Source organism: Mustela putorius, unplaced genomic scaffold (assembly GCF_011764305.1).
Source record: "Mustela putorius furo isolate JIRA1106 unplaced genomic scaffold, ASM1176430v1.1 tig00003845_pilon_pilon_pilon, whole genome shotgun sequence".
In the NCBI taxonomy this organism is placed as follows: domain Eukaryota; kingdom Metazoa; phylum Chordata; class Mammalia; order Carnivora; family Mustelidae; genus Mustela; species Mustela putorius.
In genome coordinates this window covers 10,082,093-10,225,496 of record NW_025421998.1, presented here as the reverse complement: position 1 = coordinate 10,225,496, position 143,404 = coordinate 10,082,093, and the positions used below count along the sequence as shown (strand labels likewise).

The 143,404-nt window shown below is 48.3% G+C and overlaps 1 protein-coding gene across 15 annotated transcripts; it reads left to right on the top strand.

Moving 5' to 3' along the window:
* The first annotated feature begins 30,242 nt into the window (after positions 1–30,242).
* IKZF1 (IKAROS family zinc finger 1) lies at positions 30,243–124,477 on the top strand. 15 transcript variants are annotated; one of them, XM_045089557.1, is made up of 9 exons: positions 30,243–30,452; positions 44,240–44,293; positions 51,112–51,231; positions 88,932–88,991; positions 96,183–96,443; positions 101,862–102,029; positions 106,034–106,159; positions 110,428–110,562; positions 120,074–124,477. In XM_045089557.1, exons 2-9 carry the CDS (start codon positions 44,254–44,256, stop codon positions 120,778–120,780), a joined length of 1,617 nt encoding a protein of 538 aa, XP_044945492.1. In that variant the 5' UTR covers positions 30,243–30,452; positions 44,240–44,253; the 3' UTR covers positions 120,781–124,477. The 15 variants fall into 15 exon arrangements, with proteins under 15 accessions (XP_044945492.1, XP_044945493.1, XP_044945505.1 ...); XM_045089558.1 differs by lacking the exon at positions 30,243–30,452 and adding an exon at positions 32,076–34,486; XM_045089556.1 differs by lacking the exon at positions 30,243–30,452 and adding an exon at positions 43,303–43,766.
* The last annotated feature ends 18,927 nt before the right edge of the window (positions 124,478–143,404 follow it).

Sequence of the window (143,404 nt, the reverse complement as noted above, 5' to 3'; positions counted from 1 at the left end):
TCAGCCCCCGTAAATTTTGCATTATTTTAGAAGCACTGCTTCTAAAGAAGTTATTTTAATCTAGAGAGATCCTGAGTTGTGTTCTGAATTAGGCATCATGTGACAGGGCTTTGTGTGACTCAAAATCTTCTCATTTTACTATGTAACGGGGCATGGCCAACGCCTTTCCAGCATAGCCTGTGGGTGTGAAATGGTTAAACAGCAAAACCTCCAAGGTCTGCAGCTGGGGATTGGTGGGGGAGGGGTATTTGCCAATTGGACACAGCCAGTGTGGGAGAGTGAACCACATTCACCATGGGGCAGAATTGGGTCCCATGACACTGAGTACAGAGGTGTCTGTGTCTTCAGAGAGTTCTTTCTAAAGCAGGGGAGAGGAAGGAGAGGACTTAGGCCCGTGTAACCCAAAAGTTCCCAGAACCTTCTAGAGAGACTAAACTGGAGGAAAGATTCTCCCTTAGACTCAGCAACAACCAAAACTATTTAAACAGGGCAGTGGGGGATGAACTCCAAATAAGGACATTGATCACTTGCAGACACAGACTGGGAATCCCCTTCAGTCAAGGTCAAGTGCTTCCCACCAGGACGAGGCCCTTGTAATGATGTGGGGTGGGGCAGGTGCAGGGGACACTCTGAGGCATGTGTGAATGATTTGGATCTGATCATTCAGGAGGCGGACAAACAGCAGGACCCCACATCTTTTCACCTCACCCAGCTGAGGACGTCTCCAATTCTATAGCAAAGTGGGAATGAAGGTTAATGTCAGATGCTTTGCAAATTCGTGAGTTACTTCTATCTGTATAATCAAAAGAGCCCTCCACTGGTTGTCATCCGTTCTCCTAGAATAGCATGTTTAATGAAAACCAGCTTCTGAATTGAGTAACAAACCACAGGTAGCATTCACTCTGCATGAAATGACACATTGCAATACTTAATGATAACTTTTAAGGTATGTAAGTATTTTAACAAAATACTAGTATTTTGTTAAATACACTAGTATTTTAACAAAAGCAGGGAGACTTAGAACTTTGCCTGAACATCACTGTCTGGTCTACTTCCAATATGGACAGAGTCCAGGATTTCCAAAATTTAGAAAGGTTGAAGCAAAAATAATAGTGCTGGATTCAGTTCTGTGTTACTGAGTATACTTGCGCCATTTCATTGTGTTCAACACAATGAGCCCTTCTCCCTTGGGTAGGAACCAAAAGGGTCTAGGCCCACCTTTCTACTAAGCAGCTAACTCCCAGCCTCTGCCTCTGGCCATGAACCCCACTGGATGTTGGGGAATGGAGCCCTCCAAATCATGGGGACACACATAAAGGACTCCAAGTGGCAGACCTCTGAGTCCCCAGCATGGACTGCCATTTTGCAATAAGAATTCAAACTTTCATCCAATAAACATTTATTGTGCACATGTGTATGTATAGAAGAAAAAAGCTTCAGGACGCTGTCATTACAAACAGATAATGTGACAGTGATCAAAAATAACTAAACCGAGATGGGGGAGGGGTACGAGTGGGCAGCAGCGATCCGAGTGGGGCATACAAATTCAAAAAGCTCCCTCCTGGAAGGACCATGACTTCCCATCCTGCAGACCAAAGTTTAAACATTCGTCTCTGAAGATGGTGAAAACACAAGAACAGCTGTGCAGAAATGAACACATTATGTTCTCCTAGAAAAACATGTTTAATTAAGTGCCTGCCATGTGCCAAGTACCCTTCTAATCCCTTTACATGCCTCTGTGACCATCACGACAGTGACTTAGAACAGACTGTGTACTGGGCATGCTTTAAATTATTTACAAATACTAATTCAGTTAATCCTCTAAGTATTCCTATGGACAGGTACTATTATCAGCCCCATCCTACGGATGAAGAAATGGAGACACAGAGAGGCTAAGTAATTTTCCCAGGGACACACAGAAAGTAGGAGAAAAAGCCAGGATTGAAATCCAGGCAGTCTCACTGTGGACTCCATGCTCTTAACCACAGTGCTTTATCCCACGTGGGGAAGCAGCAGGTGTCAGGCTCAGGAACAGGAGGAAGCAGGACTGGGGTGTGTCTGCTTCAGTGGGAGCCTATCCCCAGTTGCCAGGTGTACAAACAGGCAAATTGTAGCACCTTCAGCTGGGCTGTCGGGACGAGGGAACTGCAGGTAGTGGAAAAAGGAAAAGTAAGTTTATTCTTGATATATGTAAATTCAAGTCCTAACATCACAACTGACCGGCTGCCCTGAGCCTCAGTTTTATTCATCTGCAAAACAGAGGTAATAATATCTATCTTCTAGGGGTGTTATGGGGATTCAGTGATGCTTTAAAACGGTTCACACAGCGACCACCTTACTTGGTGAGCTGGAGTGGCCAATCACTTCTGATCCGAGTCTGTCCTTCACAAATGAAGATTCCGAGGTGCGACAGGACCAGATGTGGAACCCATTCGCAAGCCGTACTACCCTTCCTACAGTGCTCCCGGTGGGTTCTCGGAGCCTGCAGAGAGGCTGCTGATTCGTTCTGGTGAAGATACAAGCATCCAGGCCACCCAGACCACAGTGATGTGACCACTTGTGCCTGAGGTCCCTTTAACTTAAGCAGTCTCTATTCCAGGAGCGGAGGTGATCCTACTTAACGATCAGCACCAGCAAGCTCACGAACACTTCCGAATGAAAATATGTTTGCGTTGGGAAATTAAATGAGGACTGTCCTTGGACAAACTTATTTTGCCTTATATAGAACGTATTGGCTGGAAACATAATTTTTATGTGTTTAAGTACAAATTAATTACTTCTCAATTCTAATAAGCCCATAATTAGCATGTTTAGAAAAAAAGAGGGATATTGGGGGGAAAAGAGGAATCCTCTTTGTTTAATTGAAATTCCCGTAAAATCAAAGTGAAAATTTGATACATTTTCAGATTGTCCAAATGGAATTAGTTTCCTTTTTAAACATAAAATTAGAAAATAACTCTCCGTGCTTTGGTAATGTCCAAATACTGACAAGTAGCATCAGATGATAATTCCAAGCAGCTACTTATCGTTAGATACATACTGCTTTGATAGTCAAGATAGGGGATTATGTAAGTGAGATGTTTGGGAGAGGCGGAAAAAAGAAAGAGAAGGGAAAGGTGATACATTTTTCTAATCTGATTTTTACAATGGCTCCATTACTCTCGTTTACACTTCATTTGCTCTGTGCTTCTAAACGTATACGGCTCGCGAATGGGTTCCACATCCCCTGGAATATTGCCTATCGGGCTCCATATCTTAAAACCCAACACCTCTGGCAGAGCTCCCTCTTTAATGGTTGGGCTGATTGATCTCATTAATTGGCAAAAGCTATTTATTTCTTCTCTAATAAATAGTTCTTAATTCAATTAATCTCCTTCCTAGACCATATGCTAAATTTAGAGATAGCTCTTCAACTGCAGAGGTACCATGATGCAGGAAGATTGCTATAATAGCAAATTCATTCTTTCCAGAACATTAGCCCAGAATTTTTAATAATCTCGCAGGAGCAATCAGGTTTGCACAGCAGCACAATGGCTAAGTCTCTGGCCCAATTTATTCTCTTACTCAGATACCCACTCTAATTCACGAGCTTGAAACGTATCAGTTTTAAATTGGGAATTTAGAGGTCTTCTTGATAGAAAGCAGTAAAGTAGTACGCTCCAATTCCAGGCATGTCTAATGGAAATCTTATTCCTAACTGTTATTAAATTACTTGGATATTGTGTTCGTGGTTTCTGTGACCCATTACATACTGTAACATCTTTATTTAAATGGCATCTTGGGCCATCTTTTCAACTACCTATTAAAAAAATAACCAAGTCATCTATAATAAGGGAATGCATCTATTAACAGCTGTAAATTGAATAAATTCTTCTTCATCTTTTAGATGGTCAACAAATTAAGGAATCAACAAACGTTCACGAAACATCATAGCACCATTATATGCCCAAGATTGACTTTACCTGGGTCTCTTTGCAAAAGTTCATTTAGAAAGAGCTTTACACTTCTGACGCCTTTTCCTTGTCATGTCTTTATGCAACCCGATCCTGGTTCCCGCGTTTTCTAAATTTCCCTGATACTCATATTGCAAATGCCATTCCTGAAGTTTGCAGGGAAAAAGAAAACATGCCCAGCGTGCAGATAAGAGACTTCCTTGTCAGAGAATCGTGCATTTGGTTAGCAGAGGGGGCGAAGAAGTTTCAGTAAAGTGAATGATCCAGTCCACCACTGCGGAGAAAAACGAGGACCAAGTTCCTTGTAATAGGTCAACATCACAGAATATGACTCAGCTGGGCAGCCAGGATCAGCCATACCTCACACAGTGACTCATTCCGTCTCCTACTCCCGCCCTCTGCGTTCTCTCTTCCTTCTTCTCCAATGTCCTGGTCATCAAATCTTCTACTTGGAGGAATTCGAAAGCGTGGGTGTGTTTGTTTTGTTAAGCAAAGATGCTTCCTTTAAAAAAAAAAATTACTAACTGTTAAGATCCCTTTTTAGATTTTGTTATATGAGAAAAGCCAAAAATTAGGGAACAAAATCCTTAAATTTACATGAATAGGGAAATGATTAAGGCGAAATGATGTGTCTATATTATAGAATATTACGTATTTCTAAAAAGAATGAAGTAGAACTGACCATTTGACGTCAGAAAATTGTTCACAGCTTTTTAAATTCTTTTTAGCTGAGTATTGAGTAGATACAGTACCGTAAACATACATGAAGTATAAGGAATAACCATCCAGCAGCCATGAACTCACTTAGAATTTTAGGAAAACCAATAATTAGCATTACTTTGAGGTCCTTCCTAATCTCCTCTCCCTGCTCAGAGTAAATCACTCTCTGAGATTTTGAGTTTATTTCCCTATATTCTTCAGAAAATTATTCCTATTTTTCCACCACTCATAAATAGATTGTTTTTTATGTCTTCGGACTTCACAAGAATAAAAAACAATCTTCTAAGAGTAAACTCTACACTTAACATGGGACTCAAACTCACAATCCTAATATCAAGGGTCATAGGCTCTTCTGACTAAGTCAACCAGGCACCCCAGAAGTCTACTCAAAAATCAGTTTGTGACATCTATCTGTATGCATGAAAACGTATAGCTGGTTCATTTGAATTTCTGTGTAGTATCCCACTGCAAGCGTATACCACACTTTTTATAAATACTCAGCAGTGGGCCTTCTGGTTTCTTACAGTCTTTGTTATTACAAGAAGTGCTACTGCTCTTTCTATATTTTAATTTTTCTTCCGACCTGGTGACCTGGTAATGTAGTTATAATTTGCATCTACCTGAGGACTGATGGAGAGGAACATCTTTTCAAGTGCTCCTAAGCCATCATGTTCTCTTTTCTAAGTGCGTATTCAAACCATCCATTATTTTGCTGTTATTTTATGAGTGACCTTAAAAATCCCATGTATAAGGGTTTTTTTATATATTCTCAAAATGACTACTATATGTATTAGTGAAAGAATCTCCCAGTTTGGGGGTTACTTTTCATTCACTTTGTAGTTTTTAATATTTTTCTATTTTTAAAATTTTTATTATTTTTTATTTAGTTTTTTAAGTCTTAATTTTTTAAAAGATTTTACTTATTTATTTGATAGACAGAGATCACAAGTAGGCAGAGAGGCAGACAGAGAGAGAGAGAGGGAGGCAGGCTCCCTGCTGAACAGAGAGACTGATGTGGGGCTCACTCCCAGGACCCTGAGATCATGACCTGAGACGAAGGCAGAGGCTTAACCCACTGAGCCACCCAGGTGCCCCTAAGTCTTAATTTTTAGAGGAGTTTTAAGTTTACAACAAAATTTTGAGGGAGATTCAGACATTTCCCCTCCAGGCCCTCCCACCACACATGCACAGACCTCCCCATCATCACTATTGCTCTCCCTTGGTGAGTGTTGTTTGTTTGTTTGTTTGTTCATTTGTTCATTTGTTTACCAAGGAAGAACCTACAATGACACATCATTAATCTCCCACAAAGTCCACGGTTTATGTTTGGGTGCACTCTTAGTGATATATATTCTATGGATTTGGACAAATGTATAATACAAAAACATCATTTTATCATGCAGATATTTTCACTGTCCTAAAAATCCTCTGTACTCCACATAATCTTCGTCTTTTTAAAATATGCTTTTTATGCCAAATTTTTATAACCTTGAGTTCATGAAGAGATTATATTTTCTTTGAAAGCAAAAGTTTAGTGCTTCACAGTCGGGCTTTTAATGATTTGATTTTAGAGGATTGCAAAAAGGCTTAGTATTTATTTGTTTTTCCTTCTTGGATAACAAATTATTCTCCAACTACAACTTACTGAGAGAGCTTTCCTTCTCCATTATTTGCAATTTTACCTTCACTATAAATTAAATTTCCACATGTGTATGAATCTGTATCTAGGTTCTCTTTTCTGGCCCACTGAGCAATCTATTTCTGCACCAACAACAGACCATCTTCACCACTGTGTCATTCATAATTCTTGCTAGTTGATAAAGCATACAGTTCCACATTTTGGCTCAGGATTTTCTTAGCTCTTCTTAAGTCTTGTGTCTCTTTCACATGAACATCAGAATCATCTTTTTGAACTATTTAAATAGGTGGATATTCATTTGGAACTGAGTTCTTCAATCAATCTGGAAAATTAATATCTTTACAATAGTGTGCCATTCAATCCATGAACATGGTATATCTCCCTAGGTACTTAAGACTATGAAGGTAATTCATCTATGTTTTCCTTCTACTCTTGTGTGTGCATTTTTCTATATTATGAGGCTATTTCTTATTTTACAAATTTAAAATTGTTGTATTTTTATGACACTGACATAGTAGCCTTCTTGTTCTTTTACAATTCCCTTTATGATAGAATCTCTTTTGTTTGGTTGGAACATAGTTGCACCTGTTTGTTTGTTTGTTTGTTTGTTTTAGTCTTTATTTGGCTACTATATGTTCTCCCACAGTTCTGTGTTCAATCCTTCTGAAATCTTCTGTGCTATATGTCCATTATAAAAAAGCATATAGTTGGGGTTGTTTTTAAAATCCACTCAAAATCCAATTCATCACAACTAGAGAATTTAGCCTATGAATATTTAAGTAATAACATGCTCTGACTTATTTCTATCATTTTGCATTTTGTTTGTTCTGCTTTTTATTGTTATACTATTTTCTTTTCTCCTTTTGAATTCAGTATGTTTTTCTTCACTCCTATTTTGAAAGTTGTATGTCTTCTTCCTATTTTTAGTGGTCACCACAAAAGTTTTAATATACACACTTAATGCATAATGTTAACTAATTTTTTTATTTTGATCCAGATTATGTTAGGACCTGAGAACACCTCAAACCCAGTCTTCATCCTTCTGACTTACACACTTTTGTTATAGCTGATCCCAACAAAGACTGTGGCCGATACTCTAGAATTCATTTGGGCAATATTTTCCTGAAGCTGAAGTTCCTTTCCAATATTTTCCTCAGCCTCACTTCTGTTCTCCCAGTATCTTCTGTCCCAGCTTTGGATGGAATCCAAGAGTTAATCCACAAAGTTTTATGAAACCAGAGAAAGTAACAGGAGGAAACTACTTCACCTGAATGCCTCATTTCCAGGATGACCATGACCAGAGAATATTCTCCTTGGACCTCACCTGCTCCTGGATAAATCAAATCCACAGGGGCTCAGAGTGTAGCCATGAAAACTTGGGTCTACAGGCATCTTCTAGGTTTAGGGGCTCTGTCTAGTTGTAGGAATATTCTAAAGTACTCTTCAGAGAAGGGAACTCTGAGGCTCTATGAGAGGAAGTGACTGAGGTCACCAGGGAGTCAGTTGGCAGAACCAGAAATAGATTTCAGGTCTCACTCTCAGTTAGACAAGGCAGCATGTTCTGCTTTGATGCTGAGAGATAGACAGAGACAGAAAGACAGACACAGAAAGATTTGATAGCCATATTCTTTGCTCTTTCCACTCAAGCCCACCTGAAAATCCTCTGTTAATTGGATTTAGGTTTGGGAATATTCCAGCCAGAAGAAACCCTGAATGGCAAGAGATGTAGTTGCTCTTCCCCCAGCTGCAGACCACGTCTTGTGATTTCCGCAGGGCTCAGCCTGTGCCTCTTGGTTTCTCCTTGCCCTGTGTGCTGAGTGTGGGAAAATTCTGCATTGGAGAGTTCTTCCTTCAGGAGCTGGCCACAGCAGGCTTTTTTCTCCTGAGGATACCAGCATGCATCTACATCTACAGAAGGAACTGCTCTGAAATGGTGTCAGGTTTTGGAAACCACAGTGAGAAGGCATACTTTTGACTTGCCTCTCACCCAGCTCTGATATCCCAAGGTTAAGGTCTCAAAGAACTGAGAAACTGTGGAGTGTTCTACTCCCTGCGCCCTTTTGGAGAAGGGTTATCCTTGGAGAATTTGTTCTTCCTTGATTTCTTCAGTTTGTAAACCTTTGCTTTCCCAGTGGGGCAGCCTAAGGCCCTACACGTGGCACCCCGAACAGAAATTCAGGGTCCACTCAGGGTGATAGGAGAGAAATGAGTATAAGCTGGAGCAGTCCCTTCTGATTGCCTCTCTTTCCCAGAAATAAGAGGTTACAGAGAAAACACAAATGGAATCTAAATCTGGTAAGATTTGCAGAACCTCAAGGTTTCGCTGGGTCAGGAACAGGGTAAAAATAGACTCTCAGGATGAATCCCGTCCGGGAAAGAGAGACAAGTGAAGGGCAGGAAAATGCATTGTAAAATTTCACTTTTTCCAACTTCCTATTTGGGTTCACTGGTTTTCTCTGAATCATTTGTTTCTCCTATCATCTTAAAGGCATTACCAGTGAGACTACTGGAAAACCAGAATCTGGGGGATTGCAGAGTAGGAAATTTTCAAAGGCCTGCTTATAAAATCTGTGGCAAAGATCCTGAAATCAGAGCACATGCCCACATAGCCAGATAGACAAATTCCCATCATGCAGGACCCCAACCCCAAACAAAAAACATGTCCATGAAGCCCAGAGCGTAGACTCAAGGGGTCAAAAGAAGAGGGACAACGGGACAACTGAAGGTAGTTTAGTCATCTGAATGTTTCAAGCTGTCCCAGATAAGCAACTGGTTATCTTATTTCTGAAAATCTCCAGGATGGGGACATTCCTGCTTCCTCTGATAGCTAGTTCCTCTCTTTTAGAACACTTATGCTAATTTCCCTCAGGGTGACCTAGTCTGTTTTCACACAGTTCCTCATTCTCTCCAGATGCTTCCATTATAGTCTAAGGTTACAGAACCAGGCAGATGGACATGAAGATTCTATTTATCTGTCATTTAATCATAGTAATCTCTTTTTAAAGGACTATCTCAAGAAATTCAACGGCCTAAAATCAGCAATGGTGAGAATATCTCATGCTGGTGAGAAATTCTCTTTTAGGACAGTTAGTCAAGTTCTTCGGATTGTAAGCAACAGAGACAACTCAAGCTGCCTTAACTGGAAATTTGTTTTCATTTTCTTCTTTTTCTTTGTTTCTTTCCTAATAAGGAAAAGAGGATGCTTTGTGGCACCCAAGGGGAGAGAGGTAGCCCTGGGCTTATCGGAAATTGGGACAAAGAACAGGAAAGTCCAAGATGAACCCAGCCAGACTCCTAGGTTCCTTTCTCATCTCCATCAGGTCTTACAGGGTCTTCTCTCTTCCTCCCTGGCTATCTCTCATTCTTGTAAGTTTGCAACATGCATTTTCCTGTTGAGGCACATAGATGACCAAATATAACTGCCCTAACTTCAACCTCACTGCCTTTCTTGCATAACACCTAACATCTTAGGGAACAAGTCCAAATTCCTGGGAGTTAAAATCAAACTGGTCCATTTTAGAGATAAAACTTAGTTCAATACACTGTGCTCAGAAGGGGATGGTTGAAATATGGTTGAAATAGCAATGCCTACCCACCTTATGTGAGTGAGACCTATGTGGGCTCCTAAGACCTATCTACTATAAAGACGAGCTATAACCTTCATAGGCTTATAGTAATTAATAAGCTTTTCCATGTCCCTATATATGAGGAAAAGGCAGCTCTGGAAACTTGGAGGAGAGAGATGCACCTACATTCTTCCTGGGCATTATTTATTTTGGTTAAGAGTATAGCTCAGTAGGTGAGAAAATATTGGGTGTGTCTGCGTCTTCTCTGGGAATGATCAGTGGTGTTTCATATTGTCAGCTGGGCAGATTGGTGAGGTGAGAGATCATGGGTTAGTTCACTGATGGGTTACTTAGTAGTAGCATGGTCCTTTCGTATACAGAGGCCACCAGTACTAAATCCATACCCAATGTGCTGGTGACCACAAAAATATGTGTGTAAGACAGTGGGGACAGTCAACCCCATATGCCACTTGGAAGAAAATTTACAAAGCCCAAACACTGTATCACCTTTCTTTGAAATTAAAAAGTACATTATCCATGGATGATGGAAGACAGTAGAATATCAAGCCATAATTATGTCCAGATTTCAATAATGTCTGAATTCAGCACATGCATTTTCTTAGTCCCTTGAGGTTTCTATAACAAAATACTGTAGACCTGGTCACTAATAAAAAATGTAAATCCATTTCTCCCAGTTCTGGGGGCTGGAAGCCCAAGATCGGGTGCCAGGACGGGGAATGAAGGCCTTTCTCCCAGCTGTAATAAGCTAAAAGTTCCAAATGCCATGTTGGTTTGGGGAGTCCTCTGTTCCTCTTGTATACTTGTATACTCCTGCCCTCTACTCAGGCCTGATGTCTCCAGTGGCATCCTCTTCCAGTCCTATAGGAAAGACACTGCTGCTGGTCTTTTGCTTTTGTGAGGGACACACTTTAGTGTGATTGTGTTTCATCAACTTGGGCCAGTGGGTTCTTGACCTTTCCTGGAGAAGCATTTGGCTGGATGCACCCCAGGCCTGCCCTGACATCTGAAGAAAGCTTAGTAAAATACAAAAATTCAAACAGTGTTGCAGGCAGTTTCTGGGTTCATAGCCCTGAGATCTCTGATCAAGGGTTACTCGACACTATCATTTCACTCAATGTTTTGTTGTTGCTGTTTGTTTGTGTTTTTAATTTTCAACTTCTGCTTTCCAATTGAAGTACCCTACTTCAAGTATTATCAGACATCAATAACCAGTTAGGGAGAAAGATGCTTCTTAGATCAGAATCAGGCCTCAAAGTGTAGGAATGAAAGCCTTGTTATTTCTCTGGGTAATTGGGAGAAGATAAGGTAGAAAGGTCATGTGGGCAAGCTTCTCCCATCCCCTTGGCTCCTACTGATCCTACGCACACATACATACACATATAGAGACCACTAACGGACATGCCAAAAATGACTACCTCTGGGGAGCAGCCTTCCATCAATGATTGATTCGAGTCAATGGCCTAATCTCCTACCCTCTTTCAGGTGGAACACAAGTGTGCTGTACATTGTATCATCTCCCAGAGGCCCCTTTGGGGTTCCGTCTCACTAGCCCATGGGGTCACATGCTCATGGATGCACCAGTGTAGTTTTCCCTCTCCAGCTCCTCCATGGGGCTTCTTCAGTTCATCTCCAGAGAAACCACCTGCGCCGAATCCTTCAAGGCTAGCTTCTGGGCAAACACTGCCTAACACCAAAGGTGGCCAGAACTCCAAACAATCAGATAAAATGTGAAGGGGCTTTATATAATGTTCAACAGAGATGAGATCTCATTTCTGTGTTCAGTCTGGTCTCTGAGAAGGACGGTCAGGAAACAAGTTCAGATGAGCCTGTGCCCCAAACGTTAGGAGGAAGAGCAGATTTGAGATGTCACCTCAGTGTACCTGCAGGAGTGGCCCTGGTAGGAAATGACATGTGTCTTAGCTCAGGTTGCCTTAATAGAATGCCATAGACTGGGAGACTTCAGCATCAGACATTTATTTCTCATAGTTCTGGAGGCTGGAATTTTAAAGTCAAGGTGCTGGTGGATTTAATTCTTGAAGAGGACTGGCTTCCTGACTTCGTAAACAGCTGCCTTCTTAGGGTGTCCTCCCACAGAGGAAAGAGGGAGCTGTTCTTCCTGTTCTCCTAAGGGCGCTAATCCCATCATGAGGACCACACCCATGTCCTCATGGAAACCATATTATTTCCCAAAGGCTCTGCCTCCAAATATCATCACAGCAGGGAGGGGAGGGCTTCAGCATATGAATGTGGGGAGACCTGAACATTCGGAGCATAATAAGGTGTGTAGTTTGAAAATTTTACATTATTTCATGAGCACATAACCATAGTTTTCAGATGGCGTTGCTATCTGGTTTGTTGTTGTGGCCAGCTGAAGTAGTCATACTTCACCTTCGGATGTCTAATCTGGTGAGTTTATTTTCCTGGAGGGACACCAGCTACTCTAATCATGTGTATTGAGGAATAGGCCATTTCTGGTCTGCATAAGCCCCTACAAGTTTTAGGGGAGGGGAGAGAGTCCAGAGCAACAGAACCAAACACCTATTTTATGATACTCCAGAAGACTCTTCAGTTAGGGTTTACCTGGTAAACCCATAGCAAGTGGTTCACCAAGAACGTCAACATCAGGAGCACTTGGGAACTTGTTAGACATGCAAATTACTGTCCTTCCCTTAGACCTAGTGCAGCGGAAATTCTGGAGGGGGCACCAGCAACCTGTGGTTCAGCAAACCTTCCAGGTGTTGTGGATATATGCTCAAATCTGAGAACCACTCCTAGACAGTGTAGCAGTACTAGAGGGATAGGCTTGGACATACAGTGATCTAACTTTGGGGGTTCAGAATCAGAGCAGTAGGGAGTTGAATGCCTAAGAGTAGCTCATCATCCCAGCTACCCATCCATTGCCTTCAACATCTCATACCAATCAGCTTTTTCTCTCCCCTGATAGCCCCTAACAGGTATTAGCATCAGTGGTCTGGACCTTTGCTGAAGAGCTATGAAGTACAGAAAAAAAGCAGAAATTGCTTGTAGGCATAGGCAAAAGGAGTAGTCAAAAGTCTTTCTGCTAGTTTGTCATGCTGCTGCAATCCCTGACCCATCTCTCCACCAGCTACAACTACCCGCCTTCCCCTTACCCATGAGTTCAGGATAGCCCTCAGAATCCTGAAGGAATTCACATGCTTTTATTCTTTCTTGTTAATTCTGCCTTAATCCCTGTAATTTTATCAGGTTTAATTTGAAGATAGGGAGCCCAAACTGCCTTAACATGGCATTTTGTCACCTTCTCTGGGAATTCCAAATCTATCAGTCTCTCAGCCTAATTTTCTACAATAATCCTGCTGTGTGACATTCTAAACAGACCTACCTCTTGTATGCTTTTGTATAGATGTTGTTGTTTAGAGAACTTTTAGGTTCACAGAAAAAATTATTAGAAGGTACAGAGATGTTTTTTTTAACCTCTTGTTCCCATGAATATACAATCTCTCCCACTATTAACGTCTCCCATCAGAGTGATACATTTGTTACAGTCCATGAACCTATGTTGATATATGGTCCTCACCCAAAGTCCATGGTCTACATTAGGGTTCACTCTTGGTGTTGTATATTCTATGGATTTTGACAAACGTGTAATAACATGTATCCACCATTATAATATCATACAGAGTAGTTTCACTGCCCTGAAATCCTCTGTACTCTGCCTACTCATCCCTCCCTTCTCACGAACTCTTGGAAAGCTGATTGTTTTAATGTCTCCATAGTTTTGCCTTTTCCAGAGGGTCGTGTTTTTGGAAGCATACAGTATGTAGACTTTTCAGATTGGCTTCTTTCACTTAGTAATATGATTTAAGTTTCCCCCACGTCTTTTCATGGCTTGACAGCTCCTCTCTTTTTAGTGCTGAATAATATTTCATTGTCTGGATGGACCACACCTTATCTCAACACTCACCTAATAAAAGACATTTTAGTTGCTTCCAAATTTTGTCAAGTCTGAATAAAGATGTCTTATACACCCATGTGCAGGTTTTGAAGCTAAGTTTCCAAAGTATTTGGGTAAATTCCAAAGATTATGTTTGCTAGATCCTATGGTAAGAGTGTGTTTAGTTTTACAAAAAACTTTCAAACTGTTTTCCAAAGCGGCTGCACCGTTTTGTATTCCGACCATCAGCAAAGGAGCAGTCCTGTTTCTGTGTGTCTTCACCAGCACTGGGTGTTGTCAGTGTTTTGGATTTTGGTCATTCAAATATAGGTGTGGAGGGGTATCTTACTGTTGTTTTAATTTGCATTTCCTTAATGACATGTGAGGTTGAGTATCTGTCCATATCTTTTCATGTTACTTCCATCCTTTTTATACTACTGGCAATGAGTAAACAGTGTCAGCATGTTTCTGCATGAAATTATTGCATTGCTTCTTTGTTAGTTTTTAACTTCGGATCAACTTTTTCCAAAACTAAAATTGCATCCCTATTTTATAAAACTAACAATAAAATGAGCTCAAATATTTGACTTGCCCTTAATGATACAGCTAGTCACCATTCTTTTAGCCCAAGAATTGGTATTGGTCAACATGTTATCATTTTTAGAATCATCCTGAATCCATTTTAAAAGCTGGAGACTATGTTTTTATTTCTTTTCCTCAACAAGTAAGTAATGGTGCATCATGTAACCCCTTCCAATTCCTTAAATATCACAGAATACAAACCATCAGATCTAATTGCACTGAATAAAATCAATGTCCACTCTCAAAAGCACTTTTAGTCACTTTCCTTCCAATTCTAGCCCATGTTTTATTTTCCCAACATAGAAACCTTTAGTTTTAGCTCAGTTTTTTTTTAAGGAAAACAATAAAAACAAATGAGAAGTTCCCAATGTCTTATTTTACACTAAATTTCTATTTTCACCAAATAGATGAAAAGCATGTATTGTTTTTGAAAAGCATGTATTTTTTAAAACAATGACAACAAAATAGAAATGGACATTTAATATGAAATTGTTTGGGAGAAATAAAATAAATTTTAATAATTAATTATGGGTTATAAAGCATTCCTCTTATGGATAAATTTGAATATCACAAAATGCAATGAAAATGTCATTAAGATATTACACCAAAGCACAACAAACTTTGTAAACTATATTTGTAAATTATATTTCACCAAATTAAGACTTTTGTGCATCAAGAATACTACCCAGAGAGTGAAAAGACAACCTCAGAATGGGCCAAAATATTTGCAAACCATGCATCTGAAAAAATTCTGGAGGAATATAAAAAGTCTAGTATATGCACAGAATATACAAAGTATCCAGAATATATAAAAATACTAACAACTCAACAACAAAAAGACACACAACCCAATTAAAAAACGAGTAAATGACTTGAATAGACCTTTCTCCAAAGAAGGCATCCAATCAGCCAACAAACAAGATGTTTAAATTATTAGTCATCAGGGAAATACAAATTAAAATGATAATGATGTATCATCTTAGAACCCTTAGAATAGCTGTAAGCCAAAAAATGGCAAATAATGAGTATTGGGGAGAATGTGAAAAAACTGGAACACTCGTACATTGCTGATGGGAATTTAAAATGGTGCAGCTGCTATGGAAAATGGGTTAGCTGTTCCTCAAAAAATTAAACAAAGAATTACCATATAACATAGCAATTCCACATGGAAGAATCTACCCAAAAGAATTCAGAAGGTGTTCAGATGGAAACTTGTACACAAACACAGAGACTCTATAACTCTGTTCACATTAGCTAAAATACAGGTACGACCCAAATGCTCACCAACAGATGAAGGGGGTAAACAAAACATCCATTTGATAGAATGTTGTTCAGCACTAAAAAAGCAATGAAACACTGATACATACTGTAACACGGGCGACCCTCGTGCTCAAAAACATTGTGCTGAGTGAAAGAAACCAGGCACAAAATGTCTGATCCCCTTTATAGGGAATATCTAGAATCAGCAAATCATTAGAGATAGAAAGCAGATTAGTGATCCTCTCTACTTACTGGTCGGGGAAAGGATCATGGGAGCCACTGCTTAATGGGTGTGGGATTCCACTGGGAGGATGAAAGTAGATGGCCGCAGTGATCGCTGTAAGTAGATGGCCGCAGTGATCGCTGCCCAACGCTATGAATGTAGTTAATGCCACTGAGCTGTACACTTCAAATTGGTTACGTCGTAAATTTTATGTTTTGCGTCCTTTACAACAATAAAAAGGAAAAATGCTTCAAAAGCATAATTTAAATTTGTTTCATGGGTCAATTATACTTGTGAAACTAGAGCTTCCATTGTTTGAAAATAGAATCATTCTATGTTTTAAGCTTCTGTACGGGAGCAGGAAGTTACGACGTTCCTCATCTCCTATCTCATGTTATGGAAAAACATTCTGTTTGTTATAGTGGTTGGAGCAGTACACTACTTTGTTTTTCAGTTAATTTGGTCTCCACACGTGTGTGGTACATCTTGGGGCTCGAGACGAGTGTGATAGATTTTTCACAAATGCCTTTGGAGACCTATCCATAGGCCTTGTGAAACTCTTAGACTCCAGCTCTGGGTTTTGTTTCCTAGTGTGCAACAAACCCAGTCTTTCACTTTCCCAAGAAGTTAAAAACCAGGCTTTCAACATATCTGTATCCAGCACTTTTAGATTCACTGCTCTCTTAGATTTCAATGAATTTTCAAAATAGTCTTTGCTTAAATATTTTCTTGCCCCTTCCAAATACCTGCAAAATGCTTAAAACAATCCTGCAGCTTGAACTGTCACTCCACTGTGCATACCTGATAACTTTTCATCTCAGAGAACAGACAGACATCATCAACTCTTACGGTGGCCAAATACTCATCTTTATGAATATGACAAATATTGTTTTATCTTGTGATGAACATTTAGTTTGTCTTTAATATTTGTTTCTAAACACCTTGTACAACGATATACCCCCCCCCACACACACACACACACAACCCTCTTGCTTAGCATGTACTCTTTGAAGTTACACTGGAAAATTTGTACATTTATACTTTGATTTATATCAGCATGTCAGGCTTAACTGTTTTCAGAACTGCCCTCTGAATGCTGTCAATGGGCCCCAAGTTCTCCACCCCCTTCACACAGTTTATTTTAATTTTCAGCTCGTAACTATTACTGAAATTGGATACTTTCCTTGCATTCAGTGGCCTCTTATATTTCTTTTGTAAATCATATAATGGGGTCCTTTGTGCATTGCCAGTTACTGAGTTCTTTCTTTTTATTTTTTTATAAATTTGTAAAGCTCTTTGTATATGAGCAAATGCAACCCTTCTTTCATGGTCATTGCAAATATTATCTCAAAATATCACTGATATTAAAATGATGGCCTTCGTCTTCTTTCTTTCTCAAAAAACACAATCAGAGACATTTTTGGTATGTATGTAAGCAGAGACAATCATATGACAAATCCCCATAGAGACACCACCCAGAGCCAATAAGTATTAAAGATATTGCCAACTGGCTTCCATCTCTCAACTGTTCTTTTTATTTATATAATTGTTTTTGTTGTTATTTTCCTGGAGTATTTTATCTTGTTTTTTTAAAGAGTTATTTATTTATTTTGAGGGAGAAAGAGAGAGAGAGCAGAGGGGTGGGGGGAGGGGCAGAAGGAGAGGGAGAGAGAGAATCCACAAGCAGACTCCATGCTGAGCTTGGAGCCCAACTTGGGACTTGATCTCACGACCCTGAAATCATGACCCTGAGCTGAAACCAAGGGTTGGATGCTCAACCAACCAAGCCACCCAGGCACTCCTTGCTGGAATACTTTATTTATTTATTTATTTACTTACTTACTTACTTATTTATTTATTTATTCCTGGAGTATTTTAAAGCAAAGCTCATTTTACCCATAACACATCTGAATGCATCTCTATTACCGAGGACATTCTGACACAGAACTACATACTATTTTCTAATATACCCACATTTAATGCTAAGAAAATGTCACCCACCACGTAAAACTCCTTTGGATAATATATAACCATTTCAAAATAGACCCTCCCCCCCAGGTCATTTTCTTTAGGCCTTTTTGCCTATTCAACCAGAGACAATTTCATCTATTTACTTTGCATAGCATCCTGACCACATTTCTATAATTCTTATCAGATTCTCTTTTCCTACAGAAGATTTTTGCATCACTCAGCTGTTCCCTTTGAACATCTCACACTCTCCTTTCTGAGCATCTGTTGGTAGGAGGCCTCTGAACCTAAAGAGTGCTGTGATTCTTATTTTTCACGATCTCCTAAGGAGCAGCTCAATATTTCCAATGCAAGTGACAGTGTGAGCTGAAACCCCAAGGTCTTCCTGCTAATTTTCCATGTTATAGGCGTTTACATAGGCATTTGGGGAAGTCATGGGTTTTTCCCCAAAGCATTTCCCACTTACCACACCATCTAACTCACAACAGAGTTCAGGATTTCCCCCAGATCAATACACTTATTTTAGTTTATATTAAGTCATCTTCCCCGATTCTCTCTTGATTATACAGTGAGGAGCCTTTCCCAGGAGTCCTGGTCTTTACCAGGCACCTGTCTTTTTTTTACTCAGAAGGCCTTTCCAAGGACAATCCTGGCACTGGCAAGAAGCAGGTTGCTTCTCCATACACATCAGTGGGGTGGGCCTTTCTCTGTAGCACGCATCTGTTTGGTTCTTGCTTCAGGTTAGGTGAATCCTTAACTTCTTCATCCCATTCGCAGAGTCTTGAGGTCAGACCCCAGGTTTGGCTAAAGTGGGTTAGTCACCACGGGTTAGTAGGTGATGGAATTAATGGTTGTGTTTGTGGGTGTTTGAGACTGTAAGAAGTTGTGACCACCACCAGCAGAGCTGTTCCTCAGTGCTTGGGGGATTCTGGGATGGCATGACACCAAAATACAGAGGTAGGGTCAATGTAGAGACAATGGGGAAGTAGCCAGCAAAACTTTTCCCCAAGGCTATTCCCAGCTCCCTGCCAGCCACAGAAACACTCTGCCAGAGCCAAGAGCAAGGCATGAGATATCAGTTAGGAGAAGTCATAGAGATCATCTCATCAACCATTCTCATCTCAGGAATAGAGACACCAAAGCTTAGGGGGGTGGACTGATCAATTTTCCCTAGCTCAGAGAGAGATGCACGACCCAATTCAGGTCTCCTGACTCATACTAGTGACATCTTTCATCTACCCAACCCAACCAAGCCAATCCGTCTGTGGCTAGTGACACTCTGCATCTACCCAACCTCTACCAAAGCTCAGAAGGCCAGGGATGTCTCTCAGAAGCACCTTGTGCTAGGGCAGAGGCAAAAATCACCTCCACGTATTTGACTGCCATTATTAAATTAATTCTAAGGGACCTGGAAGGTAACTTGCTCAATCTGCGGTCTCATCAATTGCTATTCTAGAATTTCTCATCATGAATACCAGGAAGATGAAATTCGATGTGGCACAGTTGGGTGAACTAAAGTCTACAGAAACAAAAGAGAACAGTGTGCATATAATTAAGATAAAAAACAGACTTCCAAAGATAATAGAGCACCAACTCTGCTGTCCGCAGGAGGCCCCAATCCAAGTCTTCCATCCCATCCCACCCTTGACCTGCCTTGGTCCTCAGTTTCTAAAGGACTTGGTCTTTTGTCTGGGAAAAGACAACAGGGTTGGGTCTTTAAGAGAAGAAATAAATAGTAAGTGGTTCCCCAGGTTTTCTGCAGCTGTGTCTCCTATTTGACAACCTTACACTCACCGACTTGACAGTCTGCTTGCACTAATGCATATGCATGTAAGGTGTGTATTACCCCCACGTCTACGAGGTGCTCACTTAGCCAACGACATCTGTCTTTGAACTGTCATGAAATGCTAGAATGATTCTTTTTCTTTTGTGGTGTCAATTCCTCTCTCTGTCATTATTAACCTTGTTAAATACCCTATTCCCTCCCCTTATGAAAGGCATGAACTGAGTGCTAAGTTTCAAACATACCCCCTTAACACATCCAGATGGGGAGAAAAAAAAGCACATCTAGCTATCTACTTAATCAAACATCTACTTTTACTCCATCAACGGGGAGTGGGCCCTTTTGTACATTTAACAAATTCAAGCAATTTAGCAACTGGGTTAAAGTCTATGTAAAGGTACTTCAACAACATGGGAAATACAGACACTGGTCTTCTGTCTCAGAATTGGTTAATGGAAGACGTGAAATCTCAAAACGCGCACAACAGTGGGTTCTTACAGAGCTGCCTAATGCACTGCTGGGAAAACCTTGAAACGTTTTCCATCACGGGGGGGAGGTGGGTTGACAGTTTTTGCCTTTGCTGTCAGTTCCACTGTGGGAGGCTCCTAAATTTATTATACCTAGGAAATGATTCTAGCACAAACGTACCATGGAAGAAGCAAAGAAGCAAGGCCTGCACTGCACTCTTGTACACGCAATGCCAGTTATTACTACAAGGCTATGGAGGCTGAGTCTTGGCCACCCTATGGGCAATGACTTTGGGCACATCTCTGACTTAATCAAGAGGGCACCGAGCAACAAATTGTCCCTTTGGCCTTTCCACATGGATTAGCTGATCAAGCCTTACCTGAAAAAAAAAAAATAACAAAAAAAAAGTTTTCTTTTTTTCATAAAGTAAAATAGAACCTCATAGTGGAGCAGCAGTGTTTTCCCCTGGCATGGGTGTCTTCATGAAACGCCATTTTGTTGAGTAATCCAAATGCTCAGTACCTTCTGGTAGGTAGATCAGATGTCAAATATGACTTTTGGGTCATCAAGAAGCAGCTTTATGTCTTTTTCCCCCAATCTCCTCACTTTGGGAAGCTCCTATCCCTCAGTGTCCTCACCCAAAAAACCATAACAATAGCATTATCCAACTTCCTAAGGAGGAGAAGATTGATGAGTGCTTTTTGTTGATTAGCTCAAAAGCCATGCAAATATAAATCACCCAGTACTGCATATGCCACTGCGTTGCTACCCAGGGTGCCTGAAGCTCTTGCTGAAATCAACAGGGGCTCCAGGAGTATATAAGAAATATGTGCTGGGAGAGATGGGTCTGGGGTATTTTGGTGATGATTACTGGAGCGCTGTTGTAGTGGAGTGGCAACTGCTAAGTGTATGATTATCGATCGCTGCATTTGGATCTGCTTTAAGAACTCAGCTCTGTCAGATAGCCTGGCTCAAAGGGCATCAATCATGTGGCACAACACTCTGTCTTGTACGCTTAATGGCATTGGAATCCAGAGGGCCAAAGGCTGCCCTGAGAAGCCAACAAGGACAGAAGGAGTAAGAGCAGACAGAACTGACTTTCCCTTTGCCAATTGGAATCTAATAATAAGGTAATTAAACTAGCATACAGATTCTTCTAATCTATAATATTGATCAAATGATCAATAAGTGCACATCTGCACTCTACAGTTGGCCAGGGAAGCCAAATTTCTTGGTTCTACTGCCGGGTTAATCACTTAGCTTATTATACTTTGATGGCCATACAGTGTGTCCCCAGACATAGTCAACTGTCTCACAGACATACACAAATCCCAACCCTTGACTTGTAACAAAGGATGAGGTCTTCATTTTCTGTATTCTCTTTCTAACACAGGTTTTACTATCATCTGTAAATTAAGACAACAAGATTCCTTCTCCCAAAATGCAGGATCATTGGGTACAACACATTGAAAACATGCTGCTTGGCAGAATATGCTCATGAGATATCATCATAGAAAATAAAGGGATATTGTAATGTGAAGGCAACCCTTTGGTTTAATTGCAAAACACTGTTTAAGCTAAAGGAAATTGTGTATTTGAGCTCTGAAGTGGAAATAAAGTTGCCAGTTTCTGAGATGCCTATTATAGAAAAATGAGTTCTTTTTCTTCATTAGAAAAACATATCTGCAAGTAATAAGAATATTATGAGTAAATATTAAAAGAATACATAGCCATTAGGCTGTGAGTAGGTACAGAATGCATTATATCTTTAAATAATTTCTAAATCACCCATTTAGGGGAAAAAAAAAAAAAACTCCTGGCCCTACTAAATTATCATCTGTGTTCTTATCCTACAGAAATAAAGAGGCATCAACTCTCTCAGGATAATTGCTTCATACAAACAGAACAGGATTACAGAAACTTCCTTATGAAGACGAAGGGTTATATTTTTAAATTATTCCTTGCTTCCCTCTGAAAAATAACTTGAAAGACTACAGAACAGTGCATAAATGAGGATAGGATGAGCTACACTGTCAACTTTTCTACAGACCAAGGAAGGAATGAAATGCAAAACATTCTATTCTGAACTCATCACTGCCAAGATAGCATTCAATAAGTCAACAAGAGACCTGACTACATGCATGAGCTGAGAGCCCCAGACAGACAGAAGGACAGAAAGGGACGGTGGCTTCTTCCAGCTGTAAGACTAGGAAAACACAATTCCTTTGCAGAGTAGAAAAACAATATGTCAACTCCTCATCATATAATTTAAAGGAAATCATTCCACCTGAGTTAGAAACAAGATGAATGCTCCTAAAGTAGTGACAACAAATAGAAATACCCATTGAGTATTCTGGTTCTAGGCATTGAGGAAACAAAACATATCAAAGAAACCCCTCTATCTTCATAGAGAGTAAGCAAAATAAATGTTAATTATACAACATGTTGGAAGATAAGCATGTAAAAATGTAAAGGAGAGAAATTAGAAGAGGCTTGGGCGGGAGTAGGGATTGTTGCACTGCTTGGAGGGTGGGCCATGACTATCCCAAAGCTGAGATGACATTGGAGCAGAGACATGAAGCAGGTAAGAAGGCAGGCAGGCAGGTATCCTGAAAAGCGTAGGTGCAATGAGCTGCCTCCAGTACTTGAGGAACAGTAAATCAGAGCTAAATGGCTGGAGAGCAGTGAGCAAGAGGGAGAGTAAGTGGCTGGACACGAGAGGTAGAGGAGAGGGATGGTGGAGGAGAGGAGAATCACCTGACCTTTGAGCTTCAACTATTGTCTCCAGAGATCTAGCATGCTACCCAGAGAAGAACTGTGTGATCTGATGAGCTGTTCATCAGACCATCCCTGAAGGCTATGAGGAGCAGACAGCCATTAGGAGCCCCCAAACAAAAGGTGACAGAGTTTGGACCAGTGTGGTTGCAATGGAAATGGGAGGAGGTTGAATGACGGATGTTTGTTGGAGGCAGAGCCAGCAGAAAGTCCTGATGAAGGGATCATAGAAGGAATGGAGCCATCAAGAACGCCTCCAGAGCTCCTGGCCTCAGCAATTTCCAGTTGTTATTTGATCAGGTGAAGAAGGCTGTAAGGACACAGGTTTGAGGGGAAAGATCAAGGACGTGTGTAGGGACATAGTAAATATTAGATGCCAGCTAGATGTCCAGGTAAAGGTGTCGAGGAGGCAGTAAGATGCATTAGTCTTGATTTCAGGGGACAGTTGGAACTGCAGATATCAGTACAGAATAACATTAAAAACTATGTCCAGGGAGTTCCCCCATTTTAAGCAAGAGACTAAGAAACCAATGACACAGGGAAAACCCAGGCAAATGTGGCCCCCTGAATGTCTACCTCACTGATAGCAACAAGTTCAAATAAAATGCTTGTGAAAATTTGTGTAAACTTGAGAGTGCCAGATATCCTCACTTACTGCTTCTAAGACCAGCCAGACTTGGCACCAACCACTGTGAAATAATTCTTTGCAGCTCTTTTCAGGTAAAGAAACAATCTATTTGCAACCGGATTAAGGTCTATCCCAATTGTGAATTTGGGAATATCTTTCAGATATTCTGCCTTTTTCCTCACCTGCTTTCAACTTGATGTCACCTTAAGAACCTTCATGGAAATGCAGGAGGAAGAAAGTAACACTCATTACCAGGTACTCTGATGAAAGATCTACATTCATGCTCTCAGTCAAACTTCATGCCAGCTCCATGCAGCGGGATTTATTTTCCCTGTTGTGGAGAAGACAATGCAATACTCAGAGAAGTAGGGTGACTCAGGTAAGTTCCTACAGCGACTTTGTGTGTGGAGAGGAGAGACGCTGAGAGTTTTAGGACATTTTCCACTGTAGAGTATCCCCTCTCAACCCCCTGTCCAAAACTACCCCACTTCCTTTCAAGACTAGACAGGAAAAATTTGTAATTTGTTAACACCAAAAAGAGAAAGTTGCTATAAAAACACAGAAATAACTAGACTCCATGTCTGTGTGCTTTACAGATCAGAAAGTCCATTTGTAAACCTTAATCTTTCCTGGATGTGGCCATCCAATCCCTTTATTAAGGCTGGTGCTATCAGGACAGGTGATTTGGCCATATAGAAAATAAAAAAATTGAAAGAGGACCAGAGGGAAAGAAATACATCCCTCCAATTGGAGAAGGATGTCTTAAAGGAATTGGTCCTTGGAGGGAGAGGTATGGAGCATAGCTAAGAAACCTGACCAAGATGTATATCCCAGACCAACCACTTAGAAATTGAGTACACCAGAGGGGCCTGGGTAGCTCAGTCTGTTGAGTATCTGACTCTTGATTTCAGCTCAGGTCAAGATCTCAGGGTTGTGAGATGGAGCCTAATGTCCAGCTCCATGCTGAGCATAGGGGCCTGCTTGGGATTCTCTTTCCATCTCCCTCTGTCCCTCCCCTTGCTCTCTATCTTAAAAAAAAGAGAGAGAGAGAGAAGAAGAAGAAGAAAGAAAAGAAAGGAAAAAAGAAAAGAATGGAAAAGAAAAGCAGGTACATCAAAATATCAGACACTTACTCAGTGCTGACTATGTGTCAGGAATCCATCTAGCCATTATTCCCATTTTTCAGAAACGGAGCCTGAGGTTCAGAGAGGCCTAGTGACTTCTCAACCTACGAAACCCAAATGGTTGGTCTGCAGACTCTCACTTAATCTTTGACCCCAGGATGGCCTTGCTGTATTCTGAGGTGGGAAATAATGTCTGGAAATGTTCTTCACAGAGCTGGGCTCGGTAGAGCAGTCATTAGAATTACTTCCAGTCTTTGGTTAATTCCCTTTGGATGAGAATTTTTCAAGCACCCCCACCATGTGGGGAAGACAAACATTTCCTTATACCTTCTCTATTTCCCCCTCTTCTCTCCATGCCTCCACAAATCCCTTCCCAAATCTAGCAACCACTTAGTGGCTTCACACTTTTGGGTATCCGCAGGCTTTGCACTGGAATTTACCAAGACATGTTTTGCATGGAAATAAAATTGTTTCTACTTTCCTAGGTTGGAGCACCTTCCTGTAAGATCACATGTTATGCCTTATTGGGACTTCCTGTCTCTCATGTACCACCTGCAAGGGGAGGCTGTCACTGAACCATGCCACCAGAAGACTTACAGTTCTACAAGTCATGTTCTAATCTTGTTCCTATCCAGTGACAGCAACTGGAGGACAACCCCCCCCCCCGCCCCATTTGTCTTTAGTCTGATCTGTTCGTGTTAGATCAAGATCTACTTTTCCTTTACTCAACCAAAAATGTTCAAAAAATTCTCATCAGAAAGTTCTCTAGGTAAATCTATCTTCTTCAAGTCATTATATCTGACCTGGTTTGCTTTTCAATCTCTTCCAACCAAATGATACTGATAAAAAGTCGCCATTTTTGAGAATCTAAGTGTATTCTGACAAAATCCAAGGGGAATAAATTGAATGAACTGTCATAAAACGGGAAGAATTTGGTTGTCGGTGGTGGCACATACTCGATTCAAATCTAGAGGTGGAAACGTGAATGATGAACAGAATGCTGGAATTTCTGAGTTTCAAAACCAGGAACAACGGAGCCTCCACAGAGCCTTGGAAACGCTGCAGGAAAGGGAACATCCTGGGGGTCTCCTTGCTGTTGGTTGGGAATTTCCCACCCAGCCCTGCCCACTGGGCACTCCTAACTCCTTGGAAGCTCCCCCTGCTCCTCCCGCATGTCACGTTCCTTCCCTTCTAGATATAGTGACTTAGAAAAAGTGCTTAGAAAAAATATCCACAATCGCCAAACTGTGGAAAGAGCCCAGATGCCCTTCAACAGACGAATGGATAAGGAAGATGTGGTCCATATACACTATGGAGTATTATGCCTCCATCAGAAAGGATGAATACCCAACTTTTTTTTATCAACATGGATAGGACTGGAGGAGATTATGCTGAGTGAAATAAGTCAAGCAGAGAGAGTCAATTACCATATGGTTTCACTTACTTGTGGAGCATAAGGAATAGCATGGAGGACAGGAGGAGAAGGAAGGGAAAAATGAAGGGTTGGGGATCAGAAGGGAAGGCGAACCATGACAGACTGTGGACTCTGAGAAACAAACTGAGGGTTTTAGAGGGGTGAGGGGTGCAGGGATGGGTGAGCCCGGTGATGGGTATTCAGGAAGGCATGGATTGCATGGAGCACTGGGTGTTATATGTAAACAATGAATCAGGGAGCACTACATCAAAAACTAATGATGTACTGTATGGTGACTAACATAACACACACACACAAAATAATAATTAAAAAAAAAGAAAAAGAAAAAGTCAACCTTGAAGGAATGAGCCTGGGGGGGTGGGGGTGGTCAAGATGGTCAAGAACTTTGCCCCTGCCAGCAACCCTTAGTTTTCAAAACCAGAAGAAACAAAAGCTAGAGATTTTGAAAACTGGGGAAAAGAAACCAAAGAAGCAGAGTCCTTGTTGCAAAAGTTTCATCCATGTCCTAGTCTTTTCCCCCCTGTTCCTGTTCCTTTTCAGAAAAACTGCATGAGTTCTCTGTATTCCTTTAACACTGTAGAAGGACAATACAATTTTTTTTTCTTTTACACAAATCTCTTCCTGTTACTTAAAAATGATTCCTGCTGTTCCCCAACTGCTGGGGGGGAAGGAGGGGGGCTCATTTGTTGCCATTTAGCAGACATTTTTAAACTGAAGAAATATACAGTTATAATCATAGGAAATTGCTTCCATTAGCTCATTTAATTTCCCCTAATCCTATCAACACCCTTGTAAAGTAGGTGTGCTCTGCAGATGACAAGGGAGGGAAGCCCAGAGAGGTTAAGTAACATTCCAAGAGTCACACAAGGAGTAAGAAAGGAAACAATGGATCATATTCTATCACCTCAAGCATCCTTTCACTCTGTAAAACTGATTCCCCCTTAAAATCTTCTCCAGTCTTGGGGCACCTGGTTGGCTCAGTGGGTTAGAGCCTCTGCCTTCGGCTCAGGTCATGATCCCAGGGTCCTGGGATCGAGCCCCACATAGGGCTCTCTGCTCAGCAGAGTCTGCTTCTCCCTCTCTCTGCCTGTTGCTCTGCCTACTTGTGATCTCTGTCAAATAAATAAATAAAATATTTAAAAAAAAATCTTCTCCAGTCTTTCCCAGCATAAAAGTGCCAATAGCTGCATACCTTATTACAGTAAGCTTTGAATAAGTAGTTTGTGATTCATTATATAGGGGCTCTTTGTGATTTTGATAACATCTCAAAAGAAGAAAAACTGATAATTTAGCAGTTATTGTCTGAATAAATGAGGCCATCCTTCATTAAACAGCGCAATATTATTATGTATATATTCTAAAGAAACAAAATTACTTTACACCTATAATTTTTTTAAAATTATCACATGTTTCAGTTTATCCTGATAGATTTTCCCCTCCAATGTGCTTTAATTGTTGATTTAAGTATCCTCTCTAGGGCCATGGTGTTCACCCACAGACCCCAGGTAACAGTCTTATGCTCTGCCTGTTTGGGTGTGAGAAGGGGAGAGGCCCATGCAGTCTGGTTTTCTCTGCTTGCTCCCCATCCCAAGAGGACACAGGTAGATAGCAAGTTTCATAGCAAACATTAGTTGCCACTCACAGAGTCCTCTTCTTGGTGGGCAGAGGGCAAGAGCTTTCATATGTAAAATACACAATCTGCAAACAACCGCAGGAGGTAGCTTACGTTATTACCACCAATCTCTAGATGTGAAAGTTGCCCTCTCAGAGAGGTTTAGGAACTTGGTCAGGACCACAGCCTAAACCCTCAGGGTCCTTTACCTCCTATTCCTCCGCCTCAGGAGGAAATGCCTTGGCCTGGAGACTACATCTGGGTCCTTGAGTCCCACTCCTAGGGACCATGGCATACATTTAAATAGACACATCGGGGAGCAAAGGCTGCTGTGTGCGCCCAAGAACCAGAGGTGTCCCATAACCCCTCCACTACCATATTTTTGGCCCCAAGGCCTTGAACCTTGTGTTTGTTGCTTCGTTTAGTCCTGACAAGAACTTTTAGGATGAACGAAGTAGCACTGGCTTCTTTTGCAGGTAAGGACAGTGAGGCTCAAAGAGGTTCAGTATTTTGCCTAAGGACATACAGGCAAGGGGTGGACTAAGAATTAAAGCAATGAACGTTTCACTAGTTCCTCTTCCTCTGGACTCCAAACAGGGGGAGTCAATGGGCTCAGGGCTCAGAACATCAAAATGTCTGTCAGCAGGAATTGAGTAGTAGGTGTTGCATAAGTGGTCCAGGAAGAACTCGTCCAGATGCTGTCTGTGGTTCTCAGAAGGTTGGAGAGACTTCTCCAGGATGGCACCAGGCAAAGCCAGTTCCCAAGAGTGCCTGGGTGCAGCCACCAGCAGCCTCCTGGGCCAGGCCACAGCCTTCCCCGGTGGCTGCCATTCCCTGCCACGCTCAAGGGCCTGAAATGACATTTTCCACATGTTACCTGTCTCCACCTGGAAGGCCTGTGCGAGTGTTGAAGCGGCTCACTCACCCCTGTCCCTCCCTTAACGCCCAAGGGGGATCAGGGCGTATCTACGGAATTCACAGTTCTCCCACTTCTGCTCACAATGAATACTGTCTCCCGGCTCCTACTGGGGTGGGGCCCGGCTCATGAGAATGATAATGGGCTCCTCTCAGAGTGTGGAGAGGTTCTCCATCTGAGCCGCATTCTTCTTCAGCAGAGACCCACAAGGGCGCCTCAACACTCGCGCTTCAGGGTTCAGGGAGGGAGGGGTCTGCGGTGCCAAGAGCCGCAAATCCTGTACCAGGCTGCAGGATTGCCTTTGGTGTCACCTCCTCCCACAGCTGTCCCTTCAAACTTGCGTGTGCACACAGGCCAGATGGAAGGCGCGATCCTAACTGCTGCCTGAGCAGGTGGGAGGGAAGAGAGACGAGAGGTATTCCATTGGTTGTCTGGGAAAATGAATTGCACCTTCCCCTCACTTGCGGAGGATCAACTTTTCCCACCCCCTCGGGTGGGCACTCATCACCCGGGGTCGCAGCCAGAACCTGGGAGCCCAGTGGCCCCAGTTCGAGGGAAGTAGAGCTGGGCGGGCAGTGGACGACGACCCCAGTCACCGGGGGAAAGTGCTTCACGATGTCCCGCGTCCTGAGGGTCCCCGCGCCAGGGCGAGCGGCCCCGGCAGCTCGGCTCCCGCCTCCAGCTGCCCCGCACGCGCCGGCCGCGCCGGGCCCCCAAGGGTTAAGCGCGGGCTCCGCGGCGCCGCGGCCGATCCCGCCACCCGGTCCCGGGCGCAGAGAGCCGGCCGCCACCTGCCGCGCGGAGCCGCGGAGCGATGCGGCGTTGGAATGAGGAAGCGCGGCGGCAAGGGGAGGGCCCGGGCGCGCTGCGCGCGGGGGTGGCGGCGGCGCGCCGAGCGGGCCTGGCGCGGGCGAACGGGCTGCAGCCGGCGGCGGTGCCAGCAGGTACGGCCCGCGCCGGCCGCCGTCCCGGCAGCCCTGGGGGCCGGGACCCAGCCTCGCGCCCTGGCAAAGTTTGTGCGCGCGGTCCCGGAGTTGCGGTCGGACGGCACCGCGGGAAGCCGCCATCCCGCGGCGGGGCGGGGACGGAGGCGGCGCGTCCCGTTCCGCGCCCAGCTCCGCGCCCCGGTCCCTGTCCCGTCCCGCGCCCATCTCTACGCCCCGCTCCGAGTCCCCCTCCGCGCCCGGCTGAACGCGGCCGCCCCGCGCCGCCCTCTCCGAGTCCCGCGCCGCCCTGCGCCGCGCTCGGGTCCCGCTCCGTGTTCCCGAGCGGCGAGCCGGGCAAGGGCAGGGCCGTGCGCGCGGGGCGGGGCGGCTGCGGGCCGGTAGCGCCGCGGCAGGGGGAGTGCACCTCCCCAAAGTTTGCGGTGCGCGGGCGGCGGGCGCGCGCTCCGGCCGCCGCCAATCTGGGCGGCCGCAAGTGGCAAAGCGCCGGCCCGCGGGGCGCGGCGCGGAGGGGCCCAGGTGCGCGGCCCGTGGGCGGCGCTGTGCGCTCGGGGCAAGCCGGCCGGCAGCTAGCGCAAAAGCCGGGTCGGAGCCGGCGGGGGGTGGGGAGGGTGGCGGAGAAATGGGGAACAATGCGAGTGAGCAACTTCAGGAAGTCATTGTGAAAGAAAGCTGGGAAGAGCTCGGCGGCCAAGTTAGCAGGGCATTCTAACAAGTGCATGCGCGGCCCGCGCCCGGGGCGGCGACTGCGGCGACAGCCCCTGGGTCCCCGCGGAGCGCCGCCGAGCCCGGGCGGGACTTTGGAGGTGGCGAGGCGGCCGGCCCGGGCGAGCCTGGCAGGGCAGAGGGAGCCCCGGCCCCGAGGTTGCTCTCCGCGCCTGAGGATCAGTCTTGGCCCCCAAAGTGCGACGCACACATCCATGTGAGTGTTTTCGAATTGAATTTCAATAGGAAAACTCCGGGTAGCTGGTGGATTAGAGAGAGAGGAGGGAGAGAGAGAGAAGGAAAGAATGAGAAGACGGGGTAATCAGATTCGGAAGCCCTGGTTTCGCTCAGGTCGGCCTCTTGGTTCTGCGGACGGTGAGAGCGCCCAGGTTGTCAGAGCCTCCGCCAACTTGTGCTGCGACCGCAGGCGCAGGGCCGGGCCGGCAGTGGGGCGCTTGTGCGGCGCCCTGCTGTCACCGTGAGGGGGACGTTCTAGCCCCACTTACATTACACTGTATAGACCTGCCGCTAGCTCATGGAAGTCAGGCTTTATAAAGTCGTTCGTACAGAGCTTTCCTTTCTTATTTCTGGGGTGAGAGCGTTTTGCTTATACTGTAAAATAATTAGATCGTGCCTGAACTCGCTTTCTGCAAGATGAAGAATTACCCCGGTTTGAAAAGTTAGTAGGACTTCGCTGACTGCGATTTTGGCTATCGGGTTTCTAAACTCCCTGGTAATGAGGCATCAGGTTACTAGCGACTGGATTTGCAATGTATGTTTAAAAAAAAAAAAAATCGCCAAGGGTCCTCCGTGGTTCTTAAGGAATTGTAGGGAAAAGAAGATGGTTTTTTTCCCTTCTAATTCGGAGGCACAGAGTGTAGAAAGCGGACAGTCACAGCTTTCCAAAGCAGTGCCCCCACCGTCGCTCTGGGCTGCAGCCGGCCCAGAGCGAGTTCAAGGCAAGCTTGCCTGCCGCTCACCCTGCTTCCGACTGTGCATCTCAGCTCCCAGGTACATTGTTTTAAACTTGGAGACACAAACTGCTGTTGAACGAATACTTGCTTGAGAGCCAAATCAACTTCTGTTAAGGGAGAAAAACGTATGGAGGTTGAAAATATTTAATCCGGACAATATTTAAAGTTTCATAGAAATTGAAATGGTTGCAAGGATTTGTTCACTTGGTTCTGAGTTGATAGACAGGAAACTGCAGGAGATGGTGGGAGCCTTGTGAATTTGTTTCTTTGTTTGAAGATGTTTGGTGAGGCTCCTTGGACCCATCTTTTATGTGGAATTTTAAAAGTACCAGTTTTTTTTTTTTTATTAAATGTCAGAATTATTTTAGTGGCAAATGAGGTTATTTGATATGTGGCAAAAAATTTAAACAGTGCCAAATATCCGTGACAGGATTACCTGCTTCCATCATAGAATATGCAGAACATGTTAAAAAAAAATAACTTGTATGAACAGATGTGGATAATGATGGCATATTTTAAAATCCTGTACACTCCTGGTTTCATGGAATGCATCCGATTTCAAAACTTTCCAGGAACATACGTGTTTATACCTTTTTTTACGTGGCAAAAAAAAAAAAAAAATGTGCTTCCCGGTCTTGGAGTCCCCCAGAGCGGAGGCCAGAGCAGATGCTTGAGTTAAAGGGTCATGCTTCTTCCCCTTTTGTTTCATGGTGATAGTTGAAGGCAGGAGCTCTAAAAACTCCAGCATGCTTGCTTGTTGGTGTAATTCACCAGCGTTTTAATTGAAAGGATACATCCTTACACATCCTCCTGGGAAATCAGAAACATGGTAGCAAGAGGAGCTCATCCGCTGGGTCTCACCGGGTGAGCTTGTGGGTCCCTAAATAAAAGTGGGTTTTGTCCTATTCTTGTGGGTCCCTAAAATAAAAAGCATGCTTGCGTATTCTTTTGAGAACTTGGTCCATGGTCTCTTGAGAGAGGATACACTGAGGCTGTCCTTGGCACCATTTTCTTTGTTGAAAAATTAAGATCCTAGTGAATTTCCTGGCCAGGACGTCTGAAGCCCCATGGTGCTGGGGTCCACCGAGCCTTCATCACTTGGCTAGGGACTTAAGAGTTTGAGGATGGATGATGGTTCTTTTTTTTTGTTGTTTTTGTTTTTTGTTTTTTCCTCCCTTCATTTGGATTGGTGTATTTCATGTTTGGGTCCAATGGCAGCATATTGTCAACATAAATGTCAAACTTTGCAAATTTGCCACAACACTGTCCTACAGAGTGCCCTGTGACGAAACGCCCCCGCCTCCCACGTGTACAGGTGTTCTGTGTATACCTCAAGAGTATGTGTGCATTGACAGATATAGGAAATAAAGGAATTCATTGAGTCTGTGCACACACACACACACACACACACAATCACATAGCATGCACAGGGCACAGAGAGAGAGGTGTGGGGGGCAGGGCGAGAAAGAGTCTTCACATGTCACAAACCTAACCTGAGTAATAAAGTATCGCCATTTAGGTTCTGTGTGTTTGGTTGGTTTTTACATTTCACTAAAGCAGGATGGGTTTTCCTTTTTATACTGTTGAGTGTAGATGTAAATGATATGAGTACTTTGGGTATTTGTCTAACACTGTTAACCCAGAATCTGTCAAGGATAGCACCATTTCGTGGCATGTGTGTGTTTGTGTGTGTGTGTGTGTGTGTGTGTGTGTGTGTGTTTGTTTTCCTGCTCCTCTAATCTTTGTAATTCTGAAACAATTTCACTATGAGATAAGTATTGGTTTTTGTTGACTTATCCTGATGGAGACCCATTCAAGGAGCCAGCTCACAGAGAGCACACAGAGCCCCTTTTATGTTCTATGGCAAGCTTTGGAACTTGTCAGCCTGACTGGCCTTTTTGGGGACTGTGACTCCTGCTTTCGGCCACGAGATGCTGTACCTCACGGCCTGGCTGTCAAGGTTTCTCCCTGCCCTGCGTCGGTAGGTTATTCTTTTGAGAACCCTCAGGTGTGGGTGCGTGCGCAATCATTCTGGGTCCTCAAAACACAATATGTAAAAGCAACAAGTGACCCATCCTCTCAGGCTTTCAGAAGAACCTTGATCTTGTTTACACCTTGAGATGGGTCATTGTTTGGCTTACACCAGGCACAGGTGCATGTGTGATCTAGACGTTAGAGAGTTTGTGTTGCAGAGTATGGGTATGGAACACATACACATGCGTGCATTTAAAGTTCAGATGGGGAGGGAGATAGGAATGGGGCCGGCGTGCGCCAGACCAGACTCCAGCAGCTTCTTCTTGGAGACCCAAGGTGTTACTGCGTTCTTGGCAGTTTAAGAACCGACTTCACAGCCGGGGGGTCTCTCTCTGCGGTTCCTGGGATACGCACTCCCATCCTTCCCCCTTCTGCGCCGTTCCGAGGATGGCTTTTGTTTGATGTCGTTTTTAAACGCGCAATGCTCCTCTGACAACTCTCTCTCAGACGTGACAAAACGTGCAGCGTGAAACACAGCCAGACAAAAGACACAGTGCACACGCTCCTGAGTGGGGGTGGGGCAGGGCCCCACTCCCCGCTTCTGTGTGTGTGTGTGTGTGCGTCGCTGGGGGTCACTCCTGAGAGGGGCCCACAGGGCGCCCATGGTGGCCGCGCCCCTAAAGGCCACGTCCTCCTCACTTCCATTGGCTTTGTGTCCTTCTCAGAGTAGACTGTGAGCCACAGGCGGGACCCACAGGTGTCTTCAGGGACCCGCCTGGCGACAAACTGTTAAAAGTGGTGAAAACCCAGAGTCGCAGGTGGGAGGTCCGCTGTCTTTCCCCGGTTCAGGCCCGGCCCTGTTTCCCTTCTCCCGTGGCCACGGCCACGGCCACGTCGGTTGGCCTTTGGGGAACTCACAATTCCTGCTGACTAAAAGAGCTCCGGCCCCACCACAGGCCTGTCGAATGAGACATCCTAATAATCTCGGAACCAGTTTCGGTCGGCACAGGAAGCCCAGGCTCCCTTCCTGCCCCTGTTTTCCTGAGAGAAAACTATCTTCCCTCCTTTTTTGCATATTTGGCGAATGGTTCCACCTTTCTCTCCGCCCCAGGGGAGTGTGAAGGCGGTGGCAGAGGACAGGGCCTACCGGCCTGCCACCCAGGGCAGCTGGGTCCTTCCCAAGTGGCTGAGTGGAGGGGACTCCACGTGCGTGACCCGGGGTCCGAAGACCCCCGTCCTCCAAAAGCGGCATTGGTGTGGGAAGGCAGCACCCCCGCGGTCGCTGGGAGGCACGGGTTGACGGGTGAGTGCCACTCACACTTTCTCTGCCGCGCTTATGAGACGGGGACAGCCAGCATGGCCTCTCTTCCTGGTGGCCTGCGCCCGCCCAGCCCGGCCTGGCTCCCCTCCGCAGCCTGTCTGGGTGATGGAGAGCATCATTAGACACCATTGGCATGCGCTGCTTTCGGGTTGTCCCGTGCCCCACCTCCTGATGGCTGGTGGCACGGGGCCACGGCTTAACGGATTGCCTAAAATGGGGCCTAATTAGTGGAAAAGTGCCTTCTTCATATTTTCTCACTCAAGTGTGCAATGATTCATTTTTCTCCAGCAATCAGCTCACTGCTGAAGGCAATCTGACTCTCTTCCTGCCATTTTCGCGCCAAAAGTTAGCAGTCACGGACACGGTGCAGGGCTTCCCGGCTGGGGAGGGGGTTGAGGGGGGTGCAGCGGGGTGAGGAGGGGGCACCCAGCATTGGTCCTCTGTCCCCCTTCCCAGCTCTTCCTTCTCCCTCCTGGTCTCTCTCCCTCTTCCTCCTTTCTCTGGGTGGGGTGGTGGGGGAGGGGAGGTTGCCTTGGGAGTCCATGGAAACAACTAAGAACAGCATCAAGTACATTTTAAGTGCTCGTACGCATCCCGACAGAGTTTCAGGCTCCATTTTGGAGATCATCCCGATAGCAGCCTTCTAAAGCGTTTTCTGTTAGTTTGAAACTATTTAAAATGGAACACTATGGCTCAGAGTCCTTTTCTGAAGCACAGAGTTCTGCTAGGAATATTGATTCGCCTGTTTGGGGTGAATTTCTCTTGTGGAATCCGATTTTCACTGGTCAGGCTGGAGCCCATGAAGCAGCACAAAAGACCCCTCCTTGGCCCCCGGGGGGGGGGGATGTTTGCTTTAGAATCTTTAGGAGAAATGAAAATGAGGAATTGATCTTTTATGAGCTTGCTTCGGAGACACTCTGAAACATCCTCCCCTCCCTGTGCTTTTAAGGCAAAGAGAGAGAGCAAGCCTGTGACCCCCTGGTGCGAGCCCCACTTTCCAGCCTGAAAAAGTGACCTTTTCCTTCTCTTTTGTGGCGAGTTTTGTGGAGGGCAGAAAATTAAAATGATATTCAAAGAGATCCACAGTGAAAACATATTGATAAATTGTGTATCCCACTTCATTCAACCAAAATCACTCTGCTAATTATCTGAGGTTGTTAGAGATAAGGCCATTAATTACCATTTAAAAATGGTTTGGAAATTTCTAGTGCTTTTCTGCACGTGTGTTCCTGCTTCTGCCGAGAGTTGTCTGTATTTCCCTGCATTTAAAGAATTTCCAGCTCTGTTTAGAGCAGCCTGGGCTCTTGTGAAAGAAATGAAACTTGCTGAACAGCAACGGTGAAATACTTAAAGTGAAGCATTGAAAATAAATAATTTAGGCTCCTTTAAGGGCTGCCAGGGAATCGGATGGTAGTGTTTAAAATGAGTTTTCCTCTCTTTTGCCCTCTGACGGACAAGAGCATTTCTCTGCCAGGTTACAAATAAACACACGCCGATTTCTGTGGCCCCTCAAATGAGGAAGTTGTAAGCTTTCTCCCCCCGCACCCCCCTCCCACCAGGTCTGCATTAGGACCTTGTAGGCTAAATGTTGGGTGGGGTGGGGCCCCCAAACCCACCAGGATGTTGCATTCATGTGGACCATGTCCTTCGTTCTGTGGTTTTGGGTGTTTTCTCTTCGGGAGCCCTCCAGGTTGGGGCTGTAGCACAGGGAGACTGAGCTCTCTCTCACAGAATAAAATGGAAATCTAGAACTTGTCTTGCTAATTCGCTCCAACTTAAACAGCCAGTTGAGACTATCAAGTAGTGTTCTCTTCTATGATTATTTGGTATATTGCCAGAGGGATCATTCTTACCAGATAACTTACCGAATGCATGTCTTCTCCCTTTTACTCTTCTCAAAACAGCTTGGTTTGACTTCAGTGCGACCGTTTGAGGTGAACAAGGTGAATTCCAGAGTTCTACTAAGAGCTCGGGCTGGGATTCAGAGAACCTGATTTGCGAATCCACATTTCTGTGTTCTGGGAACCAAGTTTAAAACTGTGACCATAGGATTTTTCGTCATTTTCATGAGGTTACCTTATTTCAAGTGATTTTAGTTGATGATCTGTGAGTGTTGCTGGTAGAACTGGGGAGCTCAGAGAGCACATATTGCAGGGAGAATTTCCTGTTTGCCCCGGAAGCCGTCCGTGTGCTCATCGTTGAGGGGTTGGGGAGCGGGGCGGGCATCAGGGTGTCCGTCTGCAGCCCCCTCTCCAGAGCCGAGATGAAACCTCCCTTCTTACTGGTGCCCCCCACCCCCGCCCTCAGACTTTTCCATTGCAAGGAATAAGAAGAGGTAAATAAACAGGGTAATGATGAATCCTGGGGCATGTTTGCTCCGAAACACATTTTCTCTGTGTGTGTATCTAGATTTTGTAAATCTTGTCTCATTACCAACCAGACAACAGAAACTTATCCAAAATGGAAAAAAAAAAAAAAAAAGGTTAATAGTAACTAGCAGATTGTTCTTGGTGGTTGGTCGAATCAGCAATGACTTTTCAGTTATTGGAAATAAACATATTTGTATGGACTTGTCGACAACTAGACATTCCTATCAAGACTTGGAGAATTGTACTTCTCGGGTCTAAATAAATTAGATCTTTCACCAAAGAAACTCACACAAGCCCTGAAATTAAAAAAAAAAAAGAAAGAAAGAAAGAAAGAAAGAAAGAAAATATCCCAATGACCTTATAGAAGGCCCAGAATTACAAGTGTGTGTGTGTGTGTGTGTGTGTGTGTGTGTGTTTGGAATATATGTATGTATTTGGAATGTTATAAGTGGGTTTGCATGTTCGGCTTTAATTTTGAGCTTTCACATGTCCCCACTAAAGGATCTGCTAATATGTTAAGTGAAATCACTGCTGAAAAGGCAGGATAATATACTGTCTTCTTTGTGAGAAAAGCCCATTGTCTTGCTGAGTAAGACACTTTGTGAATATTGTAACTTTGTATTTATGCATTTTTTTTTAAAAGTGGAAACGACACTTCACACAAATTGGAATACAAAATTATGCCTGGGCTCTGCAGTCTCCTCGCTTTATCATAATAAATGACAAAACCATCAGCACTTTTGGGACCATCATTATTTGGGGACAGTTTATATATATATATACATTTTTTTTTCAAGATGTTTAAGTCTCATGTTTGCTGCATGGCTGCTGACCATGCATGAAGGTCTCTAAAACTGGGAAGAGGGTAGAAGGAAATGATTCTAAACTTAGATTTTTGACTTAAGTGATGAAACGAAGTGTAAAAAGCCATTTATATTTGAGGAAGCTGCTTAGGAAGTGGCCCATGATGACAGTCAAAATCGGGAAAAGTCCTATAAGCGTGTATGTAAATCTTTGACTCTGTATGTCTCTTCTATGGTGGCTGCATACACAGAACTTACAGGTATGTTGAGAGCCTGCAGTCTAGGAGCAAGGTGGTCTTTCCTGAGCGGTCTCTTCTCTTCATAAGAGAAATGCATGGTGCCAGGACCTTCCCAGGCCCCTGCCTTTTCTGTTAAAGAAAGAAAGAGAGAAAGAAAGAAAGAAAGAAAGAAAGAAAAAAGAAAGAAAGAAAGGAAAGAAAGGTTGAATTCAGTATCTCCCATCTTTCTTATACCTCACTTTGAGACGGGGGCTCCGTGATACCATTTAGTGATATCCGTGTGTTCTTTCCCTTCTGTACTAAATATCTCTTGGCTCAGACCATTTTCACACAGCTTGGTTTTTAGCTGTATTTTGAAAAGTCTTCCTCAGTTCCCCGGACCCTTCCTCTTTTCATATCAGTTTCTGCCCCTAGGGAGGAAAAAAAATTGTGAGGACAGAATTGCACATCTGAGCTAATTTGCCCTCAGAAAGCAGGTTCGCTGTAGAACAAACCACTGGAGGCGTCTTCTGTGGCTCAGTTAAATATGGGGGAGGGGAGCCGTTTGAAAGCCAAATTGGATTCCCTGCTGTCCTGTTGAAATCTTGTTTTTCATTGTTATTTGCGCCAGCAATGCTCTGTGGAATAATCATGAAAATGTGTAGATTGGCAGCTAATTTTTGAAAAATGAAAAGAATCAGAAATGAAATAAGAATGCCCAGAAGTTTCTATGTTCTCCTGACCTGTTTTGTCAAGTTGTTAGGAAAATCTATAAGGTTCCCCTCACCAGACACAAAGACCTGGCCAATTGCTTCAGCTTTCTCTTGGAACATTTTTTTTAAGATACCATGTAATTCATAGCAATATGATAGATTTGCAAAAATAAAATCTACCAATCTGCAAAATGAAAGAGCTCTCTCTGGGCAGGAATAATGGGTTTCATTAAAGAGGTCTGTGACCTAAGGCATTTTAAATAGTTTATAGGCTTGGCCTGTGTTTTCCCCCTGTGCCCAGCCCCTTCAAAACAAGCATCCTTGAGTGTATAAGGGAAAAACCCCAAAATGGAACTCTAGTGCAACCTCACTTGTTGGGGAGGAAAAAAAAATCAATAGCATGCACCTTGTCAAATAAGGAGACTTTAAGTTTATTGGAGAAGGTTTGTGATGAAAGTTGCCTTGCTTGTGTAGGATTACCAAGGAGACACTCCTTTTCTGTTAGGACACAGGTAACTTGTTCACACTCCTTGTCCATTGCCCATCTGAAATCTGGGAGCATGGCACTGGGCTGAGGGGTTTGCACAGGCTGGAGTGGTGGAGTGAAGAGTGCGTCTCCGTGGAGCACTTGTGGGTTCAAGTTCACTCCATTGTTGTCTAGTTCGTGCCCTTGGCGGGGCTGATGTGTGGTTAGCCTACATCATTCTCATCCGTCGAATGGAAATAATGTACAATTATGTACAATAATCGTACTCCTATGGCTTCATTGTGAAGATTAAAGGTACACACTTAGCAAATGAGTCTTGAATACTAGATCCATGCCGGGCACTGTACCAGGCCCTCACACAGAGCAGTGGGCGAGGGGGACAGCGTGGACGGTCTTGTGGTTCTCTGCAGTTTGCTTGTTAAATGCCGTGGTCGGTCATTTAAACAAAGCTAGCCAAGACCAGTATCCATTCCTTCACCATCTTTTACTGGCACATACAAAGTTCTTAAGAAATGAGATAGCGCTGGACAGAGGTGACCATGTGTCTCAGGGAAGAGGAGAGGCATTGTTTTTCGGTATTTATGTATTTGTTTTGATGGAAGCATAATTATATTAGCGTCAGGCATACGGCACGATGACGCGGTGTTTGTGTACGTTGCACGTTGATGCCCATGACAAGCCTCACCAACAGCTGTCACCAGTCAGAGTCACAAAAACCTGTGTGTGACTCGTACTTTTAAGATTGACTCTGGTAGCAGCTTTCAAACAGGCGGGACAGCATCTTACCAGCATCCCGCTGTACAAACATGGCTTTTTTTTTTTTTTTTTTTTTTTTTTTTTTTAAATTTCATGTGTGTTTTTTAAATCACAGAGAGCTGAGATCTGTAAATCTTATGGAGGGGCTGGGTGCTCCCAGGGAATGGCTCATGGCCAGTTAGCCCGCCGTGCACTTGGCGGTGCTGGGATAGCCATGACGTTGGGCTGCTTGGAAAGTGTGTGGTTCTTGACAGGCGCCTGGGTTTTCATTTCGACTTCATTAATTCCAACACCTTTTCAGAAGTATGGGAGAGCGCTACTGTCTCATAGCAAGTGCTGCGAAGAGCGGTGTTCATCTCAGGGGAAAGCAGGGTCTCGTGAGGAGGGCCGAGGACCGCTGCCAGCCCCGTGCACCTGGCAGTGGCCGTCGGGGCTTCCTTTGGCTATCGGGGCTGTTCTTGGGGCTACCTGCTTGCTCGTAGGTACAAGTGAAGACGCTCCTGGAGACTTGCCCAGCCCCTGACTCGGGAACCCTGACTGCCCAGGGCGGTTCTTCCCAGGAGAGAGCCAGGTCCTAGGCCCTCGTGGGTGTGGAAGAAGGAAAGAAGGACAGGGTCAGGGAGGTGGCGTTTTTCCAGAGTCTTCCTCTCCCTGAGGGAAACTCACTGGGGACGTCACTGGCAGTAAGACCCCTTTTCTCTGGCGGGGCTGCTGGAGAAGCACAGAGGTTCTGGGCTAGCTTTGCTCCTGTCTCTCACTTCTTTTGCTCAATCTTCTGCAACCCCCACTTTCTGGAGTCACTGAGGTACCAACCCCACTGAGGGCACACTAGGAAAGTCCTGTTGGAGCAGAAGGACCAGACAGACAACAGAGGCAGAAACAGAGAGGGAGGGAGGAGGGTTGAAGGAGACAGAAGGAAAGATGGGAAGAGATGTTCCATTCCGTGCCCGCTCCGGAGTGGGATATGAGCTGGCAGCGGCTTCTGACGGTGTGCTCCTGTCGAGGGGCGGCCAGCGACGGCTGCTGTCACGTTGGCCTTCACTTATCTCCGCATCTGTTTCCCGTGTGTGAGATGCAGAACTGCTTGCTCCAGAGAAACAATAAGAGCTTTCAGGGCTGTGGGAACTGCCCAGGTGACAGGTGTTTGCTGATGTTGTGTTTTCTGCCCTGTCGATCAGTGGAACTCTGGCCTTCTAGTTGTTTGTGTCTTTCCCGTGCAGGGGAGAAAATCACAGTTCACCTCTGTGAAATATTCCTCGCCTCTGGCATCTCTGTGGTCCTGGTTTTTGTTTAAGGGCTGGTTTTCATAATGGTTATGAATCCACTTGTGGGATGAACTCATCTTTCTGATCGTGGAGATGATATCCAGCCCGCACCATGTTTTCCACTCGGCCCTGGACACAACTCCATGTGGGAGACGAGAGCTCGGTAAACACTGCCTGAAAATAAGCACTGAGCCTGGTCGTGCACGCAGTGGCCAGGACGGTGTGGCGTCCTGCTGTCCCTTCCCAGATGCCCACAAATGTCTCTCTATGACCTCGGTTTCTCGGAGGAGGTGGTTTCCTCTCCCTCAATTAGTTTCCTGTTGCCAAATTATTCCTTTGGTCTTTGCCTAAAAGCCGTCACTTTTTCCACAAAATCATGACTGTTCCATCCCAAGAGATGAAAATTTGGGAGCTTGTCACGTCCCACACCTACCGTGTGATGGCAGGCCGGACAGGCCGCAGCATTCTCAGGGCCCGGCGCAGCCTGGGAAGGTGGGCACTACACCCAGATTGTCAAGAGGGTCAGCACAGTGGTGACAAGCAACTGTTACCCCAAGCAAGGGGGCCCTCTCGGCACGGCCACACACCATAGGCAGTAGGTCGTTTGGGGGTGTGACTGGAGATCTCAGCAGTGCTGGTCACCCAGTGGAGTTCCGCATGGTGGGGGGACAGGGTGTGGACCTTCAGTGAGAATGGGAACAAGCACGTTGACACCAATTCATGGTCCTCTGCTTGGTGTGGCTGATCCCTAGCACAGTAGTGTCCTGAGTGTCCAGGAGGCTGCTGGCGTGGGGGGGAGCTGGGGGGCCTGCTTCCAGGAAAGAACACATCGGACGCACAAGCCAGGTGACTGCCCAGGACAAGGGCTCTCCCACCCAAAAGAGCTTGGTCTGGGACTCGGACCATCTGTGTTCTGCTTTGTGGCACTTGTCACATCTCCCACATGAACCAGCAGATGCATGATGGGGAACCTGGTGGGAATGGATCGTGCCCTGGCCTCAAACACAGAGGGTCCCCACTGTGCCTCGACGGGGGACACCTTCTCCCTTAGAGCCAAGATGGGGGCCTGAGGAAACAGTAGTTCTCTACTTGCACTTAGCTTGGATTGACACTGGGGTACCGGATAAATCAGTCCTTCAGCTGAGAAGTGTGTAGCCACTGAACTGAGGACATTGATGTAGATTTACAAAATAAAAGACACGTGACAGATTCAATGAAAAAACACTTTACAAGAGGACATTTGGAATATGTTTAATGTCCTGTTTTTGTAAAAAGCACTGTGTGTGTGGAAGTTATGGGCATTTTCTTGTCTTTGTTAAAAAAAAAAAAAACAAAGTTGTAAAAAATGTGTCACTTGCATGGCGAGAAGGGTCCAAGTCAACATTCTACAGATTCTGTGTTAGTCCAGGATTTGTCACAACAAGATTTGAGTAATGCCTTCTGTCTCGCCACTCAACTCAGGGCGCTTGAAGACAGGTCAGTGACACCGCACTGTGCCCAACTTCACTGAGTAGAACCCCACATTCATGCCACCCAAAGATGACAAAGATTTTTCTCATGGGAGCCCATCCTGTCTCTCTATAATTGTTCGGATGGTTTCAGAAGAATCATAGATTTTCACGTAGGGGGCCATGAGACATTGGGCGCACGGGCAGTTTCGAGCTGGTTCCCAGGGCTGGTTTGTCTGGCTTCACCTGGCTCGTGGACCCTCAGTCTTGCGGCAGAACCCACGTGAGGTCAAGGGCCTTCTTCCCCCTCTGTGGCCAGCGGCCGTACCCCTGTGCCCCACAGCAGCCTGGAAAAATCAGGTCATGCTTCAGACCGGTTCAGTGACTTTCAGAAATAGATGAAAACCCCTCCCCATCCAGAAAAAGTGACAGTCATTCGTGTCTTCTTCGTGACTTGTATTGATACTACAGAAATTGAAAATATGGACTCCAGGGGACCATAAAGGCTGTTCTATACACGCACGTATCCGCCCCTGCCTGCATGGTTCAGTCCCCTGAACCCCCGACCGTGGCCAGGTCTGCTGCAAACTGGCCTCACACTCAGATCCACACACCTGAACCAAAGAGGCCGAGGCACCCCCCACCCCCAAGAAACAGAGGTGACCTGAGTTAGAGCCAACAGATGGACTCAGTGTGTTGCTTCGAGAAGGTTCTGTCCTGTCGGTTGTCCAACAGAGCATAAACGAGCAGATTTGGTTGAGGTCATCTGCCGCTGGCCACAGATCTCCCTTTCCCCTGGGCTCCCAGGGATCATCCCCTAGGGCACCTATGATCTCCGAGGCCAGTCAAGGGCCCCGACTGCCCCCACCAGCACGTGCGGCAGCTCGCCCCTCAAGGCAGGACATTGGCTGTCACCACCAAGGGCGGCTCTTCCCAGTTGGTTTTCTGTTTTTTAAACCGATGTGAGGAGCCGAGCCATGTGTCAGCAAACAGGAAGGTGTGGGTGCTCTCCCCGCTTGGCTTTGCTGCTGCGTGAGCTTCCCTTCTCCCTGCGTGAGCGCATGGGCGACGTCGGAGGCAGGGTCCCTGAGCCGGTGGCGGACAAAGACGGACGCGCCCGCGTTGCCCATCTGCCAGGCTGGAGGTGTATTCATTATTGATGGAGGGAGTGCGAGAGCTGCTCACAGATGCAGCCCTGCCTGGGTAAATGAGACATTCTTCAGCAAATTGCTTCGTTTTTTGATTGCTGATTGTACGCGTGTCACCAAGCTGACTCAAGGTTCATCGATGCATGCTCAGTAAATTAGAAAGAACATAACTATGGATCAGCCAAGAGAATGAATTCTGTGCCTACAATGACCCAGGGCCATTTAATTTTCTGCTTAATTTTGTTGCAGTCAGTTTGCATTTTGGGTTATTATGCAGTAGGAAATTAACAATAAATAACAAATTTGGTCCTCCTGTGCTTGTAATGATATTTTTATAAATCTTTGTAATGCTGTTTTTAAAAGGATCAAGGTCTGTGCCAGTCTGATACTCCAGCAAGTATGTGAGGAGGAAAATGCATTATTCTTGGTAGATAACCTTGTTGTTAAATACATAGAACGTGTCTCTCTCTCTCTCTCTATCTTATTAGTAATTTGCTTTAAGCTAAAATCCCTTCCTCTCTTTCTCAGATAACCCAAGGACAATGGATGCTGATGAGGGTCAAGACATGTCCCGAGTTTCAGGTGAGACCCTGTGGGGTGTGGGGGGCCCATGAGGACCCCTCCAGGGTGCCGGGGCCAAGGCGCTCACTGTCTTCCTGAGGGAGGAAGACAGGCTGTCCTGCAGAAGGGAAGACCAAGATGGAAGTTGTGTCAATGTTTTATGTCAAGTCTTAGAGTTCATCCCTATTGGAGAACCTGAATAGAAAAATCTCCAAGCATAAAATGAGTTCTGCTGGAAAATCTGAGAGCACCCTGGAAAAGGTCCAATATATGTTGATTCTCTTGTGGAGGGAGGAGTGACTGATGAGTCTGCTCTGGACCCCAAGCAGGTGCCAATTGAGGTGTTTAAGCAGGAGATGGAGGAAGGGGCGGGGGGAGGAGGAGCGGGAGAAAGAAATTGAAAAGCATAGTTTTGAGGCACAACTTAGAATATCTGGTAAGCTTGGAAGCAGCTACATCTTCTTTCAAGCCATATTTGATGTGGCTCTTGTCATCTTGGGAGACCAGGAAGTGGAGCAGTCGGGAATGGGACATAAAAGCCTAAGGGGCGGGTCACAGACTATCCCGCTAGTCGGTGCTGAGCGGGGTGACCCACCAGCCCGTCCAGCAAAGCCCCCATGGCTCCCGTGTTCCTAGGCATAAGAAGCCCCCCTGGTGTCTGGTCCTAAACCCCGAGGTGTCCACTGCAAGAGCAGCCCCTGTGGGCTGTGGGTTTTTATTATTTTACCTTTTAGGGCCACCCAGGCTCATGGCCAGTCCTGGGTGGGCATCTGGGGCAGGATGGCCTGGCCTTGTCATCTGGGCCCGGCTGACCTGCCCCCCACCTGTTTGCAAGTTTGTATTGAATTCTGCCCCTCAGTCTGAGTGGCTGCTGCCCAACCTGGTGGCTGCCCGCTCACTGACGCATGTGCAGGGGAGACAGTCGAGTTCTTGCCACGGTCCCAGACATCCCCTGCCTCCTTTGGGCCAGCGATTCCGGTAATTCGACAAGTGTGGGCTTGAGCTCTTGGGGCTACGAAGGAGTTCTCCCTGGAGATGCACCCATAAGCACAGAGTGTTGGAGCAGCATTGGCTCTGATGTCCAAAAACCTGGGGCATCTCTACACACTTGTTTGTCCCACTCTTCCAAACGGGGTCGGTGTGAACACCTTCATAGCGGAACACGTCCGAGACCTATGCTGACAGGCAGGCCGCATTCGGGATGGCACGCAAAGTGTGATCCATTCTGTAAAATAAACACGCATCTCACATGCACGCACATACTCCCCATTCCTACACACTTGCATGCATGCTGGAGAAGATTCTGGAGAGAGATTTACTAACCTAGACTTCCCCTAGGCAGCTTGGTGACGGGAGGGAGGGACGGGCTGTGGAAGAGGGGTTGCTCTTTACTTTACAGGTAGTATCTACTAGCTTTAAGTTCTACTTGCATATTTGTTTTCCTTGAACAAATTCTTTGATTTTTTTTTTGTTGTTTGTTTGTTTGGTTTTTTTTTTTTTTTTTTTTTTTTTTTTTTTTGTCCTTTGGGTATAGGTTTTGCTTTTGGCTTAAGGGGTTTCTTTTTAAAAAAACATTTTATTCTTTTTAAATTTTTATTATTATTTTACATTCCTCACCATTTGGTACATCATTAGTTTATGATGGAGTATTCCATGATCCATTGTTTGCCTGTAACACCCATGGCCCGAGACTGCCTGAAAAATGAAACTCTTTTGTGGTCAAGAAGGTTCAAGACGGGATCTGAAATTTAGTTTGTATGCAAGGGAGGTGGTACTTCCAAAACACTAATAGCATTCTTGGTCGATGAAATTTGAAGTGTCCTGCACAGCCCATGGGGCATCTGAAGGGTCCTGCCATTTTTCCTAAAGATCTGAAGGAATCTTCTAATTCTTGCTGCTTCTCCAACTCAAACCTAGTCACATCACTTTGTCTTTTCCATTTCTGAAAATTGAGGGTACTGTCAGTTATAGAATAAGGATGTACAGGGGTGGCTCAGTTGGTTGAGTGTTTGCCTTCAGCTTAGGGTCCTGGGATCGAGTCCCGCATCGGGCTTCCTGGTCAGTGGGGAGTATCTTCTCCCTCTCCCTCTGCCCCTGCCCCCTGCCCCCTGCTTGTGCTCCCATGCTCCCCCCCTCTCTCAAATAAATAAATAAAATCTTAGAAAAAAAAAAAAAAAAAGAAGGAGGACATGCATTTAGTCAAACAGGAGTTGACATTCTTGATCTGTGGAGGCATATGTTACTCAGTCTCCGTCTTTCCCCCAGAAAATTCTTCCTGGTCAGGTTTTGCCCCCAAGAAAGAAAACAACAAACTTTCTAAGGAGAACCAGGAAGTTGCCAGGTTCCTGGGTTCAGATGCTCCAGGATCAACAGTTCCATCAGTATCTGAGAAATATTCACCTGAAAAAGAAAGAAATACTTAATATCTGACTTTTTTCCCCCCCAAATCACCTGATCCTTTCTTTCTGGTGGTTTTTCCTTTAGGGCATATCTTATTCATTCTTTGGGTAAAGTTTGTGTGTGTGTATGGTTGTTTTGTTTTTGTTTTGTCTCTTTCTTCTTTGTCAGTCTTTCCAAAATATTTTTATGCCTACGCATTATTTTTTGTTTTGATTTCTAAGGGAAGAGACATAGTGAGGCCAGTATCTATGTCCATCTCTGTCCCCAACTATAGAACCTGAGAGAGGTCCCATTCTGCCTCCTGGACAGAGCACTGTCATGTCACTGCAAAATGAGAGATGTGAGCCAGTGGATTTTTAAGGATCCTCTGACTCCTGAAAGCAGTACAGGAAGTGTTCTCAACGGTATTTGTGATGTTTGTGGGGACACAGAAGCAAGAAGTATGCTCTGTAGGCAGCATAGTCTGCTCAGAGAAACGAAGCTCATTTCTACTAAAATAGAAGTGGAAAAGGTCCTCCTAGGAAATCGCTTGATTGAATGCTTACGTTTACCAAACACTGCCCTGGGTGTTGTCTCTCCTCAACTTTACAAGCCCCCAGTGAAGAAGATACAGGTACCATTTTCCATTTTCAGGGAGCTGAGATTGGGGAAATTTCAGGAACGGACCAGAAGTCCCACAGGGAGCCAGACAGGACGCTGGGATGCAAGCGTTTCCACTGTTCTAGAGTTGGGAGTCTGTGTTCTGACTTGTTCTTTACCCCAGGAATGATTTCCCCTGGGTAATTGCATATAAAAGCCACTCCTGCACTTGGGAGATGGGGACTCACAGAACTTTGTTGGATGAATTATAATCTGCTTGAGAAATTAACTTGCTTGCTTTTGATAAACTCATTATACAATTTTCTCATCTAATTTGCCCCAAACACTTCTCACAGGTAATGCTTTATTTGAAGCAAAAGCAAGTAGTAAGATTAAATAATTGCTAAGAAGTTTCTTTCATTTTTCTAAGCGAGATTACATTGCACTTCCTAAATTATTCCAGGAGGAGCACTCAATCTCTCGCTGTCCACGGCCCCACATGTTGCCTGTCTTTCTACGTGAACTTGGGAGAAGTGAGAGCACTTGGTGCACACAGACCTCATGCTTCCATGGTCGGCTGCCATTTAGAAATGGACCCATAGGCTTCTTCAGCATATACACACTCACACACATTATTATTTTATCTTCACAGGAGCCCTGTGAGTTAGGCCAAAATCATGGTTTTTAGCTTTATTTATCTGTTGAGGAAACTCTCTTAAAGAGGTGACTTCCTCCATGTTTCTGTCGGAACTGTATCCCAGGTCGACTGTGTGTTGGGATGCGTTGACTTGATCTAACAACCTTACTTTTGTATCTCTTATGATCTTTCCATGACATTGCCTTTTCAGTGGTTCATGAGGCGAATTTGTTTAAAATCAACACATGAACAATCTTCGCTTGACCGGAAGGTTTTCCCAAAGTGGTCCGTATTCACCATAGAAATCTCCAAGCATGAGCGAATCCAGGGCCATGGGGCACCAGGGCTCATGGGAGTAAGTCAGCCTCAGCACCACCCAGACTTTAGGGGTTTTAGGCAAATCAGGCCTCCTCCTAAAATCTCTCACTGAGCGAAGGTGAGCGGAGACTGTGTGACAGCAGGGCCCTTCAAGGTGGTGGACGGGTGACTGTTCCCTCACTCCCCTCTCCTCTAGGTCTATGCCGGGGACGACAGTTTACACTCCCTTCTGCCCCTGTGTTTCTCCCACATAGGGAGCTCCCGTTGCTCTGTCTGACCCATGCATCTTGGACTCACCCTCCCTGCTGCTTTCTTCTTCCTCTTTCTCCCCATGCAGGAAACAGTGGGAGGACTGAGGCACGGGCTGTTGGGTGCTGGAGATCTGGCATTTCATTCAGTGCAGGAGCCCGTCCAGAACCCTTAGCAGGCACTTCTAAGATATAACCATCCTCAGTAAGGTGTGATTAGCCTTATTCCCTAACCCACAGAGCAGTTAAATTACGAGAAGAATAATTAGAGTTACTTGGACATGCTTTAGCTAAGTAGAGCAGAGACCCATGTGCCTCCATTGGATAAGTCCTAATTCTTCAAACAGGGGGATCATGGAGTACTCCAAAAGGAAGTGTCACAGGGAAGATAAAACATGCCCATAAAGTTTTGTTGCTCAGCGTCCCACGCCCACCCCATAATAATGATACCCGATTAGTCACCAAGACGCACGTGCACACCACCTTGCTCTATACACCTCTAATCTTGAGTCAGTTGGCTCATCCGGAGGTCTCCACTGTCTGTTTTGGGGGAGGGGGAGTCCTCAGGAGGTCTTTGAGAAGGCAGGTGGCCTGGGTCTCCAGTCTCCTCCCCTTCCCCCCCGCATTAGCCCCCACTTGGCACTGAAGTCTGGTTTTATGTACTGAAGTTCTGTACAATCTGACCACCTCCCTGAAGTCCTCTAAGTCTGAAAACCATTGCTCGAGGCACAGGTAAGGAAAACCCAGTTATCAGATGGTCCATTTGCCTCCTACATTCTCCCGTTCAGTGGTTCCACATTTGTGGAATTGAGCACAACGAGACTTTTAGTCACTGTTACTTCTCACCGTTTAGAGCCCTGGAAATATCACTGACCTAATGCATATCAATGAGGCTTTCCATCAGTTCCTCTCCGGCTTTTGTTTTTTTCTTGTGAAATCCTTATAATCCCGCCCTGCCTTTAATGACACGTCTCACGTTCGCTGTCCAGATAGACCCAATAATGTTCTTTCTGAAAACCTGCCACTTGTGGCAGCTGCAGCTAAGCTGAAATATTCTGCTACAGTGTCTTGTTCCCAGAGAATGCACGGCTGTCCCCCAAAACATTCCCTCCGTGCCTGCCCATGAGGTTACGTCCTCTCCCGGGGACACTTGAGCTTGTCTTGTCCGTCCCCTGGAGTGTGGGTGTTGCTCTTCCAGACAGTTATAAAAACGTGCAAGCACACTTCAATCTTCCTGGCCAGGTTTTCTAGTTTTCAGCACTATCCTCACCAAAGTCTGGGCTCGTCTGTGTGGGGATGTCCTCTGCCTGGAAGCCGGGTCAGCAGCCCAGCCAGCAGGCGTGTGACCCCTGCCTTCCTCTTCTCTGTTGGCATCATTTAGGGCCGGCATCTCCCCTGGTCTTCTGGAGCGGCTCTGATGGGTTATTTCACATCAGCTTTGGGCCTTACCATCTGTTCCTTGCATGTGGTTTGTGTCTCCTAACCTAATTTTAAGTAATGTCTGGGTTGGGAGATACAGGTGTTTCAGTTTCAAAGGAAAAAAAGCACGTTTTCTGCCAGTTGTGGCTTCCCAGTGCTGGATTTCTGGGAGTAGGGTGGGAGTGGGGAGGGGCGGTTTCCCTGTTGCTGGAGCCTCTGATGCAGTCACAGTTGCTATGGCCGTCTGTCAGGGAAACACTTTCCTTCAGTCAATCTCACTTTGTGCAGGATAAGCCACTTGATAGTTGTGTGGATCCTGTTTTCGTGTTTCAAAGACAAGAATTCCACAGAAGGAATGGTGGCCCCAAGAGGCCTCAGATTCCGCATTCCTGCTCTTTGCAAGCTTGCTTTTCCCACCTGGTTGGATTAAAGTGGGTCACTAGCAGAATATTCTCTGGGTCTTTAAAGGGCAGTGAGCAGACCCAGAATGTAGAGCTCTGAGCAAGATAACCGGTCAGATGACCTTGAATGACAATTAGTCTGAAGGTGGAACAAAGCCCACTTACAAGGGGGTAGATTGGACCATCTTGGAGGAAAAAATGTGGGATAACGGGTGGTAAGACTTACAAGGGCAGATACTTGGGGCTCCTGGGTGGCTCAGTGGGTAAAAACCTCTGCCTTCAGCCCAGGTCATGGTCTCAGGGTCCTGGGATCAAGTCCTGCATCAGGCTCCTTGATCAGCAGGGAGACTGCTTGTCCCTCTGCCTGCTTCTCCCCCCGTCTTGTGTTCTCTTTCTGACAAATAAATAAATAAATAAATAAAATCTTAAAAATAAAATAACATAGTTGCCTTTTGACCCACTCTTGAGACTTCTGGAACACCTGACTGAGAACACGGGCAGAGGCTGGCCACTAGGATGTTTGCCACAGTATTGCTTAACAGGGAAAGAGATTGGAAACCATATAAATTCAAAAATTAAAAAAGGATTTAAATAAATCCTGGAGTAGCCATGCAACGGGGTATGACACAGACATCATAAACAAAATTGTGGGAGTTTGGTCACTTGGCATGGAAAAGTGACCATGATAATGTCCGACGACCACTGTTCATTCTGATTAAATAATCACTGTGTATTACACGTAACATATAACTAAATGCATCCGTGTGCAGGGTCCCTGCTGCCCGTGCTGTAGGCGACCACAGCCTTAGAAATTCAAGCTGCTGCTTGTTTCCTCAGGGAAGGAAAGCCCTCCAGTGAGTGACACCCCTGATGATGGGGACGAGCCCATGCCGGTCCCTGAAGACCTCTCCACCACGTCCGGCGGACAGCAGAGCTCCAAGAGTGAGAGAGGAGTGGGTGAGTCGGCCTTCCGGGTGTCCCGTTGGCGGGCTGTCACATGCTCTGTGCCCATTAACACCTCGGTCCCTTCATATCCTTCCACAGTCAGTGGTTGGGGGGTGAGATCATCGGGCCTGCTGTTTCTCCTCAACCGCCATGTGAAGGAGATGCGGGATAAAGAGCAGCCGCGTGGGGTCCCGGTGTGCCGGAGGTTAGAGAGGCATCACGGAGGAGTGACACCCCCACGTGGGGACCATGTGGCGGGGGGGAAGAGCTCCCCGCTGTGGGGGCACATCCCTAGAACATCTCCCATCCCCTCGGTGCTGCAGGAACATGTGATATTATGGATTGTAGGTAGTGAAAATGATCCATTTTATGTGCTTTGGAAAAACAAGTTTGTTTTAGAGCTTCGGTTTAGAGCAAGCCAGACCTGTCCATTTTATGTTATCCCACTCAGCCGTGTTTCTCCAATGCCAAATGCAACTCCAAGTATGAAATTCAAGGCATAGAAATGGTTAAATGTCAAAATGCCTTTGTGTGCACCCCTTTTCCATCCAGAGGTAGGTACGTACATTCCTGCAGCCTCTCCCTGGGGTTAATGTGCACAGCACAGGTCATGTCTGCAAAACCTGGTCTGCTGTCTTTATCACGGAGTCCCCAATAAGTTCAGCGAAATGTCCAAGGTCACAGAGTCAATGTGAGACTTGATTTCTAACTCAAAGACTAGTTTTCACACGTTTAAACCATGTTCTCATGAGATAATGAGTCAGCAATTCCTTAGAATACCTATTTTCTCTTTCTTTTTTTAAAGTAAAAAAAAAAGAAGGTGACACTAAGAGCCACCTATGTGCACAAAAGAGTATCATGAAGGGTGAGCAGAGGTCACGAGGTGGGATGGATCCTGTGTGGGGCAGGTGTGAGCCCCCACAGCCAAGGAGGGCGATGCGTGTGACGTTCTTAGGGTTCATTATGAAGACCATCACAGCTCTGTCTCTATAGGACATCCTGATGTAGTAACTAAGAAATGCATTTTCTGTGTCTTCATGTCTTAGAAACCAGTGAAACTTTGGGTATAAGGGTTTTCATATATATATATATATATATATACACACACATATAAAATACACACACACACACAGACACACACAGACACTTCTGGATTTTCCACTCTGCTCTCCACACATCATTTCAGGGGTTCCCAGAGTTGGGACACACAAGAGCGTGCTTCTTTTTCATCGATGCATTTATTTTTAAGACTGTCTTGCGTTTGTTGCAAGTGTTTCTGGTATATCATATACCATGCTACTGTTACACTGCCTCTCAAGACACATTTACATAAGGTAGAAAGTCAGATTCCAGTAAAACTATTTAGGCAGTGAGGGTGCACATATATGATAAAAGCTTGCAAAGGTGGCGCATGAATGGCTAATGTCAGGCGGCCCTGCTTTGTCTCCTTCATCCGACCTTGAAACCACTAGTGACGTGGGTACTATTCTCTGCACTTTGAGTGGCAACAAGCACGGGCTCATGACCCACCTGGGACATGGGGGGGCGCTCAGAAGAAATTAGGTGAATATGTGCTCACTTAAGCTCTCAAGTGATCCGAGAGCCTAGCCATCAGCATTAGGACTCTGGGTTCATTGTGGGGGAAACCAGGGAGCACTCCCCGACATCCCCAGAGCTACCCTGCAGCCCATGAGCCCTGGTGTTGATGGGTGTCCTTTAGAGAACTGAAAGTCGCCTGATTCCTGGAGAGCAGAGGACAGCACGCAGGGCGCTTGGTGGCGGTCAGTACATGCTCCCTGTAGCTGCCTTCAGAATATTCTAGGTACACTGTCCCTTGTCAGCCGCCAGGGCCTGGAAGGTTCGGCTGGGGCGAGGTCACCAGGCCCCTGGTGGGCACTGCTGACTGCGTCCCGGGCTGGGTTTCTTGGCTGAGGCGTGAGCTCTAGGTGCCAGCGAGCCGGGGGCAGGTGTGGTATGGAGCTGGGGGCAGGGGTGTGCTTCTCTGTGACTCCCTGCGGCTTCCTGCCGGTGCTCCCTCGAGGCTGCCTGCGATGGGATAGGATTTGCTTCCGCTTCTTCTTGTAGGATGAAGGTTGTAACAAATTCCAGAATTACAAAATTTAAAACACCTGACAAACCTCTTTGCTGAGTTTGTAAAGCCGTGGCCACGCCATAGGGCGGGTGAGGAAAGCCATCTGCAGCGGGTGGCAAGACACTGTTTTGGGGAGCCAGCACTCTCTTGGAGGGGCCAGGGCCAAAGGGGCGACGGGTCTCTGCCAGGAGGTCCAGAAATGCAAAAGCACAGAAGACAGTCAAGCAGGCAAGAGGAGAAGGGTTTGAAGGAACGGGGCAGTGAGACGGAGAATCCCAGAAGCCCGTGTCCCAAGAGCCATCAAGACGTCACCTGTGCTTCCAGGAGATGAATTTTTAGAAACCATCCTTGGGGATTTTCGAGGGAAACCAGCTAGCATTCGTGTGCAGTGGTTGGTGTCGATGGAAGTGGCCCATTATAGGGAACATTAAACAAATTAGGTATGCAGAGCAATGGGAGACAGTGGGGAAAGGCAGGGGAGTCGTCCCCCAGGAGGACCGGGAGGCACATTTGAAGCTATGTGTCCGGCTCTGTGGGAAGAAGGCAGAAGAGCAGAGGAGCGTCAGAGGACAGACAACAGGAAACCATAAGCAGCCCCTCCCTGCCCAGAAGTAGTCAAGCACGTAGACAAGTGCCTTTGTTGAGCACAGGTCCTAGAAAAGGGATGGAGAGGGCGGGTGGCGCAGGGGAGAAGGCAACGCTGAGAAGATGCAACTCAGACTCAAAAGGGCCACATCCCAGCCCCTCTCCCAGCCGGGTGCCTCTGGCCAGACTGTTGCTACCGAGCCCGTTTCCTCATTTTCGCAACAGCAGCGAAACTCATCTTGCAGAAGGGCTTCCAGGGTCACGTGAAAACAGAGAAACACACTTTGCTGAAGACAGAGCAGCAAAGGCAGGTGGAAAAAGGACAGTAAAAGGCAGAAAAAGAAAGCAATTTGTGCAAAATAGGGCTTTCAAAGATGCAGGAGATAAGGGGTGAGGGCACCTGTTGGGGCTTTGCTGGAGGGAAGGGAGAGAGAAAAAAGGTAATGTGCAGAGCACATTTCTTAATGTGGAAGAGCAATTTATTAATAATAATAATAAAGAAATTGATCCCAGGGATAGGCAAACCACAAGAGAGGGATCAGAATAGAGAGCTTGGGGGGCACCTGGGGTCTCAGTCATTAAGCATCTGCCTTTGGCTCAAGTCATGGTCTCAGAGTCCTGGGATCGAGCCCTGCATCGGGCTCCTTGCTTAGCGGGGAGCCTGCTTCTCCCTCTTTCTCTGTCCCTGCTTGTGTCCTCTCTCACATACACTTGCTCACTCTGTCAAATAAATAAATAAAATCTTTAAAAAAAAAAAAATTGAATGGAGAGCTCAGGAGTGCTGGCCATTGCCAGACCCAAGCAGAAGGACAAACAGCCAGATGCCAGACGGTGGGAAATCTTTAGCAACGCAGACCCCTTGCCTGTCTGCTTTAAGAGACATGGGATGCTTCAGAAAAGCCATGAGCCCTTAAGACCAGGTGTAGACATGTGGAACCTCAACCCTAGTCTCCAGCATACTGGTGGGAGTGGTAGAAATGAGCCACCTGTGATGGGTGGTGGTGTTTCTAGGGACAGTGGGCTATTCCCAGGTGGCCTTCACCCCACGTTGAGGGGATGCTGGAGGACCGTGTGGAAATACGGCCCCCTGGATTAAAAGAGAGAGGGAAGGAGGGATAGGGAGCAGATGCCAGAGCAACCTTGGGAGGCCTCTGGTCGATTCTGGGCCCGATTCTGGGCCCGAGCTCGGAAGTGCAGCTTGAAGCACTGAAGTTAGACTCAGAGGAGAACTTGCAGGCAGGGAGGGATTCAGTCTACTTAAGAGGATGGAAGCTTGTACTTCTGAAGTGGTCGCTGTAAAAATGAGAGAGCTCTCACCTCTCTGAAGTGGTTGTGTGTGAAACTGCTGCGCGCAGACCGTGTACTCGGTGACCTCTAAAGGCAGCCGCACACGGACGCGCCCTACCACGGCAGCCGGGCCAGGGAAGCAGAGGACGACTTAGGGTTCCTTCCGCGGGCCAGCGGCTTTGGAGGAACGACGACGCAGGGGAGCAAAACTAAAAGCTTTGTTATTTTCTTCCTTTCTTCAGTGCCCTCCCCATCTTCCTTCTGGGCTCCCTGCGGGTGCAGGTGTCCATGTCCTGACCTTGAGCAGAGACGTAATAGTGCTGTGGGACTGATGGGGACGCGGCTCCCCCAAGCACAGCCCAGCTGGCCCAGCAGGAGGCCGAGACTGGAGGTCCCCCCGGGGCTGAGCAGGGCATGCCACAGCGGATAATTGGATAATTGGGATGAGTTCGCATACTCATCCCTGGGTCTTCACTACTCTTCATTCTCCCTGGGCTTGTGCGTGGATGAGAGCAGACTCGTCTACAGGCCCCACTCAGTTCTGGAACCACCTCCTCTTTGCCGCTGCTCTCTCGTGGGACCCGCCCCCCAAGCTGGGAGGTGATCACCGTGGTCTCGCCTGTGGGGTGTTTTAGAACTTCACTCTCAGAGGTCGCGTGTCACGGCGTGGTGTTTGCAGCAAGACGCTGTCGCCTTCTCAAAGCTAAACTGGTTTCATCTCGGGGTCTCTCTCTTCAATCCTTTGTCCAGGGTGAGGTTAACCTTGGCAGAAAAGGAAAGAAAAATAAATCTAGATTTTGTTTCTCCTTTTTTTTTTCTTTCCCTGGAATCCAGGAAAGTGATTAAGTATGTGAAAACATAAATTTTATTATTATTATTATTTTTTTTAATGTATTCCACCAAAGTAAAAATCACTTCACCGAGTTCTGCGTTCGAGGACAGATGGCTCAGAAGACTAACATAGGGTCGCTCGGCTATTCCTGCACCACATGTCACCTTCATGGTCAAGTTTAGGCAGAATCCCAAGACGGCGCAGTGAGGCGACTTGTGGCTGGAGCGCTTCTGGGCAGCCCGCGGTGGTGGGGGTGGGGGAGGTGCAGAGAGCTCTTCCCGATGGAAAGAGCTTGGTCTAATTGGAGATTGGGCAGCTGGCTGTGAGGACGGATGCTAAGCCTGCTTATCTAATCAGCAGTTAGAGGAAGTTGTTTTTATCTGTGAAACGCATCTCTTCTGAACTGATAAACCCCATTTTAGCTAAGGAGACATATTATCTAGCAGCATCTGAGCGTTTGCTGCTGCCAGCCCAAGCGTGCCCGGATGGTGGGCGTCTTTGCGGGCACAAAGCCAAAAACTGTTTGCTGGACTTCAGCGGGCTAGCTGTCTTGGGTTTGGGGTTTTTGTATTTTCCTTGGAGCAAAAACTAAAAGCCAAGTATCCCTCGGATCCTGGCTCCCCTCGCTGCGTCGGTTTCCTCGCACCTCTCGGTAGCTGACATGTTGTGCAAGAGTGGAGAAATTTGTAAAATTCTGCATCACTCATCTTGTGGTTCCCCTATCTTGGAACGCCTCATGGACAGGGGACGTGTTGTCACCAGGACATTTCCAAACCAAGACAATTCCTGTTGGAAAGACTCTCATTTTCCCGCATCTCACCAAACAGGAGATGTAGCCTTAAAACAAGGATTTTCCCTGAGACCGTCAGGTTTTGGAAAGAAAGGCTGTGACATAGCAGGTGCATTGCTTCCCATCTAAAAGTTACTATTTTTTTAGCACCTCCACTCTGTTGGCCAGCCACGGCATGTGGGAGGCATGCGCCCTGCTGCGGAGCAGTACAGTGTATGGGTTCCCCCAGGGAAAGCAAGAGACCGTGGGCTGCTCCGGGACCATCTTGCACCAGGCATTGGTGTGGTCGGGTGGGATCGGACAGCACACCATGCAGAACATTCCTTGGAGGAAACTGAAACTGCTGTGTGTGTGTGTGTGTGTGTGTGTGGTCTGTGTGTTTCTGCACGTGCTGTGTATATCTTGTCCATAGTGTGTGTCTGTGGCTGTGTGATGCGTGGTATATATGTGTGTGTTTGTGTATAGCATATGTGGCGTGTATGTGGTATGTGTTTAAGTGTGTTTATGTGGTATGTGAGTGTGTGGTGCATATGTGTGTGTTGTGTGTCTCTGTGTGTGTGTATAGTGTGTGTGATGTGTGCATCTGTACAGTATATGTAGTATGTGTTTATGCATGTGGTGTGTGTATTATATGTAGTGTATGTGTAATGTGTGTCAGTATGGTGTGTGTGCCTGTTGTGTGTGCAGGTAGTGTGTGTATATTGTATATAGTATACGTATGGTGTATATATGTGTACTGTGTGTGGTTTGTGTTTCTGCATGTGGTGTGTTTGTGTTGTGTATGGTGTGTGTTTGCATGTGGTGCATGTATATTATATGTAGTATGTGCGTGCTGCATATGTGTGTATTGTGTGTGGTGTGTGTGCATGTGTGTGGTGTGTGGTATGTGGTGTGTGTGTGTGTGTGTCCTGGGCGGCATTGGACAAGAGATCACAGTTGTTCCCTTGGAGGTGTGTCTCTGGCCCTGGGGTTCTGTCCCTGGCTTCAATCATATCTGGCTCATTGTCCCTGGCAGGAGGCTTCCCATCATTTCTGTCCCTGTGTGCAGACAGGGGTCACCCGCCCACCTGGAAGCACCGGGCAGAGGGGTTCCCCGGGAACAGTCCTCCATGGGGACTACTGCAGTGTAATCGCTGGGAGATGTCCTGCGGGACCCGGCAGATGTGTGCCTGGGACATGTGTTGGCAGCAGACTTCAGGGATAGGCCCTGATACGGTGACCACATGGAAAGACGGCATCCGTTAGAAATGAGGCACAGAGGAGAGCAGGACACAGTCAGTGTAGCAAAACCCTCCGAGTCTCAGGAGAGAGCAGGGGATGTGGAGGAGGCCAGCCAGACTGGACGGTGTTCTTGTGACCACCCCCCCACCCAGCATGAAGACACACCCATCAGGAGGGCGTGCATGGGGACGATGGACTCCTGCAAAGCCCAGTTCCATTCTGTCCCACGAGGGCCAGCCTGTCCTTGCCTGCTTGTGTCTGGATGCCAGTGACCATGACACCATAGAAGTTCTCAAGGTCAGACCCGGAGCAGGGCCACCATGGAGGACTTCGCAGGCTAAGCTCACGTGGGGATTCGTGCAGATACCATTTCTGATGGCGTAGTGTTTGTTTCCACCTCAGCTGCTCCGACTCTTAGGAAAGTCTATTTGAGCACATTCATGCAGATAGAGCCCTTCTTGGTGGCAGGGTGACGCCCTCACGCCAAGGCCCGGGAGTGGGGATCAGAAGCCCTGCAGTCCTGTCCAGCAGAGCTCACTGACAGGGACGTAGCAAAGGAAGAGGTGCTCCTGGCTGAGCTGGGCAGAGGGGAGAGGAGGGCCAGGGAGGACTCCCAGTGTTGACATTGGAGCAGCTGGCTGAGGGGAGCCACGTTGGACTTTAGGAGCAGCGGCGGCTGGGTGAGAGGGAGGAGGGCAGGCAACGAGAGGTACAAAGCTGCTTGCTCTGGGACATGACCCTGCCAGATCTGTGTGCTCGAAGATCACAGGTGGCAGTTGGCATGGAGGCATGATTTGTGCCTGTGTGCAGGGGCTGCGGCGGGAGGAGCCAGGGCGATGGGAATGTCTGTCCTCTGTGGCCACCGTCTTTGTCCACTTACTCGCTCTGGGAACATGTGTGAGGTGGCTCAGCCTCCACTTTGGTGACGGCAGTGATTCCCCCGAATGGAATGGGAACACATGGGGAGTTGGGGCCAATTCGACATCTGTTGGCCAGCCGTAGCCAAGGAGCCTTCCAGAAGGCAGGATGGGTGAGAGGTGGAGAGAGAGCTAGTTCTAGCTCTAGGATCTGCGGGAGGGACAGCGGAACACCAAGGGTCTTGGGAGATAAATGTGTGTAATGGTTTAGGAGAGAAGGCAAGAAGGTGGCAGAGAATAAGTTCTTTGATTCAGGTAGAATTTCCGGAAAGAAAAATGGCGGAGAAGCCGCTATAAGGAGAGAAGATAACCGAGAGTGGGAGTGATAAAGCTGTGCTGGAGAAGGGGGCCTTTGGGAGATGAGTGGTGGGCCCCCAGAATCAGCTCAGCAGGGTCAGAGGCCCACATGAAAATGTCGGGGAGCACCAAGGAGTGGGTGGAGGGTAGGAGGCAGCCCCGCCCATGGGTTGACTTGTAAGAGGAAAGTATGAAAGTGTATTTGAAGGCCAACAGGAAGGAGCAGGTGGAGAGGAAGGATTACATGATAACAGCCCAAGTGGAGGCCTGGGGAGGCAGACAGGGGCCATCCAGGAGCTGGGCTCAGGCTCCTCCTTAGCCTTGTCCAGATCTGTGGCATGTCCCCAGACATCCTCATGGCCTCTCTCCCACTGCCCTCTGGGCCATACGTGAGCCCACCCTCCATGTTCGCAGCAGGGTCTGCCACCACTCAGGGAGAAAGCGCTCCTCTGGGATTTGCTCAGTCAGCAGCCCCAGCGCCTAGGCCTTCTGTGCACTGAGTAGGCGTGCAGGGCATGTACGGAATGAGAGCCCAGAATGGGGATGGTGTTGCTCTCTCAAGTCAGACCCCAGAGAGAGGAAGTGAAGGGGAAGGAATCGAAGGCTGGGTCTGAAATTAAGGTTCACCAGGTGGATTATCTGAGGTCACTGTTTCTCTGTGGGCGTAGTTGGTATTTGGGGCAGAGAAGCCTTCCTTGGTTGACTCTGTCCCTCCCACTGGAGGATGTTAGCCGTGGGTGTCACACCTCGCCCCAAACGTCCCCACCTGTTACCCAGGCGAGCGCCTGGATTCACGCCTTGCCGTCGAGCCCAAGCACCTCATCCCCACACGGTCAGCTTTGGGCCCATTCACAGAGTCATGGTGTCCTGGAACCTGACCATGGATTTCTTTTAAAAAAAGGAGTACGTGCAGAAAAACTGGGATGCAGAAAGTTGAGAAACACTGATCCTGACCCTTCCCTCCATGTTCGTGACTCCAAAGCTGCACATTCACTTTGAAAAGTTGTTTACTTGTACACGTAGACACCAGTATTTTGTATTTTTACTGACAACTTAAACGCCAGGCTCACATCGTACCTCACGGATTTAGTAAAGGAAATAAAGATGGGTTCTTCTCTACCAGAATAAATAGTTAAACAGCATTTTTGGTGCTAGGTCGCCGGTCCCGATTTCCCGTTCTGCTCTGTTCCGGCTCTGCTGAAAGCATACTTAGCTCTGACTATAAAACAGCCAACCGACATTTCGTTAACTTTCCTTCTACATGGGGTTTCAGAAAAGAAATGGAAAAAAAAAAAAAAAAAGGCTTTGAGCTGTGGTTGCCAGTTGCCACCTGTCCTATCTGGTTAGGACATTTTCTGATTTGGGAAGTGTAAATATAACCCAGAAAAAAAAAGAAAAAAAAAAAAAAAACAAGCTTCCCCTCCTTTTATGCAAAAGTAGCAAGCTTTAGGCGCAGAGCAGAGCCAAATCATTGCCCTGCAAAGTTTCCACGACCTCGATCAGTGAGATGAAAAGGCTCTCGCCTTGAGGCCGGCGGGCCCAGGAAGCCAGCTCACTGCCTGCTTCCACGGCTCGGCGGTGGTTGGGGCCGGGCCACAGGACCTGCCAGATAAGCCTGGGGTTCTTCACAGTCCAAGCGGGAACTACGTTAGCACATTACCGCAGATCTGCTCACACCCTTTGCTTGTTAGGATTTGGGCGTGCGGGGTGGGGGCCAGTGCCAGATACCTGTAGGGAACTCAGAAAGCACATTTCCATCTATGGCTGGAGCCAGCGGGAATATGCCAATGGGTCCAGACTTCGAAAAGCTCCCAGGCTCGCTGGGGACCAGCTGGGGGGAACTTGAAGTCCTCCGGGCTGGAAGGACTGACGGCACAAAAATTGGCAAATGCTACAAATTAGAGCTTTTTTTTTCCTTTTTTTTTTTTTCAGAGCTGGGTTACCTGCACTCCATGTCTACCATACTATTTTCCCGATGTTCACGGGGGCAGGGAACACTTGGGTGGATGGCTGTGTGGACAGGAGTGGGGGTTTGTGGAGCAGGGTAAGGAGGAGGGGGCCATGAGGGGAAACGCAGGGCATCCAACCAGAGGCTTGATTCCAGATGACTCTGCCCTTGGAGTCCCAAGCTGGAAATGTCACGCTATCTGGACTGGCTGTCTTAATAGCCAGAATGCTTCTCTGGCTTTCTTGGTGGAGGTGTCACGCTGGTTTTGTCACTGGGGGGTGCATGACTAGAAAGGCACTCTGGGTTGGGACGCCCAGGTGGCTCAGTGGGTTAAAGCCTCTGCCTTCGGCTCAGGTCATGATCCCAGGGTCCTGGGCTCTCTGCTCAGCGGGGAGTCTGCTTCCTCTCCTCTCTGCCTGCCTCTCTGCCTACTTGTGATCTCTCTCTCCCTGTCAAATAAATAAAGTCTTTAAAAAAAAGAAAGAAAGAAAGAAAAGCACGCTGGGTCTTCCTTTCTGGCTCAGCTGGTATTTGGGCTTGAAGAACCTGGGCACACGAAGCCACCCCCGTGTGTGTTACGTGAAAGAATCAGAGACGATGCTCTCTCTGGGAATGAATCATGACGATGACCTTCCCAGGATCCTCCGAAGTGTGGGAATGGACGTGGTCTTCTGGGAAGTTTCAGTGACCGAGTGTTGTCTCAGATTAAAGACAACTGTGGGGTGTGTGTACCAATCTAGGGGGTGACCCTGCCGCCTGCCCCTGCAGGCCCGGTGGCCTCCGTGGGCCTGTTTCTCAGCAAAGGCAGCTGGGGACACTATCAGAAGCCACCCCAACAGGCCACAGGGGTCCTTTCCAATGTTCCTGCCTCAAAGTCTCTGACACTTGCTTTGACCCATTAACCACGGTGGCATCATGTGCCCTACTTTGGGGAGCGAGGGAGCTATAGGGACCTTTGAGCCACACGTCTTGGGTGTGTCTCTGCAAGGCTGCCTTCCAGGACAGTACTTCCCCCACAAGGGATGTGGCTGCAGGCTGTCGATTTCCACTGAAATCACCCGGGCAGGATTCCAGTGAAGCCCTGAACATCCGGTATCTTTCCCCACCGGGCGGGGGTGATGGATGGAAGGCCTCCAGCCGGCTCCTCGTGGCCCTTCGGAGCATGTGGCTGAAGCGGCCTCTCCGTCTCGCAGAACGTGGGACTGTCACAGCAGAGGTGAAACCGGGCTGAAACGGGAGAAGGTGAAGAGCTTTTAGGACAGCCCCGCCGGCAGCTGGACGATGATTTTTAGTATACTTCTTGGGACCTGGCAGAATCTTCCTGCTGTCACAGCATCCTCGCTCTCAGTGGAAGGCGGTGGTAGCAAGGTGGAGAGGACCCCACTCCAGGGCCCCCAGATCTCTCAACGGCCTCCTGTTCCTGCCATCAGGGCAAGAGAGACCATGAACAACCGGTTACCTGGGGCGGCCACCAACCCGCTCATCCTGCTCTGACATAGTTTAACCTGTCTTCAGTGCAATTCGCATTCGGAAGAGAAGGCTGTGGTTTTGAGTGAAGTGGTTTTATTCGTGAGAAGAGAACAGGGTTATTTTGTCATTATACACACTGCATTTAATCCCAGTTTCAGAGCTGTGCTATTATTACTAATAGGCGGAACTTTGTTGTTGACTCTGGAGCTACGGGTGTTAAAAATTCTGTAGATGGTTTGTATGTGTCCATTTGCTATTCTTTGTTGTTGTTGTTGTTGTTGTTGTTGTTTTAAAGATTTATTTATTTATTTGACATAGCGAGATCACAGTAGGCAGAGAGGCAGGCAGAGAGAGAGAGAGAGGGAAGCAGGCTCCCTGCAGAGCAGAGAGCCTGATGCGGGGACTTGATCCCAGGATCCTGAGATCATGACCCGAGCCGAAGGCAGCGGCTCAACCCACTGAGCCACCCAGGCACCCCTTGTTTTTTTTTTTTTTTAATAAGTGTTTTAAGTAGGCTTCACGCCCAGCATGGGGCTTGAACTCACAACCCCGAGAGCCCTACCTACTGAACCAGCCAGGCGCCCCTCAGTCGCTGTTCTTTTATTATTGATGGAGTGTGTCCTAGAAGCTTATCCTTGAGGTCAGGCTGCCCTGGGCACGCACACCGCACCCTCGGGCGGTCTGTAGATGTGTGTGGGGCTTTCCAGAAGGGTCCTGGACAGGCAGGCAGTGGGGGCTCTGTGCTTCACGACACATGGGGCGGGTCTTCCGTCCTTGTCTGGGGACAGAGAATTCAGAGATGAGTAATCACGGGCATCCCTGGACCCTATCCGTGAAATACAGGAAATGAAGAGCACCAGGGGGGCTCAGTCAGGTTAGCGTCTGCCTTCAGCTCAGCCCATGATCCTAGGGTCCTGGGATCCAGTCCTGGATCGGGCCCCCTGCTAAGCGGGAAGCCTGCTGCTCCCTCTCCTTCTGTTCCTCTCCCTGCTGGTGTGCGCGTTTTCTCTCTCTCTGACAAGTAAATACATAAAATCTTTAAAAAAAAAAAAAAAGATAAAAAGAAAGAAACGCAGGAATCCGCCTGAGACCCACAACCGTAATTCCCAGGTCTCTAGTAGACACATTCAAAAAGAGAAATGGCACAGGGGAGATTAATTTTAAGAGACTTTATTTAAGAGGGAATGCCCTAAGTACTATTTTTTGAACATGCACTCAATTTAAGCAAGCATTAGTGAGTGCTGCTTAACTCTTTACACGTAGTCCTCAAAGCCAGAACAGGTTACATGCATGGCGCGTCTCAGTTCTGTGCGTGGCTTCACGTGTTCAGAACAGTCTTCAGCCGAGGGCCGCACGCTACATGGGGCGGACACGGAGTGCTGGAGAGGAAATGTTCCTCCTCAGTTTTCCCTTTTCTGCTTCCCCTTTCAGTTCGACCCTTACTGAAATTTAGCCAAAAGCTGGTCACTTACCACCTCTCCAAAGCAGTGTTTAAATCAGTTTTCTCTTCAAAACCTTTTCTCGGTTGTGCTCACCAACGAAGGTGAAAATTGGTTTGTTTGTTTTATTGGTTCTTCTATTTTTAGCCACATTTGATTTAGGGAAAACATCTAGGTCCAGTCCAGTTTTTACACCAGTTGGATTTATCTTACGTAGCTCTGTTTTAACTGTACGTCTTGTAGGTGTTAGGTGAAGTGCCCAAGAACGAGAAGGCAGTTACTCACAGTAAAAACTATTAACAAGGCAAAATGTAAAGCAGTTTTCCAAAGCAGAGTGACTGAGTTCGGTGCAGAAATACAGTACTTTTAGTTTTGGTTTTCAGCCACTCATTCTCTTCCCATGCACACTTTATGGTCATTTTGGGGGGTTGGTAAATCCTCTTTTTTTTTTTTGAAATGAGGCAGTTTATAGACGTGAAGCCCATTTCACGAGCGTGCCACCAAGGACAGGTGCTAAGTGAAGCAAGCTTCGAAGACGGATAGCATCACATCTGTGAAATGGTTTGCAAAAATTGTGTCAAATGAAGCTTCTTGGTAACTTTGTAAAGCACTCTGCCACAACCGAGGAAGCACTGTAGCAGAGATGGTCAAGGAGAGGGTTTTTGTTATTTTTTTTTTTTTTAAACTAAGGAAAAAAGAAAGCAGCAGCTTGCTTGCCTAGGGCAGTCCAAGAGCACAAGCCTGGCATCCCATCTGGGTCCCTGTGTCCCGGGAGCCCGGGCATAGGGTGCTCTGGCTCTCAACCCCACCCAGCTGCGTGCAGCCCAGACCCCAGGCTTCCTGTGCGAGGGCGCCGTCCGCTAACTGCTGCCCTTCCTGCGTTTCAGGAGACAGCATGTACTCGTGTGGCTTCTGTGTTTCCTGAACACACCCCAATTCACAGACTCAGGTTTAGCTGCGTGGCTCTGATTGTGACATTCCATCTTTGGAGCACTTATCTTTCTCCTCTGCCTCCCTCTCCTTTCTTTTAACCCTGTTCTGGATACAGGTTCCTCAAAATTCTAGTACTTAGGTCCAGGGACCAGTGACGGAACCCTTTTGCCCAGGATTAAACCATCGCAAGAGGCTGGAGGCAAGACCACGCCCACACCCTCGGGTCCCGCGCATCTGTGTGGCAGGTCACCTAGAGTCTGAGCCCCACGAGGCTCAAGGTCACCAGCTCTCACTTTCTGCTGCTTGTTCCATGAGTTAGACAGGGACGACCTGGCTTGAGTTATGGACCGCGAGATCTGCTGCTTTGTCTAAAAGGGCTGAACCAGAAAAAGACCACGGTGCTGGGCGGGTTGCGGTCTGTAGGCTTGAAGGGCCCACCTCCCGTAGTGGAGCGGACGTGTGGTGTGACGCTGGGCCTCCGTGTGGAGACGGGGATCGTCCCCAGCATCCACACTGCTCCCACACCCAGGCCCCTGCTACAGCTCCGGCAGACAGAGCCCCGGGCCCACACTGTTGGATATTTGAGGCTGGGTTTCCTTTTTCTTTCAGAAATCCTCAAAAGTCTGTTTGGAATGTAGAATTTTGACTACATTGTTGAATTAACCTGGGCCATCCTGTGGTTTTGTTCAACACAAGGTTGAGCTGTAAACTCGCGAAAATTGTTTTTTGGGGCTGCTGTAAATGCTCGCCCTGAAAGAATGCCTCTAGCAGATGAGTCGCGCTGGTTGTAGAAGGTTCTGAAGCCAGAGGTCTGGGTTAAGTCTTCGCTCTCAGCCTCGCTGCAAGTGTGATGTGAGGCCGACCACGGCCTTCCTGTACAGAACACACTGGATAGATCGCACCTTCCTCTGAAATGCACAGTGAATAAAGTGCTACCTGAAAAGTCTGTTAACCTGCCTGACTGGGTTAGAAAGGATGGAAATTTGCCCTGTGTCTACTGTATGCATCTCTTGGAGACAGATAGCTGGACAGGCCACACCCTTTGCCAACCTCTGTGTTCCCATCTCCGCCCTTTCCTTGATGGAGTCATGGGGCCACATGCAGAAGCTCCCTCTCTTTGCACATGACCAACCTGTAAGGACCCATCGTCCCGTTCGCCTTTACATTGTTTGCCCTCAGGAGACGTACTTCATAACTGCCCAACTGTTTACCAGGTATCTGTGAGCACACCTAGAATTCTCCCACTGTGTTGACCCAAGAAGTGCAAAAAATGTAGAGACACCCATGGTGCCTAGCCTAATGTTTCGGTGTGAGCTGCCCCCTGGGGCAGGGGTGGGGGTGGGGGGTCGGGGGCACCCAGGATGCACCTGTGCCCTGTGACCCCTTGGACTGCAGGGCCCTCCCAGGCCAGTCACATTTCTCCTTCTTTCGTTTCTCCATCACGGAACACACCGTGGGGAAAGCAGAAACAGAAGGAACATCCCACCGTACAGAAACAGTCAGTTCAGCATACGGTGAAAAGCCTCTTTACCATGTCTTTTCATGAGACTGGCTGGAGAAATCGAAAATCATCTCAGGAGGGAGCTGAGGTCAGAACCGACTTTTGAGCCCAACAAGTGAACACAGTTAATGCAGAAGGGAGAGGAGCAGGGCTTCACAGCTGAGAGAAACAGAAGATGTGTCATCTAAATATTTAAGTCACATAGAGATGGGAAAAGATAAGGGAAATGAGTATTTTCAGTTTTGCTGTGTGATGAGAATTTCCTTTGCAGTCTACAGACTGCGAGGGTCACCCCCTCTGGCCTTCTCCCGACCCTTAAGGGGACACATCATCCAAATTAGCAGCATCTCGGGATATTAGAAGTTATTACTCTGGCCTATATTGAATTATCATCATATCAAAATGTTTGTAGCTATGTACTATGAATGTAATTCGTCTTACGCAGCCTTGGCAACTGAAAAGAAATCTGGACGGTGATTGACATGGTCATCAACACCATAGTGTCGTCCAAGTGTGATCCCTGAATGCATTCACAACTGCCAGGCTTGATGCCATGGGGTGCCAGGCCATAGGAGCACTGGCTCCCTCCAGGAGTGAAACACACCGTCTATCCCTACAGGGAGCCCTAGGCACTGAACACTCCGGTAGGACTGAAGCTAGGACGAGCACAGGTGTGGGTCGAGTGGTATCAGCATCCCAGAAATGCAGGGGAGCAAGCTGGAGGTGGGGTGGGGTGACTTTGAGTATCAGTTCAGGAGACAGATGCTTCCTAAGTCCCCACTGTGTCCCAGGCACCCTGCGAGGCACAGGGGCAACTGGACAGAGAAGACTCCGGGGGGCTCAGAAAGCTTACATTCTGTTCCAAAAAGGACGCAGTTGAGCAGAGAGAAAAACAGTGAAGAAGGAGGAGGAGGAGGAGGAAGATAGAGAAGTACAAACAGAATGAACTGCCTTCATGTCTTGCAGACCGTTCTGCCTGGTTTTGAATATCTGTGAGTTTAAATGAAAATATTCAGCATGGTGGCCCCAAGTCCTTGGCCACTCTAAGCAAATGCACTCGCTGCTGTATCAGCAACCCCCCCTGGCCGAGAGAGGGCTCAGGGTTTTTGTCTGCATGTGAATGAAACCAGGAAAATGGAGGGGCGCCTGGGTGGCTCCTTCCGTTCAGCATCTGACTGTAGATCTCAGCTTGGCTGAGTTAGAGGTCAAGCCCCACGTGGGGCTACACGCTGAGTGTAGAGCCCTCTTAAAACAACAACAACAACAACACAACAAGGAAGGCCTAGGAAAGCTGACACTAAGCCTTCCTCTGCGCACCCATGCGCTGAGCCAGCGGCACAGAGTTTGGCCACCGCCGTCCTGCGGCTGTGCAGTGAGTCTCCCTCCCACAGAGCCTCCTCCGGGAAGAGCACTGAGCTAACAGGGCCCCGCGCACAGGTCCTTCAGCACTGTAGATGGATTAGGGCCTGCTATTGGGACGTCCTCTGGGACAGCTGGGTCTAGGCTAGGCAGGCAGTGATGACCCGCAGTCTTGAACCAGATCTGCTTGTACTGAGGGCCGCGCGGGCAGCCAGCTGCGCTGTGAGTACTTTCCCTGAGCTGTGAGAATGCTTCAGGCCGCCAGGACAGCCTCGCTAAGCCGTCCGCACATCCCCTTCCGCCGGCTGACGTTTCCTGTGGCGCTCAGAGGGTGATGAAATCAACGTGAGTCTCCACCGCCTTGCTTCCTCTCACTGTCCCCACCCACCCCTGGCCATTGGCGGCGTGCCCGAGTCCCTACCCGACGCAGCGTCTGGAGGGCCCCGGGGGCCCTGGCAGGGAGCACAAATGAAAGAGAAAACCCAGTCCGTGCGCCTGGCAAGCGCTCCTTTGTCCAGATCCACGCTCGCCCCTGGGGTGTGATGGAAGCCAGCAAGCCAGGGCTGGGGTGTAACTGGGGGATCCGCCGCTGTTCGCCTCGAGAAACGTGGGTGTTAAACTCATTTTCCATGTTTGTGAGCTTGATTCTTCTTTTTCTGGAGGGCAGAGCCTTGCCCAGGATGCCAGCCCCCAGTGCACCTTGAGCACACATAGGTGGTCGTGGTCGGTCCGTGACACCTCGGCCCACGGCATCTGTCCGCATGCCTCGGTTTCCCAGGAACAGCGTCTCTCACTCTGCTGTCCCAGTGCGTCGGACACTTGGGCCTCAGACAGTGCATCGGTGAGATCTTTCTGGAACGCCTGTGTGTCCCAGACAGAGACATTGAGTCATAGGTGACGGAGAGGACTTCTGCCCTTTGCGATGCTCATTTCCACAGCAACTCTGTGAGAAGCCCAGAGGAAACCATCACCTTTTTTCTTTTCTTTTTAATGTTTAGATAATCTTTAAAAAAAAAAAAAAAAAAGATGAAGCTGGCGCAGGTGGGCTGCTGATCTCTGACTCTTTTGGGACCACGGGCCTCGCAGTCCCCGAAATACGTAAAAGGAAGCAGTTTGTGATACGTTATCAATGATCCAGGTCAAAGGTCAAAGCTCTTTAAAACATTGACAACTAAGTTTTTGCAAGTTCCTCAAAAGGAGCAGAACTCACATCAGGCATCAAAGCAGAAAAATATGCCACAGTTCCCAACAGGGGACGCTCTTTAATCCTTTGCTTCAGGCGAGGCCAGATTGCACGTGGCTGTGTCCATCAGATTGTGAGTGGAGTTTGATTTTTATTCCTGGAAATGGAAATGTTATCTTTAAACAAATCAGTCTTTCAAGATTTTATTTATCTGTTTGTCAGAGAGAGGGAACACAAACAGGAGGAGAGGCAGGCAGTGGGAGAAGCAGACTCCCCACTGAGCAGGGAGCCTGACGTAGGGCTTGATCCCAGGACCCAGGGACCATGACCTGAGCTGAAAGCTGATGCTTAACTGACGAGGCCCCCAGGTATCCTTAAACAAACCAGTCTTTAAACAACATAAATCCTCAATCCAGAGGTTCCGTAGCTCATGTAAATGTCGGCTGCTGTGTCAGAATTTCGTGAATCTTTCAGGTTGCAGGTGGCCTATTGTAGATATGGAAAGATTTCTTAGAAAGTTTAAGTGAAAGGGAAATTGGTAGAAAGCGGGCTTTACAATGACAGCGATGTGGATGGTTCTCCAGTGTTGCGTCCAACGACGTCATCCTGCTGCTGTAAAGCCTCTTCCTTCCCACTTTGCAAACTCTTGGGATCAGGAAGGCTCTCATTCCAAGATCCACAGAGAGACAGGAGATCCAAGAGCAAAGGGAGTGACATTTAATTGTGATCAAAGTACACAGTATGTTCCTTATTTAGGAAAGACAGAGAAAATCCCAAGATTTTCCCATGATATGCCAGGGGCATTTCAAGAGAATTCCCATTTCAGAGAGACAGTACCTGTTGATTTCCCATCGGCGGGTCACAGATCTTGAATCAGACAGTAGGGAAAGAAATTCATTATTTTAGTTTGTCAAGAAAATGAAATCTCTGAAGTTTTCAATGGCTGTTACTGGAAATGACATGGCTGACCAGAATCCATGAGAAAGGGCCTGTCATCCCAACCACAAAAGAGAAAAAAGTGCTGAAGAGGGATTTCATGAGATTCTCTGCAGATGGCTGTTAGCAAAATTCTCACCTCAAAAGGAAAAATGAGAGTGGGCTATATACATTGAGAAACAGTTATTTTTGGCACATTCTTTGAGGTAAAACACCTCTGTAAGGTGCTGCTTCCTCATGATCATGGCGCCAAGATCAGAACAAGAATCTGGTGGGGTCGAAACCGTGGGCGTCCAATGTACCAACTACAGAGGCTCACCCCACTCGAAAACCGAGCCTGGCCACCATTTTGTTTCGGGAATGAGCAAATGGAATGAACCACAGATGTGGTGTAAAGCCCGCAACTCTTCCAAACACAGACACAGGAAGAAGTATACAAAACAATCCCAACAAGGGAATGGCTCTTTTGTGGTGGTACGCCCCATAGACCCAGGTACCCCCGTAGACCCAAGTACACCAGACACACGTGCTACAGATGCTGACAGCCTCTGCTCTTAGAACTGATCGGTGGGAGATCGAGTACGCTGGTTTGGAGACGTGGGTTAACTTAGTCCTCACACTGCCCTCCCTCTCTCTCTCGGCTTTACAGATGAGAAGGGTCCCTGGGCCCAGACCGCCCAGGGTGGCAGTCAGTACTGGGAGTTGTCGGGCCTCCATCCACGGTCCGTGGTTGTTTATAAACATAATGAGGTCAGTTAACCAACTCCAGATCACACAACTCATATGAATCCAAGTTTTCCGATTCTAAATCTTGTGTTCTTCCAACTCTCTCTTGCTGCTATTTTTACTTTTCATAGTAAGCCTGTGTGTTCAGGATCTTTGTTACCATCCCAAAAGTAAATATTAGTGGAATGACATGTTGAAAAATACTGGTATTCTAAATGGCATTGGGAAACTGGTAGGAAAATTCGGTTGTGGTATCCACAGGCCAGTCTAGCTCATTCATGCCATACTTTGTTGGGCAAATAGTGAGGAGCACAGAGCTTGAGTGACCCACCCACTGGGCTTTCCTCAGGGAGCAGGATACACGAAATGCTACAGTAGAGGTATCAACACCCACAAACAGGCAAGGAGCAAAATCAGTTTGGTGGAATGTGTACAGGATTTCAGAAGACATGACATGTATTCTGTCCTTTCAAGAATGGGTAGAGTTTTTAGAGATGAGTAGGAGAAAGGAGCAGGTTGGGTGGGATTCAACCGAGGGCCCAGAAAACACGGTGGGATCTTTTGTTTCTGTGTGGGCCTCAGGGGATTCTGGGAGGCGAGCTGACCTCAGAGAAGGCCTTCAGTAGATCTGTTCCCGGGGCAGTCATGGTCATGGTGCTGATGGGGAGTAGGGGAGTCACTGGCATAACTTTCCCCCCAAACGAATGCATCTTGGACCATCACTTGCCTTTCATCAAGAAGTCTTACAGCACCTATCACCCAAACTGAAACCTTGTCACATTTAGGGCATTCATGCTTCTATTTTAAGTCACATTACAGGATCAGTAAGAGAAAAATTGGGGGAAGATAGGGACCCTCCATACAAAGGTTGAGTCAAGGCTTTGGAACTAAGGCAGTGTATCTTAGTTATTTTACACATTCATTTAGAAATCTGCAGGCTTGAAAACACCAAAGTTAGGTACAAGAAACCATGTGAGAAACAAATGAAGTGACCCCCAGTTCAGCTGAGGTGTCTGAGCAGAGGTATGCAAAGCAGTGGCAGTGCATGGGGTGCCCTGGGGGGACAAGCAGGCCTGGGTTTAAATCACCGTCGGAGACCATGAGGTCACACACCAATGCCGTCTACTCAGAGGAGCCTGGAGGGAAATCCCAGGGTGCTGGGGGGTCAGACCTTCCTCCTGATGCGGGGTGTGGTCACAAAGGCCAGTCTGTGTGTCTCAAGAAGGCAGAGAAACCCGTCCCTCCGCACCCCTGTTGGCTTGCACGCTGCAGGTGCCGTGTTTGGGAATGAGTGGCTCCAGCAGCAATCCACTCCATGGTCCTTACCCCCACTGCCGATCCCCAGACAGAGTTGGCCTGAGGTGGATCGGCAGCTGGATAGAGAACCCTCCAGCAGGACTTGGAGGTGGGCAGATGGGAGGATACGTTGGGCTGTGCTAGCAGGCTACACCAGCAGACTCTGACGAGGGCCTTACATCACACACGGAGAACTGCCTTGCTCCTAACCGTTAGAAATGTGTCACTGAAGTGTGAAAATATTTATGCTGTTAGATTTCCCATCATTTTCTGGTCTTTCATTCCCTCTCATTTGCATTGGTTACTCATACATGTAGATCTTCAGTGTGATGGGTACAACTGCTGTGTGTGTTGTTCTGTGAAAAGAGATCTGGGGGCACGCTGAGCCGGGGGTAGCGCTTCCTCCCTGCGTGCTGGGTTGTGACTGTTAGTGCCAGTGGGGCATCACCGGGGGTCCTGCCTGTGCCACCAGGGATCAGTGAGCAGACAACAGACTGGATTCCTGGTTGACCTGCTCGCAGCTGAAGACATGCTCTTAAAAGTGCGAGTTGTGCTTCTCGGCACGAGGGGTTGGCATTTTGACACAAGGACCCTTGTTTAATTCATGTCACGTAGCCCAGCTCCGAACAGAAACAACCAGTGACCAACCTGATCACAAGCTCTGATTTGAGATCGTGAAAATAGTCACATCACAATTGTTCATGAGGTGTTTCCTCTCTTATGGTCTATTGATAGAAAATACTCAAACATCTAACACTTTGTAGTTTTATGGTATGGGAAGGGGGCTGGATTGAACCCTTACATTCGCTGGGTTTTTAAAATTTAAAAACTCATTATCTTGATGAGAAATCGTAGGTCTTAACAACCTTGATAAACTAAGTTTTGCATGATTACACCTTAAGGGTGAAACACATTTCATTTCATCATTTCCCAGAAGGGGCAATGAATTCACCCATTTCCTGTTTTTAATCTCAGAATGTTCTGTATTTCCTCCATATCTACTTTCCCGGCAGTGAAACCCTGGAAGCAATCGTCGCCGAACTCTTTTACCCCTACCTAAGATTTATGCACCTGGCACTTGGTTGCAATTAAAATCTGCAGTTTCCCTGCTCAGAAATGGACATGGGAGGCAGAGTTCACCGTCCCAGTCCACGGGACATCATTCAGCAGGCGGGTCAGTGAACGCCCGATCTCCACGGATCTGGGCTCGATTCTGGGTCTGCCACACATGCTCCCTGTTCGCGTTCAGAGGCCTCTCCACCAACTTCTCATTCATCTGACATTTGCAAGAAGGGAACATTGCTTCTCGGCTAAAATTTCCAAAGTACTCAAACCTACCCTGTTTTATTTTCGGTGTATTTTAACTTTTCTGGATGAGGGACTTTTCTAGAACCCCCTTGACCCTCCTGTGATTCCTTCAAGTACATCTTGAAATTACTTGAACCTCTTCTTCTGTGCTCAGGTTTCCTAGTGTAAATGCGAGCCCTAGCACGGCGGAGAGGTCTTTTGTGGGCACGTGTTTGGCTGGGTGTAGACGCTGCGCGAAGGCAGGATCGCAGCGTCAGCGCCTTCCCTGGCCCGCGCATGCGTCCCATTCTTCAGCAGCAGCGTCTCATGCCTCCGCTAGAGCGGGTCCTGACTTCTAGATTGTCCAAAGCAGTCCTGATCGCAAAGAGGGAGTCCTCTTGAGGACCGAAAGAACAGCGGCATTTGTCGGCCTTTAGAGGTCCTGAACTTCATATCCCAAAAAGTCATGTGCATGTAGAGCTCATCACTGTTCCCTAAACGACCCTGGCTTTGAACACTCTTATCTGTTTGGACATTTTGAGTGTCTTCCTCGGCTTTCTAAACTGCAACTTCTAATCTTCTCGGTGTTAAGAAAGAACTATTTAATCATCTTCGATGCGTGTTTTAATCATTTAACTATTTAATCATCTTCAACACGGTGCCTAAGGTGAGGGCACCAATGCTTTACTGAGCACCGGAGGGACTCGCCCGTGGGTAAACTGCGGGAATTCGGTTGAGAGACTTCTTACTTCTCTTTTTGATGGTGGGCTCAGAGACAAGTTTTACTTTCTCATTATGGGCCTGTTGTCACCAGTTGGTGCAGACAGAGATGTCCAGATTCTGAGTAAGTGTAATGTCAACGGGATGAGGTCAGCTCGTGATGCTTTTGACTTCCCCCAGTCCATATTTTTCAGTGTAGCAGCTCAGAACGAAGCAAAAGCATTGCACGTGTAATGTCTTTGATCTTGATTCAGATCCTTCCAATTTAAGTTTTTGTGGTACTTCCTTCTGTCCCTGAAACCCAAAGCCTCAAATCAGGATGGAAACTCTGATGACAATTCTTGATCTATGGTGCAAATAATGTCTTCTTGTCACTTTATTAGATATTTTTAAAAAGATTTTGTTTGTTTGTGATAGGGCATGTTTGTTAAAGGTAGGGCATGAACAGGGGAAGGGCAGAGGGAGAGGGAGAAAGAGAGACCCCCAGACGCACTGCTAAGTGTGGAGCGAGCGGGGCTTCATCCCAGGACCCTGAGATCATGACCTGAGCTGAAACCAGCAGTTAGGATACTTAATAGACTGAGCAGCCCAGGCACTCTGACTAGACATTTCGTTTCACTTGTCCCACTGCTGCAATAGACCTTGGAATAATTGCTGAAATATGAATATTTTGTCATGGCAGAGGGTAAAAATTCTGGGAGTTCCTCATGCTGTATGTTTTTCCCTCATGTAATTTTAGAATTTTTTAATACTCAGTGTTCTCTTAAATAAGCAAGATTACAGTTTCCCAAATCTCTCTCCCTTGACTGGATCCCAAGCCCTGGCGCATTACCGTGCCTCCCCAGAGTGGGCCTGGTGTCCGCTTCCCTCCCGGCACACGTCTCCTGCTCTTTTCCTGTTCCTTGGTGGTGAACTTGAAGTTTCATTTCTCCAGTGTTTGCGCTAAGGCTTATAAGGGACAAGAGGAGAGAAGTTTTCCCCCTGCCAACACATGTCGACCCAGACATGGCATTAGGGGCTCTCCAGAGTCTCCACACGGAGGGACTGGCCGTGAGACAGTCGTGGGGAGGCTGAGGCTGGGGTTGGGAGAGCTGAGAATGCAAAGGGCCCAGTAGGTGCAGCCTTGGCTCCACGGTGGGTCTTCCACGGCGACGTCTTTATCAAAGGGCATCTCTTGTTGGTGAATCTTGAAGTCTACTAGCAAGTCACTAAAGCTTTCCTCTATTAACTGCTGCCAACCGTCCTTTCCGCTTCTCCCAGCATCTCTGTTACGAGGTAGGAGACCCATTTGCATGGGGACCAGACTGTCCTGGGGCCAGAATGCAGGAATCACATTAAAGCACGATGACAGGGTCCAGAGAAGGCAGCATCCCTGGCACCTGTCTTGGGTGGCACTGGTTCATGGGTTCTACCCATCTTGACCCATAACTCGAGGTTAAAAACCCCAGGTTCGCCTTCTGTGCTTGTGAGATGCCTCTTGGCCAGTTCTCCATCACTTGGAAGAGCTGGGTAGTTCTCCCAGCCTGATGGGAGGCCGGGCCGAGGGATAGGGGAGAGAGAAAAGAGGAAAAGCAATGCAGACGTGTCCCTTCCCCAACGCTGTGGGAGACCAGGCTTCCATCCCAACCCAGCCCCAGGCACGATGCAGGAGGAGGCAAGCATGCCAGCCCCCCCACCAGCCAATGGCTGCCCCATGGAGAGTCAGGTCCTGCTTTGGGGCTTTTTCGGAGCAACACAGATGTCCCTGAACCCTCTGATGCCCTGGGCAGAAAGAACAGTCGACACGAGGTGTGGGGGTGTAGCTGCCCATGGTGGCGTGAAGGAGAAGCTGACAGGCTGCAGGTAAGGCCACGAGGCAGGATGGAGCTCGCTGAGGTCTCTGCCACCATGACTTTTTTTTTTTTTAAAGATAGAAACAGTATAAAACAAAACAAAACAAAACATCAATTAAAAAAAACCAGGATCAGAGATGGGAAACCAAGTTGCCAAAGCCGAAGGGAAAAAAGAACTTGGGCATTTGGGGATCACAGGCTGTGTGGCCCTGCGAGCAGCAGTGGTCTTCATTTTTGTAATATTGGGAAGGTCTCACAATTCAACAGTTAGTGCCCCTGGTTGCAGGCTTGTGGCCACAGGGCGGATGTCACAGCCTTGGTGACACCAGTGTCAGTTAAGGGCTTGTGGAGTTGACCCAGGCTTACCTGTGAAGGAAGACGTCAGGCGTCTTGGTTTTATGTGGCATGCCTGGGTGTCACACTACAGGGTCCAGGACGTCATGCGGGGTTAGGAACAATGTGTGACGCATGGAAGGTCCTCTAGAACATTCCCCCGGAAGCCTGGGGGTGGGCACGGGCCAGTCCTGAGCCGTCCCGCGCATCCGAACTCTGCCCACAGGCTGAAGGTTTGCCTCAAGTCTTCCTGGGAGGCAGGTTGTCCTGTCTTAAATTCATGGCAACTTTCTCACGCTCGCAAAGAGTGAATCAGAAGGACCACTCCTGGGAGGGTCCCACACACATGCAAAGTTCCAAGAGGTCTGTCAGGAGTTCTCTCCTGAAACAGTAACAGCACCTGGGGTAACCGTGGTTCTCTTGGAAAATAAGAGGAGAGGAAAGGTGCATTCATTGGAAGCCCCCACCGGGAGGGAGGTTCCCCTGTGAGTTCATTAGTCTCACGAGGCAGGACAGGCAGCGAGGCCCCCTTGGCTAGGCCCTCCGCCCTCCGCCCTCCGCCACACGCCTGTGAAAATGGTAGATAAGGATTTTTCTAGGCAACCTCCTCACCCCTCCAGTGGGAATGCCTTTGACTAAGAGCTCTGCTACCGGTTATCTCCACGTACAGAAAATGCCACAAACGGGTTAATTCACAACTTCTTTCTCATTTTTCCCTAAATTTCAGGCGTTTTCCTCTTGGCCTGTTCTCATTTCTTAAAACGGTATTTTTTTGTCCCAAAGGGGATCTGCCTGAATGTACTTATGCTTTCTGTTCATTATTCCATGTTTTTTTTTGTCTCTGCTCCAAAATTAAATTTTTGATGATGAGGTAAGGACATTTTACCCTGTTTTATTCTGACTGTTTAAATGGAAGAGGAAAATGACAGAACAGCCTCCTACAATTGTTAGGAATTTCTGCATCTCGTACCGTTTAGGACAGTCGCACAGAGGAAGCTTGGACTGGGCGTCCTCAGACAGCAGGACCGCAGGCCTGACTGGTCCCTGCCTCTGGGGCTAAGAACTGGGAGAGCCTTGTCTCGTAGAAGTCCAGTTTAGATGCAAGAAAGGCTTGTGAGTGTGTGTGAGTGTGCATGCGTGTATGAGAGTGCAACTGTGTATATGTGAACCAGTGTGTGTATGTGTGTGTGTATGTGTGGGTGCGTAAGTGTATATGTGCATGTGAGTGTGTATATCTGAATGTGTGCATAAGTATGTGTTGTGAGTGTGTGTCTGTGTATGTGAGACTATGAGTGTGGGTATCTGTGTGTATGTGTGATGTGTTTGTGTCTGTATAGTGAGTGGCTGTGTGTGTAAGAGCTTATATCTGTGCATAGGTGTGTATGTATATGTCTGTGTGTATGTGCGTATGTGTATGAGTGTCTCTCTCTGTGGGTGTATATGAGTATGTATGTACATGTGACTGTGTCTGTGTGAGAGTCTGTGTGTGTGTGTGTGTCTGTGCTTGTGTATAAGTGTGTGTGGTGGGGGTCTGTGTGTGTGAGTGTGTGCATGTGACCATCTATGTGTGAGGGTCTGTCTCCGTGTAAAGGTGTGTGTGTGAGGATGTGTCTCTGTGTGAATCTGCGAGTGTGTGTATGTGTGTGTGTGTGAGAGCATGTGTTTGTATGTGTGAGAGTGTGAGTGTGTGTGTATGTCTGTGTATGATATGTGTCTCTGAGCATGTGTCTGTGCGTATGAAAGTGTGTCTTTGTGTGTCTGTGTTTAAGTAAGTGTACGTGTCCGTGTGTCTAAAGGCATGGATCTGTGCGTCTGAGACTGTGTGAGTGTGCGTGTGAGTGTATGTGTGAGCATGTATCAGAGTGTGGGGGAGTATGTGTGAGTGTGTGAGTCTGTGTCTGTGTGTGTCTGGGCCTGCGTGTGCATGTATCAGAGTGTGGGGGAGTATATGTGAGTGTGTGTCTATGCCTGCATGTGCACTGAGCCAAGCCACCGAATGCAATTCCCTACTCTTGCTTCCCTTTCTATCACTTCTCCATAATTCTCCGCATTTCGGTTGGGCTGGCGTCTGGCGGCAGCTTCCTCTTTCCCTGCATTCCTGTATTTCACTCCAGGCCCTGGTTCCTCTTCTAGGCTGTTACAATTTGGGCAGGAGGATGTGGACACCCAGTTACAATATGACACATGCCACTGTGTCACAATCGTGCTCTGGGCCCTGCCTGCTGGCGGCATCTGGATGGGGCCACGGGAGGAGGAGGTTAGGTGGTGTGGCGCGGGGCTGGAATGCAGAAGTTGGGGTCTCTGGAAACCCAAGGGCTGGCAAGAGCTGGGATGCTTTTTCTTAGAACCTGGAGTTTCCCATCTGTGGCCTAATTCCAGAAGGGCCCGAGCCTCACAGGGCAGCAGGGGCCACAAGGGGCTGTGGGGAGGGGCGTGGGGGGTGCAGGGGCACGGGAGCCGGCGGTCTGTCCCAGCCCGAGTCCAGGCCAATGAGACTGCTCTCCCCCAGACCACCCTGCTGGCCCCCAGCTTTCCCGTTTCTGTCTGTTGGGTGTGGGGTATGGGGATAGCGTCCTCCACGTCTTCTCGACCACCCCCATTTCGACACATGACCCCTCTTCCCACCACGGACCCTCTGAGCAGGGGCCTCGGACGTCATTCCGGCTTCCAGAGACCTCGGCCCCCGCGGCAGCCCCAGGGTCCGAGCGGTGGGGATGGTCACCCACCACCCATACCGCCTCGTCTGCAGTGATCGTCCCAGAGATCTCCCCCGGCCCCGCTGCTCACTGCGAATGCTGCCCTTTGAGGAAGCCGGGCCCTGTGGCACCGGCCCACCATGCAGCCCCCCGGGAATGAGGACTTCCTCTCCCCCCGCGCTTCCCGGAGGCAGGGCTGGGTTTCGTGTGCGGTACCTGGAACGTAAACCACTCCTGGGTAAACCACTCCTGGGAGGCTGTGCAGTGTGACTCAATCAAGGGGCCTCATCTCACTAACTCACAAGCGACTAGAATGGGGGTGCTGGCAGAGGTCGGCTTTGCCCGACCGAGACATCCAGAGGAATTCCGGGCCGCCCACCTGCGGCAAAATTCTCTTCCCATCACCTCTGTGTTGTTTGTCTTTCCAACTGGATGGGCGTATGGGGCAGGCCTGAACGGACAAAGATGAGCTAAGGGGTGAAGAGCACGGGTTCAAGTCCCTGTTTCACTCCGTCCCAGCAGGTGGCCTGGGGCAGCCGCTGACCTCTCCAGCCGTCTTTGCCTCCTTTGTAAGCTGGGGTCAGAGTGGCCTCACAGGGCTCCTCCAAGAATGGGGCACTGGTGTATGGAAAGCATTTCCCGTGGTGGCCGGCGCCCAGTAGCCCCTCACAGGCCACGTGTGGCGGCTGCTACTGGGGCCAGGCGACCTTGACGCTGACCTTGCTGGTTTGGCGTCACCTGGATTCTGGATGGAAGGAGGCGTGGCCTGCCCTGGTCCTTCTCCTGTGCTTCCCAGTAAACAGAGTTGAATCATACAGCGACAGAGACTGGGGAAAAGGAAGAAAAGAACCTCCCTCATTTCAAAGAAACGGTGCTGAAGAGAAGGACAGGACTTTCTGAGCTTCTCGAGTCCTGAGAAGCTGCTGACATCTACCAGGAAAAAAAGCGTGATATTTGAAGGTTCTTCCCGAAAGATGTGCAGTCTTGACAGAGGTGCTGGGAAGCGGAGGATGTTGAGTCATGAGTGAGTCCCAGTCGGAAGCTGTGGGGCCCGCAGCAGAGGCTCTGGTCCAGCGGGCGGGCCGCTCTGCTTGGGGGGCTTCCTACCCATCCCAGATGTGTGGGGACAGGACAGCCATTGGATCCCAGTGTCACCTGGGAGAGGAGGGAGATTTGCTGAGGCTCTGAGGGGCTCTCAAGCTCCAGAGCCTCCAGGAGGGGGAAGGAGGCGGGGGGCAGGTCCTTCCCGAAGCCCCTTCCTTCCATCACCCCGTTCGGTGGTCCGAACCCCAGCCCTGGAGCCAGCACTCGTAATGAGATCCCGGAGCTTCCTCATGAGTGTTGACAAAGCACCATATGCTTAGCAGTTGGGAAGCCTAGAGCTAAGTTTGGAAATCACGAGAGAGAACAAGAAGGGGAAGGAGGGACGGGCGGTTAAGGAATCCCGTAGGAGCATTTCGAGGTGAGCAGTTCGTTAACGCTAGTTCCGAAGAGTTTGACGTAGCCAGGTGTCCCGGCAGCCTCCGTGTCAGCTGGGGACAGGGCGGTCCTGCCATCAGGTCCTTGCCAGTTGAGAAGGGGAGGGAGCAGGAGATGTGTAACTTCCCAGCAGTGGGGGCCGGAGTCTGGCGCCTGGGCTCCTGTCCGGGCTGGCTCCCTGGGCTGGGGAGGGAAGGTGCCCCCAGGAATGCGGGGCTCATCTGGTGCTCAGAGCGAGGGGCTCCCGCCTCCCTGTCCCGGTCACCACGTTGCTGTCTCCAACCGTGAAAGGCACCGTGAGCAGCAGGTTCTCTAGCTTCGAGCCTCTTTTCCTGAGCTGCCCTCGGGAGACACCTGCACGGGAAGAGTGATCTCTGTGCCGTTTACACGTGGGTGCGTGTGCACACACACTCACATGCTCCCTGGGACGCGGGCCAGATGCATCCACTGCACCCACAGGCCTCAGCCCCAGCCGCCCCTCAGGCCCTCAGCCCCGTCTTCCTCCGCGCAAGAGGAAGGGGTCTTGCGCTTCCTGCTCTTTCCTGCCCACACCCCGAACCCCAGCTCCCTCCTGCCTGCCGCATGTGCTTGTGGGGCAGAAGCAGGAAGAATTGGGAAAGGCAGGAGTGAGGGCCTTGTGGCCCCTGCAGCCTGGGAAGGCAGCTGCGGCCTCAGAGGACAGACAAATTCAGCGAACACTTCCCTCAAGGATCAGTGCCCACCCAAAGCCAGAGCCCCTGCTCCGGACCCTCTGGGCTCAAGGACCCAGGTGGGCACCCGGGCTGTTCTTCCTGACCCTGCTCGGCCTTTGCTGAGTCATGTTTTGCTTGGAATTCTGGCAGGGACTCCTCAGAGCTTCTGGAAGGGAGGGACAGCCGGGGAGCCACCCTCTGCCTGTCCTGGGGGAGATTACTTTATCTGTGGACTCCCTGAAGCAGGGCCTGGGCTCCTGGAATCTTTGGGGCTTGACACGGTGCCAGCCGTGGGGAAGGGAGCGAATGGCCCAGAGCGTTTGCCCAGCCTGGACAGGAGCCGTGTCTGCTCCGCCCCTGTCCCCGGAGGCTGGTGACAGAGCTGGTTTTGTCATTCTCAGCCCTTCCCCATTTTCCAGGAACACCGTCTCCCGGGCCTCCCCATGCATCGCAGGCCGGCGCGCCCCCACTCTGGAGAACCGGCAGGTGTAACAACAGGTTGCAATACTTCCTTTCCTCTTCCGTGCCGCATTTTGCCACACTCCCTTGCCCTTGGCAGCAAGGGCTTGGCCGGTTGTTTCAGCACGAATGTGCCTGCGGGAAAACCACATCTGAGGCAGGAGTGCAGCACCAACGGCCGCCAGTGCCTGGCTTCGCGGCTGCCCAAGTTGCCGACGCCCGGGATGCTGGCGAGCAGTGGGTCCCACGCCCCTCCTCTGGGTGTTGGAAGTGAGCCCTGCCCTGTGCACAGGCAGAGCACGGCACTGCCCTTGCAGGGTCTGATGGCAAGGTGGCCCTGCACTCACAGCCACGGGCCACGGACACACCTGGGCGGCCACCCCTGCCCGTAGCCACCATCACTTTGTAGAATGTCCCTCCTTTGCTGTTGGCGCCTGTGTGCCCCGGCACAAGTGCCCCTCCCTGGGACGAGATGTGGAAAGGAAGAGGACACGCACGCTGTCCCTTCTGCCCAGGGCTTCACCCCGCTCGTCCGCCCCCTACCCCCTGCCCCCCGCCGCCCCGGACCTCACCCTGACTTGTGCATTTCTCCAGCCAACTTCATTTCCTCCAGGCCTGATTCTGTGTCTGCAAACGTCTCTTCTCTCTTTTTAAAGCTTGAATTACTCTCTGTTCCTCTGTTTTTATTATTGATTTTAGTATCATTCCCCGTGTTCTCCCTCGCATGACTTCTTTAGATTTACAGGGGTTGGGAGGTGCATTTCCAAAAATCTTGACTTGCTACTTCCGTATGCTTGTCATCTGTAGTGCAGGCAAATCTTACTTTTACGCCCCGCCAAAAAAGGGTAACTTTTCATTAATTTAAAAAAAAAAAAAAAGAAGAAGAAGAGTAGGACTAAGAGTCAGAAACTGTTCCTCACCCTGTTCTTTAATCTGCAGGGTGTCTCACCCCAAGTTGTGATGAACTGCGGGGGGGGGGGGGGTTACAAGTGGCCACAAATGACACCAAAGTGTTGTCTTCCAAGGATAATTCCGTAAATGGAATCCTCATTTTTCAGCCTGCTGCTTTCTTACTTGTACCCTTCAGAAGGAAACCCTTCACTTACTGCCCTTCCCTTTCTAAATCCCCTCCCTAAATTTCCCTTTCTAAATAAAGTCCTGTACCTCAGAACTTTTGCTCTGCCCCTTAGTTCACTGTAAGACGTGACAAGGGGACTAATAAAACAGACAAAAATAGAGTAGGTGCCCAGCTGCTGCCTCAAGAGAGAGAAGGTCGGAACCAGGTTTTCGTCTGTTCCCGGGGCTCTCGCTGAGCCCTGTGCCCTGTCTGCTCTGGAAGGCAGATCTGACAGCTGGAGTTTGAAGTAAAGCCAAGTTGACTTTAGCCATCTTTGTCAAAGCCCAGTTCAAGCAACCAAAATTGTCGCACATCCTTGGCGGGTTGCCTGAAACCCCATCAGCGTAATTCCCAAATGGAGGGGAGGGCCAAGCAGGAATATTCGGGGCCAAAGGGAAGCCTGCGTGGACGCAGGGGTCACGGTGCCAACAGCAGTTTCCCCGAGGACGTGTTTGGCTTGTCACAGCCCGTGATCCCACAAAGCATTCTCCTTAGGTTTTTCCCCCCATTTAGAAAATTCAGTTACTGTTAGTGGGCTGCAGCTGAGCCCATAGGCCCGGAGGTCTTTGCTGACAGGGCGGGTGTTTATCTGTCTGTGCTTTTCCATTAAGGAAAAAAAAGTTTCAGCACACCAAGGGCCTGAGTCTTCACGTAAACCTGACGACTGTTCTCACGTGGCGGAGAACAGGCTCAGAGTGGGTGGCCCCGGGCCACTCAGTCCACACAGCTGAGGGGACGTGGAGCCGATGCCAACCACGCCTCGACCCAAAATTCGCCGCACCCCACTCTTCAGAAGCTGCCCTGTCTTCCCGTAAGGGGACGAGACACAGGCCAGGGGACCCATTCAGACTGAAAGTTAGTCCGTGTGTGCTCAGTGTAGACGGACTACAGTCAGGTCTTGCCCCGAGTGGAAACCGGCAAGAGCGATTCTCCCCGTTCCTAACTGGCTCCACAAGCCCCCCGTTTCTTGGGAGCCTCAGTCTCTGCCAACAGAGGAAATTCAAGTTCTTTCTGCTGCGTATTTGGCAACTCTGTGTTGGATGTGAATGAGCTTCTGAAAATGTTCAGACCCGACAGGTGTCTTCAGAAAGTAGTAGGAAAGGCTGAGGACCCAGCAGTTCTCTCCTGAGCACCTCACATGTTCTGGGCAATGCGCAGGAGGAGGGGAAGGGGGAAGAGGGAAGCCAGCACATGCAGCCTCTTCCGCGGAGCGTGGAATTGGGCTCTGGTCCACATCCAGTCCAGAACAGGGCACGTGCCACAACCATTCTGGGCTGGAGATGGCCCGAGAGAGAGCCGGCTTTGGGGTGTGCATCACAAGGATGGGAGAGGGGAGGAGGGATATCCAGCCCTGCAGAACGTGGGGATGGCCAGGGCTCCAAGAGGCGACCATGTTCCTATGGGGGCGGAGGCTTCGTTAGGAAATAATGATCTGCACAGCTGAATCAAAGCTGGAGGGTATAAGGTGCACTTGGTGAGTTTGCTTTTTCTTACATTCTTCTGTAAAGCTCATGCACTTTATTATCTGAGCCAGATGACCTGTTGAGAAGGTCACTGTCCTCGCAGACCAGTCCTGGAAGGACTCAAACCCAGGCCTTGTGGTCTGGGGCTCCCAGTAACAGTGCCAGCCAGTGGGAACTTTGGGAGTGGACATGAACTGAGGAAGGCAGCCTTTGGCATGACCATCTTAGAGCAGGGGGCAAGACCAATGAAAGGTAGCCCGAAGGCAAGGTCCACAGGATGTGTCCCCACCAGTGTGCCAGGGGGCGGGGGCGGCCAGGAAGCCCTGGCAGGATGTGGCGCGGGCCAAGGCAGCCTCGGCTGGGTGGCGGTGTTGGGGAGCGATGTGACTGGAAAGCAGGAAGCTTGAGAAGGTCTGTCGGATCAGAAGTCGGCTGTGGGAAAGTCCAGGGTGGAGGGGGGGCCCGTACGGGTTCGAGCTCCGGGGCTCCAGACACAAGTGCCATTGGTGCCGGTGGGATGGAGGAAGGACGGGTGGCTCTGCAGAAAGTCCTGGAGCTCAGATCTGGGGGATTCGGGTGGTGACAGCGCCCAGGTGAGCTCCCACAGCCAGAGGCCCTGGCACACATCTGCTGCCTGTTTCTACAAACATTTTGTGTGCCCCTCCATGCGTGGCATTCGGCTGGGGCCATGCAGAGTACTGGGCTGAGGGAGACACCGTAACCTGCACAGTAGAGCCCCCGGAGCCTGGAAAGGAGCTGGGGTGAGAAGCTCAGTGTGTCCTGGAAGGAGCAGCTTAGCACTGACTCAGTCCAGGTACAAGAGCTGACCCCAGCGCTCCCCGGCTCTGTGACTGGGGGTCAGTCTCTAAATTTGCCTCTCCGAGGAGCCTGGAGCAACAACGCCTTCCAGGAAGGAGCCATCAGGAGACATTTGCTGGCACTGTCCTTCCTGGGCAATGTCGAGGATGGGTTAAGAGCAAATAGCCACCCCAGGAATGTGTAGGTTTGGGAGAATTCCACGAGAAGCTGGATTTGCAGATGAACCATGCAGCTTAACGCGTTCCCTAGCAGGAGTGCAGGCACGGGGTTTGTGCTCTGGTGACGGTCACTCGTCCTGTCCTTGGCCTTTCTTTACTGTCCCAATCAGGGGACCTTGTCGCTGGCCTCTGGACAGGGTTCGGGTGCCAGTCATGAAATGCCAAATCTGTAAGCCTTGAATGTTCCCTGCAGACCATCCTTACAGGAGTTAACCGGACACTAATGATCTGACCAGGCCCAACAGGCTAATGTGATCTGAAGACTGTGTATAAAAATCAGACCCCAGCATATTTCTAACTTCTCCTAACCACGAATCTATACACGTTGACTCTCCCCAGAAAACCATCAGTATCCTTCTTTGACTTGAAAGTGGAGCAGACTTCCTCCTCCTGTTTTGAGAGTCTCCGGTCTGTTTTCATGTCTCCCTAAGGGGAGGACAGCGTGAGAGACTCACGTGCACGACTGAATGCAAACGGACAAGTGCGGTTCGTGGGCATGTCATCCTTTTTCCAGAATGTTCTTCAAGGGGGCGGTCTGAATAGAACTCAGAATCTGAGCCACTGACAGCATTTTCTTTGATGATGTTTGTGGCCATTTGGCCCACAAAAATTCCTACCCAATGAGCTCAATTTGTCCTTGAGAAGAAGAACGCATTTCATGGTGTTCGGGAAACTTAAGAGACATCTAATCCTTTTCTATTTGTGCCCTTTCGTAAAACCATGGCCTAAAGTTTGGGGTGGGGTGGACTAAAGGACGGAACACAAGCCTGAAAGCCCCTCAGGGAAGCATCACTTCTCTGTTCCCATGGGGTGGCATCTAGCCCCAGCAAGAGGGGAAGTTTTGCCTCGAGTCTTGGGCTTCCAGGCAGGATTGTGCTAAGGGACGGGGCCGGTCTGCACCTGCAAACCTCTCCTCACACGAGCACGAGGAAGGGTTCTGTGGCCCACCGGAGGGTTCACCAGAAGCACGTGAGCTGCGTCAGATGGCGCGAGCCCTGGAGCAGCGGGCTCACTGTGAGACGGGGACTTGTGAGACACTGTGGGGGGTCACCCAGTGTCCCAGGGGACCCACGTGAGCTGGGGCAGGGATAGCCGCACGGAGGGCAGAGCCAGCGGCCACGCTTTCTAACTCGCTGGCAGCTAAGTCCTCCCCTCTTGCGGGGCATCACATCTCATGGAATCTGTTGGGAAACACGTTGTGGGCCCCATGCGGGAGGGAGCGTGCGCGCAGTGCCACTAACACCCTCCTGATGCCTCTGAAGCACCATGCCAGGGAACACCCGCTCCTCAGAGGTCCTTCCTGCACGGGGAGAGTGTGTGTTTGGAACACTGACCGTCAGGTTGAACCTGCCATGCTAACCACCAGGAGGACAAATTCCAGAACTTTCTGGGAGCCCCAGTCTCCTCCTTGGTAAACTGGTGGTCGTTCCTGCCTCTGGGACCATGGAGAAGACTGAAGGCAGCTTATGGAAAGTTCTTTGCAGATACCTGGCTTATGGAAAGTTCTTTGCAGATACCTGGCATTTACAGACTCCCCGTGAATGCCTTCGATGAGACAAAAGTAGACAAAAGGAGGACCAGGCAGGAAGGACTGTACAGGGCCAGACAGAACTGGATTGGACAGGACCTGACCAGAGAGAACCAGTCAGGACAGGACCAGATAGAATAGGATAGAATAGGACCAGACTGGATAGGATAAGCCAGAACCGGACGGAGCTGGACAGGACAGGACCACAGAACTGGACAGGACAGAAGCAGACTGAACTGGACAGGATAGGACCAGACAGGACCAGACCAGATAGGACAGGACCAGACCAGATAAGACAGGACAGAAATAGACAGAACTGGACAGGACAGGACCAGATAGGTTGGGATGGCACAGGACTGGACAGAACTGGACAGGAGCTGACAGGATAGGATAGGACCAGAAGGAACCAGACAGGACAGAAGTAGATGAAACTGGACAGAACAGAATAGGGTGAGTTTCACGCTTTTCTGTTGGCTGTAATTACCATCCGTAAGAATGCCCTGTTCTTCCAGTCTGAGAATCTGGTTGTGCATGAACGTGTGTGGGGCAGGACCAAGACTGAATTCCCAGCAGCGCTGCTTTCTTAAGGGAAAGTAGAACAACTCTGTAACTACAGCCGAGTTTGGTTTTTTAAGCTTTTTGTCCATTCTAGGGAATCAAAGATGAAGGACAAAATTCAAAAAGTTTGAATTATATTAGGCATGGAGTGGGTCCTCTTGAGAACGATGAACACTGAATGTCTAATGAGGTACTGTGAGGGAATTCTGTATTTCAGGGCTTGGAGGACTCAAAGCCCTATATAAGTCTCTTTTCCACCATCAGACACTCTGTACATAGTGTATCTTTTAAGTCCCTTTGCTCCTATACCCGTAAGTTACTGGTGACTGCGAACACCTCTGACCACCACCACGGGACGCACAAGCTGTGGCCTGTGGAGCTGAGGGGACAGCCAGGAAAACTGACCTTCCTGTCCCATCTGAGCAGCATCTCGGGGCATGTGGTGGTATCTGATTAAAAATTTAATCAGAGTCTTAGATTGCCTATTGGAATGCCCCCATTTTTAAAAGGCGAGACTTTGCCTTTTCTCCCATCATCTGAGATGGGCCCACCCCTGTGCACAGAGAGACTGGGGTTGGAAAAATTGACCTGAAGGGTCAGAGCTCAGTGCCAAGCTCACCTGTAAAACTGGCATCATTTCACGGGCGGCTGCAGACACTGAGCACAGGTGCCCCTGGGCAAGCCGCTGCGGGTGGGGCACAGGATAGTGACAGTCTCTGTTAGATTCGGACTGTCAAGGGACAGCATCAGTAAGGAAGACTGAGGGTTTGTCAGGAAATAATTAAGGTGGTCACTTCAAGGAAAAGCTTGGCCCAGTATCCCATTATTTTAATAAGTGTTTCCTGGGACAATAGGGAGGGTCCGTAGTCAGGTAAGTCTGTCCCCTGCATGACACCATGCAGTCTTTCCTCTGTAATCCAGCGGGCGACCCAGCAAGTTTAATCTAGCAGCCTCGCTGGGCTCACAACTCCCGATAGACATTGGGATGCCGCCATTGGAGAGCAAACTGCGTGTATGTGTCCACACGTGTCTGCACGTGGGTGGCCTCAGCTAACCCTTCAGACACAGACACACGGTGGGAAGCTCTGACCTAGAAAAACAGAACAAGAACTTGAAGATTTGAGGCACTGATAACATTTATAAAAGCAGCTGATAAGGAATACCCACAGAAATTGATAGCTCTTTTTGAGGTAGGGGAAAACACTAATTTTCCCCCACCCAATGTGTCGTGTGACGTTTCTCATTTTCTATGAACACTTTCTAAGAAACGTTGAAAAGATGAATGAAGGGCCTTTGCTATGCATTCAGCCCAGCAAGAAACACACAGCGTTTGTGAAGATATGTGCTCTCCCGGATGTGATGCTCAGGTCTGGGGTCCATGTGTACTGATTCTGCTGAAAAGTTCCTCATGGTTCTAGGATGTGTTCTTGGTTGCAGCCCCCAAGATGTGTAGCATAGCGGGTGTCATAGATAACGTGCATAAGCTCAGAAATCTGGAGTCACAGCCCTGTTTCTGAGCATCTCCTGGTTACCTTTCAGGCGCCTGTACAAAGGCTGACCATAGCAGATTAGTAGTTAACTAATGGTTTTGAGCAATAACACCTCCTTTATTAAAAAAGAATAACCTTTCTTTTAAATGCTTACTGTGTCTCATGAACATTATCAAAAGCCAGCTTTCTTTTCTCCTTCTTTATTGCAGTTGTATATGGGGCCGATGGCTTTAGGGATTTTCATGCACTAATTCCCAAATCTTTCTCTCGTAAGTATATGCCTTGCTTCCAGAAACAGAAACATGTATTCATTTCATACTCAGTTTCCATCGTGCAAATATCATATAAATGCATGATTCTTCATCACCCACCTTCATACTTGAAAAAAATGAGGTAAATAACCCCCATCCCGTTCATTACACATCTGTCATCTGGGGCATCACTGATACGAGAAGGTGCACATGTAACATTTCAGACCATTGGAAGATTAGACCATGGGCCACGCCTTCTGGACGAGTAATAGGGGCAGAAGGAATACTAGAATTGTTACTCCGCAAATGCTAGTCAACTGTTCTGCCATTAACGTGACGAGTATCTCCTTTCGAGTGAGTATGATGATAAAATGGCCAGACTTCCTGTCGCCACGAAACAGCCCAACGTGTGTGCACGATGACTTCTACAAGTCTGTGGGAGGAAGAGACAGCCTCTCCCTCCGTTGCTCTAAACTGTTAATTTCAGAACCGAGAAGAGAAACATCCCAGGGCTTCGGGGCCGTTAGCCTGCGGTGCGGCGCCTCGCTGCCCAAGCAGACACACTTAGTATTCTGTGTCCTCAGGACAGTCCTGCTCTGAGCTGTTAAACCAAAAGCAGATGTTAATTTCATTTTTAGGTATTGAGAGATGATAAACCATAGATAGAACAGAGCAGCAACTTTGAGGGAGTATTTTAAGGAATGGAGTGTGCTTTTTAAAAATGCTTTAAAAATATTTAAAGTAGCCCAGGTTGGACCCCTGACCCCTTAGGAGCAAAGCCTTTGAAGCCTGCATTAGTAAATTCTCTCCTATGGCAAAGCAACATCAACAAACAGGGTGTGCTTGTTAATCCTGGAACTGTTACGGATCTAGGTGCAATCTGAAAGGTGTCAGTAATGGTAAAGGTAAGTTCCTGACATCCTGGTCATCAAAACTCTTTGCTATCTAAAGGATTTGGGAACAGCCCAGACTGGAAATGGACTGCTTTCCCAGAATATTAAAGTTATCGAGATTTTTCTCTTACTAATCCTCCTGCAATTCAACTTGAAAACAATAGCTTGGGGTTTATTTTTGGGAGATACGGATGTATGTATATGTGTTTCTGCGTGCGTATAGAGAGGTGTGTGCACTCCTATGATGATAGCAGACACGGAGGCATTAGGACAGAGAAGTCACGTTAATGTTGAGACGAACAGTCACATAGCTCAAATGTCGAGACGTCAAATGCACTTAAGAATAAGAAAATACTTCCTGAGAGGGTATCACTAAATCTGAGGGAGGTTCGGGGGCAAGCATGCTGGGAAGTACTCGTGGAAAGATCCATGCCGCTTGGAGATTTCATAAGGTAGATGATGCACGTTTTGATATATGCTTGTCTATATACTTATGCAAATGAATCACAAGGTACTCGTAGCTCTCTCTTTCCTCCCCGCCCCATATCATGTCCTCAGACTGTAAACTTCCTCCCCCTCCCCCGCACAGGAGGTGGAGGACCTTAGGACTTCCCCCACCGCGATGCAACCCAGCTGTCCTGGGCCAACATCGCCACCTGGTGGGCAAGGTGGAGAATGCCTCTGCTTGCTCTGCCTCGCCTCTTTGTTTTCCTTCTTGAAAAGTAAAACTATAACCCATTGGACCCCCCACTACCTTCTCTATCCCAGTTTGTGTTCCCGGGTACCTGAGGAAGATGTAGATGTGCTTGTAAATCATTTCACTGTCAGACTCCTCTTTTCTGTCCCTGACTTCATTTCATTTAAAGGCCTAAAGTATCAAATAAGGATAAATTGTGCATCTTGACAAGAAAAATACTACATTTTAATGGGGTTTGGGGGGAGGTGGTGTTGTTGTTGGCTGTGGAGCCCAACGTGGGTCTTGAACCCATGACCTTGAGACCATGGTATGAAGTGAAACCAAGAGTCGGACACCTAATGGACTGAGTCGCCCAAGCGCTCCAAAACCCCTATATTTTAAATGATAAAAGTTATAAGTGGTTTTCTTAGCTTAAAAATCCTTAAACTTTCTCCTAAATCTGTTTTAGAGGCCACACACACACACACACACACAATACGTATTTCCTCTTCGTCTCAAATTTTAATTACGCTCATTCAAGATCTCTGGTAAATATTTTTACTCCCTTTGCATTTGGCTTGCTAGTCGCAGGTGGCAGGAATATTTCTGTCTCCCATTTGGTTGTTATTGTTGTTGTTAGTTTAAAATATGGAGTGCTTGAGGCACACGTGGCCAAAATTCGGACTACGGGACAATTTCGGAATCTCTTCTCCATGGAAAAGCCCAGTCTGCGGACCACACGTTTACCTGACCAGTAAATAGAAAGACACATTCCAGAAGGGCAAGGAAAACAGGGAAGAATCACAACCCATTTGTCAGGTGGGGACTGGCAGGGCACATTTTATCTGTGCATTTAAATGTTTTAATCATTCATGAGTCTGTGCAAGCTTGGCAGGAGCGGAGCCCTCCTGGCCCCGTTGATTCAGGTCCCTGGATTCTGCAGACTGTCGAGTGCTCAACTGTGTACGAGCTGACGTCCACCCAGCCTTCAGGGTCTGGGGTCTGCCTTCCGTCTGCTGCATGACTAATAACATAGATGGTCTCTAAGTTACGGAACGATATTTCAATTTTTCCTAATGTAAGACAGCATCTGAGAAGGAAAGTAGCTTTGGACTCAAGATTTGAAGATATCTGCTCTTAATAGAGGCCACATTTATTGAATACTAAAATTGGGCCCCTGTCCACACGCTCTTGGGGACCAGCTGAAGAGCCACAGGGGTAGGCCTGAGCCGGCACGCTCTGGGGTAGAGATGTGCGTGAGTCTCACCTCGCGTTCTGCATTTAATCCGTTCAATCCAGGGCAGCGCTGAGTTGGACATTTTACTAAGTGGTGGGGGTACAGAGTTGCAAAATACTGATGAGTGTAATCCCCACGCGGAGGGAGAGCCTAGCATTGCACAGACAGCATCGTCCGCCTGAGCCGTTCTGGCTCAGAGGGGTGGGTGAGGGGTTCGGGAGTCCAGGGAAAGGAGAGCACGTCAGCACGAACCTGGTTAGCTCAGAGACAGTGTCCAAGGGGCAGACCAAACAACCATAAACACAAACACGGGGAGACCGTCTGTCTCATGGAAGGGACTGGAAGGAGACCAAATCTGAAGGACAGCGGGACTCGTCCTGTTCCATTTGACTCTTCTCAAGGGACCAGGGTAGGAGTCTTGCCTCCTCATTGGCTGGGCTCCTGGCCAGCAGGCAGACGGCTTAAGTCAACGCCGGTCATCTGTCCTGAACTCTTCATTTATTGAAGCAACTGCCGGTGCCTTTGACTTCCACGGGATGTGGAATTCAAACATAACCCAGTGGTCGGACGGGTCTCCCAAGTCCTCCATCACACGTGTACACGGACATGCGGGGGGTGAACCTCCCAGGTGCCCACTCTGCTCCACGAGCGAGAGGCCGCCTGCCCGGCCACAGAAGGAGCCCCCCACCCAGGCACCCCCACACCCCCCTCTGCTGGGCCCACACCACCCAGACTGCCCGCTTTCCTGTTCAGCCTTGGTCTCCCTGCCTGCGAGTTGTTTGTCCGAGCTGGTCCTGCCCCATGGAAGCCCCCAGTGTGCTCAGCCCCCACTGACTTCCTTCCTTCTGAACCTTTCAGGCTGGGCTCGTCCTTTTAAAGGAGGCGTACACAGGGCCGGGCCCCAGGGCCAGCAGCTCAGATCCCCTCCCCGTGCCGGATCCTAAGATTGCATCATCTTCTGCATCTTCTGCCTCTCTTTTTTGCAGGCACATCACTAATTGAGCCGTGACACCCCAAACCTTGTTCACACATAGATACCTCCCCTGTCCCCTGTCCTGAGTTTGTGTTGTTTTTTTTTTTTAAAGGTGTGTTTTAATTTAAGGGGACTGGATATTTGTGTCCACTAGATCACAATTTGGAGACCAGCGTTCGTGACTTATTATGATAGGTTTGTGCCCTGAAACCTTGTTGCCTGTGTTCTCCTCTCAGCCGGGGGGATGCCCCGTTTTCAGGGACACCCTCCTCGGATGGCGTCTTCCGTGTGGCCAGCACCCCTCTGCATTCGTCCACAGAGACAGGAATGCTGGGGATTCTCCCTCTCCCTCTGCCCCTCACCCCACTCTCTCTCAAATAAATAAATCTTTAAAAAAAAAAAAAAAAGCTAAGCTGAGAATGCTTTCTGCCCATATTGAGAGAGCTGTCGCCGGTGCTTGACTCTGGCGTGCCCATGGGGACAGGGTTGCCCACTGGGATCCCGGGCCCTTCCCTGTCATCCTTTTCCCCTCGGTCCCTACAGACCTTCCCTGCCCTAACGCGGCCTGGAATCTGTCCCCGAAGTGCGAGCAAGCTCCCAGCCCTCAGTCTCTCGGGGTCCGGTCCTGGCTCCGACCTGGAGCCGTGAGCAGAGGCTGCTTCCAGGGGCCCCGTCACGCTCCTGCCAGTCGTGGTCCCCCAACCCCCCCGCCGTGACCTGGGGTGTTCTCTGCGCTCTCTCCTTCAGAGACCCGCCACGGCACAGCTCCCTGAAATCCAGCCTGTGAGCCTTGCCTCCTTCGGCACTGAGCAGATTGACCTCAGACTGCACCTGGGCCCTGCAGAGTCTCGGGTCCCTTCTCCTAGGCTCTCGTGCCTTTGGAACCTCCTGTTTTTGTTCTGTGAACAGTTCTCGACTATCCCCTGGCATCATCGCAATGAGAAAGTCGGACTATATGGGAATCAGGTCTGGTTTGAGGGCTTCTGTCATACATAAGGGGACACTGTGCTGTGCCCCCCCAGGCTACCCTCGCCTCTTTTCTTCCTGATGCAGCGTGTCCCCCTGCAGGTGGCCTGCTGTGGCTTCCGTCACCCTTAAAGTCGTCCCACTGCTTTCCCACCCTCCTGCCTGTCACCAGGCAGGGCCCACACTGTCACCAGCAGCGCACAGCCACACAGCACATGGCAGGATCACAGCCCTACCCACCTGCCTTACCGCTGTGGTGGTTTCAGGCAAGGTTGTTTCTCTCCATGTCCCCACATCTCTCCAGCCGCAGGTGTGCGGACCTACACCCGTGTCTCGGCGCCACTAGCTGAAGAACCTCTCACACCCACGATCACGGGCCCCGCCTGCCCTCCCATCCCCCGGTCTCATTTGATACAAGAAACAAGCCACCAACCAGATGATTACAAATAATCCCAGCTGAAGGCATTCAGAAGCCTTTGCAACTGGACGGTCCTATTTCCAGAGCATTCTAGTGCAGAGCCCGGTGCTAAGGAGACCCTGGAGAATGAGCTTGCCCCTGGAGAGGAACAGGGAGCGTGCCTAGGAATACGGACTCCAGAGAGCTCCGAGGTCAGAAAGCCTGATGTCACCCCTACCGCCTGGCCTGCCTCGTGTCCTGTACTCCCCATGTCAGTGGGACCTGCTCCCTTTCTCTGGCAGCTGGGAGAGATTAGGCCCCTCTGGGGTGCTCTGGGGGGTCCGATCTTCAGGACCTACTAGGAAAGTACAGGTGGGGACTCCCTTTTTCTGGATGTAACACTGGGATCTGATGAGGGGAGACACTCCGTCCTGGGCTCTGGCCCGTGTGCCAACTCGCTGTCCCATTTACTGATTTATTTGTTTCCCTGGAGAGCAAAAGGAAAATCTTGGCCATCCAGCAGCTAGGAATGTGGGCATCAGGGCCAGGCTGCCCGCGCGGCCTCCCCTGTCTGCCCTTGCTGCGTGACCTTCTCGTGTGGCTCAACCTCTCTGTGCCCGAGCTTCCACCCGGACGCAAGATGACAGCGTGACCCCCCTCAGTGGGTCCCCATGAGAGCTAAGTGCCCCAGGGCAAGTAAAGGGCCATGTGTCTGGCACAGACTTCGTGTTTCAGATGTCACTGGGGTGGTGGCCCCCTCCCCACATGGCCCACCTAGTGCCTGTCCTAAGCTGACTCCTCATCGACCTTTCACTGTGTCCCCACAGCGCCCCTGGTCGGCCACAGCTGCTCCCTCCGGCCTTGACAAGTGTGAAAACCAAAACCAGGGAAGGTGTGTGACTTGCCCCCGAGATCTCAGTCCAAGCGGAGCGGACATTCCCAGGCACGAATGTCAGCTTCAGAGTCTGGACTCTTGACTTATGATCGAAGCATTGCGTAAAGGAGGGTTACTAACTAGGTTGATTATTTAAAACCGTGGTCTCAGACATGCCCCCACGTCGGAATCCCCGGGAGGGGGGCTTGTGACAACACAGGGCGCTGGGCCCACCCCTAGAGCTTCTGCTCCGCGCATCTGGGGCTGCCCGGAGAATTTGCTCCTCTGACAAGTTCTCGGTTGATGCTGATGCTGCTGGTCCACGGACCAAGCCTGGAGACTCACAGATTCCAAATGTCGATCAGAGATCTCGTAGTCCCAATTACTGTCTAGGTCACTGTGTCTTGTACTCGACAAAATTTATCTCCCTGTTCTCCTTCATCTATAGAGGCCATGTGAGAAGTGCTAGCGCTCAGGGTCATTGTCCTCTCCTGTGGCTATGGGGTGGGACTCATCAGTTCATCACCAGGCTGTGCGTCAGAAGGATGCGCGTGAAATGTCTCTGATTTTTCTTACCAACAAAGCTCTGCAAACAGCACCTGTCCCTGCCCTCGATGTGACTTTAATGGAATCAGGAATGCAGACCCAGCAGGATAATTTAAGGATAATGCCAGCCCTTGGCCCTCACGCATGGGGCTGGCCGCTTGAGATGCTAACGAGATCTGTCACCTCCACAGACGCTGCCATCCACCCTTCAGCAGCTCGAAATCCCGTAGGAAATCGTGGCTTCACCCCGGGGCACGCTCCGTTATCATGGGTGCTAAAAAAGGAGATAGGAGGTTCGTGTACCAAAGAAACAAACCATCAGAATTCCTGCGGAAACCCTTGGGGAGTCCGTGGCCAGAAACGGGACCGTGAGCTCTTGCTGAGTTTGTCCCAGAGTGTATTAACTCATGAAACAAGGAAAGGTCGCCTGACGAGGAGGAGAAGCTTTTCAGTTAGGAGGGAGGTGGCCCCAGGCGGGGGCACCTTGCACGGTCGGTACCCACCTGCCCGAGAGCCCAGCTCGGGGCCGCCATCCCGGTCGACAAGCTGCTGAGAACCTTCTCCGCTTCGATGTGCTGTCTTTTTGCTGCTGTGTTGTTCTGTTTTCTTGCGATGACACTGAGTGGCCCCTGTGTTGTGTCTTTCAGCCGGTAATGTTAAAGTAGAGGCTCAGAGTGATGAAGAGAATGGGCGTGCCTGTGAGCTGAATGGGGAAGAATGTGCGGAGGACTTACGCGTGCTTGATGCCGCGGGAGAGAAAATGAATGGCTCCCACGGTGGCCAAGGCAGCAGAGCTTTGTCAGGAGCTGGAGGCATTCGACTTCCTAACGGCAAACTAAAGTGTGATGTCTGTGGGATAATTTGCATCGGCCCCAATGTGCTCATGGTCCACAAGCGAAGCCACACTGGTAAGGCCTGGCGCAGTTCCTCCTTTGGTGGCCTGGAAAGGTCCTCGGGGGTAGCAGAAAGAGAGCGATGCCCTGTCTCTCATCACCGGTTCCAAGTCGTATCACGGGTAGCCTTGTTCTTAAGGAGCAGCAGCGAGAGGGACTTTAAACACGCACCTGTTCAAACCTAGACTTAAAGCCATTGGATGGGGAATGTTCACAGCCTCCCCAGGGCTGTCAAGGGTCCAGGATCTCGCCTCCCACTAACGAGCGGCAGCTGTGCGGTTAGTGCCCCTGTAACCCTGTAACCTCCCCCTCCCCCCAAAAAACAACAAGACGAAACCAAACAAAAAAGAGGGGGAGCCGCTCACATGAGCTCCTCCAGGTTTCCCCCGAGAAACTGGGAGTGAAATGTGCCTTTTTGAAATCCAGGCTCCCAGAGCTCGGTTTTTAGAAACGTGAGTGAGCCGTGGAAAAGTCCCACATGTCCTCAAATCCAGCTCATTTTCCCGGCGGTGTCCCTGACAACAGGTGAGCCTGAGGACAAGACTGCTGATTGCTGCTGAGTGTCCACCTCCTACAGGGACAGAATCTCTCATCCGAGCCTCTGTCTGTTGGAGGGTCTGGAAGCCTCAGAGAAGGAGGTTTCCTGTGTCCAAACAGGAAGGGACAAGGACAGTGTAGCGTCCCACGGCTGTGCCCAAGCTCATGGGGGGTGGGGGGTGAGATAGTTCTGCCCCTTCTTGTGCTTGGCCGTGGCAGACGATTGGTCCCATACCTTCCCACCAGGACTGTGGAGTCACCTCGAATGGCCTCAGACAGTCTTCAGGACATGAATGGGGCCACGTGCTACCTTTAGCTGTGTGCAGGAGGTGTCCCCCGCATTGAAGAGAACTTCACTCTTTTCTCCTGAAGGTGTGCAAAACGCAATTAAGTCACCACCTCTAGTGGTCACTGAAAGTGTAAACATAAAACGGACGAACCCGGAGTCTTGGCTGCCTAGGGGCTGCCTTTGGTGGGTCACCACGACATCCGCTGCTGTCACCACTGTCTGCAAGGGGATTAAAAAAAAAAAAAAGGCTGAAATCCTTACTCTGGGGGCACAGCAGATTTTAAAGATAACTTAAGGAAGTAGGAAGAAGACTTGAAAATCACAGCCTTGTGAGTGTCTTCCCCAGGGCTAGATAAATCCATGACTATCAGAAATTAAGCAGGAATGCAGGAAAATCTTTGAGCAGAACAGCTGTCTTGTCAGGACACACAGGCCTTGGTGGAGCTGTGACTTTCCCATCTGAATCGCCACAGTCTCCAAAACGATGTCTTCCACTTGTAAGACATCTGGAGAATCCTAAAACCCGTTGACTTTCGGAAAACGTGCATTTTCAGTAAAAACGTAACTTCTAAAATTAAGCAAACTTTGCTTTTCCTAATACATCCCTTCATCTTCCAATTATCCCGTGAAACAGACCCTTCATAGGGAGGCCTGAGTCAAGCTTGAGAGTAGTCAGGCCCTCCCCTTTTGTAATGACTTGGAAATTAAAGCGAAGGTAAGTTACTTCGTGATAGACACCTAACAGAATACGGCGGGACCCGTGTTAATACATTCCTGATGGAGGAAGAGACCTCACAAATGAATGACTTTCCTTGCTAATTCATGTAAAACCCGACTATACTGTGAAAATTCGCTTAAATAAATATTTGATAAATGAATCAAATCCTGGCATACTAAATCGCCAAAACATAATGACTGCCTGCCCCGATAAAAAGAATAATTGCATTTAATGAATAAACCTGCCAAGTGCAGATATGCAGAGTAGCCCCGGCGGCGTGCTGCCCACTTGTCCCCACAAACAGCAGCTTAGTGCCAAGCACGGAACGGATTCCTTCCCTTGTAGGACAAGTACATTCCAGAAATAGGAACAGGCAGACGGTCAGTGTTACAGTTCCTGGTCTGGCTTTTATGAAAACAAACCGACAAACCCTAAAACAATGAACTCATGGATGGTCTTCATGACATGTCCCCACTGGCATAAATGCGGACGGCGGCAGGCAGATCCAAGCGAGGTTGCATAAGTAGATGACACCAGGGAGGTTTCTGTTCCATCTCTCTGAGATCTGAAGCGGAGCATGTTAGAAAAGGCATGCTTTGCTACCCGTCTGTCCCCACCCCGAATTCTCCGAGTTTCCAATGTTTCTAGAGCAGTTTCCTCTCATGCTCGAAGGCCATATAAATCATGCCAGGGCTTCCCTCCCTGGTACCCGATGGCTTCCAGAGGCAGGCTCCCCTCTTCCCTCTGCCCAGAGCCCGACTGGGGAAGGTGTGCTGGGCTCCACCCGCTAACCTGTGTGCGGATCCCACTACCTCCATCCCAAGTTTTGCCACTCAGTTTCATTTTTTTTTTTTTTAAACTCAAGTGTAATAGCACTGCCTTCCCCACCAACACCTCGGGGTTGATGTGAAAATCACAGGGGAGAGTGGTATGAAAGAGCCACACAGTGCAGGGGAAACCCCGCCACGCAAATATGCAGCAGTGTCGTCCTTAATGATGGTACTGTAAATGATCAAGATCAAGAAACGTGTCTGAATTATGGTGACTCTGGACAGTCTCAGGCTTTCCCCTGTTCCCACCATCACCAGCATCAGAGAGCAATCAGCTCCGAGGTGTGGCTGGCATGGGCTCAAGTTCATTCTGCCAGCTCAGGTATATATTCTGTAATCTACCTTCTTCTGATATCCCCCCTTCAGTTTTATGATGGAGACATCCAAGGGGCTCAGATCTTCTTACAGAGGGTCCCTGGCATGGGCACCTGTAGACCCTGAGAGAAAAACCTAATGTTGAGTTAATGAGGATGATAAAGCCTTTATCCCACCAAGGAAAAGAAATCCAGCCTTGGGGAGCTCGCTGTCACTTAGCTGCAAGAAGCAGGTCCCCAAGTTAGGGACCTGAGGAGGGAAGCAGTTGATGCTGGAGTCTCAGCTCCAGGGGAGCAAAGGTAACGGGGGCTGTGTTCTGTCCCCCACAGCGGGGCCATGCCCCCTGTCCTGCTAACAACACCTCCAGACAGAAACTACCTCGAGCTGAGCCCTGGGTTGTCACTTCGGAGAACGCCGTCTTCGGGAGTCTCCATGTCCCATGTTACATATTCATGCCAGCACAGGCAATCAGAAACAAATAGATTTCCAGGAAAGCTTGCCAGCAGGATTAAGACACGAGGCGCAGCAAGATACACGAGAACTGTTGACTCAAATTAGAAGACAGATTTCACTCTCAAAGCAACGGCCGCCTGGCTTTCCTCCTCGCCCTCTCTCACGGGCGGGGGGCATGGCTTGACTGTGCCGTCCCTCCTGGGTCCACGGCTGCAGCTCCTACACAGACAAGCACTCCCCGGCAGGGTCCGACTTGGGTTCCCCCCTCTGCCTCCAGCCCTTCAGATCTCCAGTGCCTCGTCAGCCTGGAAGGGCTCCATCACACAGCTAGCTAGCTTTGGGTCTCGCCACACACACCTGTTTCCCACGTATGGCCTCTGCCCTCCCTGTATGCATTTTGGGTGGTGTGAGCTCTCCCGACTGATGGCCTTTCCGGAACATTCAGCCAGAGGTCCACACTGCCAGGATCCATTGCACCCTGCTGGTCTTACCTGGCCCCTGACGACCAGTGATTTCTCTTCTCCTGTGCATCTACTTGGAGTTAAAATATGCACCTTCACGCCCGTGTGTGTGTGTGATGGAGGCTCAGAAGTGTTTCTAATAGGTAATGATCTCTCCCTAGTGGAGGCTCCTGGGGACCACTCAGCCACCAACTCTGAGATTTTAGCCCAAGCTAATCAGGATCACTGTCACCTCCCACCTGCCTGACTTTTTGCCCAACCAAGTCCACCTCAGATGCCGACTGGGGAAAATGCCCAATACGTCCCAGTGGGTATAGGGATCCCTCCAACAGGCCTATAATTCAATATCATTGCTAGTTTCCATCATTACCATAGCAGCTTTGTCCGGCCCACTGAAAAATACAAGCGATCATAGTCATGACATCCCAGGACCAATCTGAACTTTTCCACTGAGGCCGGTGTAGGTTTGAATAGACCCAGATGGGCTTCTGCTAGTTGCTTTTGGTAAGTGCCTCCTTGTGCACCAAAACCACATTAAGCAATTAAGAACATTGTTAAGTATGTATTTCCACACATTCTTTTTTCCTAAGAAAAACCCGTTACCAGGAAGTGTGTGTGTTTTGGGTTGTTTTTTGTTTTTGTTTTTGTTTTTGTTTTCATGCTATCTCAACACCAGATATTGTGGGCACAGAGAGCTCTTCTTTAAAAAAAAAAGGAAGGGGAAAAAAAGCGGTTGTTTTCAAAAGGGCTTTAGTGTTTACTTAAAGCTGACCAGCGTGTCATCCTTTCTACACAAGAGCTAAGGAAAATGGTCACCGATTTGGAGTCCAAGACCCAGGACTGCCCAGTGGCGTGTTTCTTTCTCACAGATGCCTGTACGTCCCTTTGTCGGATCCCGAACCCATAGGGACAGGCGCTGCCACACACAGTCGGGGCTCCCCGAAAAGAATTCCCAATCACAGCGGAACTGCATCTCTTAGACAACTCGTACTGAAATTACCCCCTGATTTTCTGCAGAAATAGGCCAGTGATAGCTTAGTGGTTTTAGGATTTGGGAGAAGGAAAAAGCCAGAAGTCTCTGAGCGTGTCTGGCTCGGACAGCCTGCCACGGGGGGCCCTGGGACTTCTCTTTGGACCATGTGGAGTATCCTTCACAGTTCCTTAACTTCTCATTTTATTCAATCTTTCTCCTTCTCTCTCTCTCTCTCTCTGAGCCTCACACTCTGTCTGTCTCCTTCCTGATTTGCCTGCGTAGGGACAGACAGGTAATGGAGAAGAAATTGAAAGGCAAAATACAGGAAAAATGTAAATGAAAAGAAGTTATTATAACTGTTATAATGAAGTGCCTTTCATTTAAATATAAGAATGTAACGCTGAAATGAACTTGTGATCCTGAAATGCATTTTTAATGAGTTTCCTTTTTATTTTGCTGCTTCAGTGGCATATTTTAAAGACCCTTTGAAAAAAGCCACATTAAAAACCCCACCAAATGCCACAACACGCAAAATTGGATATTGGTTTATTCCAAAACTGCTGATCAGGAAGAGTGGCTCTTCATCACAAAATGTTGCAGTCACTTTATTTAAATGAGTTTGAATTTGCATTGTGATGTGCCATTCTGATTTAGGGAAAAAAAATTAGATTTTCAGATCAAATTGACCCAACCAGTGAAGCGTTAAGGAGCTGGCAGGTTTAGTCTGAAAGCCTCGTGTTCTATCAAACCTACAGCCGGTGGAAGTCACCGGCCCCGTGGGAAACAAGTTCCTCGCCGGGTGCTCCTCGCGTCCCCGCGCCGAGCTCTGCTCTCACCCGTCCCTCTCGCCCTCCCAGGGGAACGGCCTTTCCAGTGCAACCAGTGCGGGGCCTCGTTCACGCAGAAGGGCAACCTGCTTCGACACATCAAGCTGCACTCCGGGGAGAAGCCCTTCAAGTGCCACCTCTGCAACTACGCGTGCCGCCGGCGGGATGCCCTCACGGGCCACCTGAGGACGCACTCCGGTAGGTCCTCCGGGCGCAGGTGCCAGGCGCCCAGGCCGGGCTTGCGTGTGTGCGCGCGCGCGCGTGTGTGCGCATGCGCCCCCCCCCACACTGTGGGCTGGGCCTGGGCCCAGGCACTGTGCCCCCACTGGGCCCCCATACCCCCTAGGGACTGTGGCAGCAGTGCCCCTGTGCCCCAAGTTTGGACTCCCCCACGGGGCAGAGGGCGCGGGTGGGATCTCTCTCTCTCTCTCTCTCTCTCTCACACACACACACACACACACACACACACAGTCCTGCTTTGCAGACACTCTCCAGAAAGACCTCCTCTTCCTGGGGTGCTCAGTCAGTGGAGCTCTTCTGGGACTCCGCCAGCTCTCCTTTTACCCAGTGTTCGGCTAAGGCCCAGGAAGTTCCCAGGGACACTTCTTGATGATACTGGCCAGGCCACACCTGTTTCTGCTTTATGCAGAGGACTCCGCTAGTGGTCACTGTCACTGGCGTAGTTTCTTTTCAAAGCTAAGAGAGAAGGTGAGTAGGGTCTGCGGCCACGCGTCCTGACTGGGGACCAGGCTGTCCCCACCCCCAGGCAGGCCTCCCTGTCTGGGCCTGACCCTAACTCATGCCAGAAGCCAGGCAGGCCTCAGCAGACAGGCCACTCTGGGGGTCTTACCAGAATTTTAGCAAACGCATGTTGAGTAATCCAGAGTCTGGATCGTGATTACCACAAACATTGGACGGTTCCCCAGTTCTCCCAGCCTGCGAAGCGCACATCCACCTTTGGGATCCGTCTTCTGCCTCCTGAGGAATCCTCTATTCTATCAAGGGGCTCTGTGGTCTAGCAGGACAGAGGAACAGAGAGGAGCCCTCCGTCCAGCCGGAACACTTAACCCCTGCACGCCCAGAGCTCATCATCTGGACCACCGGCTGGTCCGCGACTTCTCTGGAGCGTGGCGCTGCTGGGGAGGAAGCTCCCTGCCAACACCCCCAGAGCCTTGCTGTCCCCCGGGGGCAGGGATGCTGCGTCCCTGGGAAAGCCTGCCTAGAATCAGGCTGTCTCCTGTAGTTCGTGACGAGGTTCTAGTGGCCTCTTCCTGTGCCTCTTCCTTTGTTACTGAGCAATTACGGAGCACCCCAGAGCCCCTCTCTCTGTGGAGGGGCCTGGTGGGAAGTAGTGAAGTGCGTGTTGCCCGTGTGTCAACACAAGTGTTTGAGGGGCTAGTGGGAGCGCAGGGAGGGGACCGTCAGTCTCCGGAGGGGGCAACGAGGTGGGAGGCGTCAAGAGAGACTTCCAACAGACGAGGGGCTTGAGTCCACGCTGGAAGGTGAGTTTCTGAGGTTTACCTTCAGAGAAGTTCCATGGGAATGTGTAATTCTCTGAGCGACCCCAGAAGGGGGCGTGGTACGCATTTTAGCCAGTGTTGCAGGCACACATCTTTCTCCTGGAGCCCTGCCAGCACGAGCTCACAGGGAGGCTAGGGGGGTGGTCACAGGCGCCCTGGCAGTGCTGGCTCCCCGTCGCGGCCCAGCCACGCCATCTCCTCCCCATGCTGATCTCCTTAGTAGTCACCATGGAGGAGGTTCCCAAATGCCAGCCCTTCGCCCCCAGGGGTCCATGCCGAGGACTGGGGCAGACTTTGCTGCAGGGGACAGTTCACACCGCTGGCTCCCCCAAAGTGGGAGGACAACAGTGAGCATCTCTCAGGGTTTACAGTGTGTCAGTAATGAGGAGCATGCATGTTGCCCCCTAGAAGTGAACTAAATGCAAGTCTTCAGATGTGACCATTATACTAGCAGTGGGCAGAGCCTGACAGGTGATCTAGGACAAAGGAACTTCACGCATATCATTCATGCAGGTCAAGTGGACATCAGTACAGTTGACAACAGGACTGCGTCAGGGTTGGTAGGAAGCACAGCACCATGGAGGTGGAAAACACAAAGACCATCCCTAGGTGACACCAACCACGTCACTGTCATCCCCAGTGACTCTGATTTGCCACAGAAATCTCTCCTGCATATCAGCCCTTGAAACTCGAAGGGATGTCTCTCTCTGCTCTCCTACCCACTGTGAAGTCTGGAACATCTAATAACAGTATTTTCAGTTACTCTGGCTCCATGCCTGCTTATTTCCTTCAAGGCGTGTTGGTGGTGTCCTGCTCTAAGCATGGCCAGTGACTTGAGTAATTTCATACAAGAGTGGTGGACTCGGGCAGCTTATCTCTGCTATGGATGCAGTGCTGAGCGAGCAGCTAACACTGTACCACTGACCCAGGGCTGCTGGTAATAATGACATCTAAGAGAGCCGTTGACACACAACTCTTAGAGAAGAGCCAAATAGGCCAATTCTCCATTCCACTAAAGCCATGATCAACCTCATAACTTTCTCTGGCCACTGGTGGTAGCCTGAGGTACCAACGACCAACACATTAGTGGTGATGATGTAGGTATAAAATGTGTCCCATACTGATAAGAGGAGGACTCAAGTATCTGGCAAGGTAGGGAAGACATTCCCCACTGCTTTCTTTGGGAGTTGAGAGCTGAGCTAGAGACATTCTTTGCTTCAGAATATTGGGTTCTGCTGCAAGGTGTACTTCAGTTTAGTTTCTTACCATGAACATATTTCTTATGTTCCAGAGTTAAAAGTAATCCTATATTTAGAAAAAATGGATGTTCAGACACTGGGTCGTATATACATGAATTTGCTTAAGTGGTAGCTTTTCTAGGAAAGGACATTGAGGGGTTGTCTATATTCTACTAATTTCTAAAGCTAGTATTCCATAAAGTGTGCCATTTTAGGCAACATATATTTCGGTGTTACTTCCCTGATCTTAGTGATACAATGTTTCCCACAGATAAAGACCCACCCCCTTCCTCCTCTGTTCAATGTTCCTCTTCTTAAACCATTGTTTCTATTCATCTGGGGAAGAGACTGAAGTAGTATAAGCTTTGGTTAAACCATTTTATCAAACATTCCTATTTGGATGGTATGGATTTTTATACAATACATTCAAATTTGTGAAATCTAACAACTTAAGAAGAAAGTCAGAGGAGATTCTGGTCTGAGGATGGAAATTTATATTCCTCATATAAATAAGGATCCTTTACCTTTTTTCATCTCTGAAGGTGCTGTGTATTAAAGTCTTTAAGCTTAAGCATGATATGAATTTGCATTAGTGTTCTTTCCCTAAAATACCCCTTAATAATAAAGTTCGGGAAGAACCAAACCCATTGTGTAGAATTGCAATGCTTAATATGGTAGCCACTAGGTGCATATGGTACTTAAATTGTTAAGTTTAATCAACTGAACTTAAACAAAATCAAAACTTCATTCTGTGGTGACTCTAGCCATATTTTGAATGCTCAGTAGTCATGTGGGGCTGATGGCCACCATATTGAACAGCACAGTGGCTGTCGCACTAGACAGTGCAGAGGGTGAACACTTCCATCTTCATAGGAAGTTCTGTTGGACAGGGCTGATCTCGAAACTATACCATCCGCAAGTTTTGGGGGAGATGCAGAGCTTTCTCTAAACTAGAACAAGGAAATACATTTTGAAAATGAATGCTCTTTCATTAGTGTATACTTATCCACTATGGTTTCTTAGAGACCTCAAGTTACCCAGCTGAGCAACCTGGAATTTAATCCACTTTGGCTGCATTTGGATCTGGCCCACAGTAAAGATGCTGTCCTCACGTCTCCATCTCCCCGACCCCACTGCCGTGGCCCATTTCCTCCAGTTAAAGACGTGATTGAAGAAGAGAATTGGGTCGCTAGGACAATGGGCAAATCAAGATGAAGCAAGACTCACAGGAGCTCTTGGTTCAATCAAAGAAACTCTGGGGCATTAACATTGTTAAGTTTAGCAAGTTTGATTGAGCCCATAAGGCTTTTAGCTCTCAAGAGTAGAGGGGTCCTTTTTTTTTTTCTTTTTTTGCCTTTTTGATAATAATTGTATTGCATGCATTCCCATTACCCGTAAGGCCAGCACTTAATTGGGGTCTCGAACTCAATTGTGTTTTCCGCAGTTGGTAAACCTCACAAATGTGGATATTGTGGCCGAAGCTATAAACAGCGCAGCTCTTTAGAGGAACATAAGGAGCGTTGCCACAACTACTTGCAAAGCATGGGTCTTCCAGGCACCCTGTACCCAGGTAAGCCCGCCCTCCCTCCCAGCTCGCGGTGAAGAGGGGCCCCGGGCACAGAGCTCCCGGTGTGCATGCCGCCACCACCGGGACAGATGGACTCTTTGGGCCACACACACGGCGTGATCTCACGCAGAGCTCACTGTGCTTCCCGACTTTCGAAGCCCCCATCTCACCAGAGAGAGCCTGACTTTGAGCCCTTCCCTCTTGGAAGCTGGGGAAGCATCTAATAGTCACCCCTGAAACTTTGGGTTTTTTTCCTTGGATTTGGTGATTTTTTTTTTTAAACTTTGGAGTATCGGTTACTTCTTTGTGCTTAATAATCAAAATAAGATATGAAGTCTTGTTCAAAAAACTATTTTTTTCATGAGGTTGATTGAATAAAATCTTTCAGGCTAGGTTTTTAGTCATCGCCTGCCTGGAGCAGGTGAGCTCCTTGGAAAACCCTGACAGTCCAGAGGATTGCGGCTGTCAGAGGGTTGGAGGAAAGGCTGCTTTCTTCTTATGAGCCTTGATGCTTTCGGCATCCCGTCAGGAGATAGCGTTTGACTCTGATCTTAGATAATGTAAAGTGAAGGGTGGGAACAGACGGCTGAATTTGCAGGAGGCTGCATTCACTCAGAGGGACGGCGGTGCTCTAGAAGGCACCCTTTCTAACTTTTTATGAATAGATCAACTGAAGTTAACCTCTTTCAAAACACCGTTTGCTCGGCTCCGCCAAGGGAAGGATCGTCACTGGACTCAGGAGCGGAAGTTAAATTAAGAGTTGAAAATTTTGTAAAACCTCCGTAAGCTCCCTGACTTGAATGAATGGCTCATAAAGGAAACTGACCAGGGAACACACAGATCACTTGTATCATTTTAAATTTTTGTGACTACTCACTGGATTTTTCTTAGGGTGAAATACACGTAGCACATACACATAGGGTCCTAACCATTTTTGAGTGTATGGTTGAGAGGGACCAAGTAGGTACAAGAACACTCAGATTAAGGACCAGCGAGAGCAGGAGAGACGAACAGTTCTAAGAACCAAATCTATTTGGCACCAGGGCTATGTGTTACATGGCCAGAGCTCTGTGGTTCTAAGGCTGCCTTCCCCAGCCATCAGCTGTGGATCTGGGGGCTGACCATTGATCTTTCTGGGCCTTACTCTTCTTGCCTGTAAAATGGGGAGATCCCATTAAATTCTCAGTTAGCCTTCTTCAAAGTCTGAGGTCTGTTTCTAGGATGGAAGGGTATCGAGGGTTACTAGAAGAGAAGAAATCAGGTAGTAAAACAGTAATGATAATGTAATAGTCATCCATTTGTGGCCAGACACCTAGGATGAGAGGATGATGATGATCCTTCAGAATAAAATCTGAACATTCAGACATTGTGTTTTCCTGCCACAAGTAGACTAGTGGATCCTGGAAGTACGTGCCACCATGCCCCACTTTGCTGAGAAGGAGGGACATTGAAGGAAGCATGTAGGCTCGACAGGTCAAGCGTACAACCTGTAGGATTGGTTTTTTTTAATGGATTTTGTGTGTATCCTTCATATAAATCAGGGGGTGCTTTTATGTCTCCCCATTTAATGAAAAACACACATTTCCAATATTGAAAAATTTCAGAGAAAAGTGGTAATAGCCTATTTGAAATATATGTTTCCAAAATGGACTGACCCATGTTTCAATAAGGCATTTATCTACCCAAGATATTCGCTGCCATTTATTATTTACCATACCAAGCCCTCTAGCACAGTGATCTGAATTTCCCCTAAAACTGTACACATGGAATTTCAAAGACACACGTTGGCTTTCTCTGCCATCTTATTACTGAAGGAACACTCTAGGACAGCAGCCCAGGCTCATCCATGGGAGGGCAGGCTTTGTGTCTCTGAGACCTGGGGTCAAGTTGTGTCTCCGAATCCATGTGTGAACGTGACCTTGGGTTCTCAAGTAGGAGTGGTAATTCCTGCCTGGCCAACCTCGCAGAAAGGCTCTGGGCGAAAGAGGAGACAGCAGGGAAGGTAGACACGTATCACGTCCTCACGTGAACATACACATGTCAGACACCAAAGCCTTGACACCCGGCGGGTGTCCTCGGTTGGCTGTCTGGGTCAGTGAGCGCATATGTCAGCGACACATGTATTACCCCCTCGCCAGCCAGGATTATTTCTGTCTTGAAATGCTCATTTGTTCCCTTGATCGCTGGGAATACCACAATGGTTTGTCCTTCTGTCCCTGTGCTTGGGAGATGAAGAAGCTTCCTGTGTGCAGTGAAGGCACTGGGGGTGTGGAGGGAGTCCATAAAAGCACTTCAGGGCCGGTCCTACAAGCTGACATCTGGGATTCAGAGGGCAGGCAGTGGGCTGCTGGGGTGTGGACGGCGGGGGGGTGGGGGGTCCTTGCTCACTTACCTGTGCTGTGCTAGGTCTGGCTGAACCTGTGCCTTCTCACACCCTGTCCTTCCCACGCTGCCCGGGACCAGCCCCCTTGGCACTCAGAGGGACCCCTGGACAACCTCTCCCTGCCTCAGTCCTTAGGGTGGGGCCATTCTTTGGGATTTAGTAAAAACCAAAGCCTGGCTTAGCTAGGGTGTAGGAACGTTTAACTTTTCTGAATATAACTTTACCTAGTTAAAGGCTTGTTGGTCCTCTGTTGTAATTCCCTTTATGGAAAAAAAAAAAAATGAGTTTCTTTTGAGCATTTGGAAGGTGATCCGTCAGGGGCACAAATCGTGTTACGGCTCTTAGGGGGAAGAGCATGAAACACGGGGTCAGCACCAACCTGCGATCTTTGGACTGTTTTGTCCCTCACTGTGATGACGCTGAGCATCTCTGCTCCCAGGAGTCCCTGTGGCTGGGTGGGGACATAAGTGCTGCAGGTGCCCCGGGTCAGGGAAGGGGTGCTTAACAGAGAAGGAAGAACATGTGAGGATGCCTATGTGCTCAATAGGTCACACGTACTTGTCTGGAATTGGGCCACGTGGGTTTCATGTGTAGCCTTCATGTACATCGGGTGTAGACGATTATGTTTGCCCATCGAATAGCAAACACGCATTTCCAATGTTAAAAAATGTCCTTTGCCAGAAATAATAACCAATTTGAAATGTATGTTTCCAAAATGGCCTTCCTAAGGCCATCTGAAGACCGGAAACACTGAGGAATCATCTTGGCAGGCAATGCCCGGAACATGATGAGCTACCTCACCGTGCTGGGGCCAGAAGCAAAGGTGGGAGGGATGAGGGGGAGGGCCAGACAGGGCAGGCTCCTGTCTTCCTGAATCCAGGCCTGGTTTTCACGTAAAATGTGTCTGTCCGTGGTAGGGGAGTATCGTGAGGGTGCCTAGAAGAACAGAGGAGAGGACTGGCATTTTCAAAAAGGAGGAGTCATGTCTGGTGCTGTGTTGGCATGCAGCTAAGTTCTGCTTAGAATAGGAGCGCACCTGCGCTAAATCAGCATGTTGTAGCTGAGCAAGGAGGGTGCGCATGCGAACAGCCGTGGGATTGAGGTGGAGGCTTCAGACATGGTGCTGGAAAGACCGGGTAGCTTTTTGGACTGGAACTGACACTTTCAGCTCCTTGTCCATTAGGATAAATTGCAGGCAGGAGAGAGTTCTACTCCAGACACCCAGCCATAGAGTCTGGGATGCAGACGGACTCCTCAGGACACAGAGTTATCTCTTCAGTCATGGGAAGAAGGATCGCATTGGGAAATAAAGACGGGCTGGATATGCTCCCCATGTCAACACTTACCGCGGCATCTAGGTGTTCTGCAGTTAGAGAGCACTGATCCCCCGAGTTTGCTGTGTGTTCAGGGGTCGGGGGCTCTGGCTTGTCCCCTGTGCTGCCAGGATTCACTGTAGTCCTCCTGCCTCTCACTTTGCGGTGCCAGCCGACGGCATCGGACTGCGATCATTTCCAGCTCAGACAGGTCTGGGACTCTCAGCAGGCTGATGTCAGGACTGACTGAGGTAGTGGATTTGGGAGCCCTTGAGAAGTTAAGAGGACTTGTCAGAGGGACACAAGGGCTTCACCACATCCAGCTTCTGGTGACAGGGGTGGTGCTCGTTCGCTTTGGTCGTGGGAGATAATGTGCTGTCCCCAGGCGTCATTAGCAGGTGGCCGTAGGCAGCCCCTGTCTGCTAGGAGAGCTGCCGGGGAGATTAGGAGTAATCCCTGAGAAGGGCCCGGTTCTGGTCGGCACGTAACAAATGTCAGATTTAACGCTGGACGCGACCCAATCCTTTCACTGTAAGCGTTTCTAAACTGGCCTCTCTAACTGTCTTTGACTTTAGTCATTAAAGAAGAAGCTAATCACAGTGAGATGGCAGAAGATCTGTGCAAGATAGGATCAGAGAGATCCCTCGTGCTGGACAGACTAGCAAGTAACGTCGCCAAACGTAAGAGCTCTATGCCTCAGAAATTTGTTGGTAAGAGTCAAACGTTTGCTGTCTCTTAAAAAACAACTGTGTGGGTGTTTTAGACTCAGCTGGTCCTTAGTTGAGAGTAGGAGAGAGAAAAAGAATCTCGTTTTGTTTTTGTTTTTGTTTTTTTAAAGCAAAAATTGGTAGGCTTTACGTTTCTTAAATATTTTGGATTTTTTTTCTGATAGACTTCTTACACAGAAGAAGTCTTCTCCAGGCAGTTTTTCCTCCGTATGGTCTTACAGCATCCCAGGCACCCAGGAGATGTGCCTGTGGACACCATGCACTTCCGGATCGGTGCGCTGTGTTGGCCTAGCGCGGCTGGGGGCTCCCCGCACAGCCCATTCACCTGCTGCCTGAGCAGCCCCCCTGAGCCATAGAAGCTCAGAAGTTCATAATACCCCCTGCGTGGGCTACCTTGAATGGCAGAGCAACTGGCCAATGAGAAGGCCCAGGGAGGAGGGGGCACAGCCACGATGGCTGTGCTCACCGTGGGATCTCTGCCCATGCCAGGTGTTTTGAGGGATGAAGGGAAGAGCAAGGTGGCCCTTTCCTCTAGGAGCTTGCTGCCCAGTGTAGACGGTACACAGAAGCACCAGCAGCCCTCATCAGGCCACACACTGCAAATGCAGGAAGAATGATTAGCTTGGTGTAGAGTTAGCTCGGTGTAAGAGTGGAAATGCCCTCGACTTGGGGCCCAACCTGAGGGTGTCAGCACACAGCCGTGTGTTAATGCTGTCACCTGGGTGACATTACTTGACCTCTCCTAGCCTTGATTCCATGCTTTATGTCCCTCACGTGGCTTTGTGAACATAAATTAACACCAAGGATGTGAAAACATTTAGAAACCCTCAGTGTAAAGGTCAACTATTATCAGTAGGATAATGTGGAAAGAGAATGCCAGGGGAAAGGTCATGTGCATGAAAAAGGACCTTGGGGGAGGGTCATTATCGGGAAAGAGGACCTTGGGGGAGGGTCATGGTCAGGAGAGAGGACCATGCGGGAAGGTCATGGTCAGGAAAGACGATGATTAGTAAAATTTCATGAAGCTGATAGTGACCTTGATGGGGAACTAGAATTTCAGCACATTATTAATAGTGGAAGACAGGGACAGGATTCTGCACAGACATGAAAGTACAGGGACATGGTGACACCAGTTGTATGGGTTGGAGCGGGGGAGGGGGTGGGTCTCGTGGGACCGGACTGGGGAGCAGGGTGTGTTCCGAGCTAATTCATGTGCCCTCGGGGAAGCAAGAATATTAAGTCCCAGTAAGCTCTGGCTGCAGAATCAGTGGCCTTTGAATGCTGAGGTGGGAAATGTCTCCTTAACTCAAGAGGCAGGAAAAGGCACTGGCATAATTTTAATGGGAGCCACATCTTAGCAAACAAGACCACGAGTGCCAGAAGGTGACTGGGAAAGGAGAGAGTCAGTGGTGGCAGGGAAGGAGGAGGAAGCAGAGCAGAGGAGTTTGGTGACAGGCGCTGGGGGTCAGGGCAAGGACTGGGGGGTGGAAGCCGTGAGTCACTGCAGTTCTAGTAGAGGAGGGCGCCATTTACAGAAATGATAAAGCCACTTTCTGGAAAAAGAGTTCTGGTTTTGATCTGCTCATCTTCAAGGGCTTTCTGAGGTCGAGGCCACATGGGAGCACGGAAAACGTGTGTTGGGAGAGGATGGGTCTATAATGGGGTTAATGGTTAATGAGGCGTGGGGTTCCAGAGGGCAGATGGGACAGCAGGAAGCAGCGAGGACAAGGAGAGGCCGCGTTCTTGGGGCTCCAGCCTCCCTTTTGCACGGAAGCCCCCGTCTGGATCAGATGTTAGAGGCTCGTCACAGGTTGGGGGGTGGGAGAGTTGGGGGAAGGAAGGATCCAGTTTCAAAAACTTTTGCAAGCCACTGGCTGGAGACACCATGTGGGGAGTCACCCACATAAATATGCAGGCTTGGACTGTGGGGAATGAGGGAGGCCCTGCGTTTCCTGAACAGAGCAGAAGCAAGGTCCTGAGCACAGAACAGGCTGCTGTGCTGGGATTTCAAGTCGCACTGGTCTAGGTGAGAACTCAGCACTCACAGGTGCTGAGCAGTGGGCAGGGCGCAGTGCACAGTGGGTGGTGTGCCGAGGTCAGCAGGCGGCAGGTGAGGCAGAAGGCCAGGTAACCAGGGGCGGAGATGGAGCAAAGACCCGGTAACAAATGTGCCCGAGGGTTGTTCGTGGTCACTGACGTTGAGAAGCTGGGCACGCCTTCTCCTTCACGTTGGGAAATTGGACAAGTCCTGCTGAGGATTTATCAATGAATCTTTGCAACTCATATTAGCTTTTGGAGGCTTCCAACCAAATGAGACTACCTGTGAGCCTCTCCTGTAGCCACCTGGGAGGAGGTCCCGAGTTGGGTATTATCTTCAGATTCAGATGCTTCTGTGTTCAAAACAAACAACAACAACAACAACAACAAAACAAAAGTTCTAACCAAGCCAAACCAGGGTTAGAAAGAAGTCTGCGGGGGGAGGGGGACACAGGAGAAGATGTGATGTGAACAGTAGGACAAGGAGAGAAGCATGGAGACTGGAACAAAGGGCTCAGGAATGGCTGCATATTCTGTTAGGTGTTTTCCCAAGAATTTGGTGATTGATAAGTTCTTTATAAAATAATACCTCTTTCTATACCCAAATGCCTAGCTTGTCCTCACTTCATTGTGATGGGATTTCAGTCAACCACTTCTGACTTGTCACAGTGTCTCCATCGCTAAAATAAAAAATAAATAAATAAATAAGAAAAGAAAAGAAGGGAGGGTGGGAGGGAGAGAGAGTGAGAAAGGAAGGCAGGAAGGAAGGGAAGGAAGCAGGGAGCGAAAAAAGGAAAGAAAGATCTCTTGGGGTCCTTCTGAACTTCGACATGCTGATTTTATCCTTTCTATAAATTTAGAAAATGTGTAGGAGTGCACCTGTTTTCATACATGATCATACACATGGGCCAGGGGTGGTGCTCTTGAAAGGCTCCAGGTCTGCATTCAAGAGCCCTGAGTTCAAGTCCAGATCCAGCTATGATTGGCTGGTGACCTTGAGCATGTCACTGGACTCAGTGTCCCCATCTGTGAAATGGGTGTGATGCCTCCTGTTCTGCATCCTTCCCAGTGCTATTCTGAAGATCAAAAGGGACAATGGGTGTGGCACTGCTCTCAACTCAAGAAAGCACTTAAAAAATGTAAGGTGACATTATTTTCCTGTGGTAGATTGCTCAGAATGGTCTATAATTTTGTTGAATCGATATGAGATCTATGATTAAAATTTTTACCTAGCACATTGGCATGACTATAAGTAGGTATTGATTCTGCTGACAACATTCCTCACCAATTGTGTCATCAAAGATCTCATCCTCTGAGATCACTGGATCAATGAAGCCCATCACAAAGGAGATAATAATGTTACATAAGGATGCTACTCATTGTTCTTAGTCTGTTGGGCGATTACAGGGAGAAAGTGTTGTTTCTCGTTGTTGTTAGAAAGGAGGGGTGGGGCAGAGGGAGATGGGGAGAGAGAATCTCAAGCAGATTCTATGATGAACACAGAGCCCAATGTGGCGCTTGACCTCACGACACTAAGATCATGACCTGCACTGAAATTAAGAGTTGGGTGCTTAACTGACGGAGCTACCCAAGCACCCTGAGAAAGATTTTTAAATACAGAAGAGGAGATAAGGGAGAATAACAATGATCAATGTTCCGGCTATCCATTATAATTATCTTGGTATAGTTCCTTTTTTTTTTTTTTGAGATAAAAACACAACCCTGTTGCATTATTAAAATGACCCATGGTGAATATAAGGAATTTTAATAGAAAGATGAATGTTTTAGAATCACCCCCAAACCCCAACATCCAGAAATTGCCAATATTAAGAGTAGCTGGACATTATTCTAAATATCTTTCTATCCATATATAGGTATGTGAGGGGCTAGATGATGAACAGGTGGATTGATAGACAGGTGTGAAATAAATGTAAAGATTCTATCGTATTACAAATGCTCTTTCAAATTGAAAGTATTACTTCTGTAGCTGTCTTAAATTTAAGAGGTAAACAACAAAACTGGAGGCATGGCTGATCTTCAAGTAAATGTTTTCTCACAAAAGATATTATTTAAAGGATTTTTCCAAGATTAAAAAGATATACTACTTTATTTAAAATGTGAAGACCTTCAAATCAGTATTTTAATCCATTTGTTTCATTTAGGCAGTATGTACAGACCTGTAGCTTTGGGGAATAAGGACATGATTTTATTCCCTGGTGTTCAGTTACATTATTTTTACATGGTCTTGCTTCCTAATATTCACATTCTATTCCATAATCCTAATTCTTCCAGAAGTCTAGCTACTTATTGTTAATCCTATATTTAAATAGATTCAAGGCTCAGACTCAGTCCTTTTACTGCCATTTCTATTTATTTTGATTAATCTCATAACTGAATGGATTTAGCATGAAAGGTGTTATAAGGAGCCCCTGGGTGGCTCAGTCAGTTAAGCATCGGCCTTTGGCCCAGGTCATGATCTCAGGGTCCTGGGATGGAGCCCCATGTTGGACTCTGCACTCAGTGGGGAGACTGCTCCTCCCTCTGGCACTCCCCGTGCTTGTGCACTCTCATTCACTCTGACAAATAAATTTTTTAAAAATCTTAAAAAAAAAAAAGAAAAAGGAAGGTGCTATAGGTGTTCTGTTTCCATGATTGTTTTGTGTTCAAGGTTGTCTACCTGCTGCCATTCTATCTTGACAGAGTGTGTGGTGACATGATGGCATTGCTTTTTGAATGTTGCTGTGAAGATCTCTAAGACCAATCTGATATTTTTTTTCTGAAAGGTGATTTCCATTTTCTTTCTGAATGCTTGAAGAGTTCTTTCTGTAACCTTAAAGTTAAATAGCCTCACTAGGATGTGTCTTGGTATTTTGTATTCTGAATAAAAATTTCCTGCCATTTTAATCTGGGGAATCCCTTTTTCTCTATTTCTGAAAAATTATTTTCCTTATAAAGAATTTTTTGTTCCATCTGTTGTAATCTCTGTCAGGCATACCAGTTGTCCTGTGTTGGATAATTTGTCTTCCATATCTGTTAGCATTTCCTTAAGTTTTTTTTTTGTCTTTTTTCACATTCATTCACACTTATTTTTTCCTCTATGTCAGTCATTCCACTTTTAGTAGCTTATGTTCTGTTACTCACTGCTTTTAAATCTATGGATTCATTCTGTAATAAAACTTTTGGGGACCTCATTATGTTTCCCAAGATCTGACATCTTCTTTTTTCATCTTATTCTATTGTTTTAGCATGCTGTCTTTCAGTACTTGTTTTTCTGGAGTCCATGTCACAAAGTAATTATGAGATACCTCTCTTCCTTGAGTTAAGCTTTTTTCCTAGGATGGGTTTATTGGTCTGTTTTACTTCCTTTCCTCCCTTGTATTGCTAGAAAATATTTTCACTGTAACCATGGCATTTCTTTTCATCTTGCTATTCTGCTTGGGCTGATATAACCTGATTGACATTTCGACATTCTTCCCACTGTATGTGAGACTTTTTTTTTCTTTTCCTGTGAGAGCTATCGAATTTTCTAAATCCTGAAAGAATGCCAAGGATGGGTTGAGGGGGGAGTTCAGGTGAGGCAAAGTGCAGTCTTTGTTTAAAAAAAAACTTTCTCTCTGCTCTCTCTCCCTCGTTCTGAGATTTGGTTAAATGTCCTGAACTGGTTTTCATTGCACTTGGATAGAGAGTGGTTCCCAGCCCCACAAGGGGACACCAGAAGCTTTGGGCCATTTCCCCTCATATAGGACACGACTCCTATCAAAAGAGCCAACTTCACTGCTCAGCTGTCCTGTCCCACCTGGTTCTTGCTAGCAAGAGGTTTTTCACTGGTTGTTTGGTTGGTTTTTTTTTTTTTTTTTTTTGGTCAGAAGTGGAAGAAGATGTTTATTTGAATTGGTTCTCTACAAATATGAGGAGATTAGGGAGAATGCTGAGGATTTTGTTGACTCATACTTAAGGTTTTTAGAGGTCAGACCTGCAGCAATCTTTTACCATATGTCTCAGGACAGAATTGCCTTTCCTTGGTCCTTGATTTTTTTTTTTTTTTAGTTATTTTATCAGAACCCATTCTCTTATTTAGTTGATTGCCAAAGTGAACTGTGTGGGTTTTTATATTTCTCACTTTGTGGAATATTGGGGAGGAGAAATTCTGTGGGTTTCAATATGCCACAGTAATCTGCAATATATGGATTTTTTTCTCCATTTGTTGTTGAAAACAAGTTTTAAAAACAATGGATTTTAATGGTTACTTGGGAAACCAGGGAATCACGACTTTGAGGAGAAGCAGGATGACTAGGTGGGAAACCACCATTTTTGGTGGGGCTATAAACACTTTGATATGTACCTAAATCAACCTCAAAGTCTGTGCCTCATCTTGTCCTTACCCGGGTCCCTACAAACCATCTGTTCTGGGGTTAGAGCAACAAGATATTTACCACCTTAATACCAGCATGAGGAGAACTCTGTGATGTTAGTAATGCTATCGAATTACTACTTTGAACTCTCAATGAGAGAAACACCACCTCTGTGCTCCCTGCCGTCCACCTCCTGGAGAGATTCCATCCATTCTGTTCCATTTCTGCAGCGGTGTGACTGGCCAGCAGCAAGTTTTCCTTTCTGTAATCTGAGGATCACACTGTTCCACTATCAGGGCATGTGCCCCTCCTGACCACCAGAAGATTAGAATGAATGCAGGCTGAGCCGTTTCATGATATATCTCCTCTGCAAGCAAGAAATGAGACCAAAAGATACTTCGTAGCATGATGGGACCAAAGCCTGGACAATTATCAGTAGTCAGAAACATTTTTCTAAAAGGGTTAGTTCATAAGTTTTGAACTACCAGGGAGTTTGTTCTCCTGCTGCTAAGAGCTAGCAAGAGACATTGAAGTCAGGTGTCCGTGTGGGCGGTGTGGGGACCCTCCAGTGCCACACCCTCACCAGAGGCCATTACCTGGAGTCCTGGGAGAGTCTCTAAGTTCACTTACCTCTGCGTCTCTCAACCTGTTTTTCTGCCCGTTACCCAGAAGGGCACTTCCTTCAGATTCTTCAGGAGCTCCCCATTTTCCCCTGGACAGAAGCTTCCTCTTGGTCTAGTCCCATCGTCTGACTAGATGCCATTTCCACCTGGCCCTGCACCCAGGCTCTGGCCTCACCACCTTTACTCTGTCCCTCCGAAGCTCCAGGCTCCTTCTTCCCTTGCTTTTCTCTTGCTCCTCCTAGTGTGGGACACAAGGCCCACTCACCTGGCTGACTCTTCCTAGGTCAGAAGCCCTTGTGACACAAGCCTTCTGTTTTCTTCATCAAACTTCACAGCCTGGGCCACGCTGTTTGTGCAGCCCTGTCTTAATATCAGTCCACTGTTAGCTAGCTTTTTACCAGCTCACCTGTCTGTCCCTCCTCTCTGGTCCAGGAGATACTCAGTGCTCAATGAAGATGTGTTAGAGGAAGAAAAGAAACAGAGTAAGGGGTAAAATGTAAACAATTCGTGAGTGCCTCGGGGGCTTTGTTTTTTCATAAACCAGCCCTGAAAGGAAAGCAAACCAGTAGTCCTGACAGTAAAGTGCAAACAGTTAGGGAATTTGCTAATTAAGCCCTGGTTTCATACTGAACCTATAACCAATATTCTGAGAAGGTGCATCTTTTTTTCTTCTAAGATTTTATTTATTGGGACGCCTGGGTGGCTCAGTGGGTTAAAGCCTCTCCCTTCAGCTCAGGTCATGACCCCAGGGTTCTGGGATGGAGCCCTGCATCAGGATCTCTGCTCAGCAGGGAGCCCTGCTTCCCTCTCTCTCTCTCTGCCTGCCTCTCTGCCTACTTGTGATCTCTGTCAAATAAATTTTTAAAAAATTAAAAATTAAAATTAAAAAAAGATCTTATTTACTTGACAGAGAGAGAGAGAGAGAGAGAGACAAAGAAGGAACATAAGCCATAAGCAGGGGGAGTGGGAGAGGGAGAAGCAGAATCCCCAGTGAGCAGGACGCCCCATGTGGGGATCAGTCCCAGGACCCTGAGATCATGACCTAAGCCAAAGGCAGATCCTTAATGACTGAGCCACCCAGGTGCCACAAGAAGGTGCATCTTGGTGAAAATATTTACTCAGCAGCCAGAGCTGGTCTCAGGGCTCACCATTCCCAGGCAGCAAGCTTGCCCACAGCTGCAAACCTTGCTGCCAGACCAGAAATTTCTTGAGGTGAAGCTCACATGCCGAGAGTCCTCGGCAGTGGTCCCTTGAGCACTGTTTGTGCCTCGTAGTTTTTGGAAAGATCAGATGAACGGCACCTTCTCCCCTGAGCTTCCTTGGTTTGCGACCAGCCTCCCCACACATACCTCTGTGGCACGTGGCTCTGGTGCGGCCATGATGTAAAGGTCAGTGGAGCAGGAAGTGAGGATGGTGTGGGCAGTGGACCCTGAGCATCTTTTTACTCTCAGAGCCCAAACTCAGCTTTCAGTAAACTTTAATGTCAATCATATCTTTTGACGAAATTTTATTCTGAGTATTAAAGTTATGAATTTAAAATTCTTTTTTTAAAAGATTTTATTTATTTGACAGAGAGAGATTACAAGTAGGCAGAGAGGCAGGCAGAGAGAGAGAGAGAGAGAAGCAGGCTCCCCACTGAGCAGACAGCCCAATGTGGGGCTCGATCCCAGGACCCTGGGATCATGACCTGAGCCGAAGGCAGAGGCTTAACCCAGGCACCCCTGAATTTAAATTTCTATCATGTAATACTATTTTATCTATCTATCTATCTATTTATTTATTTATTTGGGAGGGGGAGATTGTAAGCAGGGGTGGAGGGGGCAGAGGAAAAGGGAGAGAGAGAATCCCAAGCAGGCTGCACATCCACCGTGGAGGCCAACGTGGGACTCCGTCCCACAACCCTGGGCTCGTGACCTGAGTGGAAATAAAGAGCCAGACGCTTAATCTACTGATCACCCAGGTGCCCCCGTCTAGTGCTGTTTTAAATAACTACATTGCATTCTGTCGTGAATAATTATACAATAATGTACTTTGATTAAATTTACGAGAGATTCACTAGTTACAGCAAATCACTTGGAATGCTCTATTGAAAATACATCATTTAAATATTAATCTTAAGTTAAATATAGTAACATCCGATTATACCCTCCAGAGGAAGAGACGCAGGGGGTGGGTGAGCATTCGGTTGGAAGGTGTGCTGTTTATACTGACCCCAGTTCACTCTGGTTCAGGGATTCATTTGTCGGGTCAGTTCTGTTTAAGTGCAAACCCTGGGCAGGTCCCTCTGCTGCATGACCACAGGCAGGGATGTCGCCACCTTCCCCATCTGGGAGGTGACTGTGTGGCTTGTCCTCTGCGGGAGGACTGGGATGCCCTGAGTTGGGGTGTCCCCCGCCCCTCCCCCCACCCGTGTCGATTTCAGCTGTCGCTATCATGCACAGAGCTAATCTGGCCTCACTGACCGTCACCTGCCTCCCACAGGGGACAAGTGCCTGTCGGACATGCCCTATGACAGCAGCGCCAGCTACGAGAAAGAGAACGAGATTATGCAGACCCACGTGATGGACCAAGCCATCAACAACGCCATCAGCTACCTGGGGGCAGAGTCCCTGCGCCCGCTGGTGCAGACGCCCCCGGGCAGCTCCGAGGTGGTGCCGGTCATCAACCCCATTTACCAGCTCCACAAGCCCCACGCAGAAGGCCCCCCGAGGTCTAACCACTCGGCCCAGGACAGCGCCGTGGAGAACCTGCTGCTGCTCTCCAAGGCCAAGTCGGTGTCCTCCGAGCGGGAGGCGTCCCCGAGCAACAGCTGCCAAGACTCGACGGACACGGAGAGCAATAACGAGGAGCAGCGGGGCCTCATCTACCTGACCAACCACATCAACCCGCACGCCCGCAACGGCCTGTCCATCAAGGAGGAGCACCCAGCCTACGACGTGCTGCGGGCGGCCTCCGAGAGCTCCCAGGACGCCTTCCGCGTGATCGGCACGAGCGGGGAGCCCATGAAGGTGTACAAGTGCGAACCCTGCCGGGTGCTCTTCCTGGACCACGTCATGTACACCATCCACATGGGCTGCCACGGCTTCCGCGACCCTTTTGAGTGCAACATGTGCGGCTACCACAGCCAGGACCGGTACGAGTTCTCGTCCCACATCACGAGGGGCGAGCACCGCTTCCACATGAGCTAAGCCAGGCCAAGAGAGGCACGTGGGGCCCAGGCCCTCCCCTCCTGCCAGCAGCCGGGACTGGACCAGAACCTTGTGCTTTGATTTCTAGGTGGTTTTTCGTTTCGTTTTGTATTTTTTTTTTTTTAAGTCGGTTGGTTGGCTGGGGTTTGATTTGCCGAGATTTTTACTGTTAGAGACAAGGTTACATGTGGACACCCCACCCCCACCCCCCAAATTGCTATGTTACTAGATGTGCTCATAGACTGTTAGCCGAAATCCCCTTCCCCGCTTCCTAGAATTCCCCTCCTCCAAAGAGTTGCTCATTTTTAGAGAATGTTTGGTAAAAATAGGTCAGGGCATGGGAAGGAATGAGCTGTGCTGAGCGTCCCTGCACCCCATGTGGCTGCCGAGGCCCCAGATGCAGTGAGCACAGCCCTTGGTCCTCAGCCTGGCAGGTGATTCTGCCCCCCACAACACAGCAGGGCCAAGAAACCCAAGCTGGAGCGTCTGATCACGTGCATCTAGGTCTGGAAGCCTGCAGTTTGTAAAAGATGTGATTGTAAGTCACAGCCTGAACAAAAAGTACACTGTTGGAGCAACGCTGGACTCCCCGGGCAAAGGGCACAAGGAGGGGTCAGAGGACCTGGTGGTCTCCGTCTCAGTTTCCAAACTGCTGTAGCATTGCTCAGCCTTCTCCGGCTTCCAGCAGGTGGAAGGCGCCCCCAACTCCACACTCCCGGAGGTCCATCTGGAGACCTCGGCCCTCTGCCTCCTCACATCTGTGCCTCTCATACCCAGAGTCCGACACTGCACTTTCAACATCCATCATGAAGTGCTGACCTTAATTCCTTTGAACCTCTCAAATGGTAACATTCCTCAGAAACCAAGGCTTTATCCAAATTCCACACTCTTCACTCCCTGGCTGGTTCCATTGACAGCCAGAAGTCTGTTTCCCCTCCGAGGCCCAACCTAGACCCCATTTCAATGATGTCACTGGTTTGTTTGTTGGTACATTTCTTTCCCTATCCTCACGCTACATTATTCTTGTCCTAAAATCCATAAAAGGAGCATGCAGTATGATCAGTCATTTTCAGAGCAAGGAACTGTGATGAGCAAAGCCCAGGAGATGTGGCTAACAGGCTGAACCTACTTGTTACAAACTAAACTTTGCAACAGTCTAAAACTCTCCTGTAAAGACAGAACAGCCTCTATGTGCCCACCCAAAAATAGGAATGCCCTTTCTCACCCGGGGCTTAGAAGGTGCAGAGCAACCATGAAACCCGTCAGCGAGGTCTGACGGGAAAGAGGCAGGTGGTTCTGGAGTTAGAACCTTCCTGAGCCGTGTTGCCTGGAGCCCCGCTGAGGTGTTTGGCCATTCTTGTCCCCACTGGAAGGGGTAGCCCTCAAGGTTAATCCTATCATTAAAGATTATAATCCCAACCACCTAGGCAAGTAAAAACTGTACAGTTTCCAATGTTTACATGTCTTTGCCAAAACGGAACCAAGGTGAACATGAAAAAAAAAAAAAAAGAAGAAAAAGAAAAATTGTCTATAAGCACCCCTGCATGTAATCTAAATCTGGGTTTCTTAGTCACAGTGCCCTTGACATTTGGGGCTGGATCATTGTTTGGGATGGGGGAGCCCCCTGTGCCTTGCACAATATTTAGCATCAATCCAGGTCACTACCCAACAGATACCAGTAGCAACCAAAAATCTCTCCAGATGTTGACGAATGTCTCCTGGGGAAGCAAGTTGAGAACCGAGTTGAGAACCCCTGCTCCACTTAAACCAGTCGAGGGTCTGGGAACCCTTCCCAAGAGCAAGGGTACCGGAAGAATTGTCCCCTCTGGGGGTCTAGCTCCTGACCTGTGTTCCTTTGTACTCACTGAAAATCCTATAAATGAAATAGTCTCTCTCATTCTTCAGAAGGAAATCTTCTTGTGTGCGTTTGAGTTCTGTTGAAAGGATGGAGCCCACACATGTCATTCTTGAGGTGTGGGTGTCTTTGCTTATGAAACGGTGTGGTGTTTTGAAATGGGAAACAGAGTCACAGGGATTGAGACTCGGGTGCCTGGATGCGCTGAGGCAGGTAGCGACAGGGCTACTGACGGCTGTGATTCCACACTCTGTCACAGAGAAAGCTATATTTCATCCAAACGAACATGGTCAAGGTGAGAGACTTCAGAGATTTCCGGTTTGCTGGCAGTGAACCTGCCTAGTTCTTTTCCACCCATCCCACACAGCCAGTTGGTGGAAAGGAGTTAAGTTTTCCCCACCACGTGGCTTCAGACAAAGCTGAACCCCAAACTGTAAATAGTGGCCACAGATGTTCTTTCCTAAAATGCTCCCCATCCTCTCCCCCCACCACTGCCTTTTCCAGCTAATGTAACCGTCTATTTACACACTTTTTCTTGTGGTTTTATATTGTAATACCATTTTTCTTTGAGATTATTGTGTTTAAGGTAAGGTCCCATAGAATGGCAACAAGTAATTAAATTATGTTACAAAGATGGTCCTATTCTGTAACGAAAGCTGTTGACGTTTTCTCTTCTAGCTGGTTAAAGTAGGGTTTTGCATGACTTCACCTCTTTATGTGCTGTGGTCTGTTCTGTTGTTGGATAGTGTGAGTGTGTGTCTTGGGAACTGCTGTGTCCTGAAGGGTGCCTAGGCTTTATACACCTATCTTTAAAATAAACACTGGAGACAGGAGGGTCACTAGTTTGGGGTCAATGTGTCGATTACAGTAAGAAATCACTGCCCTTCGCCTCCGGTCCCCATCACTGAGCTTCCCCCAACAGAAAGCCTGGACGCCTGTTCCTCAACAAGGTCCCTTCTGTGACAAGGACCTCAGAGCACAGGCTGTCCTATTGGAAGGATCACTAAAAAGATTTGAGGTGCCATTGTTTTGCCACCAAAGGTCATATCCCCACACCAGTCACTTCAGAGACTGGCATGTTCCACTTCCAATTGAGAAGCGTTCACAAAAAGAAATCCTAGAATCTTCATTGACAAAGGAAGCTACTGTTAATGGAGATGTCAGTTTGGGTTTTTTTTTGGGGGGGGGGGGTTTCTTGATTTGTTTTGATTACCATGTAGCTCTCATAGTGTGGTATTTTTGCCAAAGCAGAAGCGGAATCAGATGGACTTGCAGAGACAAATCACGAAGCAGATGTATTTCTCTTTACCTGCACTTTTTGAGTTTCAGCAATAAGGTTGGTTCAACTTACAATCCAGTCAACTTTCATTCAGCTCAGTGTGTGTGTGTGTGTGTGTGTGTGTGTGTTTAACTTTAAAATGAACCACAGTCAGATCTATTTAAGATGGACAGGTCTCAGAAGAAAGAAGTACATCCACACATGGGTATGGTCGCCTTCACTGTGAACAGATGTAACCAGGTATTAATATGCAATATTGTTTCAAATACTTTCTAATACACTTTTTTACAATGTTGTCTGTGGGGGATCCTCAAGGTCCAATTTGCTTGCATCCCGGTGCAGCTTTAAGTCTCCGAACGCCATTCTGGAAAATATGTGTACAGGATTGTAAATGAGAAAATGCTCTTGTATTTCCCATCCGCCTTCTCTGGTGATGTTAAATTATTTCTGTTTAGCTGTGAACAAGGGGTAGCATACCCCCTGGAGGAATAGAGGATCCTTTTGTACACATTTTGAAAATGCTTCTTCTGTAGTGATAGAACAAATAAATGCAACAAATACTTTGTTCCTTTCCCGTGAAGTCCGGGGCCCAGAGGCGAGGCCACCTGCCGCAGACTCCTCCCCACCAGAGGAGGGGGAGGGCCTTGGGGCAGCTGAGCCCGGCGGGGGGAGGGGGGGCACATGACCGTGGGCATGGATGGCGTTCACAACACAGCAGTGTGGCTCGGCGGCACACTGACCTCTCCGCGGCTGCGCTGGGCTTGGGGGGCGAGGTCTCAGTCTTTGGCTTCAAAATGTGGATTTGAGACAGGTGGCGGTGGCGAACAATAATCGGTGTGCCCCACGCTTTTCACAGTCTGAGGCATAATACCGCGGGAGGCGGGTCCGCAGCTGTGGGGGCGCGGGAGACAGGGGCTGATCACAGTGGCCACGTGTCATGACCCTACAAAGCTGTGCTCTTAGACCAGGGCCAACCAGTGCCAGAAGGCTCGTGTCCCTTTTGGAGAGAGAACCAGACTTCAGGTTCCCACCGAGTGAACAAGATGGGGTAGGCCAGGTCTGCATGGTGCAACCTGGAGCAAGGTGAAACGCTAGTGAAATAGACCGCGCTCTTCCCTGTCAGCCCTGGCCGTCAATTCCCAAAGGAGACTTTCAAAACCAGCCCCTGACAAGGCAGCATCTTTTGAGGAAATGCTCAGCCTCCTCCAGTAAGCTCACTTCTGGAGTGTGTTGCTCGGACTGATGTGATGGGATGCACTAGAAATCGGTTCCACCATGTTATAGCTGTGCCTTGTTATTTCTCCGTGATCACAGATCTGCACTTACTTACAGATAAACCGAACTCAGCCAAAGGGAGGAAAGTCACTCAAAAGGATGAGTTTGATGTGAGAGTGACAAACGTGTCTGTGTGCATCCGTGCAGCTCACATCCTTACAAAGCTTAATAAATGAAACCTGGAGGAATTGAGAGGCAAATCATCGCTGGCACTAATCCCTCCCAGATGTCCAGTCTCTCAGTTGCACATTGGACTCTCATCCTGGAGCCCCAAATGTGGCCAGTGGGTGAGAGTGAGGTTTCCAATCTCAGTTCCAAGAGCCATCGGTAGGACAATAAACTCCATTTCTTAGTTTTCACCAAGAATCCTAAGAATGATTATCTCAGCTCATCCTTCTGACCCTGAACCTTTAGTGTTCCTGTGCCGTCCCTGGTCCCTACACCCTGCAAGTCCATGGTGCATCTACCTGATGGGCCCGAATGATGAGTCCCACTCTGGGTAAGGCTGCCCCGGTGGGGGTCCACTTTTGTGGACTGACAGTGGAGGTGTGCCTGGCGAGCCCCAGGAGGACAGCGCTGGATTTTAGGTGGGATGCGGTAAAGTGAGAAAAGCTGGCGGCAGGAGCAGAGGACCGGAGGCCGAGTAGACGTGATGTGTTCTTGGTGCCCTGCCACTGTTCCCAGCACCCCCAGAGCAGCTGTGAGCACCTCCACCCTCTCTGTATTCCACGGGGAGCCCCAGGGCTGCTGCTGAGTTTCCCTGCATGATTTTATCATTCCTGCTGGAAACTGCTACTCTTGTACACTTTGCTTCTGCTCCCAATGAGGGCCATAAATATACAAGTCCATACACATACACACACACACACACACACACACACACACACATATATGATTCTATTATTCTATTTATTTAAGAAAGAGAGCAAATGAGCATGAATGGCGGGGAGGGGCATAGGAACAAGCAGACTCCCACTGAGCTGAGTGAGGATCCTGATGTGGGGCTCGATCCCAGCACCCTGAGATCATGACCTGAGCCAAAGGCAGGGACTTAACCCACTGAGTCACCCAGACACACCAAAGTCACATTTAAATGTGAGGGTGAAACACTAATATTGGGGGAGCTAAAGACCAGGATTGCGGATCCAGAGGCCAAAGATCCCTGATCCCATTGCTAATTAATTAGCCATATTTTTTTTATCAAAATTAAACATCTTGGAGGTTTTGTGACTCCTTGGTGAAAGCACGCATTTTCATCAAAAACACATGGACTCTCAAGGAACAGAATTCCCATGGCAGTTTCTAAAAGTCCTGTGCTTTTTTTTTTTTTTTTTTTTGGTATGGCTTCTCAACTCCAAACACAGAGCAAGGCACAAGAGGAAATTCAAGGGACCCAGTGATTGGTACAAGACTGGGGGTTGGCGGGGACGAGTTCCTCTGCAGGCCAGGATCTGCTTGATGCCTCTGGGTTTTCTCTGCACCAGAGTCTCAAGTGGCATCAGGAGGCACAGACCCCGCCTGCTCAGAGATCCTGCCAAAGCATCACTGTTCCTTGCTCTGCCTGCTTCATGGCAGTCTTACCTGCCTATCTCCAAATGCCCTGGCCCTCAAGCCATCTAACAGGAGAAAGTGGAGTCCCTTGGCTCTGAGGATGACAGTGCTGCCTCACAGCCAGGCTCCTGTCCTCTCACAGGCCTTTCCTGCCCTGAACCCAAATTTCCAATCCCCAGCTGCCTCAAGGCTTCTTTGTCCTCCACCCCCTGCCCTGGCACCAGTGTTTCCAGAGATCTCCTCTGACCCTGGTTTTCAAATGCAGCTCAGAATCACCTGGGGGGTCATTAAAAAGGCAGTTTCCAGAGCTCTGCTCCTGATCTTTCTGGAACTGGAAGTCTGCATGGAGTCCACACACCAGGCATGGGACCAGCTCCCCCAGACCAACGAAGCTGATTCCCCATCCTGTTTCTCCCCCAGCACAGTTCACAGCTTAGCCCTCTTCCTGTCCAAACATTTTTTTTTTTAAGAGAGGAAGAACAATTATGATTCTCTCTTCCCCTGGAGTCTGAAGCAACTCAGAGACAAGAGGATCAGAGAGTGGAAAACCAAAATAAATCTCTATGTTACCCATACAACCTAGATTAGAGGACACACTTCAGTGTATGACCACAGCAGTCTTGCTAAACCCTTTGCCCTGAATTAGACCAGTGTATTCCCCTGGACACAGGCAGCATTTAAGTTCACACACTCCCAGGAAGACTGAGCTTTGGCCCTGTGGGAACGGGGGACAGGAGACTCAGCAGGCAGCACAGCCCAGCAGAGCTAAAGTGTGCTCAGTTCTTGCCCCCAGAAGAGGGTGAAGAGGTGACCAAACATTGGACGGCACGGAGGGGAGATGCAGTGTCCCTGGCGGCACGGAGGGGAGATGCAGTGTCCCTGGCGGCACGGAGGGGAGATGCAGTGGGAACAAGGGAGGACAGGAGGACCTAGGCATGTCCTGGCAGAGGTCAAGCTACTAACCTTGGAGGGGGTCCAGATAAGAGGGAAGCAAAGAGGAGAGGGATTGGATTCTTGCCACTAGGATGTGATTTCCATGAACAGAGTGGTCTGGGATTTTTTTTTTTTTTAAGATTTATTTATTTATTTATTTTAAGAGAGAAGGAGAGAACATGAGTTAGTTGGGGGAGAGGCAGAGGGAAGGAAAAGAGCATCTCAAGTCAACTTCCCACTGAATGTGGAGCCCAATGTGGGGCTCGGCCCCACCACCTCAAGATCATGACCTGAGCTGAAATCAAGAGTAGGGCATTAACTGACTGAGCCACCCAGGCGCCCCTGGGATTTTTTTTTTTTTTTTAATGTACCAAGTGCCACATCCTTGGTGTCAACAGGAAGGCCTGGAATAGGCTGGGGGCCTGCTCTGGTCTGAACAGTCGTGTCCTCGCGCTGAAATCCCGGCCGAGCCTTCAGAAGTGGGATTAGGGCCCTCATAAAAGGGGCCCAGAAATATTCCTGTGCCCACGTGAGGACACGGCGTGAAGGTACAACCCAAAAGAGGGCCCTCAGTCCGACTCTGATCTCACAGGTGCAGCTTCCAGAACTCTGGGAAGTAGTTTCTGTTGTTTCCAAGCTCCTGGAGTCTGTGCCATGTTGTTACAGCAGCCCCATGGGTGAAGGTGGAGCTCCATGGACATAGGCTACATTATCCTCTAAGGCGATTTAATCCACTGCTCATTGCAGGAATAACCATCTCCGATCCTAGAGGAGCCATTAAGACCACAGAGGCTCGAAGGGGGAGTGTGGTTTTGGTCTTATCTAAGCGACCAGATGGTGAGAAGAGGTGAGCTGTAAGGAGGGGTCCAAGACCTGAGCGTCACCAACACATGGATGGCTGATGGTAATAAGGAAAGTGACGGATGTGCCATGTGTCTGAGGAGGGAGAGGGGGAGGCCGGGCAGTGGCTTTGAAGAGCCCACAAAAGGAAAGCCAGCTGTGTGCAGCACCCCAAATTTTTTCAGTGCAGAAAGAGAGGCCACAACTGGGTCAAAGGAAGCAGTGGAAATGAGAAGGGGCAGAGAACAAGCTGCTGCCTGAGGGTCCAGGACATCCACAGGGACATTCCTGAAGCACCCCCATGGGGGTCTGGCAGAGGAGAAGCCAGGAATCCTGTACACTACAGACCTCGGGCCTTGGCTATGACTTGCTGCTTTAAAAATGCCAAATGCCGGGCAGTATTTCCTAGGGACACAGGTACAGACCTTGTGGTGAAGTCCCCTTGCTTGTCCCTCCCTGCTCAAGACCCTTCCCAAATGTCCCTCCTCCCCGGCAGCAGGGTGCTGGCCCACGGAGCAGATGGGCTGTGGCTACCCGGTGAATCGGCACGACGGGAAGCAGATGCAACCACCAAGGTCCCTGCGCACAACTGGGAACCAGCCAGTTGGGGAGGAAATTTGCATAACAAGGATAATTTGGTACCAAAACTGTCCCTTGAAGTGAACGACATGGATCTCGGTACAGCTAACAAATTTCACTTCTTCTTTCCCATGTTTTGTCAGACCAACTAGATGTGACATTGAGCGTGTGAATTGTCCCAAAATGTTCTGCCTGTCCCTCCGTGGGTCAGCTCCAGGACTCCCTTCCGCGCTGCTCATCCCTGGGCCTCCCATGCAGGGGTCCCCTCCCCACATGTCCCCCAGCACATGCACCCACACCTACACATAGCAGGGTGGGCCCAGGCTCTCCAGAGTCCTGCTGGCCGCTATGCTGGGCTGGCCTCACCTCTGGGGCATCTCAGCCTACCCGGCACCTGTGGCAGCTTCCTCATCACATCTCCCTCCTGCTTCCTGTGGGTGAGGGCAGGCCAGGCCCCACAGCAAGGAGGGTCTGTGGTTTTGGGGCCCTCATCTGATTCCCCTTTCAGGGCCTCCTCCCTCTGGGCGCTGCCACTCAAAAGACCGGCTGTGGGTCCCCCCCTGCCTACACCCAGATCCTATCCCTGAAAGCAGGAGGATGCCATTTCAAAACTGCGGGTGTGCCGCCCAGCGGGAAATCAGTTGCATGTTTATATCCAGTGTGAGTTTGGGAGTTCTGCCACCACCACGGCAACCCTGAGAGGTCAGGGGGCCTGGTCTAGGCTTCAAGTCCACTTCCTCCAGAATGGCATCCAGGCCGACCACCACGTGACTCCATGGGGTTCCCTCCAGCCTCACTGCTGCTGAACTAGTCATTCAATAAGCCTGAGCTCGTTGTACTGAGCTGGTTTGTGGAACTCTCTCAAGACCAGGTCTCTGTGCTCCTGGAGTCCTTGGCTAAGTCCATGCCAGGGGCTCTTGGGATGCTGTGTGTCAAGTGTCCACCTCCTCCATCAGATTGTGAGCTTCTGGAGGGCAGACATGCTGCCGCCATCATCCCAAACCTCCAACAGCAAACAAAGTCAGGCACTCACAGTTCTAAGAATGCCATGTGATATGTGGAATGGGCCTTCAGTTCTGCTTCCTGGGCCCCTTGAGGTCTTATCTTGCCCTAGATGGTGACCTGAATCCTCACCCCATGACTCCTCTTTCTGAAGCCCCTTCTCATCTTTCCTCTTGCTTCAGGGCCATTGTCATTCTCCCTGGAGACAGGCACAAGGCAATGGGACCCAGGGCCCAGGCTCCTAGGGTCCCTGAGTCTTTCCAGGAGGGTCCTGTCTTACATCCTAACATTTGGGTCCTTGTAAAGGGGTCCTGTCTGGGGGACAGACTGAACGGTCCTGAGCAGAAGCTGCTGAGGAGCAAGAGGGGCTGAGAAGCAGGGAAGGCAGCCTGCCAGGATCCTCTGGAACAGTGCATCTCAGTCAAACCTTGAGAGAAAAAGGCAGAGAAGAGAAGCAGAGTCATGCAAAGTATCCAGTCAAAACCAGAGAAGACAGAAAGAGTGGAAGACAAAAAGGAAGTGACGGATGGACAGATGGAAGGAAGGAAGGAGCAAATAAATGGAAAGAGTAAGAATGTAATGGACACTAATCCAATTGTATCAATACTTTAAGTGTCATTTGTCTAAATGCAACAATTAAAGGGGCACCTGGGGTGGTGCTGTCAGCTAAGCATCTGACTCTTGATTTTGGCTCTCGTCACGACCTCAGGGTCCTGGGATCAAGCCCTGCCGTGGGCTCTGTGTTCAGCAGGGAGTCTGCTTGAGAGTCTCCCCACTCTGCCCCTCTCCCCATGTGCGAGTTCTCTGGCTCTCTCCCAAAATAAATAAATAAAATCTTTTTTAAAAAAATAAACACAGGCACCAATTAAAGCACAGAGATTATCAGAGCGGACCCACACACAAGCCCCAACTATACACTGTCCGCAAGAATTCCCATTCAGACATAAAGACATGTACGCTGAAGAGACACCATGTTAGCACTGATCCAAAGAAAGCAGGAGTAACTATATTAAGCTTTCAGACAGAACTGACTTCAGAACAAGGACAGTTATCAGGGACAAAGGGGGGCCTTACCTAATGATAAAGGGGTCTATTCTTCAAGAAGATATAGCAAGCCTGTATATGTGTGGTCTTAACAGAGCACCACAGTATCAGCCGAACTGATAGATATGCAAGGGAGAAGAGACGAAGCCATGCTTGCAGTCAGAGGCTCTCAGAACCAGACAGATTCAGCAAGCAGAAAATCAACAAGGACACAAGGAGCCTGCAACACACGGAGCCCAGCCGCTCAAAAAGCCCAGCTTTTTTTTTTTTTTAAGAATTTTACAAGTTTAATGTGAAAATTAAAAAAAGAAAAAAAATACAAATAGAAAGAAGTTCATATTCTTTAATGTTGTACAAAAAAGTATGAGTAGAACCAAAATTAAACATTATCACATTTGTTTACACCACCATCTAGTTCTTCATATTAACTTTACTATTCAAACAACAGATAGTAGGCAGCAATTTAGGGATTGGGAAAGAGAGAAAACCCAAAACAAACTTTTCTACCATATTTATTCTATACTGTGTATAGTTATTGGAGTGAAGAAAGGCAGCAAAAAAATTCAAGGCAAAAGGACAGCATGCAGACAGGTACAAAAGGCTCGAGTGTGGAAGTGGTGTTTGAGGAAAGCCTGGGTCCAGAGTTTGGCTAGAGTATCCTGGGATGGGTTTCTGGGCCTGCGGCCTCCAGGTAGCCCCGCCGTGGAGTGGGGGATAAGCAGGAGGGGGAACCATGTTTAGCTCCAGAAGCATCCTCTCAGCACCAAAGCTGAACAGGGCCCAGAGTGGAGTGGAAAATGAGCCCTGTTGTGATTCCGGAACTGCCAGGCTGCTGGGGAGGAAGGGCAGAGGTGGGTGTGTGCACCAGTTTCAGGTAGTGAAACTATGGCCAGGGAAGCAAAGTGACTTTTTCAAGGTCACAGAGAGTCACCCTTGAGCACACTTCCTAAAGCCCATTATGCATAATACAAAATGAAGAATGGAACAGAGTGTCTTGGGAAAAGCCATACACCTCTGCCCCCTCTCAGAGAGTTATGCTGTATGGTAGCATTTGAAAGGTTCCAAGAAGCACATCTAGGTGGCATAGTCAGTGAAGGATCTGCCTTCAGCTCAGGTCATCATCCCAGGATCCTGGGATCAAGTCCTGCATCGGGCTCCCTGCTCATATGGAGTCTGCTTCTCCTTTTCACTCTGCCTGCCGCTCTCCGTGCTTGTGCTTTCTCTCTTTCTCTCTCTCAAATTAATAAATAAAATTTTAAAAACAAAGGCTCCAAGAAGAATGGAATACAGTTCTTTAATCCAGATTCCCACAAATGGATTTAATGCCCCCAAATCCCCACCACCCCTTTTTTATTGTCAACATACAACTTGCTATAGGAGGATGTGGTGAACAACTCGTAGTCTGTCCCTGCTCCAGGAACAGCCCTCCAGCCATGCCCCAGTACTGAGGTCTGGACCACTGCTCAACAACACTATTCCTGTGGTGCCAGGCCCTGCTTCTCCTACTCTTCCTGTCACCCTGCTTGGTGGTCTTTAGCATCTGGGGTCATGGGTGAAGACCTAGGTGTGGTTCCATCACTTGGTCAATGTCCTCATCCAGAAGTGAAGCCAGGGTAGGAACAAACACAGGCCCAGGCCCCAGAAGGTGTCCCCCACAAGTCCTCTGTGAAACTGAGGGCGCTTGTATGAGTTGTCTCCTGCCTTCTGGAAGTTGGTCTTTCTGTGAGAGTGGAATTGCTTCAGGGAAATGTCTTCTGCTGCCAGCAGGGGTGTAGCTAGAGCATTTCAGAGGTGAGATTGGGGGTGTCTCATTCTCTTTATGGCAGGAAAAAAAGAGGCATGACACTCGCCTTCTCAGCCTATGGTTCTACTCGACATTGAGACGTAGGACCTGATGTTGGGCCTGGATGATTCCAAACACGTTGAGGTCCTGTGTGCCTGTGTTGACATTTGAAAAGGAGCAACATACCATTTCAATATATTTATTTCCTGGTTCAGGCCTTGGTGAAAAACACCACTAGACCAACCATAAAACACTTGAGGGAAACAAAAGTAAGAGAGAAATGTGCTGAGCTGGTCCCGGATACCAGACACGGTTCTGTTGCGATCTTTGCAAGCTCTGTCACACCTACCTTACAGCTCAGACAGGATGCGTCATTTCCCCAAGTCACGCAACATTTACAGACCCCAGATACCCAGGATAACACAGTTTGCAAGAGCGAAATAGAAGCAATACACCAGTGTGGAGGTAACACAACTTCTTAATAATATATCTACTCTGTTATGTTGCATGTAAGAGAAAAGGGAAGATACCAGTTACGCCGATAAATTATTCTTTGTTTTCCAAGCATTTTCCTATGATGGCTGCCGTTAGGTATCATTCACATTTCTGTTTTTCAGTACCCAGACCTTTCACTTCAGACTCAGTCATATTTTGTATACATCGCCACACACAGAGTTTCTTTTTTTGTGGTGAGAACGTTTAGACCTACCCTCTTGGAAACTCTCGGCTATGTAGTACAGTGTTAACTGTGGTCGCTGGGCTGCATATGACCCCCATACGACTTACTTACTTTATAACTGGAAGTTTGTACCTTTGGACCCCCTCGCCCATTTTTCCTATGCCAGGCCCCCACCTCTGCCAACCAGCAATTATGAGGAAGAGCCCTCGAAACAGTTTCACTTGGGTGATGTAAATCTTGCTTACAACACTTTATGTTTGGAGCTCGGGGTGGGAGGCAGGCAGACAGAACAGTTTTGGGGAAAAAACACAATAAAGAAACTCAAAAATTCTCATCCATGGGGCGTGCCTGAATTTGAATGATGGGATGAAGACATGTGTTGAGAAAGACTAATGATTCAGAAAGAGAATCAGAAGTAGTAGAAAGCTGAGTGGGAAAAAATTTACCAAGGAAAAAAAAAAAAAGGTGTTGCCTTCCACTCTGCCCTGCTATCCGAGGGGGAGGAAACCACCATGCCGGAGCCCACAGGCTCCTCCAGCGCTGCCTGTGGGGCTCAATGCCGGGTCTTCCTTACGAAGAAGGACATCCACCATCCCCCTGGGTGGCTAAATGCAGCCCTCCCCCAGCAGGCCCACAGACACAATCACTGAATACTCACTGAATGAATATTCGGTGGGTCGGGCACAGAGCAAGGAATACGGAAGGGGCAACGTGCATAGCAAGCCTGGGATGGAGGTGCCACCACCTCCTGTCTTAGAGCTCACGTGCAAAGGAGTCCTGGACCTCGCTCACCTGAGGTACCCCAGCGGGTGAGAGCCACAACTGTCACCACACCATGGTCAGTGGGGCTGGGCCTCGTGTACAGAATCACCTGAAGCAAACAGAAGGAGCACAGTTCCTCACCCTTAGGATGACCTGGTCCCCGGCAGGCACTCTGGGAGCACGCATACCCCCATATAGGCGGGGTTGAGAATGTGAACATAGAGCAGCTGAAAAGACATCTCCCTCAGAAGCAAAAAGCAGAGCTGATTTCTTGACCGTTTGCGTGGAGGACCAGAGCTTCCCGGCAGAGATGCCGCCGCGTACATCATGGCCTACCTGTGTTGGACCAAAACAGAGGCTCAACGTAGAACATCGCTGTTCCATACAGTAGTAGCTTAGTGGCCCACATGGCTACTTACACTTAAATTCACTGAAATGTAAAGAACTAGAAAATTCAGTGGCGTCAGCCACATTCCATGTGTTCAGGAGGCCACGCAATGCCCACAGCTACCATACTGGACTGCGCAGATACCGGCAGCTCTCCACATCGCGGAAAGCTCTGGGGCATAGCTCTGAGAAGACTCCCAGCGTCCAGCCTGGTGCCCAGAAAAGGTGGTACCTGCCAAGCATTGATTCCCTCCCCAAGTAAACCACGCACTCCCAGCTGGCTCCGCATGAAGCCTGCCCTGGGGTACTGGATCCCTAACGCTCCCTTCAATATTCAAATTATGCAGAAACTTTCATTTCCCTTTTGACGACCAGGGCTTTCACTCTGCCAGGCAGGGACACAACATTTGCCTGAGGACATGTGCTTTGTATAAAGCAGGCTCACTGGGGCCTTCAAGGTGTTGGCTAAGTGGGGACTGCTTTTCCCCCACCAGTGCCTTGGAAATCTGGGACCTGCCTGACTTCCTCCCTGTTCCCGGTGCTGTGTTGGAGCCCTGGCTGGCTGCTTCTGTGACCTCCAGTCCCCTTCCCGAAGCCACAAGCTGCAAAACAGAAACTGAGGAGCCATGGCGGGAGGGTGGGATTTCCAGCAAAATAGGGAAGGGCTCGTTATAGGCCGCTGGTACGTTCTTGCAGGATCATTCTCCTCTCAGGAGAAAAAGAGGAAAAGAAGGCAAATCACTTTCCACTTGCTTCTGCTTCTCCTAAATAAACTGCTTGCCTAATTTCCTTTGCACTTAGAGAAATGTTCCTTGTGAAAGTGGCTGTTTCCACACATTCACACAGCAGAGCTCTGGGAGGCACTTGCATTTCGGGACCCTCCCCTTGCCTGGTTACATCCTCGCTCCTTGCATCTGGGCTTGAAGACAGGTGCTCACTCAGATCAGCAGCTCCTTCCTTCAGTAGAGTGTGCGGGTCCCTGCTGGACCTCAGGGCCAGGACACAGCTCTGGAAGGTTCTCGTCGATATCAGGCTGCAAAATACAGGGCTGTGTACACCAGACTGTCACACACTCAAGGCCACGAGAAGGAAGTCAAGACCATTCCTAATCCCAGTCTCTGAGTACTGGGCTGGAGTTGGACCTGCTGGTTAATAACTCAATCTGACCAGCCTCCTCTTCAAATCAGAGCTGAAAAACGCTCACTGGAAGCAGATGGACTCGGTGAGATCATGTCTGGTTGACCCAGAAAAGAACAGCTTACTTAAAAGGGATTCAGCCACTTCCAATTTATATAGAAACAAGCACAGGGAAGGTTCTGCCGGAAATCTCCTTGTGAAAAATACAGACCAAAGCATGTTGAAAGCCCAATTAAGCATTTTTTAAAATGTTAAGTACAGCACATTAAACAAGACAAGTGAAGAAACCCAAAATTTGAGGTTTTAGCACATTAACTAGGAGAACATTTTCTGACATCTGATTTGGAATTCCTTTAATGGTATCAGCATCGGAAGGGATGCACACTGCTGCCTCCAGGGCCTTTCTGGAGCCCTGAGGGAAAGGTTGGAGAAGCTCTCCATCTAGTGGCGAACAGATGTGGGCTTGGACAGGATCTGGGCTGCTGACGACCAACTTCCTGGTTTCAGGAGGTGCTGCACCGGCTGGGGGTAGGGGTGAGCCACTCCCACCCAGCCCAGCTCCCCCATTGCAGGAGGGAGAAGCTGAGCCCTGGGACAGTAAAAACATACCCTACTCTCTCAGCCAGGTAAAGGTGAAAACCATCTTGCAGCCAGGTAAATATCAGAATCGTTTGCTTATGGGTTGATTTCAAATGGCCCCTTTGCATCTCATTCAGCCATGATGCCTCCTGAAATCAAGCTTTGCATAAACTCTGTTAAACCAAGAATAGGGATCTCCCTCACCCTTGCTGTGGTCCAGAACCCTGCTAACCTTGATGGATGCTCTTAATCTGTGTCTACCTGGGAAGCCACCCTGGCCTCTGTTGGACTTTGCCCTGAGCCAGGCAAGGAGCTTAAGAAGATCACTGGCAATAAGAATGTAACTCAGACGATGATTGTTCTCGCCGATGGCCCTCCACTCCTTGGCCCCCAGGTTCCTGGAGCCAAGATCTCCGATGTCTTGCAGGGGAGGAAAAATTTCTTCCTGCCCTCTGAGGTTCAATGTCTGAGTCTGAGGAATGAAGAGGCAATAGACATATCAACAGGAGAGAAGATGTGTGATTGTTATCTGATGTTAAAAGTTTTGCATGATATGGAAGAAATAAAGAAATGCCTAGGCTTGAAGGCTTTTATGCTCCTCGGACAAAGGAAGACATATCTAGAGAGAAGTGAAAGACAAAGAGAAGAGACTGAACTTGCAAGGGCTGTGATTTATAAGACGAAAAACATTATGGGAAGTTTGTGGCAGATGAGGATTCTCTTCTTGGGCAGGGGAAAGACGCCTTCACAGAGAGAATTTATGCTCTGCTTAAACTGGTTGGGGGAGGATGGGGGAGGGCAGAGAACTCATCCTATCACTACTTTTTCTCAGTAGCTTTTGGCTCAAAATAATCCTTACCCAAGAGTGGCATATTAGACGGTGTTGCACTCTGGTCTTGGGTACCCTGGTTCTGCCTGCCACTGCTCCAGTGCCTACTGACCCCAGACAGAGAGGACTCTGTTTAGTGTAGGTGAGTGAGTGCACACTGAGGTTAGCCCCTCTAGGCTCTTGTTCTGGACTTAGGGTAGCTCAGGCGTGTTATCTGCTCTCTGTAGGCCTCCCTGTATTCATCTGTGAGGACAGGATGGGAACAGTCCCTGCCTTAAAAGGTCGTCACAAAGATGGCATGGGAAAGGCACGGTGCCCAGGACACAGGAGACACTCCAAAAGGGTGGGCTCCTTTCCAACAATTTTTCAAACCCTATTCTGTCTCACACTCTCCAAACTAGGATTAAGGGAGATTACACATTGCCTGAGAAAGGATTAGCAGACTTCAAAGTATAACAATAGAAACTATACAAAATAAAATACAAATTAAGTCCAAACTTCACCATATTCGAGTGAAGTCCTAGAAGAGGGTGTTAGGGGAGCCAGCATTTTAGACAGTAGGAAATAATTCATCAGCTGTTATGATTGCTGGTGTTAATGTAGTGGGATGACTACATGGGTGAGGCAGGAACACACTCCTCAGTCTTCAGCACAGCCTGGCCAGGGGCCTGGCGGGGAGAATTGCCCTGAAGGGAGCTACAGTGCCCTCCATAGCCACCTCATGCCGGGCAGGAAGAACTTCTACAGCACAGGGAAGAGCTCTCAGGGGCCAGGAGCAGCTGGACCAGGGACCAGGAGAAAGCATCCTGTGTTTGGAGGTCAGCAGTGTCTGCACCATGGAGACAGGCGGGATGTGAGGAGAGAGGCCATCCGAAGAGCCCCATGGAGCCCATGGTCAGTGAGCTCCAGGAGCAGTCATATTGCATATACAGGAGCAGTCATATTGCATATACCGTTCTACTTCATTACTTCCTCTCTTGGCCCCACATTTTACACAAAGTCCAGTCAAACTCCGCAGCTGGGTCTTCATGTGCCATGAGGTCCTGTGGGAGAGATCTGAGCCCACATAGTAGATGGGGACTGAGGGCACTACCACTTTCTCAAATTGCCGACCCCCTGTCTTCAGGGAAAGAGGCTCCAGGGATCCGGCACACCTCCATGCTAACCTGGTCGTTAGCTGCCTTCCCTCTGGAGAGAGGCCAGCATCATTTTTCACTGTATTTAACAGATGATTCCAAAGACTGACATGAATGAATGCCTCTAGGCATGTGTTACACTAGGCCAAATCCTAGGGAATTTCCAACATTGGATCATCTTCTCAGGGACATCGTGAGGTGGGAGCAAGCACAGTCTTCTGTTCTTGGAGAACAGGTTGGAAAAGCTAAGATCATCTCATGCTTTGTCTTAATTTTTTTTTTTTTTTTTTTTTTGCTTATCTTATCTTTGCTACACAACATGCTTCTTGTGCAGAGGAGCACCCAACCTTGCAGGGCCACGCTTCCCTGGGGCAGCATTTCAGGTCCAACTGGTCTTCAAGAAAGAAAAACACCCCCAGGGTGAATAGCCAGGAGTTCAGGTGCCAGAAGGTCGGGATTGCCCAAAGTCCCCCAAGACAAATAAAGAAAGAATTAGAAATATCAGTGGCATGGAGTGTTCAAAAAATTTTGCTGAGAGAATTGGTGAGTTATTTGAAAAAATCCATTTAAATACCATTGTCACCTTTAACGACATTGAGAGGAAGGACCCTGCTGCGTTTGCCACACCATGTGATATCTCGTTTCACATACGTGTTACGGCCCCTCCTCCTTTACCCCTCTCTGATTCTGGCATTCTCTAGACCAGCACGGTCCCATAGAACTTTCTGTGATGATGAAAATGTTCTGCTTCTTCCCTGTCCAGAGTAGTGGACCAAACATGGTGCTATTCAGCACCTGACTAGCACAACCAAAGAAGTGAATGTCTTATTTCGTTGCATCTTGTAAGCTGATTCATCCCATGTGGATGGCGGCTGTCTACTGGAGAAAGAGCCCGGTATTCTCCCCGTAGGCAGAATTCCTACATGGTACCTACCATTCTTGCTTGACCACGTTAACACGGTCTACGTTTTTGCCGAAAGCTGGTCTGTGCTTGTTTGACTGCAAGCTTCATCTTAAATGAAACATCCCTGCGGAATTTTAAACTTGGGAATCACAGACAAGCGCTCTTGCCCATTCTGAGAGGTGTGAATTGAGAGAGCGAATCTGTAATTTAGTGGAAAGAACTTCACCCATACTCCCAGGAAGTCACACGCCTGGGATGTCCTTGGGTACATTGAGATGACACTTGTACATCTTGACCTGAAGTAGTATCGCCCTTCTTCCCTCTACTCTCCATTTGCTGCTTCTGCTGCTGTTTTTAGTGTGGTAGCTTCCATTTCCCCAAAGGGCCTTGGTCCTCTGTGAAATGTCATTTTACTCTCCTTCTTGGCTATCTATTGCTGCATACAACGGATCCCCAGACCTAACGGCCTCACACAAGAAACACGTGTTATCCAACAGTTTCTGGGGGTTAGGAATCCAGCTGCAACTCAGCTGGGTTTTCTGGCTCAAGGTGTCCCACAAGAATACATTCAATTTGTTGAGCCAGGGTCTTATGTGACGTCTCAGCTGGAGGAGCCGGCGCTTCCAAGCACATTCACATGACCGCCAAGATCTTGTTACTCTCAGGAAGTTGGGTGGGAGACGCCAGTTCCATACTGACCAGACACCTCCTTCTGCCCTTCCCCTCTGGCTTCTCCATAGGGCAGCTCACAACACAGCAGCTAGACATCATTCAAGTGAGCAAGTGAGAGAAAAAGGAAAGGAGAGGAAGCTGGAAGCTGTGATCTTTCCCTTGAAACAACTGTGGACATGACATCCCATCCCTTCTATATTTGGCTCATTAGAAGAAATCCACACTCTAGGAAACCAGGACAAAACAAATCAGGATCCTGGTGTCTGTCCACCAGCATCTGCCCTCTGGCCCCAGTGGTTTTATCCTGACACCTGTAAGAAACATTCACCTCCCATGTGCCTCACCCCATTTCTGCCACCACTCAAGTCCCAAATCTTATCTTCTACATCAAGCCCAGGTCCAGAAAAGGCCCTTGGGGATGGTTCCAGTGCAGTTCCAGGGGCACATCTTCTCTTGATGTGTGGACCAGCGAGGGATCCGCCCCCATCACCTCCCACAGAAAGGGCAGGATAGACACAGGACGGCAGCTGCGCACATTCTCATTCAAATCAGGGAGACAGGGGAGGCAGGCAGGGTCGCTGGTCCAGAGTGGCTCTGAGATTCTGTCAGACAAATATTGGGAATGTCTGAAGTTTCAAGGCCTGAGAATAAGGTCCTCTGACTCTTGGCTTTGCCTTCTGAGTTTGGAGCTCTGCCCTTGAGCTCACGCCCTCACGCCCTCACGCCTTTCTTTTCCATGAATGGTGACAGCGGGTGAGTCATTTGTTCTTCCCAGAAGGACTTTGGGAGTCTGATACCCACCTCTCCGTTTTACTCTCTTTGCTCCCTTTAGTTTGAGCTGATAGTTTCTGCTAAAACAGTTTTCTCCAATGTCTATGGGCCTTCTGTGGGTTTCATGACTTCGCTCCTGTTGCATGAAAGGCGTCCCCACAGATCACCTATGGCCACCATAGAATGGCTGAAGATCCACACCCCGAAACCTCCCAGAGGCCCTCGTGCTCAACCAAGAGGGTCTGTTCCGTGAGACACCAAAGGGTCTTCTGCGTGAGTGAATATTCTTAGCTTTCCATCCTCCTGAGGTTTTGCCAAAATGTTGTGTGGTCAACCCTCTTCTTTGTCCCAAGACACGTTCTCCTGACAATAAATCTCTTCCTTGTAACACCTTTGCTGTCTGGAGAGGCTGCAGATTTCCAAAATCATGAAGTCCTGGTTCTCTCAATCCACTTGCCTTGTGTTTATTCCACTGGGAGCAGCAGTAGGAACCCAGAAGGCCCCTTCCACACTTGACTGGGAAATCTCTTGAGCTACACGGGCAGTCAGTCGCTCACAGGCCCTGCCTTCTGTAGAACTTCAGGAGACAATTTCACTATGCTTTCTGAGTGCCACTACATAACACCCCTATTCTGGTTCATAATAACATACCCTTCACCTCTGTGGGAGTCCCAGTAGCGTTGTCTGGGGCATAAATCCTACAATAGTCTGTTCAAGGTGATTTAGGCATTATTGTAAAATTCCGTCAGCACGTCCACCATGGTCTGCTTCCAAAGCCATTCCCCCCTTTTCAGGTGTCTGTGACAGCAACCATTCACTTCCAGATGCTACACTCTGTATTACTATTTGCTGCTGCTTAGCAAATTACCAGAAACCTAGTAGCTCAAAACAACACAGAGTCTATGGATCCAGAGTGTGGACACAGGTCTACTGGGTCCCCTGACCCAGAACTTAAATGTAAGTACAGGAGACATGGAAGGCATCTCATCTCTGTCTGGAAAGAAGCTTCTAAATAGAAACCAATGGTAGGGGTGCCTGGGTGGTTCAGTGGGTTAAAGCCTCTGCCTATGGCTCAGGTCATGCTCTCAGGGTCCTGGGATCGAGCCCCACATCAGGCTCTCTGCTTGGCAAGGAGCCTGCTTCCCCCTCTCTCTCTGCCTGCCTCTCTGCCTACTTGTGATCTCTGTGTGTCAAATAAATAAATCAAATCTAGTAGAAATCACAAAACACAGAATTTAAAGATTTGATGGATAAAAAGTCCACTTCCAGGCCAGTTGCCATCCATCACAATCCACCTTTTGTTTAAATGCCGTGGCTCAATTTGGTGGTCTAGAGTGGGACCCAGGTGACTCACATTCTCTAACTCGGGTGACAAAGAGGAGACATTTCAGGGTTCTCTTAAGGCATTTCTCCGAAGTCTGTGTAGTTCTTTGCTGTTCTTTTTTTTAAAGATTGATTTTATTTATTTATGTAACAGAGAGAGAGAGAGAGAGCACAAGCAGAGGGAGAGGGAGATGCAGCCTCCCCACTGAGCAGGAAGCCCAAAGCAGAACTCGATCCCAGGACCCTGAGATCGTGACCCGAGCCAAAGACATGTACTTAACTGACTGAGCCAGGCATGCCTCTCTGCTGTTCTTTTAAGAGTTTTCTCAGCACTCAACAACCTTGTTGCCCATATCGGGCCAGCATAAGGGGACTGGCACGTCCTCTTAGTGGAATTGTAGGCAACCCTGAAGCATGTGGACGTGTGTGGCATCCACGTATGGTACATTGTTAAATTTTAATGACAGTTGAGTCTGCAGTATAATTTGAGTTATAGAAAACTGTACTCTGTGTGTCATGGAGGGAATAAGCTGAACAGAAGTCTGTCAGCCATTCCAGATTGTACAGTCGAGTGTGTAACCTTCCCCCGACATTCTGTACTTCTTGAATTTTCTTCAGTGAGCATATATTCCAATAAATTCCTTATATGCATTAAAATATTTTATTTTTAATTTAAGATTGCCCTAATGGTTGGAAGTGGGAGAATTGTGATAGGAATTCCAGCTGGGAATTTATCACAGGTGTCCTTAAGGAAAATCAACTCTAGTCTCAAGATGTTTGCAAAGCTAAAATTTCTGAGTTTATAAACTTTATTTCTGGGGCCCCTGGCTAGCTCAGGCCATAGAGCACAGGACTCTTGATCTCAAGGCTGGGAGTTTGAGTCCCATGTTAGGTATAGAGATTACTTAAAAATAAAATCTGTTTAAAACAAAACACTTTATTTCTCCATTTCTCCAAATACTAATCAGGAAGTTTCCTATAATACTTGAAGAAAAATACAGAGAATACAGGGGAAAAGGAAGGGAGTGTGGAAGGAAGAAAAGAAACAATGTTTTGACATGTCCTTGATAGTTCCAAATACATATTTTTCATTTACTCCTTATCATGATCCATAATGTGGAAACCATTATCCTCACGAGATAAAACCCAGAGAACATTAAGAGATGAGGAACACAAAGATTCTTAAATTCTGGCACCTACAATTTTAATTTCTGGAGTTTTATGTCCAAGAGAGTCAGTTTCATTTATTTCACTTTTTGGCCCTGCACTTGTACCTACTTTTATAGTTACGTTAGAAAGTGTGT

Excerpts from the sequence above, each read along its gene's own strand:
- IKZF1 (XM_045089554.1), top strand. The coding sequence starts at position 95,489 with ATGGGGTGGGACTCATCAGTTCATCACCAGGCTGTGCGTCAGAAGGAT. Across the intron at positions 96,444-101,861 it reads CCACAAGCGAAGCCACACTG|GGGAACGGCCTTTCCAGTGC; the intron begins GTAAGGCCTGGC and ends TCGCCCTCCCAG. Across the intron at positions 110,563-120,073 it reads TATGCCTCAGAAATTTGTTG|GGGACAAGTGCCTGTCGGAC; the intron begins GTAAGAGTCAAA and ends TGCCTCCCACAG.